The 144,179-nt window shown below is 44.7% G+C and overlaps 1 protein-coding gene across 1 annotated transcript; it reads left to right on the top strand.

The window, feature by feature from the left end:
* Window positions 1-63,291: 63,291 nt before the first annotated feature.
* ADAMTS15 (ADAM metallopeptidase with thrombospondin type 1 motif 15) lies at window positions 63,292-131,147 on the top strand. The gene is given in 9 exon segments (XM_044281732.1): window positions 63,292-64,974; window positions 104,908-105,040; window positions 113,343-113,510; window positions 116,972-117,255; window positions 122,133-122,310; window positions 125,835-125,941; window positions 125,943-126,011; window positions 126,962-127,137; window positions 127,722-131,147. Coding segments are annotated over 9 exon segments (2,826 nt in total). The 5' UTR covers window positions 63,292-64,005; the 3' UTR covers window positions 128,464-131,147.
* The last annotated feature ends 13,032 nt before the right edge of the window (window positions 131,148-144,179 follow it).

The raw sequence follows: 144,179 nt of genomic DNA, 5'->3' as shown, positions 1-144,179 counted from the left end.
CGGTGAGCGGGAAGGCCGAAGTTACGCTGTAGCGCAGACAGGCGAGCAGCGGCAGGATGTGAACGCCGGAAGCGCGAACAGACGGCCCGCACTTTATGCAGCAGCTCTGACATGTCGGGGTAGTTGTGAATGAACTTCTGCACCACCAAATTCAGCACATGCGCCAAGCAAGGGATGTGCGTCAAATTGGCTAGTCCCAGAGCTGCAACGAGATTTCGCCCATTATCACACACCACCAGGCCGGGCTTGAGGCTCACCGGCAGCAACCACTCGTCGGTCTGTTGTTCAATACCCCGCCACAACTCCTGTGCGGTGTGGGGCCTGTCCCCCAAACATATGAGTTTCAGAATGGCCTGCTGACGTTTACCCCGGGCTGTGCTGAAGTTGGTGGTGAAGGTGTGTGGCTGACTGGATGAGCAGGTGGAAGAAGAGGAGGAGGAAGCCGAGAAGGAGGAGGTGGCAACAGGAGGCAAAGAATGTTGCCCTGCGATCCTTGGCGGCGGCAGGACGTGCGCCAAACAGCTCTCCGCCTGGGGCCCAGCTGCCACTACATTTACCCAGTGTGCAGTTAGGGAGATATAGCGTCCCTGGCCGTGCTTACTGGTCCACGTATCTGTGGTTAGGTGGACCTTGCTACAGATGGCGTTGCGCAGTGCACACTTGATTTTATCGGATACTTGGTTGTGCAGGGAAGGCACGGCTCTCTTGGAGAAGTAGTGCCGGCTGGGAACAACATACTGTGGGACAGCAAGCGACATGAGCTGTTTGAAGCTGTCTGTGTCCACCAGCCTAAATGACAGCATTTCATAGGCCAGTAGTTTAGAAATGCTGGCATTCAGGGCCAGGGATCGAGGGTGGCTAGGTGGGAATTTACGCTTTCTATCAAATGTTTGTGAGATGGAGAGCTGAACGCTGGCGTGTGACATGGTTGAGACGCTTGGTGACGGAGGTGGTGGTGGTGGTGTTGGTGGTACATCCCCTGTTTGCTGGGCGGCAGGTGCCAACGTTCCTCCAGAGGCGGAGGAAGAGGCCGAGGCGGCAGCAGCAGAATAGGCCGAGGCGGCAGCAGCAGAAGAGGTAGCAGGGGGAGCCTGAGTGACTTCCTTGGTTTTAAGGTGTTTACTCCACTGCAGTTCATGCTTTGCATGCAGGTGCCTGGTCATGCAGGTTGTGCTCAGGTTCAGAACGTTAATGCCTCGCTTCAGGCTCTGATGGCACAGCGTGCAAACCACTCGGGTCTTGTCGTCAGCACATTGTTTGAAGAAGTGCCATGCCAGGGAACTCCTTGAAGCTGCCTTTGGGGTGCTCGGTCCCAGATGGCGGCGGTCAGTAGCAGGCGGAGTCTCTTGGCGGCGGGTGTTCTGCTTTTGCCCACTGCTCCCTCTTTTGCTACGCTGTTGGCTCGGTCTCACCACTGCCTCTTCCTCCGAACTGTGAAAGTCAGTGGCACGACCTTCATTCCATGTGGGGTCTAGGACCTCATCGTCCCCTGCATCGTCTTCCACCCAGTCTTGATCCCTGACCTCCTGTTCAGTCTGCACACTGCAGAAAGACGCAGCAGTTGGCACCTGTGTTTCGTCATCATCAGAGACATGCTGAGGTGGTATTCCCATGTCCTCATCATCAGGAAACATAAGTGGTTGTGCGTCAGTGCATTCTATGTCTTTCACCGCTGGGGAAGGGCTAGGTGGATGCCCTTGGGAAACCCTGCCAGCGGAGTCTTCAAACAGCATAAGAGACTGCTGCATAACTTGAGGCTGAGACAGTTTCCCTGGTATGCATGGGGGTGATGTGACAGACTGATGGGGTTGGTTTTCAGGCGCCATCTGTGCGCTTTCTGCAGAAGACTGGGTGGGAGATAATGTGAACGTGCTGGATCCACTGTCGGCCACCCAATTGACTAATGCCTGTACCTGCTCAGGCCTTACCATCCTTAGAACGGCATTGGGCCCCACCATATATCGCTGTAAATTCTGGCGGCTACTGGGACCTGAGGTAGTTGGTACACTAGGACGTGTGGATGTGGCAGAACGGCCACGTCCTCTCCCAGCACCAGAGGGTCCACTAACACCACCACGACCATGTCCACGTCCGCGTCCCTTACTAGATGTTTTTCTCATTGTTATGGTTCACCACAACAACAAATATATTATTTGGCCCAATGTATTGTATTCAAATTCAGCGGGATATAAATTTGAGGCCTAGTATTTAGGCGCTGGGTGACCGGTATGGATTTAGTGACAGAATTAGACTTGGAAATGCACAGAAGCGTGTGTGTGAAGTTATTCTGAATGACCCAATGTGCACCTTGAATATTATATACCCTTTTTGGGATAGATTTCAAATAGCTCTGATATAGCAGGAACCACTAAATTATGAAATTGCTAAATTGGGAATTGTACTTCAACCCAGAACAAAAAATGTGCTTTGACGGGCACTAAATAACTTTCCCAGCTACAACAGGACAGCGGTAACGAGAGATTTAGAGGGATTTAAATTTGAGGCCTAGTATTTAGGCGCTGGGTCACCGGTATGGATTTAGTGACAGAATTAGACTTGGAAATGCACAGAAGCGTGTGTGTGAAGTTATTCTGAATGACCCAATGTGCACCTTCAATATTATATACCCTTTTAGGGATAGATTTCAAATAGCTCTGATATAGCAGAAACCACTAAATTATGAAATTGCTAAATTGGGAATTGTACTTCAACCCAGAACAAAAAATGTGCTTTGACGGACACTAAATATCTTGCCCAGCAACAACAGTACAGCGGTAACGAGAGATTTAGAGGGATTTAAATTTGAGGCCTAGTATTTAGGCGCTGGGTGACAGGTATGGGTTTAGTGACAGAATTAGACTTGGAAATACACAGTAGCGGGTGTGTGTGAAGTTATTCTGAATGACCCAATGTGCACCTTCAATATTATATACCCTTTTAGGGATAGATTCCAAATAGCTCTGATATAGCAGGAACCACTAAATTATGAAATTGCTAAATTGGGAATTGTACTTCAACCCAGAACAAAAAATGTGCTTTGACGGACACTAAATATCTTGCCCAGCAACAACAGTACAGCGGTAACGAGAGATTTAGAGGGATTTAAATTTGAGGCCTAGTATTTAGGCGCTGGGTGACAGGTATGGGTTTAGTGACAGAATTAGACTTGGAAATACACAGTAGCGGGTGTGTGTGAAGTTATTCTGAATGACCCAATGTGCACCTTCAATATTATATACCCTTTTTGGGATAGATTTCAAATAGCTCTGATATAGCAGGAACCACTAAATTATGAAATTGCTAAATTGGGAATTGTACTTCAACCCAGAACAAAAAATGTGCTTTGACGGACACTAAATATCTTGCCCAGCAACAACAGTACAGCGGTAACGAGAGATTTAGCGGGATATAAATTTGAGGCCTAGTATTTAGGCGCTGGGTCACCGGTATGGATTTAGTGACAGAATTAGACTTGGAAATGCACAGAAGCGTGTGTGTGAAGTTATTCTGAATGACCCTATGTGCACCTTCAATATTATATACCCTTTTAGGGATAGATTTCAAATAGCTCTGATATAGCAGAAACCACTAAATTATGAAATTGCTAAATTGGGAATTGTACTTCAACCCAGAACAAAAAATGTGCTTTGACGGACACTAAATATCTTGCCCAGCAACAACAGTACAGCGGTGGGTAACGAGAGATTTAGAGGGATTTAAATTTGAGGCCTAGTATTTAGGCGCTGGGTCACCGGTATGGATTTAGTGACAGAATTAGACTTGGAAATGCACAGAAGCGTGTGTGTGAAGTTATTCTGAATGACCCAATGTGCACCTTCAATATTATATACCCTTTTAGGGATAGATTTCAAATAGCTCTGATATAGCAGAAACCACTAAATTATGAAATTGCTAAATTGGGAATTGTACTTCAACCCAGAACAAAAAATGTGCTTTGACGGACACTAAATATCTTGCCCAGCAACAACAGTACAGCGGTAACGAGAGATTTAGAGGGATTTAAATTTGAGGCCTAGTATTTAGGCGCTGGGTGACAGGTATGGGTTTAGTGACAGAATTAGACTTGGAAATACACAGTAGCGGGTGTGTGTGAAGTTATTCTGAATGACCCAATGTGCACCTTCAATATTATATACCCTTTTAGGGATAGATTCCAAATAGCTCTGATATAGCAGGAACCACTAAATTATGAAATTGCTAAATTGGGAATTGTACTTCAACCCAGAACAAAAAATGTGCTTTGACGGACACTAAATATCTTGCCCAGCAACAACAGTACAGCGGTAACGAGAGATTTAGAGGGATTTAAATTTGAGGCCTAGTATTTAGGCGCTGGGTGACAGGTATGGGTTTAGTGACAGAATTAGACTTGGAAATACACAGTAGCGGGTGTGTGTGAAGTTATTCTGAATGACCCAATGTGCACCTTCAATATTATATACCCTTTTTGGGATAGATTTCAAATAGCTCTGATATAGCAGGAACCACTAAATTATGAAATTGCTAAATTGGGAATTGTATTTCAACCCAGAACAAGAAATGTGCTTGAACGGACACTAAATAACTCGCCCAGCTACAGCACTAGGGACAGATTTAGCTGGATATAAATTTGAGGCCTAGTATTTAGGCGCTGGGTGACCGGTATGGATTTAGTGACAGAATTAGACTGGGATATGGCCAAAAAATAAACAGACTATTGCTGGTTAAATGCACTTGGTGTGACAGCTTCACCCTGATGTAGGCTTTAGCCAAAAAACAACCACACCATTGAGGGTTAAATGCACTTGGTGACAGGCGCAGCTTGCCCCTGATTTTGTATATGGCCAAAAAATGAACAGACTATTGCTGGTTAAATGCACTTGGTGTGACAGCTTCACCCTGATGTAGGCTTTAGCCAAAAAACAACCACACCATTGAGGGTTAAATGCACTTGGTGACAGGCGCAGCTTGCCCCTGATTTTGTATATGGCCAAAAAATGAACAGACTATTGCTGGTTAAATGCACTTGGTGTCACAGCTTCACCCTGATGTAGGCTTTAGCCAAAAAACAACCACACCATTGAGGGTTAAATGCACTTGGTGACAGGCGCAGCTTGCCCCTGATTTTGTATATGGCCAAAAAATGAACAGACTATTGCTGGTTAAATGCACTTGGTGTGACAGCTTCACCCTGATGTAGGCTTTAGCCAAAAAACAACCACACCATTGAGGGTTAAATGCACTTGGTCGCAGCTTGTGCTGGCGCACCACAAGACACAAAATGGCCGCCGATCACCCCAGAAAAATGAGACTGACAAACGGTCTGTGCAGCCTAAAAACAGTGAGCAATTGAGGATCAGCAGCTCAATGATCCACAGCTGCAGATCGATCAGTTAATCAAGTCCTTTGGAGGAGTTAATCTGCCTAATCTCGCCCTACTGTCGCAGCCGCAACCTCTCCCTACGCTAATCAGAGCAGAGTGACGGGCGGCGCTATGTGACTCCAGCTTAAATAGAGGCTGGGTCACATGGTGCTCTGGCCAATCACAGCCATGCCAATAGTAGGCATGGCTGTGATGGCCTCTTGGGGCAAGTAGTATGACGCTTGTTGATTGGCTGCTTTGCAGCCTTTCAAAAAGCGCCAAGAAAGCGTCACAAAAGCGCCAAGAAAGCGACGAACACCGAACCCGAACCCGGACTTTTACGAAAATGTCCGGGTTCGGGTCCGTGTCACGGACACCCCAAAATTCGGTACGAACCCGAACTATACAGTTCGAGTTCGCTCATCCCTAATTGCAACACCATTAAAAGTCATTAGATGCAATGTCACACGTTGCTATGTAGCCTCAGCCATAATCTGACCATATCAATTGCTGTCTGTCTGAGAAGTATCATGTGAACTTACCAGAAGTGGACATCTCTGAAGTTCATAGAGTCAGAATCTCTAAAGAAGTGAGGCACGGACCTTTTCCATGATCAGTTTCCAGAAAGCGTTTTTCTTTTCTGGGTAAATCCCAGTAACTGATTGCAGACCGTCGCTCTGGGGTTTGCACCTCTGGATTCAATGCTTTGTTATTTTTCGCCATCACTGCATCTTTGATGTTGATGTATTTTTAATCACAACATGATTATCTGTTACTCATTTAAGATTTTAATGTGTTTTTCGAAAATTGTCCTTCATCCAAATCCTGCTTTCCCAGATGTAGATGCCGGCACTCTGTACACTGCATGCCAAACCAAGTGGCGCTCAGAGGAATCCCTGGGCTGGCAAGCTAAAATCTGGCTTACACTTGTAGGATTACTGCTCTGCTACAGTCCAAAACCAGACTTGCCTCTCTGATTACTAACTAAATCCACACGCGGGGTACACAGAGAGGAATTATGGCAGGCTTTTAGTGTCACTAGCGCGATTATGGTGTTGGTACATGCCAGGCTTCAGTGGCGACTGGGGGATGTCCAGATGTTAGGTGCCATCCCGTGTTCCACATTTAGAAAATTATGTAGACTGGATCCTGGTTTGGCACAGAATAGATAAACTGCATTAATGGTGTGGTCTCACATTGTGATAAGCTTTGGAGCACCTAATGGACAAGAAAATGATTTTGAATATCTGGTAGAATCTCAGCTCTGTGACCAAGGAGTGTCTTTCTTCTATGAAATTGATCAGGTTCTGAAAGACATTGTCAGAGTAATGCAGTAGCTTTTATTCAGGAATTGCTGGAGTCTTTCATTTTTTGGCAGCATGCAATATTTTAATCTGACACATTAAGCTTCAGTTTGTGTGAGTTTTGTTGATGAAACCTTGATAGCGCACAATTGAATGGAAACTCCCATTAAACACCGTATTGTTCTGGTCTGTTAGTTCTTAATGTGATAGAGTTGTTCTTCAATGAATAACCAGATACTGTGTGTGTTAAAGGTGGCTTTCCCCACATGAGTAGTCTTAAAGGGAAACTGCAAAGTGAATTTATTGCATAGTATTTAGATTTCTATGATAGTAATGCCGCATTCACAAGTCAGTGTTTTGGTCAGGGACTTCCATCAGTGATTTTGAGCCAAAACCAGGTGCGGCTCTAAACACAGAACATAAGTAGATCTTTCCCTTATAATAAGGCTGTTAACAGCCTGCATTTGTGGGAGGGGCGTCTGGCTATTTATCCCCCCACCTGCCGCTCAGCCAGGCGCCCGAGCCTCACGCATCACTGCGGCTTCACGCTCCCTCCTTCAGTGTCGTCACTTCTGGGTTACCGTGGTCACGTGCCGCCGACGTCAGCTTCGCTGCCAGCCTGTCAGGTAATCGGGGTACAGCGTCCCCGCTCCAGCTTTACTTTACGTCCGGCCTGGTATCTGGCTTCGGGGGTGGCGCGGTCGGGATGCCGCTCTCCCCCAGTACGTTCCGCCCACGCAGTTACAGGCGGCTGGGTCGGGGGAGCGGTGTCCTAGCTTGTGCTCTTCCGTCTCATCGGTGTCCAGGAGTCAGGTCCGGAGGGGGGCCACTTTGCTACCCCACCAGATTACCAGGGGAGAAAGCATATGATGGGAGTACACGGGAGGTAGATGGTTCTGGAGGGTGCCTAACCCAGCTAGATGTAGCGGTGATGAGTATGCCGTGGTATCACCGTATGTCATCTGTATTTTTCCATAAGGCTGCATTTAAATCCTTTAGAGTTATCGGATAAGGGTCATGAAGGATTTAAAGGGCCAGTGGTAGAGTCAGGGCGAGGCTATATTTGAGATTGTTGAAGCAGTGCTTCCAGCACAGCAAGGGTTGTCAAATTCCGGTGTTATGGTGCAGGGGTACTCCTGCGTTCAGGGGGGGGCATTGCTTCATTCATGCTCCCTAACCCCTCCAGCAGGTTACCGGCGGGTTTAACACACCATGCGTGTGCCCGTTTTCAGAGCAGCGATGCAGGCTGGCTATTTAAAAAAAAAAAAAAAAAGAAGAGAGGGGGAGTTTAAATATAATAAAAAAAAAATATATATATATATATATATATATAAATATATAAATACATATAATAATTCTTGCATATTTAACAGTTTTCAAACCCTACAGCATCATAATGCCAGAATTTGCGGTCTAGTTGAGGGGAAGTTTTCACTTTACTGTTTCAAGTCAGCGAGTTTGTTTCAGTCGCATTGTGCGTCTGTCACGGTTGTCTATGTCCCTGGATCGCCCAGGTTGTCTATGTCCCTGGATCGCCCAGGGTGTCAATGTCCCTGGATCGCCCAGGGTGTCAATGTCCCTGGATCGCCCAGGGTGTCAATGTCCCTGGATCGCCCAGGGTGTCAATGTCCCTGGATCGCCCAGGTTGTCAATGTCCCTGGATCGCCCAGGTTGTCAATGTCCCTGGATCGCCCAGGTTGTCAATGTCCCTGGATCGCCCAGGTTGTCAATGTCCCTGGATCGCCCAGGTTGTCAATGTCCCTGGATCGCCCAGGTTGTCAATGTCCCTGGATCGCCCAGGCTGTCAATGTCCCTGGATCGCCCAGGCTGTCAATGTCCCGGGATCGCCCAGGGTGTCAATGTCCCGGGATCGCCCAGGTTGTCTCTGTCCCTGGATCGCCCAGGTTGTCTATGTCCCTGGATCGCCCAGGGTGTCAATGTCCCTGGATCGCCCAGGTTGTCAATGTCCCTGGATCGCCCAGGGTGTCAATGTCCCTGGATCGCCCAGGGTGTCAATGTCCCTGGATCGCCCAGGTTGTCAATGTCCCTGGATCGCCCAGGTTGTCTCTGTCCCTGGATCGCCCAGGTTGTCTCTGTCCCTGGATCGCCCAGGTTGTCTCTGTCCCTGGATCGCCCAGGTTGTCTCTGTCCCTGGATCGCCCAGGTTGTCTCTGTCCCTGGATCGCCCAGGTTGTCTCTGTCCCTGGATCGCCCAGGTTGTCTCTGTCCCTGGATCGCCCAGGTTGTCTCTGTCCCTGGATCGCCCAGGTTGTCTCTGTCCCTGGATCGCCCAGGTTGTCTCTGTCCCTGGATCGCCCAGGTTGTCTCTGTCCCTGGATCGCCCAGGTTGTCTCTGTTCCTGGATCGCCCAGGTTGTCTTCGTCCCTGGTTCGCCCAGGTTGTCTGTGTCTCCCGGTTCTTCAGGGGGTTCGTATATATTCTTTTAATTCTGACGTTGTGTTGTTCTTCCCTTTAGATTGGCTTTTAGTTGTACGTTCTCTACGTTTTCGGCCAGGCAATTCCGAGGCGCTCTCTGGTAAGTCAGTTTATAGTTGATTAGCAAGGCAGGGCGGCAAACTTCGGTTCTACTCAGGGTCATTTTCCTTTCATTAGCTCCAACTTTAGCATTTGGGGTTTTGGAGCAGTGCTTCCAAATCCGTTCGTGTCCTACCAGGTAGGTTGTTGGTCCGATGGGCATTTTACTCACCTTTATTGGCCTCACGCTCCGCCGACATCCGGATCGCAGCACGCCAGCCTGCCGGGTGATCGAGGCTCAGCTGGCTCCGTGCTAGCTGCGTCTCGCACCCGACCTGGTTCCCTGCCCCCGGCTGGTGCACGCTTGATTGCCGCTCCCCCCAGCATGTTGCGCTCGCACGAGTGCGGGCGGCGGGGTTGGGGGAGCGGCGTTCTAGTCAGGGAACTGCCGGTCACATGCCGGCTCGGCATGAGAGCCTATTGTGTTAAAAAAGGGTGTCATAGGTTGATTTCACTTATAACCATGCTATCTTGGCATATCTATTAATTCTGGTTTTGGGATGCAGGTTGCCCTCCCGCTGTCAGGGGGGGGGGGGCGCAGTTTTGGGTCCCCTGCCAAATTAGTTGGGGCTCTGTACGTTTAATTTTAAGTTTATCTGCCTTGCATCACAATACCAGAATTAGCGACTTACGTGTTTTCACTTTACGGTCTCAGAAATCAGTGGTTTATCGTTTTCTGGTTCAATCTGCTTCTGTCTCCTGGTCTTTACGTATGGCCGGGGTCCCCTGGCCCCCCCCGGGATCTCAGTGCCTCCCGGATCGCCCAGGTTGTCAATGTTCCTGGATCACCCAGGTTGTCGGGGTCCCTGGTTCGCCCGGGTTGTCAGGTTCCCTGGATCGCTCAGGTTATCAGTGTCCCTGGATCGCTCAGGTTGTCAGGGTCCCTGGATCACCCAGGTTGTCGGGGTCCCTGGATCACCCAGGTTGTCAGGGTCCCTGGATCACCCAGGTTGTCGGGGTCCCTGGATCACCCAGGTTGTCGGGGTCCCTGGATCGCCCAGGTTGTCAGGGTCCCTGGATCGCCCAGGTTGTCAGCTTCTCTGGATCGCCCAGGTGGTCAGCGTCCCTGGGTCGCCCAGGTTGTCAGGGTCCCTGGATCGCCCAGGTTGTCAGGGTCCCTGGATCGCCCAGGTTGTCAGGGTCCCTGGATCGCCCAGGTTGTCAGGGTCCCTGGATCGCCCAGGTTGTCAGCGTCCCTGGATCGCCCAGGTTGTCAGCGTCCCTGGATCGCCCGGGTTGTCAGGGTCCCTGGATCGCCCGGGTTGTCAGGGTACCTGGATCGCCCAGGTTGTCAGGGTCCCTGGGTTGCCCAGGTGGTTAGCATCCCTGGATCGCCCAGGTTCTGTCTTCGTTTAAATGTCAGTGTCCCTGGATCGCCCAGGTTGTCAGTGTCCCTGGATCGCTCAGGTTGTCAGCTTCTCTGGATCGCCCAGGTGGTCATCGTCCCTGGGTCGCCCAGGTTGTCAGCGTCCCTGGATCGCTCAGGTTGTCAGCTTCTCTGGATCGCCCAGGTGGTCAGCGTCCCTGGGTCGCCCAGGTTGTCAGGGTCCCTGGGTCGCCCAGGTTGTCAGGGTCCCTGGGTCGCCCAGGTTGTCAGTGTCCCTGGATCGCTCAGGTTGTCAGCTTCTCTGGATCGCCCAGGTTGTCAGGGTCCCTGGATCGCCCAGGTTGTCAGGGTCCTTGGATCGCCCAGGTTGTCAGGGTCCCTGGATCGCCCAGGTTGTCAGGGTCCCTGGATCGCCCAGGTTGTCAGGGTCCCTGGATCGCCCAGGTGGTCAGCGTCCCTGGATCGCCCAGGTGGTCAGCGTCCCTGGATCGCCCAGGTGGTCAGCGTCCCTGGATCGCCCAGGTGGTCAGCGTCCCTGGATCGCCCAGGTGGTCAGCGTCCCTGGATCGCCCAGGTGGTCAGCGTCCCTGGATCGCCCAGGTGGTCAGCGTCCCTGGATCGCCCAGGTGGTCAGCGTCCCTGGGTTGCCCAGGTGGTTAGCATCCCTGGATCGCCCAGGTTCTGTCTTCGTTTAAATGTCAGTGTCCCTGGATCGCCCAGGTTGTCAGTGTGCCTGGATCGCCCAGGTTGTCAGGGTCCCTGGATCGCCCAGGTTGTCAGGGTCCCTTGATCGCCCAGGTTGTCAGCGTCCCTGGATCGCTCAGGTGGTCAGCGTCCCTGGATCGCCCAGGTGGTCAGCGTCCCTGGATCGCCCAGGTGGTCAGCGTCCCTGGATCGCCCAGGTGGTCAGCGTCCCTGGATCGCCCAGGTGGTCAGCGTCCCTGGATCGCCCAGGTGGTCAGCGTCCCTGGATCGCCCAGGTGGTCAGCGTCCCTGGATCGCCCAGGTGGTCAGCGTCCCTGGATCGCCCAGGTGGTCAGCGTTCCCGCTTCGCCCAGGTGGTCAGCGTTCCCGCTTCGCCCAGGTGGTCAGCGTTCCCGCTTCGCCCAGGTTCTGTCTTCGTTTTCTAAAGCCACCCTTCGGGGTATTCAAAAGGAGGGGAAGGGGTCCATGAGCCATAGGCAACCTGTTTCCGGTAAATTGTTCAGGGATCTTTTTTCGTCATTGGATGGTAATCCTTTTTGGGCCCTTCACTAACCTGATTTTGAAAGCGGCCATGTATCTCACCTTTTATGGATTCCTCCGGCCCGGTGAGGTTCTGGCGGGTTCAAATCTCCATAACCATCCTCTGAAGCAGCATCTGTTATGGGGCCAGGGCCATTACACTCCCCTGCTACCTTCCACCAAAACCATTCAGACGGGACCCCCTTCCGAGGTAAATTCTATCCCACGCTGAACGATTGGTGCCCAGTTCAGGTGCTGCATCAACTGCTAGCCCTCATCCAAGGTTCATCACCAGATAGCCCGCTCCTGCCACACGCAGGCAAGCTTCTCAGCACCCTCAGTTTATATCTTTCATCCGTGCCCTCGCCCAGGGTCTAGGCTAGGACCCCAAGGTAAATTCGGGCCACTCATGTCGCTAGGGGCAGACTACGCTGCTTCTCGGCATCAGGTGCCAGCTCATGTCATCCGGTCCATGGGGCGGTGGCGGCCCTCCTGCTTCACTAGGTATATACACAATCCTCGAGTAGAGTTATCTCGTGCCTTTCGATCACTGGCTTTGCAGTTTGCAAAAAGTGTTGTACCTAACTGATGTTTTTTGCCCCCTTTTTTCACTGGTGTACCCGCGCCGTGGCTCCCGGCACAATTCAGCCACTATGTTCAGGGCAGGTGTCTCTGCGTGCGCCGACGTTGTCCTAGCCCTGACCATAAATAATAAGGCTGTTAACAGCCTGCATTTGTGGGAGGGGCGTCTGGCTATTTATCCCCCCACCTGCCGCTCAGCCAGGCGCCCGAGCCTCACGCCCCTCCCTCCCGCCCTTTTTCTCTAAACTCCCTTCAGGTATGCCCCCTTTTTTCACTGGTGTACCCGCGCCGTGGCTCCCGGCACAATTCAGCCACTATGTTCAGGGCAGGTGTCTCTGCGTGCGCCGACGTTGTCCTAGCCCTGACCATAAATACCTTATGTCTGTGTAGGCTCCAATCCTGGTTTTGGCTCACAATCCTCCTTTTGGCTCTTAGATCATTAACAAGTTGTTCCCCAAAGAAGTGACAATTTTCTAAAGGGACACACACCTTAAGAAGCTCTGCATATTCCACCACTTAGCCCCCCTTCCTCTGATGTCATGGCGAGGCTAGTGTTTCTTCTAATGGCCTTTTACGACCGAGTATTATGAGGTCAGTTTAAAAAAGGTTTTACGTTAAAATCTCTCCACTAAGATATATTTTCTTGTGGGCAGCATAGTGACTTAATACTACCTTCATCCAAGCCATCATAATGTTCCACACATGTACAAATCGAACATGGAGGGATTAGAGGAAGTATTTGATGAGTTCCTTAATTACTACATCTTATAGAGCCCTGATTGAGGTGACATTAGGGAGCACACTGGCCAAATATGGATTAGGTCCAGTATTTCTTTGATGAATATTCATCTGTATGGGTTTTTATATATGACCCCTTTTGAAGGTGAAGGTAAGTGATGCTGATTATGTAATTTTTATCTTTCTACTCACTTGCATTCCAACGCTGTGCTCCAACAAACCAGCAGTACAATGCATTGAGAGGGTTCCTCTTTGAGTCCTCTCAACATGAACTTTTTTTAGTGTTAGTTCCATTTATTTGGGCCTGTATATGGAACCATTCACTTCAATGAGGCAACAAAAAATGACTCTGTCACAAAGAGGGGGAGGGGATGGTGCACCACTGACTCCACCCACACCCCTGTCCCTGCCTACTTGCCCTATCCGTCCTAAATAACGGAACGCAACTGGGCGCCGTTCCCTAGCCTTGGTAAGTGCAGAGGGACAACAAGACAGACAAATATAGAATGTTAAACAAGCTGAATCAGAACCAGGAGGTAGCTACAGTACAAGAGGATAAGCAAAGACGGGTCAAAAACAAGCCAAAGTCAAAAACCAGGAGAAGCAAAGCAGACACAAGGAGCAAGCAAGGACGGAGACGATCAAGTCAGGAGTCAAAAGCCACATAATCACACAAGGAACTCTGTATAGGACCTTATTCACAGGCAACCTGTGGTCAGCAGGTCGCCTGTATATATAGTGGGGAAGAGGAGTCATGTGACGTGGCCAGAGCCGCATGACTCATTCCAGCAAGAGGAGTCACGTGACGTGGCCAGCGCCACATGATTCATGCAACCAGCCGAGTGCTTAGCTCAGCGCTCGGACTCCTTATAGTTGCAATGGGAGTGGAGGACGCCAACCGCACTAAGGAAGGGAGTGCGGCCAGGTCCTCCTCACCCCCTGTTGCGGTGGAGATGAGGACGCAGCGCACGTCCTTGCTCCGTACTAGCCTTACTAGCCTTGTGACAGTACCCCCCTTTTACGAGGGGCCACCAGACCCAAAGTCCCTGGAGATGGTTTGTCAGGATGATCATGATGAAACTTTTTAATTAACCTAGTAGCATGAATCCGATTAACCGGTACCTAGGACCTTTCCTCAGGTCCATAACCCTTCCAATGAACCAGGTATTGAAATGAGTCAATGAGTTTAGAAATGACAAATTAATTTTGATCATTCACCTGTACCAGGGGAGGGGCTGCCTGCAATGGAATTGGAACATATTTCTTAAGCAATGATTTGTGAAATACATTCTGAATATGGAACGAATCTGGCAGCTTCAACCTAAAAAATATGGGATTAATAACATCGAGGATCTCATATGGACCAATAAAACGTGGTGAAAACTTCCTGGACGACACCTTTAGTGGCAAATATTTGGTGGACAGCCAAACCTTTTCTCCGACCTGAAAGTCCAATCCTCTGGAACACTTCCTATTAGCCTTAATTCTCTGATCCTCCTGAGCTTTTTCCAGGTTCAGTTGAACCCGAGCCCAGACTGTGCACAGTTCTGAGGTTACCCTATCAGCTTCAAGGTAAGGTGAAGGAACAGATGAACCAGAATTAAATCGAGTGTGGAAACCAAAATTGCAGAAAAATGGAGACACCCCAGTGGAAGAGTTCACTCGGTTATTAATGGCAAATTCTGCCAAAGGGAGGTATTTTACCCATAACTGCTGGTTATCGGAGATGTAAGATCTTGTTCAAAATTGTTCAACAGAAGTTGTTCAGTTTGTCCTTTGGTCTCAGGATGAAAAGCTGATGAAAAGGACAAGGATATCTCTCATCTCTGACAAAAAGCGCTCCAAAATTTAGAGACAAACTGGACACCCCTGTCAGACACAATGTTTTCAGGAACTCCATGCAATCGTACCACTTGTTCCATAAACACAGAAGCCAGAGTCTTGGCATTCGGGAGATTGGCTAGAGAAACAAAGTGTACCATTTTACTGAATCTATCGGCCACTACCCAAACCACTGACTTACCCTCAGAGGGTGGCAAGTCAGTAATGAAATCCATAGAAATGTGTGACCAGGGTTTACTAGAAATGGGCAATGGTCGTAACTTACCAGCAGGACGCGTTTTTGGAGACTTGGTACTTATCTCGCAAGCAGAGACATAAGACCTGACATCCCTAGATAAAGTGAGCCACCAATAAGACCTGGACACAAGTTCTCTGGTGCTCTCAATACCGGGATGCCCACAAAAAACTGATCATGACACTCACCAAGCAGCCGGAAACGGAAATGCCCAGGAACAAAAAATCTGTAGGTGTCTATGCTGGAGCTAGATGTTGCTCTGCCTCAATATGAGACCCAAAGATCCGCAGATAATGCTGCCACAATTATGTTAGCTGGTAAGATGGGTTCAGGAGGAATGTCAGGGGGTTAAAATGCACGAAAGCTTAGAGACAAGGCATCACATCCTTACTTCCTGGCCTAAAAGTAATCGAGAAGTTAAAACGCGTGAAGAATAATGCCCATCTAGCTTGATGAGGATTCAGCCTTTTCACAGACTCAAGAAACAATAAATTGACAACAGTGATGCAATGTTTGGCCCCCTCTAAAAAATGTCTCCACTCCTCAAAAGCCCATTTGATGGCTAACAATTCCCGATTACCAATATCATAGTTCCTCTCAGTGGGAGAGAACGTCCGTGAGAAAAATGCACAAGGTCTTAAATTAGTGAGGTTAAGGTCCCTGGGAAGAACAGCTGCTCCCACCCCATCCTCAGAAGAATCCACCTCCTCTATGAAAGGTTTCTCTTGATCCGTCTGAATCAAGACTGGTGCGTTCCTAAAAAATCTTTTAAGTGTTTTGAAGGCTTCAATGGCATCCAAAGACCAGTTAACAAGATCCGCCACCTTCTTAGTAAGGTTGGTCAAGGGTTTAGCAATTACTGAAATTTTTGGGATAAACTTACGGTATTAATTGAAGAACCCTAAAAAGCGCTGTAAGACTTTTAGGGATGACGGTCTCACCCAGTCTAAAATAGCTTGTATTTTACCAGGATCCATTTTAAATGCATGTGGAGCGAGGACATAGGGAAGAGACAAAATTTCTTGTACCCCAAAAATGCATTTTTCTAACTTAACAGATAGTTGATTTTTTTCCTTAGAACATCAAGTACATGTCTGCTATGCATAACATGAGAATGCCAACTCGAAGTAAAAATCATCAAGATACACAATCATAATTTTGCCAATAAATTCCCTGAAAATGTCATTCATGAAATTTTGAAAAACTGCAGGAGCATTACGAAGCCCAAAAGGCATGATCAAATATTCAAAATATCCCTCCGGAGTGTTAAAAGCAGTTTTTCATTTGTCCTCTTCTTTAATTCGACCTTTAATTATATGCTCCTCTCAAATCGAGTTTGAAAAACCATGAAGCCCCCAGAACCTGATTGAACAGATCGGGGATTAAAGGAAGGGAATATTGATTCTTAATGGTGATCTTGTTCAATTCCCGATAGTCAATACAGGGTCTAAGGCCTCCGTCCTTTTTTTTGACAAAAAAGATCCCCTCCCCCATAGGAGACACAAAGGGTCGAATGTGTCCTTTAATCAGACTTTCCTTAACATATTCTCTCATGGAATTGTGTTCAGGACCAGATAAATTATATATCTGCCCCTTAGGAAACCTAGACCCTCCCACCAGTTCAATAGTGCAGTCATATGATCTATGGGCGGCTAAGCTCTCAGGGTCAGATGAGGAGAATACATCCATATATTCTTCAATAAATAGAGATAATGTCTTGGATTCTGCTTAGACCCCTGCTTGCAGAAAAGATAAACAAGAATCACATTTAGGGCCCCATTATTCAACCTCTCCTCTGGCCCAATTTATCACCGGGTTATGCAATTGGACCCAGGGCATACCTAACACTACATCAACGGGTACATTTTTCCAACAGAGAGCAATTCTCAGTATGGCACACCCATACAGTTAAAGTAATTTCGGCAGTGTAAAGCTTGATCATTTCTCCCGATAATGGGGTGGAATCTATGACTACCATGTAAACAGGGCTGAGAAGGGTAAACACGGGGACCCCCACCTGAAGAGCAAACTTGAGATCAATAAAGTTAGCGGCAGATCCAGAGTCGATAAACGCATTTCTCCAACCCTTGTTAGGCCCTAATGAAATAGTAACCGGTACTAACAATTTACTTTTAACCACCCCAGAGAGTACCTCAGTTTTGGGTGATATTCCAGAAGGAGGGATCTTGGGACACTGCCGGATCCAATGATCGGAGTCGCCACAGTAAAAACATGTACCATAGCGGAACTGACACCTATGGAACTGACACTAATTCCAAGGCATGCAAACATAGTGCGCATAGCACTGGGGCCTTACATTTATTGTATATAAAGGAAAAAGCTCCCACCATATACGTTACATGTATTTATAAGGTTCCGTTCCACTGAAGTACAAAAAAGTGTCCTTTTGGCTTTCTTTGTGGTGGTATGTGTCAGCATACCTTTTTTCAGCTGCATAGTAAAAGAAAGCAAATGGTGCTTTCCTACCACCACAAAACAAAAAAACTGCGGGCTATTTGCATGCTTTTATAGTTGCATTATATGTCTGGAGTGTGTATATCTCATTAAACGCTTGAACATTGCGTGCACAGAGCCAAGTCACAGATTTCTGAAATGTACTGTATTTTTCATGTATTCCCACAAAAAATAAAAATATTTAGGCATTTGAACTGTTCCTAAAACAGAAACTGCCTGGGGAAAAGTTATTTCATTGTGGGATAAGAATCAGTGATCTGCAATGTGTTCTTGGCGTTTTGACGAGAGTGACAGGACGTTCTACGTATTTCCATGCTGTGACTTACTACGTGGACTTTTCTTTTTGTCGGGCATGAGGCCAGGGATATTCTAGGGTTGGGCAGTGTTGGAATGGAGCTTAATGTTAATCTAAACCTTACAAGTGACTTTAGCTACAAATAGCAGACGTGTATGACACACATGGGGGAGATTTACTAAGCTAAATGCACCAGAATTATGGCTCTATTTACACCACATTTATTCTATGTTTTTGATACTTTTTGTGCCTCACTCTACAAGAAGGTGTGGCTTAACAAATAGAAATAGCAGCATGGTGGCTCAGTGGTTAGCACTGGTGCCTTGCAGTGCAGAGGTTATGAGTTCAAATCTGATCAAGGACAACATGTGCTCGGAGAATGTATGCTCTCCATGTGTTTGTGTGGGTTTCCTCCAGGTACTCTGGTTTCCTCCCACACTTCAAAGGCATACTGATAGGGAATCTAGATTGTGAGCTCCTCTGGGGACAGTGAGTGATGAGAATGTCTGTAAAACGCTGAGAAATAGGTTGGTGCTATGTAAGTAAAATAAATAAATAGAAAATAATCATTAATTCATTTCTAAAATATAGATAATATTGTGCTCTCTTGATTCTTTACAAGAACCAGGGGACACAGTATAGAATTTGCTAGGGAAAAGATCAGAACCAATGTCATGAAGTATTTCTACACCAAAATAGTAGTTCATGCTCTGGAACAAACCACCAGCAGATGTGGTTGGAAAATCGACAGTAAATTAATTTAAACATGTGTGAGATAAATACATATATCCTAAGATATGTAATACTATAAAGGCAGACGAGGTGGACCATGTAGTCTTTTTATGCTGTCAATCATCTATGTTTCTATGACCATAGGGACGTAACATTATCAGCCTTTTTGATAAATTTGGCGCAACTTAGACTGTCTGGTCTATGGGCCAGTGCACAGAGCAATGATCAGGAATTAACTGTTCATTCCCAGTTATTGCCGACTTGTTATGCTGCATTTCCATATAGCAGTTATTGCAATTATATGGGGATGAATCATTGCTACTACGATCATTCATCCCTACACAGATGAAAGGTGTTGTTCCATCTGGGAAATTTATGGCATTCAGTAGGATATGCCATAAAGGGGTTGTCCGGGTTCAGAGCTAAACCTGGATATATCCCCATTTTCAACCAGGCAGCCCCCCTGACATGTGCATCTGAGAATGAAACGCTCTGATGCTCTCCCTTGCCCTGCGCTGAATTGCGTAGGGCGAAGGCATTTTCTGCAGATCCGGTGATGTACCAGGCTCTTCAAGGGTAAGCCAGGTGGAGGATTCTGCCCAGCATTGAGCCTGGTAATGTCATCAGTACTAATAGGCGGTCTTTAGCACTGCCCGAGCCTGTGAAAAAGTTAGGGCAGAGCTAAAGCCCGGCCATCAGAGCTGGTGACATCACCGGCAACACTGCTATGTGGAAGCCTCCGCCTAGCAGTGTAATAACAGAAACAAAAAAAGCCCTTGTCTTGAGCGATATAGCACAGGGCAAAGGAGAGCATCGGAGTAATTCATTCTCCGATGCTCATGTCAGGGGGGCTGCCTGGGTGAAAATTGGAATATGTTCAGGTTCAACTCTGAACCCAGACAACCCTTTGAAAGGCTATGCACACCTTTGGAGAAGGTGTTTATGATGGCATTTTACTAGTTTTTGTCAATTGGCCTTTATTAAAAATATTGAGCCGTTCTGTCACAAAGGGTTTTTGTAACTGTGTGATTGGCACTTTCACTTTCTGCCGGTCATCTAGTAACCGTTATCTCTAAAGTACTAAGAGGTCATAAGAATTTGGCTTATCAAGTGTTTATTAGTAAGATAAGAACTGAGCCATAATAAGTGTTTATAATGTCAGATGGCAGAGTAAGGATCCCATCAGATCCCCAACTAACGGAAAAGAGAGAAAATCCAAAAGCCTTTAAAAGCCAGATAGGTGTTGGTCCCACCTCTGGGACCAGCTGCTATATCAAGAAGCGAACGGTGAGAACACCATGCATGCTCAGCATCCTCTCCATTCACTGGACTTTTGAAAATAGTTGAGCAGAACTAATTTTGGAAGTGCCATCACTGTGAAAGAGCAAGATGTGCACACATGGCCACTGCCCCATTGACCACTATAGGACTTCCAAAAACAGCTTAGCCAATTTGACTGTTTTCAGAACTTCCATAGAATAAATGTCTTTTAGCAGCACATTCCCATTTAATTTCCTGATTCTTTGGTTGTCCTGGGAGTTAAGCCAAGGGGAGCATGTATGTGCATGGGGAAGTTGAGAGAGATAGCTGTTTGGCCAACAGCTATGGATCATGTATGGACACCTTAATTGTGCACTTACGATGTAGACAAGACACACTGAAGGACAATGTGCTAGACTTAAAGTGGAAGTGAATTGATAGAAGAGAGAATGAGAGCAGATGTAAAGAATTATAAGACAGTAGATGTATGCAGGACAATGAAGTAGATTTGGAGGGAAAGGTTTGTAAATGAAAATAAGAAACAAGATAAGGAACGCTAATGGAAACCAAATAGGTAAAAAATCAGCAGCAGTGTAGAATGAAGGATCAGATGGAAAAAAAAGAAACCTAGAGGATAGTAGAGCAAAGAGAAAACGGTGGGTGAATGAACATGATGGAGAGGTTATGCATATGGGAAGGGAAAATACAAGTCACTAGTACATACTAAATGGTAAAAAATTGGGTAACACTGGCATGGAAAAAGACTTTTAGTGGATAGCAAACTAAGCTGTAGAAACCAGTGTCAGGCAGCTGCCGCCAAGGCTATTAAGATAATGGGTTGCATCAAAAGGGGCATAGATGCCCGTGATGAGAACATAGTCCTACCACTTTACAAATCACTAGTCAGACCACACATGGAGTACTGTGTCCAGTTCTTGGCTCCTGTGCTCAAGAGACATGGCAGAGCTGGAGTAATGACTGGAATGGGTGGACTACAGTATCCAGAAAGATTATCAAAATTAAAGTTGTTTAGTTTAGAAAAAATATGACTGAGGGGAAATCTAATAACCATGTATGACCATGTATGTGTGACGAAGGGGCATCCTCTACGTCTAGAGGAAAGAAGGTTTGTACACAAACATAGAAGATGATTCTTTACTGTAAGAGCAGTGAGACTATGGAACTCTCTGCCTGAGGAGGTGGTGATGGTGAATTCAAGAGTTCAAGATATAGTTATAGTAATAATTACAAGATTTATGGAGAAGAGTTGTTCTGATTGCCTGATTGGAGTTGGGGAGGATTTTTTCCCCCCCTAAAATGAGTAAAAAATTTGTTTGTATCTCATGAGGGTTTTTTGCCTCCCTCTGGATCAACTTTGCAGGATGATAGCCTGAAATGGAATGGATGTATGTTTTTTTAAGCCTTAAAAACTATGGGGGTCATTTATTAAGACCAGCATTTTAGATGCCGGTCTTAATAACCCCTTGCCCTGACGGTTGATCTGCTAAAGTTATGTAGAGGCACCGTCCTCTACATAACTTCGCCTCATCCACCGCCCGTCTAAATGTGAGCCAGCTTCCTAGCTGGCTTAAATTTAGACCATTTGTTTCTCCATTAAACAGGTGTAGAAAATTATATATGAGACGGTCCTAATGGCCCTTTCCTGCCCACGCCATGAACCATTTTTTAGACCTGGCATGAGTGAGGAAAAGTCACAGATTGCAGCACAAATAACCTTTGCGTCGCAATCTGGAACAGATATACACTGGAAAACCAGTAAACTAGTAAATGACCCCCTATTTTACTATGAGATCTGGGATGAAGAAAATTAGTACAAGACTAGGAAAACACTGGAAAATAAGAAAAGAGGAGGGGTAGAGCAAGGTGCAGGAGGTATGGACTCTATAAGGATTAGAAGAGAGTGGCAGGGGAAAGTGGGGGGAAAAAAACATCCGCTCTGGCACTGCCCCCCCCCCCCAGGTATGTGCACGTCGATGCCTTATTGTAATTACAGCCCTGAAGAGAGGTGAAGATCAATGCACATGAGCAGAGAGCGATAGAATTTGTAGATTTTCTGTAGATGTATCAGTATAGTTTTCGCCTGATGAAGGTGTGCAGGAATCCTCGCTCTCTGGGTGATTTCTGACTCATTTGACTCTGGAAACTGTGATGGAGACGGCTGCATTGGTTCCAGAGCCTGAGCTTTGTGCCTGTGACACCCCGCAGAGGATTACTGTAGTATAGAAGTTTATTACGTTGTAGTTATTCCACACAGTTATATTTGGAAACACGTTCAGTATTTCTTGGTTACTGTTTCTATGTGTCATTTGGATAGAAGTGTTTGCTGTTTTTTACTTGTAGATGGTTCACGCTTGGACAGTTATGATATAAGTGCAGTAAAGGGAAATCGACCAGATCTCTAAATCTTCATGTTGGACCCGCCTACCGTAAACTTTCAGTGACATCATTGCAAGACGTGTAACTCATGTAACGTAACTGTTGTAACATATGTTCTTCCTTTACTTCTCTACATCTCCATCCTTAATGGTGATTTGTCCTCCTAGTTCTGAGTCACCTCTGTGGAGGTGTCCTATAATGGTAGTCGCCAGGACCAGTAATGGACAGTACAAACTGACCTCTACCCACATTTTATTTACATTAGTGGTACTCTTCTAAGAAAACGATACAACTTGCAACTTAATGTTTAGCGAGTTATAGTGAAATAAAAATGAGTGAAGTTCTCCCCATAAAAGGGAGAATTTATGTAATGGGACACAGTGTAGACATTCCCACAGGGACTATGGAAAAAGGAGGGAAATAAATAAAACATCTATAATTAACTTAAGTTGGACACAAATGACAAGGCTGGAACATCTGGCTTCAGTTTTACACTTTCTAAATACATTAAAACTTATTTTCAAAGGAAAATAGTGCTCCTCAGAAGGTTGCCAACCATAAGAGGGGAGTATGATGGGAGTGCAGTAATGTTATGGGGCTGCTTCCTACATTACCTATCAGTAATGTGTGTGCGTAGATGAGGCAGGGTGTTACCGGTGGTAAGATTCATTATACCAGTGACCTCATTCAAAACCTTAAAGTATGGGTTTGATTGTGCTTTATCTACAATATCCTATCAACCATGTCACTTTTTTGGGCCATCACAAGCAACATCTATTCTTGCAGATATAACGCAGATCCCATCTAAGATTGGTTTTAGGACTGGCATGATATTTGGATACAAATCTTGGCAACTTTTGATAGGAAGGTTGGAGGATATCACTGAAGCGATGAGATTTCCTGTAACATTGCCCATGCCTACTCCTTAGTGAGAATGCGCCTGGAATTGATCATCTTTCACCTGTGGACAATATCATGTATGGAGACAATGCTTTATATACAGAATATTCTGTCCATCACAACAAGACTCCCCTGACTCAGACTACCCACTAATCAGACACTCAACTCTAAGTAAACAGTGGTTGGTTCCATCCTTCCATTTTATTTCAGCTTTTCCTTGTTGACCTAACATAGTAAAAGATGTATATTAATCCTTTTGTTATATTTTGGTTGGAAAATATTCAAGCCAAATTCAATTTCCTAAAATGGAACACGTCTGTCATGGTCCCATACACCTTTACTTATTTTCTCTTAGGGACCGTGACTGGATCTAATGTGAAGATTGATGGAGGACCCTCGATCTTGTAATAATTGTTCATAAAGTAATGTCATCCTTGTCTGAGTAGTAATTACCATGTACTAGGATTGCATATATCTATAAGGGTCTATCTACACAAGCAACTGAGGAAAATCTTAGACATGTGAGCTGTTGAGTTCAGTCTCATGTTTTGGAGTTAAGTGACAAATTATTGCTCAGAAAACTTTCTTCTTATATTTCGCTACATATATAAAGTTCTACTAAAATGTTGTGTTATTAGTTTCCCATTCTGGTTCAGTTTTCAGCTTTTTTTTTTTTTATATACAGGTTCTAGATCATTGACTTCATAATATTGACATCGACTCCTGCTGACCATGTTAAGGCTGAGTTCACACTTCAGTTATTTGGTCAGTTATTTCCATCAGTTCAATCAGGTTCAGGTCAAAAACACAGAACAAGTGCAAATCTTTCCATTATACCTTATCTCTGAGTAGGCTTCACTACTAGTTTTGGCTCACAATACCTGATGGAAATAACTGACCAAATAACTGATGTGCAAACTTGGCCTTACTTGTATTTCTCTAAAGTGTCTGGTCTTGGTCTTGTGCTTGGTTCCCCAGTTGTCTCAAGACTTTTCCATGATTTCTACAATTGTCATGTTTATAGCCTTCACATTGGCAGCTGTAAGGCTAGGCTCTATCACAACAGCTTTATAAGCGGTTGTCAGGGTGCAGTGTGGTAAAGACACTCCACACTGAACACAGAAGGGAAGGGAAAAGGTATTAGGCCTGGAACCTAGGGAAAGGGAAATGGTCACACGTAGTGAGTCCCTACACCGAGCCCTGACTGCTATCAGTATGAAGAGATCTTGATGGTAGGAATGTTCATACACAGGAACCTAAGCCCTATCTAACTCTAACAGGGCCCTGCAGATAGGGTCAGGACATGGATGGCCTATTCCTTCCCAGATGAAAGAAATAGGAGACCCCTCAGGCCTAATATCAGTAGGTCGGTAAAACAACAAAGAAGATAAACTTAACTTCCAGAAGTATGTAGGACTTACCCAAACAAGGAGCTATCAGTCGCATAGCATGATGGGTGAGGCCAGACTAAATAGAGGAGAAGGAATGATCACTTAAGCTACACCTGAGACAAGATGTGTGGTCATCCCCAGCAACTACACAGAAAGGTGAAACCAAATAGGCTGTCAATCACGTGCAGCCGGTCTCCTCGATCTTCTAGTCCCTGTCACAGGTGGGACCGTGACAGCAGTCATTAATGAACCCTACAAACGCACAGAGCTATAAATTATACGGTAAATCTGAATGATGGGGTTTTAAGGTTATTTCTCTGCATCTTGACTGTCCTAAAACTGATGTATCTATCCCTACTAAATGGTACAATCATAGGTGAGGCCTGGTGCAAAGGCCTGTGTATTAGGGAAGTGGAACTTGAATGAGATCGGGTTAGCAGCAGATGTTATGCTGGAATGACCAGTCATACAGTAGATAGGAAAGATCAGAACATAATGAGACATGTCAGTGATTGCTACACATGTATAACACTGGGAGGCAGCAGAGGAGCTTGAGGCAGGTAAGTGTTTATGTGGCACTATGACTGGTGGGAACACTACGACTAGTATTATGGAACCCATCTCGATGAAGGCTCTGTTCATATCTTTTTTTTTTTCCCTTTGTCAGAGATATCAGAGATTTACAGCTGTTGAGTGGTAAATGCTGGTCATTGAGGTTGTATATTGTATGGGATTTTCTCCACAATTTCATAGTTACTGTAGTTAGTTCTCCAGATTTCCCCTGGTGAGCATGTGTGGACACATTAGGTTGTGAGTCTCTGGGGATAGGATGTGAGATGCTTTGCTGCATACAAGAGAAAATTAAAGGTGTCCCCTATGCTACCAGCAGAAAATGACCTTCTCTGACATCTCCTTCTCAAGGTCCTGGGAATTATTTCCCTTGTCTTGGTCTAATACTGAAACTGCACAGAAAGTGTGTAAGTGTGAGCTGCCAAACCCTGAAAAGGACATGAAATGCGTCATATTGTTCAGAGCTCACATTTCTCTCTGTTAAAAAATCAGAACCATCTGCAGCTCGCCTGAGTGACCCACCTATAACTATAGGTAGGTGTAACATGCCCCAGACCCCAGTAACAAGGGAGTCTGCAGAACCTTATTTTATTACTCCTCTCACAGTTTGCGCTCATTGTTTCCTCACTTACTTTTTCAGATCAGCATGTTTCTTTTATTGGGAAATTCTGAGTTGAACATTAAGTGCCATGTCTTTTCAGAGGATTCATTGTTATATCTTTTTGTAGGTTCTCTATTTGGAAACAACGGACTGAAACTAGAAATGTTGCAGAAAAGGTACAAAACCAATAACTTGCTTTCTATATGACATTTTACCCTATGCGAAAGACCTTTTTCAATATACAATTGGCCTGCTATGATGCAGGCCATCTAGAAACACAATGGTACAGCAGTGTTCTGCGGGCGCTAAGATATGTGCGAACAATAAAGGGGTTCTCTGTGAATTTGATATTGATGGCCTTTTTTCAATATCAGATAGGTGGGGGTCCGACTCCTAGCCACCCCGCTGATCAGCTGCATGAAGAGGCTTCTGCTCTCACTGGAGCTCCGTTGAGCGCTCCAGCCTCTTTACTGTTTACCAAGCACAGTGCTGTACGTTGTATAGTGGCTGTGCTTGGTACTGCAGCTCAGCCCCACTCAATTAAATACATCTGAGCTCTACCTAGGCCATGTGACCAATGAACGTAATGTCATGTAGCCTAGGTAGAGGCCTAAGTGCTCAAGGAGCACTGCAGTCCTCAGCAGTCCAGTCACCATATTTTCTGCAGAAGATCAATCTGTCCCTGATGTTTTTTTTGGAAGTGGCTTCTTTGCTGCCCTTCTTGACACCAGGCCAAAAAGTCTTCGCCTCACTGTGCATGCAGATAGGCTCACACCTGCCTGCTGCCATTCCCTGAGCAAGCTCTGCACTGGTGGCACTCTGACCCCGCAGCTGAATCCTCTTTAGGAGACGATCCTGACGCTTGCTGGATTTTCTTGGACGCCCTGAAGCCTTCTTAACAAGAATTGAACCTTGTTCCTTGAAGTTCTTGATGATCCTATAAATTGTTGATTGAGGTGCAATCTTAGTAGCCACAATATCCTTGCCTGTGAAGCCAATTTTATGCAACGCAATGATGGTTGCATGCGTTTCTTTGCAGGTCACCATGGTTAACAATGGAAGAACAATGATTTCAAGCATCACCCTCCTTTTAACAGGTCAAGTCTGCCATTTTAACCCAATCAGCCTGACATAATGATCTCCAGCCTTGTGCTCGTCAACATTCTCACCTGAGTTAACAAGACGATTACTGAAATGATCTCAGCAGGTCCTTTAATGACAGCAATGAAATGCAGTGGAAAGTTTTTTTGGGGATAAAGTTAATTTTCATGGCAAAGAAGGACTACACAATTCATCTGATCACTCTTCATAACATTTTGGAGTATATGCAAATTGCTATTATAAAAACTTAAGCAGCAACTTTTCCAATTTTCAATATTTATGTAATTCTCAAAACTTTTGTCCACGACTGTAGATCATGGAAATAAAGTAAATGGAGTCTGCTCCGAGCCTAAGCATATCACAGCAAAAGGCTCAATGTTTCAAGTTTAGGCAGTGGCAGTATACACCATCATACCTCCCAACTTTCTATTGTTCAATTACTTTTATTGAAGACAATAACATAACATATATCAGTGAAGGTGAACCTTTTAGAGATCGAGTGCCCAAACTGCAACCCCAAACCCTCTTATTTATCTTAAAGTGGCAACACTGCAATTTAACCTAAATACTACAGTCAAATATAATATATCTTCTATGTAGTTTATCATTTAGCTATAATAGCCTACCTGCATTTAATGCGCTGCCTGTGCTGTTTATAGTGCGCCCTGCGCTGATGAATGGCAGGAAAAGTCTAAGGCATATTGGTACACCATAGACTTTTTCCAGGGTGCGGGTGCCCACAGAGAGGGCTCTGAGTGCCGCCTCTGGCACCCGTGCCATAGGTTCGCCATCACTGACATATATCAAATGACATGGAGTGATTTACATTAATGCCACATAATGCAATATCTGTGTATAGTTGGACCATCACAGTTGGCAAGCATGAATAAGTACTATAACTGACAATGTACATATAGACAGAGAGGGGTGGAGGTATACTAATTGACATTTCAGTAAACCATAATGCAATTATGCTCTAATATCTACCTGGTCTAACCAGATTTGATATGCTTGAGAACACTTACATATGATCCAACGGAACCACGTCTTAAGATATCTCTCATCAGTATCCTTATCTTCCGCCAGCAACTCCTCCATTCTGCATTGTTTTAAAAATGTATCTAGCCAATCTCTAATGAGTGGAGTGTCTCGGAATTTCCAATATCTGGGTATAACCAGACGAATGGCCTGTACAAAAAATCTTAGAAGGCCCTTTTTTAACGCATAAATGGGACCAGGGAGCATAGATAACAAAGTCTCTTCAAGGGTCCACTGTGTTGATTGATCGCTAACCTGATTATACAGATCATTCAATGCCCTTCAGAAGGGTCCCAGCCGGTCACACTGCCACCATATATGAGTCATTGAACCTTCTGCTCTTTCACATCTCCAGCATGTGTCCGGACAGGTACAGTAGGATAAAAAGAGTGTAGGACAGCTGGAGTCCTATACTATCTGGACAAAATCTTGAAATTTGTTTCCTGTAAACTGCAGCTAATGGAGGATTTGTGTGACAACGTAAATGCTTTTTCCCATTGTTCTGCTGGGAAAGATCCTCCTAATTCCCTCTCACAAGCTGCCACATAAGGCAGGGAAGATGGGGGACCTCCGCTCTCCTGAAGCAGCCCTAGACCAAAGACACCAGATGTGTGGGTGGAGTTGTTTGTAGGCAGAGGGATTCAAAAGGTGTGATATCCAAGCATAGGGTCGTAATAGGGCCTAGGGAAGATATTACGTTTTTAATACTATTATAATGGCGCCAAGCCCCTCTATTATCCTTCCCAGGAAATAAATCTAGTGGGCGAATGATGATGATATGCCCTGAGGATTTCTTCACTCCGAACTCCTAGTAACGTCTGTTGTCCCATACCCAGGGTAATGTCCGGATGATCAAATATAGAAGTCATGGGTCCCGGGAATGTTGTAAGGCTTAGAGGTACTGCATATTTGTCCCACATTTGCAGTATTCCTGAAGTTATTTGGGGAAGGTGCGGGGTCTGTTTGATTTGTTTATCCACAGTAAGTCTTGGGCTGGGCACCCCACTTCCCGCCTTTCACACTGAACCCAACGTTTCGATGTACCACTATGGAACCAGTCCAAAACATATTAAAGGATTGCAGCTTTATGATACATTTGAAAGTCCGGGAGCCCTACACCTCCCGTCGACTTGGATCGTGTCAGAAAACGTACTCCCAACCTAGGAGATGAGCCAGCCCAAATAAAGTCTAGGAACATTGAGCTGAAGGCTTTGAAGAATCCACATGGCAATGGAATGGGAATACTTCTAAAGAAATACAATATCCTTGGTAACAAGTTCATTTTTAACGTGTGTATCCTCCCAAACCAGGATAGAAGTAATTTCTTCTAAGCCTGCAGATCCCTCTTAATTCCCTTCAGGAGTGGAGCAAAATTCTTGGTATAGAGATTATGTAAGCGGGAAGGGGTAGCTGTTCCCAGGTAGGTGATATGTCCCTGAGTCCATTGAAAGGGGAATGAAGACTGTATTGACTGTACCGTTTCAAGCGGTATGTTGACATTAAGTATCTCGGATTTCTGAAGGTTGACCTTGAAATTGCTAAGGTCTTCAAAGATCAAGAACTCCCTCAAAACGTTGGAGAGGCCGACAACCGGGACCCCCCAACTTTCTAAATGAACAACTAGTACTAGGCCACGCTTCTAACTGCACCCAAAACATAACTATGCACCTAATCCCAACCAGTCCTCTTAATGCGCCCACATAGCAATTATTCCCCCTTCATGCCACCGAACAGTATTTATGCCCACATTATGCCCAGTTATGTGTCCCCTCACGGTATTTTGCCCAGCTGTACCCCCAGTAATTTGCTCTGTTATGTGCCCCCAGTAATATGCCCTGTTATGTGCCCCCAGTAATATGCCCTGTTATGTGCCCCCAGTAATATGCACTGTTATTTGCCCCCAGTAATATGCCCTGTTATGTGCCTCCAGTAATATGCCCAGCTGTGCCCCCATTAATATGTCCAGCTGTGCCCCCAGTAATATGCCCAGCTATGTGCCCCCAGTAATATGCCCAGTTATGTGCCCCCAGTAATTTGTCCAGCTGTGCCCCCAGTAATATGCCCAGTTATGTGCCCCCCAGTAATATGTCCAGCTGTGCCCCCCAGTAATATGCCCAGCTGTGCCCCCAGTAATATGCCCAGTTATGTGCCCTCACAGAGAGTACAAAAAATAAACACCACATACTTACATTGTTCCTAGCAGCAGCAGCAGCAGCAGGACATCGGCTGCTCTGGTCTGTGGAGGAGGCGGAGCCAAGGCTCACTGCCTGCTGGCCCCACCCCTCCACACAGACAAGAGGTGTGGAGAGTCGGTAGGGGGTGGAATGATGAAGCATGGAGCCAATGTCCTCTCTCTGCTTCATCACAATACAGGCAACTGTCTCTGCTTCCTATGGAAGCTGCCAGAAAGCAGGACATAGCTCCCCCGTACTGGGACAGCGGGACAGCCACTGCAATGCAGAACTGACCCACCGGATACGGGATGGTTGGGAGGTTTGCACCATATTTTATATCAACCTATCCCACATTATTATTCCAGCTGCTCTAGATACTGTGCCCACATGCTACATGATGAGTTCACAGAACGTCGGCATTTATAGACATTATTGGTATAAAGTGATCTCCAGGTCCTGATGTTTTCTACAAAATATTCACGCTTGAGTGTATAGCATGAACCCATCCAAGCATGTGACACATGGCAACTACCACTGTTTGCTCAGTGCCACCACTCAGAAACCTCATTGAAGTGACAACTCTCAGAATTGCTTGAAGACTTGCTCACAGTGGGATTTGGCTACCTGTAGACACCTTTCTCTTGTTTTCCCTTGCAGTTACTATTGATACTAGTCAGTATTCATACACCTCAGGTGTCTCTTCTTCAGATATAAGTGTCACTGTTGGTCTCTGCTTCGTGGCATTGCCCAATTTCTCGCGAGTGTATTCAGTGAGATAAATACTCTCCATGTGTCATACGCTCCTATGACATGGACACGCAGCATTATTATGATTTATAATGCTGTGTGTTCCTGCCCGATCTCAACGCTAATGAATTGTACTCACATAATGTTGTCAATACAAATCATTAGTGTTGAGGTCAGCAGGAACACACAGCATTATAAATCATTATAAGGGTCCATTCACACGTCCGTTGTTTCTTTCCTGATCTGTTCAGTTTTTTGCGGAACAGATCTGGACCAGATCTGGACCCATTCATTTTCAATGGGTCCTGAAAAAAACCGGACAGCACAATGTCAGATTTTTTTTCAGGACCCATTGAAAATGAATGGGTCCAGATCTGGTCCAGATCTGTTCAGCAAAAAACGGAACAGATCAGGAAAGAAACAACGGACGTGTGAATGGACCCTTATGCTGTGTGTCCATGTCATAGGAGCAGCATTCGGAATGGGAAATACCTCTGACACATGGAACGTATTTCTTGCACTGAATACACTCATGTGAAATAGGCGACTGACTGATAATACTTGTCTCAATATCACGTAATTTTTGATTGTGCAGGTAGTCACGATCAGATAGTGATCATTGTTGACTGCTGTCAAACTTCTGGTGCAGTCACCATAATGAATAGCACCAATAATCACAATTTTGGGGCTATCCATGAGTACTAAGCGTGTCGTCATCCCCCGGAAACATTATTTTTAATCAGTGAATATCATAATACAATATCATATACACAGTATAGCACACCACAGCCCCTCTTCTGAGCATGCTGTGATGCCAGTCTTTGGCCAGTAGGTGTCTCTGTTGTTTCCTTGCAGAGAAGTACCGTAAATACACAATTGAGCCTCTCCTATAGACATCTGAGTTTTATGTCATAAATCAATGTAATAAAGCACAAATTCGGACAAAGCAATAAATAGTCATCACATGTAATGGACTTTTCTGCTTGATGCAGGACGTGGAGTAAACGTTACATTTGCTTCTACAGTCTTGTGTGCTCTGGCTCGGTGTAGTTCTGCTGATTCTATAAGTTGTTGTTTTTGTTCCTGGCTTCGAGCCTTATTTGTCAGCTGCCTGGAGTGGCTCCAGATCTTACAGTGAATTAGCCGGTTACTCTGCATTGTTATTTTCCACCGTATTTTGTATTTGGAGTTCACTTCTCACAGTTGTATCTGTAGGTCCTATATAACATCTGCAGCGGTGCCTTTATCAAACATGTTTTTCACATATGGGAAATGCATGCTATTTGTGGAATGCTCCTGGATTTTCAGTAATTAACATGATTTACCCGCTGCTGGTTCTTCCATGTCTTGTGCTATTTGTGGAGTGTAAGCTCACATGTTACTGCTGCAGATTTATAGCTGATGGGAGTACTGAACTTCATGCCTGATTTATACCTGTCGGGTTAACAGAACTTCATGAGCTTCATTTATAAACAATACTATGCCAGGTATTGGTGTAAAAAAGTCACAAGACCCCTTTTTGCAACTTTTTAGGTGCCAGTGTGACAATATCATGTGGCAAAGGCAATTTTATGCTGTGGCCGGGGCCAGGCTGGGATATTGGCCCCAGCAAATTTACCAACATTTACACCTGGAAACAGGCATGGAAGAGGAGTGAAAATGACTCCAGTCAGGGGCTGGCAGAGTTTTTACTCCAACAGCACTGACTGCTGGATATGTGCCTAATATATGACTAGGTCTGTTATATGTGCCTAATATATGACTAATGCTTTTTTTGCCAGTCCCGTAAAAAATAGAACATGTCCTATTCTTGTGCGGACAATAATAGGCATTTTCTATTAAGTGCCGGCGATGTGCGGTCTGCAAAATGAGGAACGCAGATCGCCGATGTCTGTGTTTTGCGGATCCGTGGATCCGCAAAACACACACAGACATGTGAATGGACATGGACAGCTTCACGGATGTGAACGAGGCGGAAACCGATCACAGAAGAATCAACATGCACAGTTTTTCTGGCCTTAGGCCGGATATCAATATGGATAGTCAGATATCCGTTATTATAAATATGATACCCACAGTCTCTATACATTTAGTTCATAACCTCTTGGGTCCAGTAATTTCATCAATCACTGGACCCATGAGGTTATGAACTGAATGTATAGAGACTGTGAGTTCTATTTGACTATTCTGGGCACTGGTGGAGGTGATAATATGGGATACGATTTGCCCTCTACCACAAATATATTCTTTTCTTTCACAGATGCCTGCAATGAACTCTGGCTACACTATAAAACGGTCCTGGTGTTTAAACTGTCTGTACCGAGCCCGGTTGACTGATATCCCCTCCACCCATTAACAATTGATCCCCTTCTTTATCGCTTGGGTATCATATTTATAATAACGGATATCTGACTATTGATATTGATATCCGGCACCCAAATCCTACTGACCCCCTGATGATCCCACAAAGTGGGGGAAACGCGCCGGGGTACTTTGAACAATATATATCTGAGGGTGTTCTGTGTACCTAGTTAGCTGGATTATCTCGGCTCTAGGGGTGTATACACAGTCCACCAATTGGGGTGTATATAGTTTGTTTTGGTATTTTTGTGTGTATGTATATCAACTGTCCATCTATAGGCACCTATTTAGGTTACCATCCACTCCTACCCCTTAATGTCATCTTGTTTAGGGCGGTGTGAGGATTAGATTAGCCCAGGCACGAGGACAGGGAGTCCCCACCATCAGGGGCCGTCCCTGGGCTGAGGAATAGATCAGGGAGTGACAACAGGGACAGTTCCCTATCTCCGGGTATGTTAAGAGGTGCCTAGTGTGGACTTATCTGAGGGACCCTCAGTTACTACCGTCCTCTTTATCTTTTTGACTTTTTTGTTTTTTAAGGATTGAAATTAAATATTTGGATTTTAAGGATTATGTGTGTTATATTGCTGGAATTAGATTTTTGTTTGTTAAGGTTACTTTCACACTAGCGTTCTTTAAATCCGGCGTTCAATTCCGACACCGGAACTGCCCGCCGGATCCGGAAAAACGTGTGAAAACGGATTACACTTGAATCCTGATCAGCATTTTGATCACAATGAAAAAATGCATTGGAAAAAACGGATCCGCCATTTATGGACTTTAACTTTTTATTCACATTTTTCGGGTTTAACATGCAAAAGCCGGATCCGGTTTGACTGAACACACAGCACCGGATCTGGCATTAATGCAAGTCAATGGGGAAAAGGCCGGATCCAGTGTTCAGTCAAAGTGTTCAGGATTTTTGGCCGGAGGTAAAAATACAACATGCTACGGTTTTCTGAAAAGCCTGATCAGTCAAAAAGACTGAACTGAAGACATCCTGATGCATCTTGAACGGATTACTCTCCATTCAGAATGCATTAGGATAAAACTGATCAGTTATTTTCCGGATTTGAGCCCCTAGGACGGAACTCAACGCCGGAAAATAAAAATGCTAGTGTGAAAGTACCCTAACCCAGAGAGACTTTTTTTACCTAACTGCTGGATTAAGCACATTCACTATAGTGTCTGCGCCTGTTTTTAGTCTATAAAATGCTATTTTAGACAGTCTTATTTTTTTTTTGTCGTGTTTACTACTAAAATTGCACCTGTTTTGGAGGCTTTTGCAAAAAATTTCTGACCTATTTATGTAGGTGCCCCCTCTTTCTACCTGAATTTGTTTTTTACTCCACTCCAGGGCTGGTGTACTTTTCTTCATCTGTTTTCAGTGGCGAAGTGTGACTTTTTTGCCTGTAAAAGTCGCACAGGTGGAACTTTTTTCATGCGCAAATAAATTAGACCAGTCTAAGTGAATATGAACCTGTCTAACTGAAAAACAACCACCAGACATCAGATAAAGGCTACATGCACACTACCGTTCCGTTTTTTGCTGTCCGCAAAACACGTATGGCGTCCGTGTGCACAGACAGCCTTTAATATAACTGCCTATTCTTGTCCGCAAACTTCCGGGCCGCGGCTCCGCAAAAGAATAGAACATGTCCTTTTCTTGTTCTTGCAATACACAATGGACGTGTGAATGGACCCTTAAACTGTTGTTGCTGGGCAGGAGTCTAGACCAATCACAGCCTCACACACAGCAAGAGATTTGACCAATCACAGCCACCCTCACACATAGCCTGTGTGGGAGATTCCCCTGGCAGGAGCTGCTGGAATACTTACACCAGAGGAGAGAAGCTGAACAGACATTCACTCCACAAAAAGCTGTGTTTCATGGAAGCAGAGAGGCCAAAATAGGTATTTAAAACAGTTATATAATGTTCCTACTGTTAATATAGTGATTAGAACTGTATACTGAACAAGTTATATGTGTATTTACTTACAGTTCCACCAATTGCAAACTACAATGTTCACAATTCCAATTCCATATTGCAATCCAAATTGCATACAACCATACCAGATCATACTCAACCAATCTGCAAATAGTTACTGCTAACTGCAAATTGCGACCAAATTCAGCAAGTGAACTATTGGTTAACCTCAGATATACCTTTCAGAGAGATCATAAAGTGCTTAAAGAACTTAAAGTGAGAGTACAGATACTCAAGAGAGAAATATATCCACCATTTTATGTTGAATGACAAGATTGAACAGTTGAACCACCAACTTATGCATACTGCCATTTTATTAATCTTTATGCAACACATGTTTTTTACATGGACTATCTGCTGCGGAGGCGGCAGTGTTATATATAAAGAAAAGTTGGTTAATAAAGAAGTTATTTGAAGCATTTAGTGTGCTCTTTAAACCTACTGTTTCCACAGAACGGCGCTAGAGGAATTACAGAGTAATAGACAGTCTGGTTAGACTAAAAGTGAGAGATATCAGAATTCTTCTAATGCCATAGCGCAAAAGGCACTTCATAGTGCTGCGCCTGCCACACCATGTGCATTCCACGATTTTCTCACTCCCATCAGTAGAAATGGCTACTCTTTCAGCAAAAGAGTAGGACACGCTACAATCTGTAGAACGGCCACATGGATATATTTTTGCAGACCCCATAGAAACAAATAGGAAGAGTATCTGACCCACAAAAAATGCGGATCTGACGCAGATCCCAATTTCATCGAGTGCATGAGGCCTTAAAGGGGTTGTGCCACATTTTCAAGTTATCTCCTATCCACGGGGTAGGGATAACTAACTGATCTGTGGGTGTCTGACCCTTGGGACCCTCACCCATTGTGAGAATGGTTTCCTGTTCCCCCAGTCTGATGGAGTGGCATGTCGAGCGTGCAGAGTAAATGGAACAACAGGGCTGGCCGCTTCATCAGAATCAGGGAACGGTACTCCTGTCCTGTGGATAGGGGATAACTTGAAAACTTGGCATAACCTCTTTAACCTGTGCGATCTCAATGCCTCATATTTTTAAATATACAAAATGTATTCATAATTTTTACAACACATTTTGTCAAACATATAACTATGGCAAATACATGCTAGGGCATAAATAGACACACATATATAGACACATATAAAAAATAAAGATGGGCCACTTGTTGAATGCTGGATGTTGTTCAATATATAAAATATAGTCAGAGAACTCACTAATCTTGTGCCAACAGAATAAAAGGAAATACTATAAATTGTAAATAGTGAATGCCTCCAGGAGTATATTAAAAATATATCATATTTATTGATCAGGAACAAATATCAAATACAAATAAAACATACAGTATATATCCATGATAAAATAACTATAAAATATAATGACAATATGAAGATAAAAGGACCACAATTTTTTTTATTTTTTTTGTCGCCGGAACCAGAACAGACACTCTTACCACACAATTCGTTAAGTTGTAAGAACCTTTCTGTTTTTATCCTGTTATTTTTATAACTGTTTTGTCTCATATCTTTTAATTTTTGTAACTAAGTACTGTGCCCTTTTTAGTACATTAAGGCCTCATGCACACGACCGTTGTTTTATTCCGTGTCCGTTGTGCCGTTTTTCGTGATTTTCTGCGGCCCCGTTGGCTTTCAATGGGTCCGTTGAAAACTCGGCTAATGCACCGTTTGTCATCCGCATCCGTGATCGGTGGTTCCAGTCCGTCAAAAAAATATAACCTGTCCTATTATTTTTGCGGAAAACGGTTCTCGGACCCATTCAAGTCAATGGGACTGTTAAAAAACACGGAGGCACACAATATTGTCATCCGCGTCCGTTTTTTTCCTATCATTTGCATGGCAAACCTGTCTTAGATTTTTTTTTACTTTCCTTCATGTCTGGTGATCCTCCAAAAATAAAGGAAGACACACGGAAACAAAAATGGAAACGGATCACGGAACAACGGAACCCCATTTTGTGGAACGGAACACAACAACAGTCGTGTGCATGAGGCCTATAGCGCATCTTTTTGCTGTGGGCCCTGAATGAACCCAGTAACCTTGATTTTTTAAGTGTATGTGTTACCGTTTATCGGCTATTAGTGTGGCTAGGGAAGGTTATGTAGTTGGCCAACTAGCCTGCATAAACTTTCAGCAAAGCTACCACAATGTTATCACGATTTGCGCAGATGTTCTAAAAAATATGGTAGCTTCACATAATTTGTACAAATGCAGCAACGTAAAATGGGTGCAGGCCATTCGGTGACATCATAGTCACGTGGCAAAGCACCTGCACCAGCATGATAGGTTAGGTTATATTCTCAGTGCATTTCTGCAGTAATTCTGGTTAAAGCATATAGTGGCCTATTTCAGTCCAACAAGAAAAATATATTCTCAGTTCACGTCGGCGGTTATATGTGTTGAAAGCATGGCGGGGAGTCAGCAGGGTGGCAGCAGTGGGAGGTCGGGAGCCAAATGTGCTCGGGGTAGAGCACCTGCTTAGCAGCAGCCTACCTACCTGGGAAGTAGTGGTGCAGGGGTTCACGGAAGTAGCGGCGGTAGCAGTCAGTCAGTGCGGCGGTTATATGTGGTAAAATCTCCACGATGTCTCCATGATAAATCTGCAGCGTGGGGGCCCCGTGTGGCTTCTACACACTTTCAAAATCATCCTTCAGCGGAGCGAATAGATGCCGAATGACCGGGACTTTCCCTGACCTTCCCAGGAGCTGCTGTCGGGAGTATAGTGCGGGGGGAATCCGAACACCCTCTCCATCTCCCTGCTATGTTATATGTGGTAAAATCTTAATTTACGTATTTTGGTCGCAGTTATATGTAGTAAAACCTTTTGGGACGTATTTCGGTGGAAAAACAAATTGTATTCAGCGTTCAGCGCTGCAGTTATATGTGGTAAAAGCAAATTTTTCCCAAAAATTTGGTGAACTGGCCGAATCGAATTTTTAAAAAATTCACTCATCTCTACTTTTCATGGCATAAATTTTTGAAAAGTCACACAATTTAATTTAATTTAATAGAGAATGGTGTAACTAGCAAATTTCTAAATAATTTCATTGAAAAAATATGCCTGCATCCACCTGAAAAAAGTTGTCATGGCCACTAGAGTTCTTACTTCCACCTAAGTTGCAGTCCACTGCCTGTTGTCAGCCAAGATCCGTCCCTGGTAGACCCAGAAGATGGCCATGTCAGAGATAGCTGACATTGTGAGCCTGATAAAACAACTGCTTCTACACTGCTTCTGAATATCACACAAGCTGTGTGTCTGTAAGTGTGATCTCATAGAAACATAGATTGTGTCGGCAGATAAAAACCATTTGGTCCATCTAGTCTGCCCAATATACTGAATACTATGAATAGCCCCTGGCCTATCTAATATGAAGGATGGCCTTATGCCTATCCCATGCATGCTTAAACTCCTCCACTGTATTTGCAGCTACCACTCCTGCAGGAAGGCTATTCCATGCATCCACTACTGTCACGGCTGTTTAAGGGTAACCAGAGCATACACAGTAAGAAGAGCTACTGACCGGACCCCAAACTAGGGAAGAGAAAGGGTGACCCCTGTCAGACCCTCAACACTCTCCCTATGCTGCTAAAGCACATGCCCGGATCCAAATGGTGGAACGAGGCATGCCCGCGTACCTTAGACTGATGAGCCCTGTAACCCCTACAATAGTGGAAGGGGCACGGCCACCGATGCCCTGCTCAGAATATGGAGGGAACCGGGGCCACCTCAGATCCAGTCAGGAAATCACCAGGTACACAACAAAGTCTGCACACTTAGCTGATGGAGCTGCAACCGCAGAGAAGACGGATCCAAGGGCCGCTGGCAATATCCGGAGTGCTTGCAGCAGCAGAACACAGGTCCAGAGAACTAGTAGCTAAAGAAGTGAAGATACTCAAGGCAGAGCTACAACTGAAAAGAGAAATATAATCCACGCCCTGCAATAGGAGGAGGGGTGATTTAAAGGCAGAGAAATCAAGCGCAGGAGAGACATCTGGGAGTAAAGACCTCACCACAGGGGCGGAGAAACAGAACAGTGAGAACACCTCCAAACTCTAAGTGACATCATCACAGGGGTGGAGACACAGAGCTGTGAGAACGTCTCAAAGCTCTGGTAGTGACAGTACCCCCCCCCTACGGGTGGACTCTGGACACCCAGGACCCACCTTCCCAGGATGAGCCCTATGAAATGCCCTGATAAGGCGAGTGGCTTTAATGTCCGACATCGGAACCCACATCCTCTCCTCAGGACCATAACCCTTCCAATGAACGAGGTACTGAAGAGAACCGCGGACAATGCGAGAGTCCACAATTCTGGAAACCTCAAACTCCAGATTGCCATCAACCAAAATCGGAGGAGGAGGCAAAGAGGAGGGTACCGTGGGCTGGACATATGGTTTTAAGAGAGATCTGTGAAATACATTATGTATCTTCCAAACCCGTGGAAGATCAAGGCGGAAGGCAACAGGATTGATGACTGACAACATTTTATAAGGCCCAATAAACTTGGGACCCAATTTCCAGGAGGGAACCTTCAGTTTAATATTTCTTGTAGACAACCACACCAGATCACCCACATTCAGGTCCGGACCAGGCACACGTCTCTTATCAGCCACACGCTTATACTTCTCACTCATCTTTCTGAGATTACTCTGAATCTTTTGCCAAATGGTAGACAAAGACGAGGAAAATCTCTCCTCCTCAGGTAAACCAGAAAGAGCCCCTCCCGAGAATGTCCCAAACTGCGGATGGAACCCATATGCACCAAAAAATGGTGACTTATCAGAAGATTCCTGACGACGGTTGTTCAAAGCAAACTCAGCAAGAGGGAGAAATGAACACCAATCCTCCTGGTTCTCTGCCACAAAACAGCGCAAATATGTCTCCAGATTCTGATTGAGGCGCTCAGTCTGACCATTCGACTGCGGGTGAAAAGCAGAAGAGAAGGACAGCCGAACCCCCAGGCGAGAACAGAAAGCCTTCCAGAACCTGGACACAAACTGCGTACCTCTATCGGAAACAATCTCAGAGGGAATTGTCATGGAACCATTAACCAGACGTACAACAAGAGATAGGTGGAAATAAGAAGGCTTTATTGAGAATCAAGCTGTAAGCAAAAGTCCAAACGGATGGCTAAACCGAAGCAGGGTCTTGCGTAGCCAGAGGTCAGGAACCAGAAGGGTAGTCAGACGAAGCCTGGATCAGGAACCAGCAGGGTAGTCAGACGAGGCCAGGATCAGGAACCAGAAGCAGCAGCAGTCTTAGAAGCATGTGAACACAGGAGGACCAAGCAAGGAACTGAAGCCACAGTATATGAGCTAGGCATCCAGCTCCTCCCAGTGGGAAGGAGAAGCCGCAGGGTGGGAGGCTACAAGAAACCCAGAAACCAAGATGGCCGCCAGCACATGTCAAACGAAGGAGAACAGCAAGAAGGTAAGACCATGACAGGAATGCCGTGCAATTTAACAATATGATCGACAAAAGCTTGCGCCAACGTTTTAGCATTGGGTAAACCAGGGAAAGGAACGAAATGAGCCATCTTGCTAAAACGGTCCACGACCACCAGGATCACCGACTTCCCCGAGGAACGAGGAAGATCCGTGATAAAGTCCATGGACAGGTGTGTCCAAGGACGGGAAGGTATGGGTAACGGGAGAAGGGAACCTGAAGGTCGTGAACGAGGGACCTTAGCGCGAGCGCACGTCTCACAAGCCGCCACAAAACCCTCCACAGACTTACGAAGAGCCGGCCACCAAAATCTCCGAGCAATGAGATCAACCGTGGCTCTACTCCCGGGGTGACCAGCAAGAACCGTATCATGATGTTCCTTAAAGAGTTTGTGACGTAGCTCAGGAGGCACAAACAACTTCCCGGAGGGACAACGGGCAGGTGCCTCAGACTGGGCAGCCTGGACCTCGGCCTCCAAATCGGAATATAGAGCAGAAACAACTACCCCCTCCGCCAAAATGGGACCCGGGTCCTCGGAGTTTCCTCCTCCCGGAAAACAGCGAGAGAGAGCATCAGCCTTCACATTCTTGATCCCAGGGCGGAAAGTAACAACAAAATTGAATCTGGAGAAGAACAGAGACCATCTGGCCTGTCTCGGATTCATACGCCTGGCCGACTCCAAGTACGCCAGATTCTTATGGTCGGTAAAAACGGTGATAGGGTGCCTGGCCCCCTCCAACCAATGGCGCCATTCCTCGAAAGCCAACTTAATGGCCAACAATTCCCTATCTCCCACATCATAGTTTCTCTCTGCCGGGGAGAGTTTTCTAGAGAAAAAGGCACAAGGTCGCCATTTGGCAGGAGAAGGGGCCCTGGGACAAAACTGCACCCACACCCACCTCGGAAGCATCCACCTCAACAATAAAAGGTAAGGAAACATCGGGATGCACCAAGATGGGAGCAGACCCAAAACTCTCTTTAATCTTAGAAAAGGCTGCAAGCGCCTCCTCCGACCAAGAGGAAAAATCCGTCCCCTTTTTTGTCATGTCAGTAAGGGGTTTGACAATAGAGGAATAATTCAAAATGAACTTTCTGTAGTAGTTAGCAAAACCCAGAAAGCGCATCAATGCCTTCTGATTTTCAGGAAGCTCCCACTCCAGCACAGCACGGACCTTCTCCGGATCCATGCGAAAACCAGAAGCAGAGAGGAGAAAACCCAGAAATTGAATCTCCGATACCATAAAAAGACATTTCTCCAGCTTGGCATACAGTTTATTTTCCCGCAGTATCTGCAGGACCTGAAAAAGATGATCCTGATGGGTCTGAACATCAGGGGAAAAAATCTAAATATCATCAAGATACACCAATACAAATTTCCCCATTAAATGATAGAAAATACTATTAACAAAATGCTGAAAGACGGCCGGAGCATTCATCAGGCCGAAAGGCATAACGAGATTCTCGAAATGCCCGTTAGGGGTATTAAAGGCCGTTTTCCATTCATCCCCCTCTCTGACCCTGACCAGGTTGTACGCGCCTCTCAGATCCAATTTGGAAAACACCTTGGCCCCAACAATTTGGTTGAAGAGGTCCGGGATCAGAGGAAGGGGATAGGGATCGCGAATCGTGATACGGTTCAGCTCCCTAAAATCTAAGCAAGGTCTCAGAGAGCCATCTTTTTTTTTAACAAAAAAAAAACCTGCGGCAACAGGCGACTTTGAGGGACGAATATGCCCCTTCTCGAGACTCTCGGAGATATAGGTTCGCATTGCGAGTCTTTCCGGTTGTGAGAGATTGTAGAGGCGTGCCTTTGGCAGCTTGGCGCCGGGAATGAGGTTAATGGGACAGTCAAACTCCCGGTGTGGAGGTAGCTCCCGAACACCGCTCTCGGAAAACACATCCGAGAAATCAGAGAGAAATGATGGCAGAGTTTTAGTAGACACCTCTGCAAGAGTGGCTGTGAGACAATTCTCTCTACAAAAGTCACTCCACTCATTTATTTGCCTTCCTTGCCAATCAATAGTGGGGTTATGTCTAGTGAGCCAGGGTAGCCCCAAAACTAGAGGAGAAGGCAATCCGTTAAGGACAAAACAAGATATCTCCTCCACATGAGTGTCACCTACAGCTAGCCGGATATTGTGAACAATGCCTTTCAGAGATCTCTGCGAGAGTGGGGCAGAGTCAATAGCAAAAACAGGTATATCCTTTTCTAATGTACAAACCTGAAAACCATGCAAGGCTACAAATTGAGTGTCAATAAGATTGACGGCCGCTCCACTATCGACAAAAATCTCACAAGGAATGACTTTGCTCTCTAGCGCCACCCTGGCAGACAGGAGAAAACGGGAACTGCAGGTCAAAGGAAAAGCATCAATTCCCACATCAACTTTGCCCAAAGTAGCAGATGAAGCAGAACTTGATGATCTACCTCTTGAGGTTTTTCTCTTATTATCGCTCTTAGTACAGGTCAGGAATCTCCTAGACGGACAAACATTTGCCAAATGACCTATGCCCCCACAACAAAAACACACCATATTCTGAGGACTAAATGCTCTTTTATCAGGGGCAAGTCGGCCTAGCTGCATGGGCTCCTCCTCAGAAGGGAGCGAGACAGGATGAGACCCCTGCATACTGAATGAGTCCGCACCATTGCCCCTAGACTGACAATGGCTGGACGGAGAGGTCTTGTTTCTTTCCCTTAGACGCCTGTCAAGGCGTACCGCTAATGACATGGCAGACTCTAAGGATGTTGGTCTCTCATGGAAAGCAAATGCATCTTTCAAATCCTCTGAGAGACCATGACAGAACTGACTTCGGAGTGCAGCATCATTCCAGCCTGAATCAGCTGCCCATCTCCGAAATTCAGAACAATAAAGCTCCGCAGACAGTTTGTTCTGGCATAGAACACGTAAGTTCGATTCTGCCAGAGCAACACGATCCGGGTCATCATATATCTGCCCCAAGGCCACAAAAAACCTTTCCACGGATCGAAGGGAAGGATCCCCTGATGGCAGCGAAAAAGCCCAAGTCTGAGCATTACCTCTGAGCAGGGAGATGACAATCCTCACCCTCTGTTCCTCATTACCAGAGGAGTGGGGACACAAACAAAAATGGAGTTTACATGCTTCTCTGAAGCGAACAAAATTCTCACTGCCCCCGGAGAACGTTTCCGGAAGTGAGAGCTTTGGCTCGCAACAGACTCCATGAGCTGGAGCAGAGCCCAATGCTTGTAGCTGAGTCAGAGATTGACGGAGATCCGCTACTTCCAAAGAAAGACCCTGCATGCGATCAACCAGGTCAGAAAGCGGATCCATGTCAACAAGGACGGTTTTGGTGGATTATAATGTCACGGCTGTTTAAGGGTAACCAGAGCATACACAGTAAGAAGAGCTACTGACCGGACCCCAAACTAGGGAAGAGAAAGGGTGACCCCTGTCAGACCCTCAACACTCTCCCTATGCTGCTAAAGCACATGCCCGGATCCAAATGGTGGAACGAGGCATGCCCGCGTACCTTAGACTGATGAGCCCTGTAACCCCTACAATAGTGGAAGGGGCACGGCCACCGATGCCCTGCTCAGAATATGGAGGGAACCGGGGCCACCTCAGATCCAGTCAGGAAATCACCAGGTACACAACAAAGTCTGCACACTTAGCTGATGGAGCTGCAACCGCAGAGAAGACGGATCCAAGGGCCGCTGGCAATATCCGGAGTGCTTGCAGCAGCAGAACACAGGTCCAGAGAACTAGTAGCTAAAGAAGTGAAGATACTCAAGGCAGAGCTTTGGAAAACAGTGACGGAATCCAAAACGTTGATGTGACCAAGCCCTTATAATGGTACAAAAAAAGAACAGTAATTATGCAGTCATTATGCAAACTTTTTTTGAAAACCCAGGGACTATTTAAGGTCCGTAATTGTGCAATGAGAGCAAGGATAATTAGTAGTATTCTGCAGACCTCATAATCAGAAGCAGGTAGGATTTTGAAGAGTGAGCTGGAAAGCTGCTGCTGGAAAATAAGCCAGCAATATTCCTGTGTAGTTAGCTAGTGGAGGTGCTTGGTACTAGTCAAAAATATATAACATCTCAGGGCATAGAAAGGCCACAGAACAGATGAGCATTGCTTATGTCTACTGTCACAGCAGTGAGATAACACAAGGGGTTCAAATAATGAATACAATCAATGTCACAGATGAGATCACCCTAAGGCCCCATGCACACGGCCGTGTTTCACGGCCGTGTGCGGGCCTTGGAACCGCGGCCTGGATCCCTCCTGAGAGCAGGAGCGCTCGGCGTCACTGGTTGCTATGACGCCTGTGCGCTCCCTGCTGCCGGCACAGTACAGTAATACACTGGTATAGATCATACCAGTGTATTACTGTATTGCGGCGGCAGCAGGGAGCGCACGGCGTCATAGCAACCAGTGACGCCGTGCGCTCCTGCTCTCAGGAGGGATCCAGGCCGCGGTTCCACGGCCCGCACACGGCTGTGAAACACGGCCGTGTGCATGGGGCCTTAAAACATACCCTTTTATATATGTGATTAAATGTACAATAAGTAAATAGCCATAAAAAATACTGTATACAGTAGGCAGAACAAATACTCTCTCACCCTGTATTGTCCCTTATTTATGACTGCCTATAACGGAATATCAAACCTGATAAGGGTGATCTCATGTCAGGGAACTAGTATGATAAGCCCAACTTAGTTCCTGACAAAGAAACTCCCCTACCCCCAACATCGAACAGCTGATGTGGGCCAGATGAGGTTTGTCTTCCAAATGTCTCTGCCAAAGTACCAGGTAGTAGTGATGTCATAGATTAGAAACCCTTGGTTAAACTAAGTACACCAAGGAGTGCATACAATATAGGGAATAAAATAACCTTAGATACATACCTACAGTTCAGTAAGTCCCTTGACACATTTCTCTATGGTAACTGCAATAGTTCATAAGGGTACACAAAGCAACATACATGTTTGATATAGACTAATAACAGTGTACAAATGGCCTGAGCAACAATTATATGTCCACAATGGGTACAGTGGTGAATTACATAAAACACAAACACTCCTGCACAGATGTAATACGTTCGGTACATGAAAAGTACAATAGCCTGATTCTCATTTATGACATCATGTCAGTTTCTACAGTGGGTATATTGATCAGTGGGTACACTAATACAGACAATCCTGCACAAATGGCGATATGGTGAGTGTATAAATCGACTAGCACAATAGCTATTTTACAAGCGTAAATACTCAAGCCATTTCGCAATCGCGAATGTAGCGCAAATTATATATAGATATCAAGTAAACCTATGTAGTCCAAAGTATGTAGCCATGTCTTTTCAGTTTATTTTGTAATATAGTGTAGGGACAAGGATGATAAACATTTGTGTACTATACTTGTTTTAATGTGAATTCAACTATTTGAGAATAAATAGGCTTAAGCAGGCTAAGTGACAAAAATATTTACTAAGTGTGCTTAAAAATAAGGTAAAACAGACAGATCACATAGATAAAATATAATAATCAGTCACCTGGCCTACACACCCAATAGTTATAAAAGAGAGAGATAATGACCTACAACATTCTACCTAGATGATTTTCTCAGCGGAGTTCCAGTTATTTGTCTTTGTGCAAAAGGTTTATACAGTTCAACTCCTTCTCCTAAGGATGTCCAGTGTGCAGTAGGCATGTCTCTGAGATAGTATCAACTGTAATTGTAGAGTAGATGGTACTCACTGTCACTGATGTGTTCACCAGAGATGCCGCTGCCTGGTATTGGGGGTGAGTGTCCCGCCTGATCTCACCAATGGTAAGTCACTAATAGCTAAACCTGCTGGTAGAATGCCGGCGCTGACATAGTGAGGATAAAAGGATAATACATATAAATATACAGGGTTCTAATTAGGACATACAGTGATATTTCCTAATAGCTGGTGGCAGTATCACTACCTGTATTAGTTGGCGATCGTTCAGTAGTGTGGTCCCATTGTTCCAAGCAGCGCTGTACAGATCTATCAGAATGCTTCTTGCTCTGGACTCATCCCTGCAGGCTCCTCCACACGTGTGCTTGCTACCGGCCGAAGCAGTGCACGAGGTGTGAGTTAGAGCAAGAAGCATTCTGCTAGATCTGTACAGCGCTGCTTGGAACAACGAGACCACACTACTGAACGATCGCCAACTAATACAGGTAGTGATACTGCCACCAGCTATTAGGAAATATCACTGTATGTCCTAATTAGAGCCCTGTATATTTATATGTATTATCCTTTCATCCTCACTATGCCAGCGCCGGTATTCTACCAGCAGGTTTAGCTATTAATGTCTCTGAGATAATCACTCAGGAATGCAGCCTTCTCAGCACAATGGGGGTATTTGTATATATTATCTAACTATCCCTAACTCACTAAATTACAAGTAATATTATTACAAAGCATATAGAGGGTGACATAATAATTAAAGGGGAGAGAACAAATCAGTACTTAAAGAGGACCTTTTATCAGGCTAGCTCTAGTCTAATTATTATCCTACCTTATAGGGAAGCCCCCAATGATGCCATGGCACATTTTTCTTCTTCTACAGAACCCCCCATTCGTCCGCTGTTGGACCCATATATTTTGGCGCCTTTTGACTCGGTTACACTAGGCGGAGACTTGTATTTTTTCTGGGAGTGGTTATCTTCTCCCTGGCTGTAAGCGCATCCAATCAGAGTGCTCCGCTCTTAGCGCTCTTCTCTTAGGAGAATGAGCACAAGTTCTCGTGAAAATCGCTAGAACTTGAGCGTGTAGACATCCTTCAGCTCATTCTCCCTGGCTAAGAGCGGGGAGCTCTGATTGGATGTGCTCACAGCCAGGGAGAAGATAACCACTCCCAGGGAAAATACAAGTCTCCGCCTAGTATAACTGAGTTGCCTCATTATAATATAAGGCGCCAAAATATACGGGGCCAACAGCGGACGAACGGGGGGTTCTGTAGAGAAAAAAAGTGCCATGGCATCAGTGGAGGCCACCCTATAAGGTAGGATAATAATTAGACTAGAGCTAGCCTGATGAAAGGTCCTCTTTAAGTATGTAAAATGTCCTTAGAACACAATACTTTGTTAGGGAAATATGTTATTTTGTTCTAGAAAATAGGGTGTAAAAAATCTTCTTAGCAAATCTGTAACAGAGGGTTGATAAGGAGAGTCTGTCTTCAGTTCTAGTGAGCATTGAAGATGCCTGGGTGTAACTTACAGAGGCTTCCAGCCTGCCTCTTGTGGTCCTTGACTTTGCACATGTGCACCGTTGCTGCCCATCACCCTGTCTGACTTGTTACACACAGACATCTTTAGGGTGCAGTAGAACTTTCAATAATCAAAAGGGAAGTGAGAGGTCAGATCTGAGGTGTGTCTGCACTCTGGATTACCTGGAGTAAATACGTAAATCAGAGAGGATCATCCTAAAACATAACATTTAATTCAATATACAGATAAAAAATCCTAAATATAGTGTGCGAAAACAAACATTGGGATACACGGTTAATAACCACTAATCAATGATTATCATTGGCATTATTGATTAGTGGTTATCCTTTCTGATTTATGCAGTAGAACTTTGCTAAGCAGTTTCTTTACACCTTGTTTTCTAGTACAAAGAAACTTTCCCTAACAAAGCATATTACAAAAATGTTTAAAGGGGCTTTCTGGACTTTTTTTGTGATGGCCTATCCTTGGCCCATTACTAGCTAATTGGCAGGGGTCTGACACCCCCCCCTCCCCCCCCCCCCCCCCACTGATAAGCTGTTTTGAGTAAGTCTGGCGCAGGAAGTACACAGCATTTTTAACATTGTAATAGACAGCGCTCACAACTGAACTGCTCACTTCAATGGGGACAGCACTGCAGTTCCGTGTCCTGTCCACTCCAATGTTGACAATGCTGTGTTATTCCGACGCTGACTTCCGGAGACAGACTAAGGCTCCATTCACACGTCCGTGGTGTGTTGCGAACCCACAACACACCCGGCCGGCACCCCCTATAGAAATACCTATTCTTGTCCGACAAGAATAGGACATGTTCTATCTTTTGCGGAGCTGTGGACCGGAAGATCGGGGCCGCACTCCGCAAATGCGGATGCGGACAGCACACTGTGTGCTGTCCGCATCCATTCCGTCCCCATAGAGAATGAATGGATCCACACCCATTCTGCAAAATTGCGGAACGGATGCAGACCCATTTGCGGACGTGTGAATGGAGTCTAAACAGAACAGCCAATTGGCATGGGTGTGGGGTGTTGGAGGATAGGTCACAACTTAAAAAAGGATTGACAACCCCTTTGATATCCCCGTCCCTACACACTTTTCACCTATGACATAAAATATCGACAGAATATATGTATCAGATACTGGTGAAGCGATAAAATTTAGGTTACATTGATACAACCCTCTTCCACATGGTATTGAGGAATAATGCTTATTGCATGTCTTGCATAGATCGGCTTCCCTATCTGAGAGCCAAATATATACGTGATAATCCCCTGGTATGCACTCAGCAGAATGATAGTGGCTGGCACTGATAATGCATTGGGTTAAGCCAGGAAAGGAGGTTAACCATGTGTTCAGAGTATAGTCCAGATCTACATAGTCGTTGTTAGCCTGGTCCAGATGCCAGGATCATGGTGAGGACAGCTAGGTCCTGTCAGGGGATTCCACGTTTATTAGGAAGGCTATTCCGTTATATGCAGATGTGCATAAGAGCCAGTACAGGGTAAGAGTGCATTTCCTCTCTTTCTGTCTGCATATACTGTATGTTATTTTTATGGTTGTTTACTCCTGTATAAGAGCCGTGTGACTAATTAACCTGTTGCCTCTGACTGTGCCTGTACTCTCACTGAGAGACTGTAAGAACAAAACCTGGTACATACAGTACAGACCAAAAGTTTGGACACACCTTCTCATTCAAAGAGTTTTCTTTATTTTCATGACTATGAAGGCATCAAAACTATGAATTAACACATGTGGAATTATATACATAACAAACAAGTGTGAAACAACTGAAAATATGTCATATTCTAGGTTCTTCAAAGTAGCCACCTTTTGCTTTGATTACTGCTTTGCACATTCTTGGCATTCTCTTGATGAGCTTCAAGAGGTAGTCACCTGAAATGGTCTTCTAACAGTCTTGAAGGAGTTCCCAGAGATGCTTAGTACTTGTTGGCCCTTTTGCCTTCACTCTGCGGTCCTGCTCACCCCAAACCATCTCTATTGGGTTCAGGTCCGTTGACTGTGGAGGCCAGGTCATCTGGCGCAGCACCCCATAACTCTCCTTCATGGTCAAATAACCCTTACTTTCAAAGTTTTCCCAATTTTTCGGCTGACTGACTGACCTTCATTTCTTAAAGTAATGATGGCCACTCGTTTTTCTTTACTTAGCTGCTTTTTTCTTGCCATAATACAAATTCTAACAGTCTATTCAGTAGGACTATCAGCTGTGTATCCACCTGACTTCTCCTCAACGCAACTGATGGTCCCATCCCCATTTATAAGGCAAGAAATCCCACTTATTAAACCTGACAGGGCACACCTGTGAAGTGAAAACCATTTCAGGTAACTACCTCTTGAAGCTCATCAAGAGAATGCCAAGAGTGTGGAAAGCAGTAATCAAAGCAAAAGGTGGCTACTTTGAAGAACCTAGAATATGACATATTTTCAGTTGTTTCACACTTGTTTGTTATGTATATAATTCCACATGTGTTAATTCATAGTTTTGATGCCTTTAGTGTGAATCTACAATTTTCATAGTCATGAAAATAAAGAAAACTCTTTGAATGAGAAGGTGTGTCCAAACTTTTGGTCTGTACTGTATATAAATAATATTGATAGGCACACCTCCACCTGGAGATCTATCATTCAAAATAATCTCAACAGAATATATACAAATATCAATGATAAATAACAATCTCAGTTGAAAGTAGCCAATATGTATCGCAAATCGCAGATAATACCTTAATGCTTTAATGATGGTTCACTATATATATTGTGACGGTATGCGAGGTGAGGTGGTGGATGATAGGTATGTTTCACCTTGCATGCGCTCTGTTGTCAGGGACTGAACCGGAATCCGGCCCGGGTTTTTCCAGCCTCTGTGGCAGGCTTGGTTCCGGTCCAGAGATTATGGTCCACTGGAGTTCACCTCCAGGTGGACTTTAAATAAACAGGAAGAGAGCACAACAGGTCTCTCATGTGCTGAGTCTCAGGACTGTAACCTGTGTTGCTGAAGAGAGAGCTATGTTTGGATGCGGGAAAAACAAAAGGTTTGCTTTACCATTTGTGTTGTGGATGTTGGGGAGCAGCCCCACACCGTATAGTCAGGACACGACTGTATAGCTTAGCGCCGGACGGCAAGGATTTACTTTATGTTTTGTTTGTTTTCTGCTGTGCAAACCTTTGTGCCTAAATAAACCTGGCAACAAGCCAGATTTTCAAGGAAACTGCCTGCTTACGGACTGTCTGTTCAGAAAAAGGTGATCCCCACGAGCTAATCTCCCACAATATATATATATCGCAAATCATAGATAAGTAACAGTTCACCATATGTGATATTAAATATTACAACCTCCACAGTTTAATATTTGTCTCCTTGATGGGTATACATACTGTAACCACTATGTTGGTGGTGAAAGCTGATGTAGAGTTGAGCTGTGTTGGTTCAGAAAATATGCCGTGGCCTGCTTCCTCAGCGTCCTAGTTTAAAGCATCTGACGCCTGCCGTATGGAGACTACCGCCGGCTATTCACTTGGCATGTTCTTACAGCGTGCCCTCTCGGCATGTCAGCTGCATATATGATAATCATTAACCGCTCCCGTTGTTTTGCATACATAAACTGTGGGTACTCGTGTCGCCCCACTTATTGGATCCTCCACCAGGACAGACGCGATTCAAAATACAAGACTTCTTCTACAGTGGCTATATGAACCTATAAACCTGTTACATAGTTACATAGTTAATACGGTTAAAAAAAGACATAAGTCCATCAAGTTCAACCAAGGGATAGGTGGGGACGTGAATCCCAGAAGGAAGTGAGACTCAGACACGTTTTCATAAGCATTAATGTTGTTTACTTTTAAGAATTCATCTAAACCCTTTTTAAAACTGTCCCTTGTTCCTGCTGTGATCATGTCCTGAGGAAGTCTATTCCACAAATTCACAGTTCTTACAGTAAAGAATCTTTAACGCTTCTGGAGACTGAACTTTTTCTTCTCCAGTCGGAGGCAGTGCCCTCTTGTCTTTTGAGTTGCCTGTCAAAAGATTACTTGTGGGATGTGTCCCTACAGTCTGACACTGTCAGCATTGATTTCTAGGAGGAAAATGCAAAAATATTCTATAGAATTATGTCATGGAAAAATGCAGATGATGTGATGTCATCACAGGTCCTGTACATCTAGAACTGCACAAAAAATGGTATAGTTCCTAGGTTAGATAGCACCATCTGCCAGGACCTGTGATTAAATCGTCCTCACTATCACAGGTCCTGTACATCTAGTAAGGGAACTGCACAAAGCATGGTGTAGTTCCCAGGTTAGATAGAAGCATCTGCTTAGATAGAAGCATCTGCCAGGACCTGTGATGACATCATCACAGGTCCTGTATATCTAGTAAAAGAACTGCACAGCATCATCACAGGTCCTTCAACCCCCAAAAGAATGGAACATAAGCTCCCCACTGAGACTAGAATGGAGTAGTAGGACGAGGTCCTCCTCATTTCTCTTGATTTGCCCCCCCCCATTCCATATTTTTAATTATATCTCACATCTATATATATAAAAAAGGACGTATGTAAGTATGTTCCGCAAAAACTCAAAAACACAACCATCCATTTCAACGAAACTTGGTATACACATCCCTTGCTACCAGGAAATAAATCTTGTGGGGTCTTAGCTCTCTACGACGTACCGTTTCCGATATATTTTAAAAAATGGTTCTTGTCTGCCGACACATTCTATGTTTCTATATGTTTCTAATAGTGGGGGAGCCTCGGGGGTTGTGGGAGTCTCTGGGGTGTCCGTTGCCGGTGGGTTGGGGGAGTTGTTGTTGGGGTTGTGTGATTTGGTGACGGGGTTGGAGGATGGTGGCGGGGTCCCCTTTGATGGCATAGGGTCTGCAACGTCTGGGGTTACTGGGTACGAGTGTGGCTGGGGGTCTTGGTGGGGCGGGCGCTGGGGAGTTCAGTTCCGGAACTGGGGGTGTGGTTGGAGTGGTGCAGGGCCGATCCTAGGGTCACAGGCGCCTGGGTGCAGAAATATTTCTGGCGCCCCCACATGGGCGTGGTTATCTTACTAACTCCTCCCCTTTACAATGTTTCTATGGCAACAACTTCAGCCCCCAACTTCAGCCCCCAACTTCAGCCCCACGAATCGGCGGCTCGGCTTAAAAAAAAAAAAAAGTAAAAAAAAAAAAAAGTAAAAAAAAAAAAAGTCCCGGCGGCTCGCTCGGCCAGGGCCGGACTGGGGATAAAAACCAGCCCTGGAAAAAGTTGCACACCAGCCCCACAGCATTGCGTCATTATTTACTTGTTTATAATAGGAGAAAGCATTCATTTTAAAACACGTGTGTAAACACGAATATGAACTTTGCCCCACGATAGCTCTTTTGTAGAACCCCCATAAAAACTTACAGTTACTTGACTTGGCCCTTGGGGATCTCGGACGCCACTTCAACACTTTGGCCGGGGGCTCGGCGGAGCTGATGTTGTGCTTTAACCTAATGAGAAAGATTTCATAATAAGGATTTGGAGAAGGGGCAGAGGGATAGCAGAGCAGGGAGAGGCTGGTGCTGCTACTAGGGGGTCATACCATGGGGGAGTAATAAAGCCCACCATAATGCCCCCCCAGTAGTAATAATTCTCCTTATAATATGCAAAACATTTGTAATGCCCCCAGTTGAGCTAATGTTCCCATAATGTGCCAATATAAAATACCCCTTCTCAGTGCCCCCGTAGATGACCCCCATAGTGCCCCCCCTTCCCCATAGTACCCACCATAATGTGTCCCAGTATAAAATGCCCCTATACAGAGCCCCCATATAAAATATCTTCTTTTTTAGCCTCAGTAGATGCCCCTATAGTGCCCCCCAATAATCTGCAGTAAGATGTGCCCCCATAGATGCCCCCAATCATGTGCCAGTAATAAGAGCCCCCCCACCATCATGTGCCAGTAGCCAGAGCCCCCCCATATCATGTCAGTAGCCAGAGCCCCCCCATATCATGTGTCAGTAGCCAGAGCCCCCCATATCATGTGCCAGTAGCCAGAGTGCCCCCAATCATGTGCCAGAAATAAGAGCCCCCCCACCATCATGTGCCAGTAGCCAGAGCCCCCCATATCATATGCCAGTAGCCAGAGCCCCCCCATATCATGTGCCAGTAGCCAGAGTGCCCCCATATCATGTGCCAGTAGCCCCCCATATCATGTGCCAGTAGCCCCCCTTATCATGTGCCAGCCCAGTAGTCCCCCCTTATCATGTGCCAGCCCAGTAGTCCCCCCTTATCATGTGCCAGCCCAGTAGCCCCCCTTATCATGTGCCAGCCCAGCCCAGTAGTCCCCCCTTATGTGCCAGCCCAGTAGCCCCCCTTATGTGCCAGCCCAGTAGCCCCCCTTATCATGTGCCAGCCCAGTATTGTACCTATGTAAAAAAATTAAAAAAAATAATACACTTATACTTACCTCCAGCAATGCGATGAGATGCAGGCCGCCTCTTCCGTCTGTGTCCCTCGCTATACGGCTCAGGCGACGCGATGACGTCATCGCCCCGCCTGCACCGGCCTGAGCTCTGATAGGCTGCCAGCACTAAGCCGGCAGCCTATCAGAGGAACAGGAGGGGACACACCTCTCCCTCCTCTGCCGCAGCACAGGCATCTGTATTGCCGTCCTGAGGACGGCAATACAGATGACTATGGAGATGAGCGCTTCCGCAATGGAGGCGCTCATCTCCTGCTCTGCCCTGCCGCCGGCCGCGGCCGCCCCCACTTGTCACCAGGGCCGCGGCCTTGCGGCACTCAGGCTTGCCGGCCCACCGGGAAATTTCCCGCTATCCCAGCAGGCCAGTCCGGCCCTGCGCTCGGCGCCTTTCGGGTGACAGCGCTGGGGTGCGGGGCACCCACTGCACCCCGTGTAGGATCGGCCCTGGAGTGGTGCATCAGAGAGTAGCAGATAAGGACAGTGAAAAAGGAAGGGACGGGGCAAAGGAGAAGGATGGTGAGGAGCCGCGTTTGGATGACGCAGCAAAAGGGGAGGTTTATGTATGCTTTGAGGGGCCGCTGGGGGTGCACTTGAAGCACGAAGTTAGGGAAGAAATTTGGAAAGGGGAGTACGTGGATATATTTTCACTGCTTCCCCTGGAGCAGATTAATTTGGACCGGCATAGGCGGGATGATAGGAAAAAGGAGGAGGAGGATAAGCGTCGTTCTCGTTTGATTCCGCTGACCTTTTCATACTGGTTACAGGCTTTTGTGATCTTGACCAGTGTTATCGGGGAGAAAGCGCCGGACAATTGTTTGGCACTTTTCTGTTATCTGGATGCAATAGGCGAGGCATACCGAGTGTATGGGGGTTTGGGGTGGTTGAAGTACGATGAGCAGTTCAGGCAGCGGAAGGCGGTCCGGCCTAGTATGTGCTGGGACCACAAAGACATTGATCTGTGGATGCGGGTTATGACTCCGGCCAGGGCTAGTCAGCCCTTTACAGGGGTGCCGGGGGTTCGGGGCAATCGGAGCATTCGGCGGGACTCTGTATTTTGTTCAATGAGGGGGGATGCAAGTACGGGGACAAGTGCAAGTTCAAGCACGAGTGTTCCTTTTGCGGAGGAAACCACGGAGAGCAGCGGTGCTTCAGGGGGCGCAGGGGTAAGAGTGGTGGTGATGCGGCTGGAAAAGGGGCGGAAGCCAATACGGGTAACCGAGATGGTGTGTTTTCTAAATGAATACCCTGATGTGGAGGCGGCGGAATTTTTGCTTGCTGGTTTTCGGGAGGGTTTTCGGATACCGTATGTTGAGAGGGTTGGTGAGTCTGGGGGAAAACATTTACGTTCTGCGGTAGTGATGTCGCGAACATAAAATTTTCCGTTCGCGAATGCGAATTTCCGCAAATGTTCGCGAACTTGCGAACCGGGCGAACCGCAATAGACATCAATAGGAAGGCGAATTTGAAAACCCACAGGTACTCTTTGTGGCCACAACAGTGATGGAAAAGTTGTTTGAAGGGGACGAACACCTGGACTGTGGCATGCTGGAGGGGGATCCATGGCAAAACACCCATGGAAAATTACGTAGTTGATGCAGAGTGTGGTAAGTTGAAATTGCAATGCGATTTATAGAACTTGAATTAATCGCATTGCGATTTCAACTTTCTCAAATCCGATAGTACATTCTAGCATGGAGTTGTTCCCATGGTGATAGGGACGCTCAATGAGCACGGAAGTCAGCAGAAGTTCTGTTGAAATCGCAATGCGATTTATAGAACTTGAATTATTTGCATTGCGATTTCAATTTAGAGCTTCTGCCGACTTCCGTGGTCATGGAGCGTCCCCATCACCATGGGAACGGCTCCATGCTAGAATGTACTGTTGGATTTGAGAAAGTTGTAATCGCAATGCGATTAATGCAGGTTGTATTAATCACATTGCGAATTCAACTTAGAGCTGCTGGGTTCCTAATGGTTGTATTGCTAGAATATAACGAAGATTGAGAATATAGTGCTATATTCGTTATATTCTTCAATTCTAGCAATACAACCATTAGGAACTTAGGTTGCATTCGCAATGCGATTAATATAACCTGCATTATTCGCATTGCGATTACAACTTAGATCTGAGTTCCTAATGGTTGTATTGCTAGAATTGACAATGAATATAGCACTATATTCTCAATCTTCGTTATATTCTATCAATATAACCATTAGGAACCCAGCTCTAAGTTGTAATCGCAATGCGATTAATATAACCTGTATTAATCGCATTGCGATTACAACTTTGTGACACTGCAGCTTCAGAATTAATCTAAGATGGATGCTGTTCTTGCTTTTTGATAGGCGGTGGGAGGGTCTGGGAGGGAGGGTCTGCTGCTGATTGGCTGGAATGTGTCTGCTGACTGTGAGGTACAGGGTCAAAGTTTGCTCAATAATGACGTATAGGAGGCGGACCGAACATCGCATATGTTCGCCGGGAACTATTCGGGACATCTCTATTCTGCGGCGGAACTTCCTGGAGTGGTGACCGAAAAACTGCGGAAAGAGGTGGAGTTAGGTCGCATGGCAGGGCCCTTTCGGGACTTGCCGATGCAGGATTTGCGGGTGTCTCCGTTGAGGGTCATACCTAAGAGGGAGCCGAATAAATGTTGCCTTATACATCACCTTTCTTTCCCAAAAGGGAACTCGGTTAATGATGGGATCCCGCCGGAATTGTGTTTGGTTATATATGTCATTTGATGAGGCAGTTCGTTGGGTCAGGTTGTATGGGCAGGGGACGCTGTTGGCCAAGGTTGACATTGAGGCGGCGTTTCGTCTTTTGCCATTACACCCAGAGTGTCAGCACTTGTTGGGGTGTTTCTGGAATGGGGGGTATTTTGTTGACCAGTGTTTGCCGATGGGTTGTTCGGTTTCGTGCGCTTATTTTGAAAAGTTCAGTACTTTTCTGGAGTGGGTTGTACGCGAGCGGTCAGGTTGGGGTTCTATCTATCATTCATTATTTGGATGATTTTTTGTTTATCAGGCCGCCATGTTCTAATGGCTGCTCATTGATGTTGCATTCTTTTGAAGCCATGTCTCGCCTTTACGGTGTTCCTTTGGTGGCTGGAAAGACGGAGGGCCCGACAACGTGGTTGAGTTTTTTGGGGATAGTCATTGACACGGTGGCTATGCAGGTTGCCTGAGGATAAACTTGTGGATTTACGGCGGGAGGTGTCTGTGGCTTGCGGCAAACGCAAAATGCAGCTCCGCGAGTTGCAGTCCCTATTGGGCAAGCTCAACTTTGCATGTCACATAATGCCCATGGGGCAGATTTTTTGTAGAGAATTGGCTAGGGCGACAGCAAGAGTGCGGTCTCCCCACTATTTTGTTCGGGTTACCCGTGAGTTGCAGGACGACTTGACGGTGTGGGCGTCTTTTTTGGAGACGTATAACGGGCGGTCCTTGTGGATGGCAGACGGAGTGTCGGCAGCGGATTTAGACATGTTTATGGATGCGGCTGGGGGTCAGGGTTTTGGGGCGTGTGTGGGGGGCCGTTGGTGTGTGGGGGAATGGCCGGAAGTATGGAAGGAGGAGGGCTTGTTGACAAACTTAGTGTTACTGGAACTTTTCCCCATTGTGGTGGCGGTGTCCATTTGGGGTGCAATCTTTCGGGACCGGAAGGTATGTTTTCATTGCGATAATATGAGGGTGGTTGAGGCCATTAATCGCAATTCCGCTTCGTCGCCACAGGTTGTGCAGTTGCTTCAGTATTTAATGTTGGGTTGCCTATCCTTGAATGTGTGGGTGGTGGCGTCTCATGTACCGGGGGTTAGTAACTCAATTGCGGATGCTTTGTCTCGTTTAGAGTGGATCGTTTTCGTGCATTGGCACCGGAGGCGGAGAGGGAGGGGACCAGCTTTCCACCTGAACTGTGGAATCTGCCATTTGGTCGGTTGAGGATCTGGTGAGGGGTTCTTTTGCGGCGGGGACTTGGGCAGCGTACAAACGGGTGTGGGCCATGTGGGAGGCCTGGAGGCGGCGTTTGCAGGGTTGTGGGTTGAAGGATAGTGCGTTGATGTTGTATTGTGTGGGACACTGTAGGGAGGAGGCGTGGTCGTATTCCAGGTTGACTAAGTATGGCAGGTGTGGCTTTTGGTTGTCGGACCCGGGGGGGGGGGGTGGCGGAGGCGAGAATCCGAGGTGGATAGTCGCCGTCTGATTTCTTTTACTTTGTTGGTGGATCTGTTTGGTCACTTGGAGGGGGTTTGTATTTCGGAGGGGGAGGTTAGGCTGTTTAAGCTGGCTTTTTCGCTCGCCTTTTTTGGGGCCTTGAGGATCGGGGAGTTGGTTAGTCCGAGTAAGGGGCGGGCTGGGGGCCTTTGTGGGCAGGATGTGGAATTATTTCATGACCGATTGGAATTCTGCAAAAACGGACCAGCTGGGTCGGGGTTGTCGGATGGTGTTGTTCCAAGTAGAGGGATTAGTCGCGTGCCCGGTTCGATGCCTCAGGGAGTTTTGGGGACGTGGTGGGACAGGGAGAGCGGGAGACAGGTCTTATCTTTCTCGTTTCTAGTTTATAGCGGTCCTGCGATCATGCTTGTTGGGCTTGGATAAGGATCCCTCTTTGTATGGGGGACATTCTTTTTTGATCGGGGCGGCCACGGAGGCTGCCAGGAGGGGGTTGGGTGATGATGTTATTCGGCGCATTGGCTGTTGGGAGTCTATTCGATTTCAGTCTCCCCAGATACTGGTTTAAGGTGTGTTATGGCGGGTAGCGGCCCAAGTTGGTTGCCCTTGGTTACCAATTCCTGCCTCTGAGCTGGCGTTTATTGGCTAGAGGTAATTTAACTGAGGGCGAGGCCAGTTATCAGTCATTTATGGGGTTCCAAGGACCCTCCCCGTGTTGGCATTCATGGGTTCTTGGTAAGGTTTTAGGGCGGGGCCTTCAGGTGGGAAGGCCAAGGGTTAAGTTATGTATTTATGACATTTATTTGTATTTATGTTATTAATAAAAGGCTGCTGTGGCCATATAATCCACTTGCCGAGTCTGTCATTATTGGGGGAGGGAGTGGAGTTTAAGAGGTAAGCGACTCGACAATATGCCAGTCATGTTCTTCAGTACCATCCTGTTCTTCTGTAACATCCTGTTCTTCTGTACCATTCTGTTCTTTAGTACCATCCTGTTCTTCTGTAACATCCTGTTCTTCTGTACCATTCTGTTCTTTAGTACCATCCTGTTCTTCTGTAACATCCTGTTCTTCTGTACCATCCTGTTCTTCTGTACCATCCTGTTCTTCTGTAACATCCTGTTCTTCTGTACCATCCTGTTCTTCTGTAATGTACTGTTCTTCTGTACCATCCTGTTCTTCTGTACCATCCTGTTCTTCTGTAATGTACTGTTCTTCTGTAACATCCTGTTCTTCTGTACAATCCTGTTCTTCTGTAACATCCTGTTCTTCTGTAATGTACTGTTCTTCTGTAACATCCTGTTCTTCTGTAATGTACTGTTCTTCTTTAACATCCTGTTATTCTATACCAGGCATGCCCAACCTGCGGCCCTCCAGCTGTTGCAAAACTACAACTCCCAGCATGCCCGAACAGCCTACAGCTATCAGCCTACTGCAGGGCATTGTGGGAGTTGTAGTTTTACAACAGCTGGAGGGCCGCAGGTTGAGCATGCCTGTTCTATACCATCCTGTTCTTCTGTACCATCCTGTTCTGTAACGTACTGTTCTTCTGTAACATCCTGTTCTTCTGTACCATCCTGTTCTTCTGTAATGTACTGTTCTTCTGTAAAATCCTGTTCTTCAGTACCATCCTGTTCTTCTGCACTATCCTGTTTTTTGTAACATCCTGTTCTTCTGTACCATCCTGTTCTTCCGTAATGTACTGTTCTTCTGTAACATCCTGTTCTTCTGTACCATCCTGTTCTTCTGTAATGTACTGTTCTTCTGTAACATCCTGTTCTTCTGTAACGTACTGTTCTTCTGTAACGTACTGTTCCCCTGTAACATCTTGTTCTTCTGTAACATCCTGTTCTTCTGTAACATCCTGTTCTTCTGTAATATCCTGTTATTCGATTGTTTCAGCTTATTATTGCGTTTTATTATTCTTCTCCGCCCCCCCCCCTTTTTTCTATACGCTTCTCCCCCTACAGTTTTGGGGTTACAAAGGCTAAACTTTACCTATAGTGAGTTAAGTTGCTTGTGCTTTAATAATCGATCTCACCCTCTGGGCCCCTGCGTCGGACCACCGAAGACCCCTTTTTTGCCATTGACTTTGACAGGGAAAATTTTCAAATCGTTCCCACTCCCACAGTTTTGAAGCTACACTCCCCAAACTTGGACCACATATGTAAATTTTGAGGGGACACCCCAAATTGGGCAGAGCTAGCAATGGCCAATGAAAATGTAGCCATTTTCTATACGATACTCCTCCCACAGTTATAGGAATACAATTACCAAACCTTGCACACTTGTTCGGCACATACTCAAATAGGTTGCTTGTGCTTTGTTAACCAATCCCATCCTTTGTGCCCATTGGACGGCCCCCCGAAGACCCCCTTTTTGCTCACACTTTCATTGGAAAATTGTAAACTTTTGCCACTCGTATAGCTTTGAAGTTAAACTCACCAAACTTGGGTCACTTAGTCATGGGGTCAACCTGAAAATTTCTGTCACATTTTGGGGACTCTAAAAAGTGGGCTGAGCTACACACAACCAATCAGATTTTCCTTATTGACTTCAATGAGAAAATTTTAATTGCTGTCATTCTCACAGTATTTAAGCCAGAATACCCAAACTTGGCACCGTGGGTCACTGGGTGACTGGGGTTAAAATTTATAAATAGTAGACGGAGTCTACAACGGCCAATCAAATTTCAGCCATTTGTTTAAATGGGAACATTTTAAACTGCCGCTGCTCTTAGACTGTTAATGGCAGGGTCCTCAAACTTGGCACAGTTGGTCACTGCAGGACTGGGATCAAAATTCAGAAAAGTGGGCGGGGCCAAAAACAATCAATCAGATTTATTTGTTTGATTTAAATGGGAAAAATAAAAAATGCTGCCATTCTCACATTTTCAAGGTTAGAAAAAGTGGGTGGAGCCACCAACAACCAATCAAATTTCTCTAATTGATTTTCAATAAAAAAAATAAAGCTGCTGCCATTTTTACACGTTAAATGCCATATTTCCCAAACCTTAAAGTGTTAGTCACTGTGTGACTATGGCTCACAATTAGGAAAATAAGGGTGGGGCAACAAGGGCTAATCAGATTTCAGCCTTTGACCTTAATGAAAAGCAGATAAACTGCTGCTATTATCACAGTTTAAATGCCAGAAAAAATATTGCTCACTGGGTGACTGCGGTCAAAATTTAGGAAAAGTGGGTGGAGCCTAAAACAGCTAATCAGATTTGACCTATTGACTTCAATGTAAAACTTTCAAATACTGCCATTCTCACAGTTTTAAAGCCAGAGGCCCCAATCTTGCCACAGACCATGACTGGGTGACTGGGCCTAAAATTCAGAAAACTAAGCGGAGCTTAAAACAGGCAATCAAATATTTCCTAGTGCTATTCAATGGGAATATTTAAATTGCTGCCATTCTTACACTGTTAGGGTCTTCAAACTTGGTACATTCGGTTACTGCGTGATGGGAATTCAAATTTAAAAAGTGGGCAGAGTCACAAACAACCAATCAGATTTTCCCTATTGACTTCAATGAGAAAATGTAAAAAGCTGTTATTCTTACAATATGAAAGCCAGAGTCCCCAAACTGGCACCATGGGTCACTGGGTGAGTGTGGTTAAAATTTAGGACAAGTGGGTGGAGCCTTTAACAGCCAATCACATTTCAGCCATTCGTTTTATATGGGAAATGTAAATTACTGCCGCTCTTTGACTGTTAATGGCAGGGTCCTCAAATTTGTCAGTCAGTCATTGGGTGACTTGGGTTCAAATTTTAAAAAGTGGGTGGAGCCACAAACATCCAATCAAATTTCAAGCCAACATCCTGTGTTTTTTTAAGAAACTACACCATCTAGTTTAAACTAATGACTGTAGTACCTTTAGGTTTGTATATTACTCCCAAGGATGCACTAGCCTAGTGGAGATCCACAATGTATTGTTTTCTGATGTCTTGGTTAATTTCTCTCAACTTTCCCATGATGTCAAGCAGAGAGGCAAGTAGTCCTGAGTCGCATACCGCTTGGGGACATGTCACAGCTATGGCTAGATATTGAGTTCAGTAGAGAGCAAGTAAGTATGCCTCCCTTACCCCAGCAGCAGGATGGTATCATGAAATGGAACTGTTTGGCCATAATGACAATTGTTATGTATAGATAAACCATGGGGAGGCTTGTAAGCCAAAGAACACCATACCAACCATGAAGCACGGGGATGAGAGCATCATGTTGTGGTGGTGCTTTACTGCAGGAGGGACTTGTGCCCTTTACAATATAGATGGCATTATGAAGAAGGACTGTGCGTTTAGTTGCAGCTACATAGAGATCATGCACAGTTCAATTTCCTATGCAAGTGATAGATGCACATGTAGCAGAGCTCAGTTTTGTCATTGTGCATTATCTGTAGGTTTACATAGGACTGCAGGCAACAAGTACTGCATCAGCTGCACACAGGACTATATTATCTGTACTCAGAATTATTACTGTGTTATTTCTGGTGTTACATAGGACTGCAGATAATATATTCTGCATAGATATTACAAAGCAGGATAATGCAGCCTCGGATTGTTAAATAGCAAATTCAGCTCTGCTGTATCTGTATGTGGAGCCAAATATTTAAGCGGCATTGCTCAAAAGGGGCTGAGCTGTGGGTGGAGGTTTCTATAATTTTTGTGATAAGGCACAATGGTGTCAGGGTGCCGTCGCATGTTAAAATGAGTCACGTTGTGGCTCTGGACACTTCGGTTTTACAACTGTACTTTCATTACATCTTTAAATAAGAAACTCAGCAGAACTATAAAAAGTGCTGCCCACTCCTGACCATCTATCTCCAGACTGGAAGAGAGGACATGACACTGGCTCAGCTATCTCATCCCCTAGGGGGGACATCCGGCAATCATCCTCTTACACAATGCAGATTCTATTGCTGGGAAATGTCTTGCAACTCTCTAACTCCAGTGTCAGGTCTGATCGCTGTAGTGGATGAAAAAGCCTCACATTTCTGCTAGTGCAAGAACATTGAGCATGGAGAGGGAGGGAGAGAACAGCTGCTCCTTAACAGATGATGTAGTTTGCTGGCTCTTTAAACCCTGCCGGCTATGGAGAAAGGGAGGCAGAGTAAATGTGTGTTAAAATGGGTGAAGGCAAGTCCAATGAGTCTTCACAGCACCTCCCAGAAAAAAAAAAAAAAGTGTTTGCATGGGACAGGGATGTATATAAAGCCGTCCAAGAGGTTGATGCTGCATGTGAGCTGACAGGTAGCATAGCAGAGAGAGGCAGGGACAAAGGGCAGCCTGAACATCTGCACCACTGCCTCATTCTCCACCGGCAGAACTTCATTTATTGCTCATTTACACTTATTGGGCTTTGTATTTTGGCAGCTCTAGATCCATGGATTTATGATCTGCTCTTTCCCCTTTAAGTAGATTATTTCCAGTTTTTGTGCTCCTGGTAAATGAGTCACGGTCACCATGCACACACATCTGGCTGTCACCTTGCTGCTCGCTCTGGATTTGCTTCTTCTTCAAAGCACTTCTCTAGGCCACTCTCCAGATGGGGTCCTCGTCACCCCGAAAAGGTTGGATCCTGATATAAATGGAAGGCATTATTTCAAAGAAGGCAATGAACAGACCAAAGACACAGGAGTCATTTTCCAGATCTCAGCTTTTCAGGAGGATTTCTATCTGAATTTGAGCCCTGATTCTCAGTTTATTGCACCAGCTTTTTCCATGCATTTTCCTGGCGCTCACCCCAAACCATCACCAAGTGTCCGACATTGCTTCTACTCTGGAGATGTCAATTCTGACCGGGATTCATTTGCAGCACTGAGCCTCTGTGGAGGACTGCGAGGAGCTTTTGGCTACCAAGGGGTTGAGTATTTCATCAGCCCTTTGAAAAATAGTACTTTGGACCAGGTTCCAGGTAGTCAGCAGGGGCCACATCTGCTGCAGAAAAGGAGAGCAATTTTTCAGTCATCAGACACCACATCCAGGTGTGGGGTCAGCTCTGCATTGAACCACGGCATCATGGAAGCTCTGCAAAGATACAAAGGTTCCAAGCACCACAGATCTCATGTCAATGGTACCAGCAGGCCCAGGGGTGGTCACCGATCTAGACGTTTTGCCTCTATCACCAGGTACGTGGAGACATTGGTTGTGGCTGACGAGTCCATGCTCAAGTTCCATGGAGACGACCTACAGCACTATCTACTCACCTTAATGGCCACCGCAGCCCGGTTGTACCGTCATCACAGCATCCAGAACCCCATCAATATTGCAGTGGTAAAGTTCATGGTTCTGACTGATGATGGGAAGGGTCCAAAAGTGACCACCAATGCAGCCATGACCCTGAGGAGCTTCTGTGCCTGGCAAAGGAAATGGAACAAAGTTAGTGACAAGCACCCCGAGTATTGGGACACTGCCATCCTCTTCACCAAGCAGGTGAGCGCTGATCATGTGTGAGTGCAGAGTGTGCACAGTGAGCATCTGTGGATGCATTTCTTGTGGGATATGATCAGGGTATTACGAGCCAAGAGGCATGGTAAGGAAGGGCACCTCTGCATCTTGTATTGATATGGATTGCAGAATGTTTGAACTTTTTGATTGAGGCTCAAACCCAAGAATTACACTGCAGCCAATACTGCATTGAAAGTGAAGCTATGATTTGGAGCTTCTGTAAAGATTATACAAGAGAACTATGAATGATTCCTACATGTAATCTCTACGTGTGCAGGTGGGAATAATTCTGATTGTACATCTGTGAGGCCACACACAGACTTTTTGTTCTGTTGCAGCCTCAATTCCACCTGTTGCTTAGCTTATGTGTGACTGCTTCAGTTGAACTATGACTTGCGGGCAAAATTTCACACAACTTGCACCAAGGATATGCGCTTGTGGTTGATATTTTGCCAACTAGCAGCTTGATAACAATCTCATGATAATTGGATGTACATGTGACCGTCTCACAATGCTCTAACATTAGCAGCGTGCATGAGCCGGGAACAGAAGGCTCAGTTCTTTGGGGCTCTCACAGGGGATGTTTCAATGTGTTAATGGCATTGCGACATTGCTAATTAGAACATTACATTAGACAACTATGCATAATACATAAAAATGGCGGTGCCTCCAAACCAGATGTTCACTTCTATAGGATACATCAGTTTGCAGCATGGTGCAGCAAAGTTTCAAAGTTTGGGTTGAGAATTAGCAAACGGGAGAACCTGACTGAACAGTGTAAAAATCTACACTCAGGACTGAGCACACGACCTTATGCCCTCTGAGACATACGGTCCGTGAGCGGAATTGTCCCAGAACGGCATTGATTGTGCGAATGGGAGCACACAGCATCATAGATTACAATGATGCTGTGGACGTCGGGCCGCCCGCGGGACTATTGTCCCGCACTCATATGATCTTATGAGTGCGGGACAATAGTACCGCGGGCTGCCCAGCGTGCACAGCATCATTGTAAACTATGATGCTGTTTGCTCCCGTGCGCTAGATCAACGCCACTCTGGGACATATGGCCCGCTCACGGACCGTATGTCTCGGAGGTCATACGGTCGGATGCAAGGGCCCTAATTGTCACCGTTACACATTGACTGGGAAAACCGATGTGGAAAAGAATAGTGGGGAATCTGGGGATACTAGTTTATGGTTGACTGAACTGTAGCACCCAGTGACAGGCAGCTGCTGTAAAGGTTAAACATATCTTAGAATGCAGCAACACTGTTCTAGATGTACATAATCAGAATTTAGTTTACCTTTATATAAGCTGTCACATGACACATGAATACTGTGTGCAGGTTTGGGCACCAATACACAAGAAAGACATAGTAGAGTTGGAGGTTAATTAGGTTAATTAATTTAGCAAATTTAAAGAGGTTTTCTAGGCTCCTGATATTGATGACCTATCTGATTGGTGAGGATGCTGCACCCCCAGCACCATCACCGATCAGCGGTTTCTGCACCCCCAGCACCCTCACCGATGAGCGGTTCCTGCACCCCCAGCACCCTCACCGATCAGCAGTTCCTGCACCCCCAGCGCCCTCACCGATCAGCGGTTCCTGCACCCCAGCACCCTCACCGATCAGCTGTTCCTGTGAATGGAACGGGAAACACAGCGCCGTTCTTAGTGCATACCTCCCAAGTGTCCCTCTTTTTGACCCATGTCCCTCTGTCCCTCTTTGACCCTTAAATGTCCCTCTTTTTGACCTGGGGAATTAGTGCATAAATGTGCATTAATACATTTACGAAATTGCTCCTTACTAAAGTATCTGTTTGGTTTCTACCTGTATAATAGACCATAACTTCATTATTTTGTGCAATTTCTACCTCAAAATATCTATAATCTGATGATTTCTGAGCTAATATTTAAATGGATATTGACGCGCAAGAAAAATATTGTCCCACGGGCTCCACATGCTGTAAAAAAATAAAAGAACTTACACTCACCTAACCAACCCCCAGCTAGTTGTGATGGGGGTCAGTAACTATGCTTTGGGTGGAGTTAGAGGCATGGCCTAGTATGAAAAAATTGCAGCGATGCATGCTGGCTTATATTGTCCCTCTTTGCGATATTCAAAAGTTGGGAGGTATGTTAGTGTAGTGCTCATGCTGGGTTACTGCACCTCAGCTCTCATTCACTTCAATGGGCGCTGAGCTGCAGTAACCCAGCATGACCACTAAACTTTGAATGGAGCTGTGCTTTCTGTTCCATTCACATTGTAAGTTCCAGTGCTGGAGGCTGCAGGGAACAGCTGATCAGTAGGGGTGAAGGGTGTTGGATCCTCATGATCGGATTTTAATCTTTAATGTTTTGAACTGAGAACAATTGTCAACTACCTTGTGCTTGTAAGTGTTTTTGCTTTTTCTGGATGAATGCTCCATTGAAAGCCTCCATTGGTTTCTTTGTAAATGTATAGGACCCCTTGAATGTTAACGGGATTTTCCAAGTTATTTTTATTGATGACCTATCCTCAGATCGGCGGGGGCAAGCAGGTAAACAATGTGCCTTCCCGGTGCGCACCTTCTCTTCAAACAGCTAATCGGCGGTGCATGCCAGGATGTCTGACCCCCCGTCTGATATTGATGACCTATCCTGAGTATAGGTTCTCAATAAAAATAACTTGGACAGTGCCTTTAATATGGTTTTTCATACAATTCTTGAGCCTTTAACTAGACAAGGTATGTAAAGGGATAGAGGGAGATACATGAATAAGAGGTTTTATTCTAGTGGTAAAGACAAAAAGTTACTATTTAGAAATGTACTAAAATGAATCCGAGAGAAACCTTGGTATCTGTTCATACATGGAGGTGATCAGATACTGCTCCACAGTATGGGTCTCCATATGGTGCCCTGGTTCCAGTTATATGTGTTATGTCTTGGTTTTCTCTGTTATACCGATTGATGTGGTTGGATCGGGGATAGTCTGACGTATGTAGGTGTGGTCACTGGTGTCATGTGACTGGCTGCAGCCACTTACATATACACACAGAAAAACACACTGCTCAGACTCGCCACCACTACTGCGCATGGGTGGGGCTGACCGCTTGTAGGTGGAGATAGGGGAGAGAAGTTGAGTCAACCCTAATGTCTCCCACCTTGAGTACAGCAGAGGCAGGTATAGCTCAGTGCTGTATCCACTAGAGACATATGACCTACAGAAACTTTAATGCAACAAGTCCACAGGATAAAATAGCAGAACACGTGATAGTAGTGATGGGTCCCCTTTAAGGAGGTCATAGATATATGTAGACATTTATATTCTCGTGTTAAAACATTCAAAAAAGAGAATTTTTCAGGTTTAAATGTTTATTAGTAACATCCAGAGACTAATTAATATCTAACAGGTGGAACAAACTATAGGAGGGGACCTTTGGATATTAATTGTGTAACGTGAAATATGTCCAGTTAAACATTGCTGGAGACTTTGGAGAAAGTTTCCGTCCTGGAGATGGTGAATTGTTTATCTTGGCTAATCTTAACCATCATTAAGATGTATAAACTCCTCACGATTAGCCAGATAAGAGTGGACAGTGGAAAAGCTGTGACAGGGAGACTCAAGGACAAGTGGGTCAGATTAGGACATGAACCCAGATATGATTCTAGATGAATGGAGCCGGCTCCTGGTAGCTGAGGGCCTCTGATTTCCCCAATATTGAATCTGGGGTTAATGTTCTGTTCAGCCGCCTAATATGGGGGAGACACAGAAGAATCTTTAAAGGGAATGTGGGAGTCTGGAGACTGCTGTTATCTAGACAAGTGTGTGGAGACAGGGAACTTTACAATTTTCCAGTAACAGGATCCTGGAGCCCAGTGAAGACGCACAGCTATGTAAAACTGATACAGCGCTGACCACTGAAAAGCACTGCTCATATCGTTCAAAAACACTCCACGAATATATATTGCCCCAAATCTTCATCTTGTGGATTAGTTTTTTTTCTTTTTTACCCAGGTAACACACAAAGAGTGACAAACCTGAAGGGCCTATCCCAAATTTCTCCAAACCCTGAGTGGTGGCATATAAATCTACAGTGTTAGGCCTCATGAACATGACCGTTGTGTGTTTTGCAGTCCGCAAATTGTGGATCCGCAAAACACGGATGGCGCCCGTGTGCGTTCCGCAATTTGCGGAACGGCACGGACAGCCTTTAAAAATAACTGCCTATTCTTGTCCGCAAAGCACGGACAAGAATAGGACCACGAAACGGAGCAACGGATGCGGACAGCACACGGAGTGCTGTCCACATCTTTTGCGGACCCGTTGAAGTGAATGGGTCCGCATCCGAGCGGAATGCAAAACTGCGGCTCGAATGTGGACCAAAACAATGGCCGTGTGCATGAAGCCATATGTGACGTTTCATTTGCCCAGTTTTGATTCTATTGATTGTCTATAAGACTTCACTGTAGTTCTCAGTTCTGTAGACCTGAGCCGCCTGATTCCATTCATGAACCAGTTGGCTAAGGATGAACCAAGCTGTGACTCCAATGTTAGAGGGAAGGAGTCCACCAGAGCAGGGAATTGTGGGAGAAAAAAAGGAGTCAATTGGTAAGTGGATTGGTCAGGTGGTCAGAACCAGAATGATCAAGAGTAAATAGGGGTCATTTACAGATGCCAGTTTGGTATAAAAAAAAAAGATGCAAGCCCCCTTTTTGTGCCTTTTAATGCCCGTGCGGCAATATTTAGTTGCATGCAGCGTTTTTACGCCGTCCTCGCCACTGGGGAGTGACAGGGGTGTGTCAGGGCCGGGCCCACAGCTTTGGCAGATTCACTAATATTTGCACCTGGAAACAAGCGTAAATGTTGGTGCTCCAGGGAGTGGAGTTGTTCTTCACTCCAGGCGCACGGACTGCCGGAGGATGCACCTCGTCATAAATTAGGCACATCTATCAGCAACCCAGGGGGGATTTAAAGACTGATGTTAAACGTCAGTCTTTGTAAGTGACCCCCAATGTGCGTCTATGGAAAAGCACCAATTTTCTCTTTCTCAGAACAGCTGTGAAAACCCCAAATATCAGAGAATCAAAACATTTATAATTAATTTTTCATATATAAAAAAAGTAGATTTGGCTCTGATGGTTCCTCACATCTGGCCGAGTCCTGCAGCAAATACTTTATTACATCTGTCTTCTCCTGCAGTCCCATCCCCTGCCTCTCGATGAAATGTTTCCCAGTGAGCGGTCTAAGGCTTCCCCGAGGTTCATGAAGTTCACGCAGTGTAGTTCTTGTTACCTTTCTCGTCTGTTGTCCTGGTTTACCCTCCTATCCAGATATATCCTTGCACAAGGCGGTTCATTTCCTCTCTTCCTATACATTCCCGTTACATTTCCAGACCATCTGCTTCTCTGGGATTCCCATACATCAGTAATTGTTAGTAGATGGAAGCAGCATGCTCTGCTGGGCTCTGTGACCCCTAATTTCATGATGCTGCACACAGAGGCAGCATAGACGTGATAATAATCAGTCACAGCTCATCAAACTCTGCTGCGACGTATCACGTGGTGACATTTTCTTGGCTGCTGAGTGTTATCGCTTCTATTTAAGCATTTATCAGCAACTGTTCAGTCATGTCCTATAGGCAGCACTGCAGGTGTCCAGCTGAAATCTGTGAACGTTTCATGGGAAAATGGTTCAGATCGGAGCAAAAGGTTCTGATAATTCAAGTGCATCTGTCAGCAGATTTGTGCCTATGCAACTGGCTGACCTGTTACATGTGCGCTTGGCAGCTGAAGGCATCTGTGTCGGTCCCATGTTAATATGTGTCCGCATTGCTGAGAAAAATGATGTTTTGATATATGCAAGCGAGCCTCTAGGAGCAATGGGGGCGTTGCCGTTACACCTAGAGGCTCTGCTGTCTCTGCAATTGCCACGCCCTCTGCACTTTGATCGACAAGTCCAGGCATTTTGATGTTTTCACTGCCTGGCCCTGTCAGAGGGTGCTGCAGCTGCAAAGAGAGCATAGCCTCTAGGTGTAATGGTAACGCCCCCGTTGCTCCTAGAGGCGCATTTGCATATGTTAAAACATCATTTTTCTCAGCAATGCAGGCACATATGAACATGGGACCGACACAGAGGCCTTCAGCTGCCAAGCGCACATGTAACAGGTCAGCCAGTTTCATAGGAACAAATCTGCTGACAGAAGCCCTTTAAAGGGCTTATCCATTGTGGATAACCTTATCTTGTCTATTAGGTCCCCCAGTAATGAACTGAACATGGGTTTCCTGCAACTCAGACTCCAGACAATGAGCTGTTATTATCAAGGGAAGTGCCCATTAACTGTTCATATTCTGCTGGGGAAATGAAGCACTACACTGCTCCCACTAATATCAGTAGTCAGCTGGGTTGTCGGAACCACATCTAGAATTAATCTCCATAAACATTGCAGTCACTCTGTAGATAGATTACATTACTTATTCTGTGCTTATCCTAATTTACATCCAGAGCTGCACTCGTTATTTTGTTGGTGGAGACCACTATGTACATACTTTTCCTTACAGATCCTGTACTGATCCCAAGTTACATCCTGTATTATACTCCAGAGCTGCACTTAATATTCCCTTGGTGCAGTCACTGTGTATTACAATAATTATCCTGTTCCAGTCCTGAGATAAAAGCCTGAATTATGAACTGGTGGAGTCACTGTGTACATACAATACTTATCCTGCACTGATCCTGAGTTACATCCTGTATTATACTCCAGAGCTGCACTCGCTATTCTGCTGGTGGAGTCACTATATACATACACTACTTATACTATACTGATCCTGAGTTACATCCTGTATTATACTCCAGAGCTGCACTCACTATTCTGCTGATGGAGTCACTGTGTACATACAATACTTATCCTGCACTGATCCTGAGTTACATCCTGTATTATACTCCAGAGCTGCACTCGCTATTCTGCTGGTGGAGTCACTGTGTACATACATTACTTATACTATACTGATCCTGAGTTACATCCTGTATTATACCCTAGAGCTGCACTTACTATTCTGCTGGTGAAGTCACTGTGTACATACATTACTTATCCTGTACTAATCCTGAGTTACATCCTGTATTATACTCCAGAGCTGCACTCACTATTCTGCTGGTGGAGTCACTGTATACATACATTACTTATCCTGTACTGATCCTAAATTACATTATCTATACTCTGGAGCTGTACACAAAGTTCTGCAGGCTTCAGGGCTGAAATCTCCCTGCTTGTTCAGTGTTTGCACAGAGCCTGACATAGGGAGAACTAACTAACCCCCGCATATTAGTTGCTCAACTAAGCTGTCTGGATCCATAACTATCTGTATGTGCCAGTGACCGAATTACATCACCATAGCCATCTTTTTCCTGTATGGCAGTGAACCAATGCCTTGGAGACTTCTCTTCTGGGGTCAGACATCTGTTCATCTCCCGAAAGAATAACAAGTTATTGTCATGTTACATTTTTTGTGGGAATAAAAACTGAGATTGTGCAAGAATGTGAATGAGTCTGCGACTATGAATATTTCCCAAACAAAATTCAGCTTGAGTTCACTTGCTGCCGGATGGGATGTCATCCTGAGCACTGGTTCAACAAGTGCCATCTACTTCTAAGGCCTCTTTCACATGGGCGTCACGGATTTGGGCCGGATAAGATGCGGGTGTGTCGCGCGAAAATGCACGATTTTTCAGTGCAAGTGCAAAACATTTTAATGCGTATTGCACGCGCGTGAGAAAAATCGGCATGTTTGGTACCCAAACCCGGACTTCACAGAAGTGCGGGTTTGGGTTAGGTGTTGTGGAGATTTTATTATTTTCCCTTATAACATGGTTATAGGGGAAAATAATAGCATTCTTAATACAGAATGCATAGTACAATAGTGATGGAGGTGTTAAAAAATTAAATAAAAATTAAACTCACCTTAATCTACTTGTTCGCGCACCATGGGATGAGCGCAGTGACGTCACCACAGGTCCTTTTCCTCAAAGAAGAAGACAGAAGAGATGCCGGCTGCGCGAACAAGTGGATTAAGGTGAGTTTAATTTTATTTAATTTTTTAACCCCTCCAGTCCTATTTTACTAAGCATTCTGCATTAAGAATGCTATTATTTTCCCCTATAACCATGTTATAAGGGAAAATAATAATGATCGGGTCCCCATCCCGATCATCTCCTAGCAACCATGCATGCATTTTCACGCAGCCCCATTCACTTCTATAGGGCCTGCGTTGCGTGAAAAACGCACAAAATAGAGCATGCTGCGATTTTCACGCAATGCACAAGTGATGTGTAAAAATCACCGCTCATGTGCACAGCCCCATAGAAATAAATTGGTCCAGATTTAGTGCGGGTGCAATGTGTGAGGTGTGAAATCTCGCCCGTGTGAAAGGGGCCTAAGGCCTCGTGCACATGGCCGTTGTGCAGCTGTTCTGTGCATTAGGGACCGTGACTCTATTCCACATCTCCGAAATTGCGGACCCATTCTCTTGAATGAAGTGATGCGTAGTGCACACGGCTAGCGGCCGTGGATTGCCGACTTGCCGTTTGCGGGCCGCAATACGGCCACGGCCGCCGAACGGCAGTGTGCATGAGGCCTTAGAAGTCGCCTGAAAACACAAGCCCTTAAAGGATAACTGTCACACTTAGACCCTAATTTCAATTTTCATATATGTAGTTACTAATAACATGATATTCCAGAATCAGTTACTATTAGACTTACCCCATATTTAATAAGAGTCAGCCCTTAGCAACCAGTCTGCATAAAACTGCAATCTCACTATTCAGTTAAGATGGCCACCACTGCCCTCACCCTGAGGCTAATACCGCCTGCCCTCACTAGCCAGTAACAATAGCCCCCCAAAAGTGTCAGTAACCAGAGCCCTCCCCCCTAAAGGGTTCATCTCCTTCAGCACAAAGGGGTCCTCTTACCACATGTGGCTTTCATTTATACACTGAGCAGACGGCAGATCTCCCTTCCCTGGTCTGCGCTGCTTCGGCTCTGCATTGTCCCAGTCTGCTGAGTGAGGGAGCGTCTGCCAAGTGCAGGGACAGGGAGAAGTGCACACAGCCCAGGCACTGTTATCAGCTGCTGGGGAGGACCTGGCTTTAATCATTTACTTACAGTCCCTGGCTGTCTGTAATCTGACCTTGCAGGCTGCCTGCTTCTGCATCCTCCGTCTATCAACACATAGACGGACCCTACATAGCAACCCGATTTTAAGCACAGGTAAAAGTAGGCAGTACAGGGAACAAAAATGTGGAATTAAGGGGTAATTGAGTACACAGTGAAAAGTTGAAATAGGGCCACCAAGAAGATATTAATCACCACAATCCAATACTCCAAAAAAAAAAAAAAGATGACAGTTATACTTTAAGTTGTTGTTACTTCTGCATGCAACATAATATACTGTCTGCAGGTCCAGAAATTCCCTGTGATCAGCTGTACTCCCCAGGGAAGCTGCATCTGGATGCCCACTTACCTGCAGTGGCAAATCATTGACTAACAGGGCAGCTGTGCAACTGGCACAGCTCTGTAGGGGGGTGGGAGTGGGGGGGTGGTAAATTTGTGCATTACAGAGCAGATCCATCATAGCATCTCTCCTGTTATTATGGGTATGTTACATCGACATGTCACTGATCCCAGAATGGTACAGAGCTGGAATTACAGTGGGAAAGCATTCAAGTAACTTATCGGGAGCCATGTCCTGAGTACATACCGCACCGGGAGGCATCATGAGGAAGGGTTAGGAATGTGCTTAGACGTGACTGCCCCTGAAAGCAGCACCAGGATGATGTGTGCACGATCTTCACTTTACCTCAAGTGTTCACTAAGTGCAGGATTAGGTGGGAAGGGGAATCAGGAGACGTTCAGTTCTAGCACACTGCTGTGCCAGTCACTGTGCACTGCCATAACTGTATGTGTGCGATGGAGGGACTGATGGCATTCCGTGCCAGATACAGTTACTTGAATTGCAGTGGCGTACACAGATATCATAGGACCCATAGCAAAACCTAGTATGCCCTCTAATGAGATTTCTGACACATTTACAATTTATTTTAATTAGGTGGAGGAATTTTTATTAAAAACTAAAAATTTATTTGTCAGAAAAAGTGGATCAGTTGCTTTGGAAATATGACACTCATTGTAGACACCATATTTGTCAATGCATTTACACCACACCGCTGGCATAAAACATTTATAAATACCCCTGCTTTCTTTCATATATTACAAAACAGGCTACCTACAGCCACCACTAGGGGGTGCTGACTGCATAGGAATTTATACAGTTACCATTGCATTCAGGAGAGGCCGTAAAATCTCTATGCATTGATTTCCCCCTAGTGGCAGCTGCAGGAAAATGCTATGAATCTATGTTGGAAACAGTTAAAGCTGTTCAGCGTTGGGTCCCCCACTTACTTTAGTCCCATTGCAGCCCCATGGTCTGTCTCCATGGCAGGTACACGACTGTTCAGTTGGTGTTGGTGTTTCCATACTGATAAATGTACAGGACATCTTGTCATCTCCTCTGTGTTGGGTTTAAAGGGCTGGCTCAGTCTTCTGGAAATAACATTTCATAGTGAAAATCTCTGCAATAGATAGTGTTTTATCTCACACCTGAGGTTTTGATACCGTTCTATTCAGTCTACATAATCCTGTGAGCTGCTCAGACTGGACTCCAGGCTAAGGCTACTTTCACACTAGCAGCAGGCTGTTCACCCTGTCGGATCCATCCTGCCGCTATTTCACCGTGCCGCTGGACTGCTGCTCCGTCCCCATTGACTATAATGGGGACGGGGGCGGAGCTCCGGCGCAGCACGACAGTGCACGGCGAGAGGCCGCCGGAATAAAAGTACTGCATGTCCGACATTATAGTCAATGGGAACGGAGCAGCAGTCCGGCGGCACAGCGAAATAGCAGCAGGACGGATCCGACAGGGTGAACAGCCTGTCGGATCTGTCCTACCGCTAGTGTGAAAGTACCTTAATACATTTTACTTGCACTGATACATTGTAACAAATAGGACAGGGTACAGATTTCTTCTGATGATGTGTTTAGGTCAGAGAGGATTGTATAGTCTAGATTCATTATAGCAAATGCTCAGCTGTGAGAAGTATTTGGCTTGTACAAATTTTCAGGCTCTAAATGTAGACAAGAATGTTTCTATTTATTGACAGTAAGCAGTGTAAGTAGTGAAGAGTTGAAACAGAGAGGGAAGTGTATTAAATCCTAAAATGAAGTGCGCCAAATGTATCAAAAGGCTCTTAATAAATTTGGTGCATGGCAGATTTGAAGCACTTTGTGCCATTTCTGGCCTAAAAGATATGGAAAAAAAATTAAATGGCAGGAGCTGGCCAACAGTGGTGCATCTTTATTATTGACCCATTGACTTTAAAGGGTCAGTGTGCAGTCCAGATGTTGTCCATTCTGCACTTGGACGGACCCCGGACTGGAAAACCGTTTGTATGAATGAGCATTTTATCATGCTAGGTATCACCTCTTATTCTGTATATACAGGTGAAAATTAGAATATCGTGCAAAAGTCCATTTATTTCAGTAATGCAAATTAAAAGGAATTGCACTAATGCAGCTTAAAATTAGAATTTTGTAAAAAGGTTCAATATTCTAGGCTCAAAGTGTCCCACTCTAGTCAGCTAATGAATCCATACCCCCTGAGCAAAGGGTGCCTCAAAACTGAGACTTTGGGGTTTCATAAGCTGTAAGCCATAATCATCCAAATTATAACAAATAAAGGCCTGAAATATCTCGCTTTGCATGTAATGAGTCTATCTCATATGTTAGTTTCACATTTTAAGTTGGATTACTGAAATAAATTAACTTTGCACGATATTCTAATTTTTTGAGTTTCACCTGTATGGACACTGCACAGTACCACTTCTCCTGTCCTGTATACTGGGTGTAATGCTCAGTATCTGCTCTTATTCTGTATATATAGACACTGCACAGTACCACTTCCCCTGTCCTGTTTACTGGGTGTAATCCTCAGTATCTGCTCTTATTCTGTATATATGGACACTGCACAGTACCACTTCTCCTGTCCGGTATACCGGGTGTAATCCTCAGTATCTGCTCTTATTCTGTATATACGGACACTGCACAGTACCACTTCTCCTGTCCTGTATACTGGGTATAATTCTCAGTATCTGCTCTTATTCTGTATATATGGACACTACACAGTACCACTTCTCCTGTCCTGTATACTGGGTGTAATTCTCAGTATCTGCTCTTATTCTGTATATACGGACACTGCACAGTACCACTTCTCCTGTCCTGTATACTGGGTATAATTCTCAGTATCTGCTCTTATTCTGTATATATGGACACTACACAGTACCACTTCTCCTGTCCTGTATACTGGGTGTAATTCTCAGTATCTGCTCTTATTCTGTATATATGGACACTGCACAGTACCACTTCTCCTGTCCGGTATACCGGGTGTAATCCTCAGTATCTGCTCTTATTCTGTATATACGGACACTGCACAGTACCACTTCTCCTGTCCTGCATACTGGGTGTAATTCTCAGTATCTGCACTTATTCTGTATATACGGACACTGCACAGTACCACTTCTCCTGTCCTGTATACTGGGTGTAATTCTCAGTATCTGCTCTTATTCTGTATATATGGACACTACACAGTACCACTTCTCCTGTCCTGTATACTGGGTGTAATTCTCAGTATCTGCACTTATTCTGTATATACGGACACTGCACAGTACCACTTCTCCTGTCCTGTATACCGGGTGTAATTCTCAGTATCTGCTCTTATTCTGTATATACAGACACTACACAGTACCACTTCTCCTGTCCTGTATACTGGGTGTAATCAGTATCTGCTCTTATTCTGTACCACTGTGAAATTCTCTGTCCATTGTGCACTGTATGTGACATGCACAGATGTGCCTTCCTGCAGAGGAAATTCGGTTCAGGGCATTGTGCCTCCTGTGATTTGCCAGTTGGTGCAGGGGTGCAGGGATTATCGGACATCAGGCCCTGACAGCTGCGTTTTGGAGTCTGAACATTGAGCAGCTGTAATTTGTACCGGAGCTGCCTGTGTCATCCCTTCTCTCCATACAATGGGTATTACCCAGTGATTTTAGTCAGACTTCTGGGAAAGAAAACAAATGATTGTGTTCTCCAAATAGCTGCAGGCGGCAGGATCATCCTGAATCAGGAATGTCAGGAATCTGCGCTAGAAGAAGAGGACGATCCTGCGCCCTGACAATAAGCTGCCAGCACTGCTGGTGCAAGTGTCATGTCCATCGCCTGAGGATACAGCAACCAAGTCATGAAATTTATGTGACAGACACTGGTCATTGGCACAATGTGGAATGTCCCACACAGTCCACATTGTGACACCTGCCGCCAGCTCCCACTACACTATCACCCAGCTTACATCCAGACTCCTGCACAGTATATCTACCTGGTTGTGCAGTGAAAGATGACAGGGGTATGTTGCCAAACGATTTCTCATTCAGGAGTGTGGGTAGTGACAGCCATATTTTATTCCAGAATTGAATAAAATTATGGTTGATGATTATGTTTTTTTCTGTCAGCTTTAAGTGCTAGTCACCACTACGGCCATCATCAACTTGACACCGACAGTTGTTTTTATACTGTCTGTGCCTTGCCAGTTATTGGACTCCCCGGTGCCCGCCGTCTCCTCATCATACAGCCGGCTGAGCTTTCATCTTGGCATAAAGCTTCACGATATACATTCAGGATTAAGTGTGGCAGCTTGGACATCAGAGGCCAAATTATTGTCACAGCAAGTGAATGTGCACTGAAGGGTAACGTCAGATGTCAGTGCCGACCCCCCGGCGTGTTTGCTGAGCTCCCCAACACTAATTATTCACGTGGCCAATAGATTCTATGGTTAAAACTGGCAGCAGCACAACTGAATGGAGTCTGTTCCTGGGGCAAACCCTTTAATGACTTAAAAAAGATGCACAATAAAGTCTTCACCTTCTTTCATCGGATGCTGGAGTTCCTCTGTTGATTTTCCTAAATGCCACCAATGCCCTGCTGACTTAACAGCAGGGTTCCAAACCTCCTCTGACATTAACATCAGCTCAAAAACTGTGCTGAGAGCTTCATGGCATGGGTCTCGTTGGCCGAGCAGCAGCATGCAAGCTTTAAGGTCCAGTTACACAACAATTTTAGGCTTGACACGGATGGAGAAGCGTAAAGCAGGCCGTGACCAGACTGTGGAGCAGTGGAAACATGTTCTGTGGCGTGACAAATCACACTTCTCTATCTGGTAGACTAATGGACGTGTTTGGGTTAGTAAATGCCAGGACAATGTTACCAGCCAATTGCGCTGTTTCAACTGTACAGTCTAGTGGTGTAGAGATAATTCTATAGGGTAATTTTTTAGGGGTTGGTCTAGGCCCCTTAGTTCCAGTGAAGGGAATTCTTAATCCTTTAGCATACCAAGACATTTTGGACAATTGTATGACTCCAACTTTGTGGGAACAGTTTTCTGTTCCACAAGACTGTACCACATTGCACAAAGAAAAGTCCGTAAAGGCATGGTTGGTGAATTTGGTATGGAAGAACTTGACTAGACTGCACAGAGCCCTGACCTCAACCCCATATAATACCTCTGGGATGAACTACTATGAAGATTGTGAGCCAGGCCCTCTCGTCCAATATCAGTGTCTGACCTCACAAATTCTGGATGAAAGGAGAAAAAACAGACACCCTCCAAAACCTTGTAGAAAGCCTTTCCAGAAGAGTGGAAGGTGTGTGAGCTGCAAAGGGGGAACCAACTCCATATTAAAACCAATGAATTTAGAAAGTGATGTCATAAAAGCTCCTGTAGGTTTGTGTATACTTTTGTCCAAATAATGCATCTGTTTGAACAGAAATTGGTCTGAAATATGAGAAGAATCTGGCTTCTCCACACAATGCTGGGGTCACCTATTGTATAAGATGGAGCCCCCAAATCTTTCCTACTGCAGTTGTCAGAGGTTAAAAGAAAAGATTGCTAATTCATATGAATGAGTTTGAGCTGTGGGTTCACAGACAATAAGGGCGCTGTTTCTCAAAATGAGTAGACCCTTCCTTCTAAGCTCATACAGTGGGCAAGAAGAGCCATTCACTAATCTGCTGGATCACTGTCTTCGGCTTGGCGCAGGTTTGCGTAAAGAACACTATGGATGTTTGAGTATTGTGTGGAGGAGGGTGTGATACATAATGGTGTGATCCACGCTGCTATTTTACGATCCTTTTCAACCACTAAAGTTTCTTTTTATAATTAGTCTGCAATGACTCCACACACTATGAGGTAATGGGCAGTTTGTGCTGGGAAAACATGGTTGAGGCCAACATACTGTATTATTCTAAGAATTCCTCCATCTCATTCCACTAATTCCGTCCTATAAATCCAGGATGTTCTGCAGCTCAACACTCAGTCTTGTCATCCATTACCCCAGAGCTTAATGCTAACCCTCCTTGTGGTCAGTGGGCACCCTGCCATCAGCCTGTCATCATGGACAGACGCCCTCTGTGATGCCCACTCTACTGAGAACAACAGAGGGGTCCTGCAAATTGGATGTTTTGATTGATTATAGCTACAATAGGATTTGTCTCTTTCTTCACATCAAAGATTGGTGCTGAGTGTTGTGTCATAGGGTCAAGCTGATGCTGAGAACAAGGGGTCAAGAAGCGGCCGGCATGGTTTTATCTGTACACAGTACGATAACAAGAGCTCAGAATATAAAGATTCCAGTATAGAACATAGGCCTACATTTAATATTTCACCTAGACAATGCCATAAATAGTGTCCAAATTTGGGGCATTTCTGGTGCACTGAGGTGTACCTAGTTTTAGAAAACTACATAGTGCCTAGCCTACCAAGAAGGTGTGTCTCGGTGTGAAAGGAGCTTGGTCTAAGATGCAACATGTGTCTTTCCATGTGTGAGTCCAAAGTGGGACATTTATTAAAGGTTTTACGCCCCTACTGTATCATTAAACAATGTCCCAAATTATGGCGCACATCATAGTTACACCACAATTTAGGCCTCTCGTCTGGTATGGAAAGGGGGCAGGGATTTGAGCGGCCCACTGGATTTTCTATAACCTGTAATAAATTAGGTGCATTTCACACTGGTGCACAGAGATTGAGTATGGAAATAACAGTCTTGATAAATATCCCTCAAAGTGTTGGTTTGTTCAGAGAGAAATTTGAATCCCATTGCAAAAAACAGGTCTGTTGTGTTGGCTGAAGTCTAGGAACTTCATTGCCATACTCTATCCTGTATAATATCCTCACAGAGAATAACCCACCGGATTCACATAGTCAACCTGACTTGTCCTGGACTATAGTTGTCTGGATTTTGGGCAGTTGATTACCCTGCTGTACATGGCCACAGACCTCAGATCCTGTACCGTGTATGCAACCGTGCAGTGTGACAACACAACAACATGGAAGGAAATTCTATCTTATAATTGTATATTTAATTGCTACAATGTAAAACATGCTTCCACAACACATTGCTGGCCTGCCCAGGGAGGTTGCAGAGCATTGCGCTGTAGGACAAGGAGCTGCAGATTATGACACACAGAGAAAGTGCTGACAGACCTGGATGAGCGCTGAGTGACAGTGAGCTGTGCCTCAACCTGCCCATCTCGTCTTCATGTCAACTTCTTATTTTGCTTAAAAGATACAAGAGCCCCTTAAGTCAGTCAAGGGTCACAAGCAGCCCCCCCATCCTGCCACTCCCCAGCAGTACTGGAGAGAATACCATTTTAACCCTTTACAACCTGCAATCATAGTATGTATGTATGTGTGTGTATATATATATATATATATATATATATAGTACTGTGTCACAGCAGACTCCTACTTATACAGGCAGATAGTCAAGTGCTTTAGCCTCACATGTCATGACATGGATGACACCTGGAGACCGACCACCTACTGGGCCCAGGTTCACTGAGGTGCTGCCGTCTTGTCTGTATGAATCAGCCAGTAAATATAGAAGAGGAAGGGCCCAGTGTTCTACTTTTATACTGAGATGATTCCTGTGCAAGCAGCTTGATGTGGTCAGACCTCCTTGGACAGAGCTCCTTCTCAGCTTCCTGTGGTCAGTGAGAGGACAACTGTCCTTCTTGCCTTAAAGTTCTTTCCCTACAATAAGCATTGATGATTTATCGATCAGATGTATTGTCAATGTTCAATTGTTGGGGGATCTGACCACCGGGGATAATTTAGGGATCTGCCTAGAATGAAGAAGCTGCAGTTTCTCTGTACAACACCAATCCCTACCTTAGTGCCTGGTCAGAGTTACCCCACAGCCTATTCATTGTAGGCATCGTTGGGGGTCCAGGAATTGGATTCCCACCAGTCAGATATTGATAAAAGATCAGATTATAATTTCTATCTTACAAAAAACACAATTAGTGGTAGCTTCAATGGCATCTGGACTATAAATGTTTAAAATCAAATATATATTTATTTATTTTTGCGTACATAATCGGCGAATTTGCTTCTATCCAATTATTCCTATTGTGGATCGGATCGCCAAGCACATTAGAATGCGTCCCAACCTGAATATGTCTCTGTGATGCCGCTTTAGACGCATAAATATGACGTCAATGCGTTCCACAGACTACATCGTCACTTCCGGTACATGCGCCGCTCTTCCTGTTGGCGCTTATTTGGACGCACCATTTCCACATCATGCGTTCCACAGCGGACACCGGTATGCTTTGACGCATGCGCCGAATGACACACTTCCGGGTCCGTTACTGACAAGGTGGAACGCACGCCAGGACACCATGTGAGTTATCCACTTGTAGTTAATTAAAGTAATTTGACTGGGTATTTTAGGGTAATAGTCGCAGATATCACTCTGGACTGCATCTATTCAGTTGGGCTATTAACATAGAGCAATTGTGCTAACGACTATTGAGACGTATTTTTATCAACTCTTGCATCCCCTGATGAATCTGATAACACCGCTTATCAGAGGAAACGCGTCGGGATTAATATGAAATATCTGGCTATGCGGGCACTGGGAGACCTGCATATAGGGTGAGAATAACAGGGTCAGCCACCGATAAGTGGGGTCGCTCCCTAGGGGGTGATTCTCCCGCATATAGGCGAGAGACCTCTCCGCTTTCAGGCAGGGTTCAAATAGCCGGTTAGGGATATATCTCCCCTTTTTTTTTACCCTATCTTTTCAAAGAGAGCTAGTAACGAAATAATCCATGCTTGGACCATATTTACAGTGGATAAAGCAACACCTGCCAATTCAACAAGACTACCTCTCTGCAAATACGTCCACCTGCCTTGGCACCAAAACCTCCACAATACCGTGAACATATTATACATCAAACCGTGAGTGGTGACTAAAATATAAGGTTTAAACTGTATTCTCATCTGTTTATTCAGTGCTTAATCCCTTTGTATTTTTGTGCATAAGCCTGATTAATCGTATGCCGTCATCTACGATTATTTTGTGGGACTTATTTTAACAACTGATCAATATAAAAGTTAAGTTTTAGTAGGATAACTAATCAGTGATATACAGTTGATATATACCTACAACTCACCTATTCTATTACTACTGTGAATTGTTACTCATCGCTCTTAACTTCACTAATGGCCCAGAGGTTTTTGTTAGTAGCCCTCCTGAGTGACTGCTCCTCTACTCTGATCATCTGTATGATGGGTCTTGTAAAGTCTAGGGTTACACGACGATCTTGGCAGCGCCAGCAAAGATCTCTGTATAGCAGTGCAACCTTTGAACTGAGTAGGGTCGCAGTATGACTTGCAAGTTACTGCAACCCCAGAATCCCCAAAAATTTCTTACGATTTCTTACAATTTCTTTACGATTTTGGGGTTGGGACAACTTTCAAGTTTGTGCTGTGACCCCATTCAGTTCAATTGCTCCATTGCTGCACGGCCATCTTTGGTCACTGCGATTGGTGTTGTGGCCAGATCGCCATGTAGCCCCAGCTTAAGCCCTCTCGCGCACGACCTTATCCGTTTTGCGTTCCGCATATCGCAAAATATGGATGCAGTCTGTGTGCATCCCACAATTTTCATGGGACCCACTGTAGAAAAAGCCTAATCTTGTTGGCAAAATGGACAAGAATAGGACAAGGTCTAGTATTTGTGTCCCAGCCACAGAGATGCGACAGCGTGCGGGTGACATCTGTGAGCTGTCCGGTTGTTTTGCATTTTTTTTTTCTTCATTATTTGTGTGGACCAAGATTTGAGGCCTCTACCTCAGCCAGGAGAGTTCACTTTCTTTCACACTTGGCTGTATTAGAAATATTTTAATGCAGCCTCTTCTCTGATAAGACTACCCCCAACGTCCAGTCATGGTGGTTGTCCCTTATTGCTGTGAGATGATCTACTATTTATTAATTCCTGGAAAATATGGTAACTGAGAAGGAGAATGTGCCTGAGCTGCAATAACCAGTGGATGGCGCTGTGCTTGGTAAGCTGCGAGGAGCTGCGGTGAGCGTAGCGGCTTCTTCATACAGCTGATTGGTTGGGGTGTCAGGAGTTGGTCCCTCACCGATCTGATATGGCTGACCTATCCTGGGGATGGGCCATCAATATCAAATTCCAAAAACCTGCAACTTATATGGCTTAAAAAATAACAATATATAAGTAGGGGTAAGGTCATGTTTACATTTAGTTTTTGGCTTTTGTTTGATGTACGGTATAAGCCCAGAAAAGCTCCTGACACATCTGCTTAAAGGAAGCCCCTACTCTCCCATATTAAAAAAGGGACTCTGCGGAATGGAATAGTCTAGTGTGTTGCACTATTTCATCATCCTTTTCATGCAGTAATCTAATGAATACTGGCCCAAAATGACAAGTTTTTACTAACAAAGCACTATGGACACGTTTAGTACATACATCTGTTGCTTTCCTGGCATACATGTTAAATGTAAGCAGAAAATTGAATGTGAACTCGGCCTTAGCTTTATGAGTAGAGAGGGCACATAGCATGAACGGAGCCCCCTGCTAGAGTTGATGATTCTTGCCATACCACCCCACCATTTCCAGAAAGTTGCTCCCTTCTCACTTGAAACCGTGTACAAGGTCACATAGTCTAGAAATAGGCTCCAGCAGAAGACAACCCCTCATAATAATTCCCTCTGGAGGGTCCAGTGTGCTGCAGTCTGACATTGGTCCATGGGGAGGTCTCCTTGCCGGCTATATCATGTGGATATATCATCCCTGTCCATAAACCAGGTTCCAGTGACATTAATCTCTATGAAATAAACATGTCACCCAGGGAAAAAACCTCATAAACAGACAGCTGATCACATCTTTCAAGGATCATGATTCTGCTTCTATCACCTTCCAGATAATAAATCACATTTATGTCTTCTCCTATAAATTCCGGTAAATCCTATACTTTCTAAAAAGCTACCAGATAGGAGATAGAAGAGACTGAGATCAGGATGTTCTAATCACATTGTGTTGACAGCATAATGACACTTCACTGCAGGAAAATAGGATTATCCCCATCATAAAGAAACTGAGAGAGGCCTTCCCGATCTCAGTGCTGAGGACACCCTATAACAGTGATGGCGAACCTTTTACAGACCGAGTGCCCAAACTGCAAAATAAACCCACTTATTTATCGAAAAGTCCTAACACAGCAATTTACGTTGAATACTACAGTCCAATATAGAATATCTTCCATGTACTTTATCATATATCTACAATATCCTGCCTACATTCAGTGCGCCGCCTGTGCTGTTTATGGTGCGCCCTGCGCTAATCACTGACAGGAGAAGTCTAAGGCATATTGGTACAACATAGACGTTTTCCAGGGTGCGGGTGCCCACAGAGAGGGCTCTGAGTGCCGCCTCTGGCACCCGTGCCATAGGTTCGCCATCACTGCCCTATAAGATATAGGGGAGAGAAGAGGAAGAGCATTTCTATGCAAACAGAAGATTCTCACACATTTATTAAGATCTGCGTTTTAGACACTTGTCTTAATAAGCCCTATATGTGGCGGTGGATCTGCCGGAGGTTTGAAGAGGCACGGTCTCTACATAACTTTGGCTCATCCAGCCCCAGTCTAAATGTAAGCCAGCTTTCTAACTTTCTTACATTTAGACCATTTTCTATTGCCTAAAACAGGCATAGAAAATGATGAAATAGACGGGCCTACCGGCCCATCCCCTTCCCCACCCATGGCCACTTTTTTAACCTTTGCGCCGCAATCTGCACCAGAAATATGCCTAATATAGGCGTATTTCTGGATAATAAATGACCCACATAGTGTTACACAGGAACTCCACCAGCAAAACAGTGAGTACAGCTCTGGAGTATAGGCTGTAACTCAGGATCAGTAAAGGCTAAGTAATGTGTGTTCATAATGCCTCTACCAGAAGAATAGTGTTGTGGAGTACTGTATAATGCAGGATGTAACTCAGGATCAGTACAGGATAAGAAATGTAATGTATGTACGCAGTGACTTCACCAGCAGAATAGTGAGTGCAGCTCTGAAGTATAATACAGGATATAACAGTACAGGATATGTAATGTAAGGTGTGTTCATAATAACTAGACCAGCAAACAGTGAGTGCAACTCTGAAGTATAATGCAGAATGTAACTGAGGATCAGTACAGGATAAGTAACATATGTACACAGTGACTCCACCAGCAGAATAGTGAGTGCAGCTCTGGAGTATAATAAAGGATATAACTTAGGATCAGTACAGGATAAGTAATATATGTTCACGGTGACTCAACTAGCAGAATATTAAGTGCAGCTCTTGAGTATAATACAAGATGTAACCCAGGATTAGTACAGGATAAGTATTATAATGTATATGAACAATGACTGACTGTTAATGGAGATTTTATCCCTATGGAAACTGAAGTGGGAAGCAATTTACAATGGTTGCACCAGATTTATTCTGGACTGGTGCCACTTTTGCTGTAAAATACTAGTGCACGTGTATGTCAGCCCTGAGGTGACACGAGGAAGCGTTACGGTTAAGCAGTCGATTTCCCTTTGTAAACATATTTTTGAAGCAGAAGAAAGACTGTGGTGTGGCTACTTCTCCCTGGATTGACAGTTGTGGGTCCTTAGTGGTAAGGACCTGGATCAGCGCACAGCACCTCGACATTATCCTAGCATTGAGTCGAGTGAGGTTATCGGATACCACTGATAAAATGGCTGTTATAATTATAATGGGAGCAGAACATGATGCATACTATTAAATGTCAGACCACTGGACAGCAAAAGATGACTGTGAGGACGTGAATTGCTAATATGGTCAGGGGATGGGACCACGTTCCCCTCATACCGCGCCGCCTGCTCAGATATGTCTCTGAGGTTTATTTGCTGTCATATTCCAGCATGTTCATTTAGACTCAGGATACATTAATACTCCCAATCATTAGGTGTGTGACTGACTGTGGTAAACAATGTCATGTAAAAAGAATGGAGGGCCACAGCAGCGTCTCGCCAGAAAACTTCTTTATTCAGGAACACTCCTCACAACAAGGCATATAAAAAGTAGTTTGCAGCAACGTTTCGGCTAGGAGTAGCCTTTGTCAAGCATGTTAACAAGTTAAAATCACAGCCTATAAGTAGCACATGACAGGCCCACCCACACCGCTAAGCAGCCAATAAGATTCAAATTTATGTATAACACACCTGTGCATGAAATCAATGGGGACCGACATGCTGAAATAGATTAGCCAGCTGTGGAAAAACGTACCTATGTGAGGCCATCATATACATGGCTCCTCCGTCCCTCCAGCGTCCCATGATCGGCAGTGCGCATGTCTGCATACGTCATCGCATGCGCCACCACGCGGCGGCGCGCGTATGACGTGCCCAAGTGAATCCGAATGCATAGTCCACGCCGGACAACTTACATCATCAGGCGGCGGCTGACTAACGTCACAAGGCCACTCCCACCTGGCGTTACGGATTGGAGTATGCATAAGGACTCAAATGGGGCTGTACATGGAGGGCGATCGCACCACTGTAGTACATGAACAGTGTGCAAAAAACGCTCGCCAAGGATAACAACAATCAGGCATAGAAAGCGCACTGCCACTAATACTAGCGCAAGGAAGGAACAGGGAGACATGCAAAAACACATGGGCATCACATAGGTACAGCAGGCATAATAAAGAGAACAGGAATCACTGGATATTGGTGACACATAGTATTTTCACTGTGCACAGGTTACCATTGATAAATAATATATCATACACAGGTGTGTGTAGACAAAACTACATTGATAATCATGATGCTATAAAGCGGTGTGATTAAGGCACATAATTAAAAAAACAAAGCAAAAAATACTGTAACAGAGGAGAAATATGAAGTCAGCCATATAAAAGATATATTTCTTGATTAAATCCAGATTTTAGCTGATACCAGCCACATTAAATTCAAGATTTAAACCAAATGGCTGTAGGGATTTCAGTGTGTAGATCCATTTGAGTTCCTTCTTCCTTAATATCGCATCCCTGTCACCCCCTCTCCGTAAAGGGCCCACACTGTCAATAACTCTAAAGCGAAGCTGGTTAACAGAATGCCCCGCCTCCACGAAGTGTTTCGCAACGGGCTTATCCATGTTCATCTTGCGTATGGTACTCTTGTGTTTGTTAATACGTTCTCTAATCTCCATGGTGGTCTCTCCCACATAAATAAGGCTGCAGGGGCACTGGATGGCATAAATCACATCCCGTGACCTGCAGGTATAATAGCCCTTGATTTTATATTTTTTCCCACTGTAAGGGTGGGAGAAATATTCACCTTTGAGAACGTTACCACAATTACAGCAAGATAAACATGGATAAGTCCCGTTTTTGCGCGGTGCAAGAAGTTTTTGTGTCGGTGACTGGCCACCTACATCGGATTTAACCAGCCTATCACGGAGACTAGGGTTCCGTCTGTATGCCATCAGCGGCGGGGATTTGAACTCTTCTATATCTGGCAAACCCCGTTGGAGTATATGCCATTCCTTTCTGAGGATATTGGCAATATTGCCGCTATCCCGGCCGAAGATGGACACAAACGGAACCCTAGTCTCAGAGACCGCCTTTGTTGGTTTCCGTAGTGCGGTGCACCTGTCAACCAGCCTCACCCTCTGTTTGGTTCGAGTAAGTAGGGGTTTCGGGTAACCTCGTTCCAGGAAACGTGTGCACATCGTGTCAATCCTTTGTGCACACGTTTCTTCATCAGAGACAATTCTCTTCACCCTTAAGAGTCGACTCCATGGAAGGGAGTCAAGCATTCTATGTGGGTGGTAGCTATCATGCATAAGTAAAGTGTTGCGGTCAGTGGGCTTCCGATAGAGGTCCGTAGCCAAAAGACCCTCCATCACATAGACTCGCACATCAAGGAACTGCAACTCACTAGGAGAAACAGTTATAGTGAATTGCAGACCCGGGACACCCGCGTTCAAATGAAGATGAAAATTATCAAGTTCATTCAAAGTGCCTGTCCAGATCATAAAGATGTCGTCGATGTAGCGCCACCAACATAGGACTCTCCCAAAGAAAGGGGAGTGATACACGAGTTTGTCCTCCACCTCAGCCATAAAGATGTTAGCGTAGGTGGGGGCCACATTGGACCCCATGGCCACACCCCGCTGCTGCTGATAGAAATAGAAGGTGTCCCCGAATAGGAAGTAACTCCTCTTCAGGACCACCTCCAAGAGGCGGAGGACAAATCGGCACACACCCGGGGAGAGCCCCATGTCGGTCAGGGCCACATCGACGACATCTAACCCATATGTATGGTCAATCGAAGTGTACAAAGACACTACATCGAAACTGACCAACAAAAATTGGGCGGGCAGTTGTAAATCCTGTAATTTAGAAAGAAAATGCCCGGTATCCTTGATATAGGATGGGGCGGAGGTCGCACGGACCTGCAATAGCTTGTCCAGAAAGACAGACAATGGATTGAAGACCGAGCCCCTACCAGAGACAATCGGTCGGCCCGGTGGGTCAATCAATCTCTTGTGAATCTTGGGGAGTATGTATAGCATCGGGGTGATAGGGTGGGGCACCATGAGGTATTGATACAAACCATCATCTATAATGGAACTTGATAGTGCCTCCTCCAATATCACCCCGATGTCACGCATAATATCCCATTTGGGATCACCCGGTAGTTTCTTATAAACCTCAAGATCACTCAATTGTCTGTCTATCTCTCCAATGTACATCGCAGTGTCCATAACGACCACCGCCCCACCCTTATCTGCAGGCTTAATGGTAATGCGGGTGTCTCGTTCCAATGACATGATAGCCTGTCGTTCAGGAATCGAGAGGTTATTCCTACCACCAGTGGGACTTAAAGATTCGATCTGTTTATGCACAATGTGAATGTACGATTCAACCACATGGTTGGTATGAGGTGGTGAAAAGACACTGGGTTTCCTAAGTTGAAATTCTTTACATGTTAATAACGCTGTATTGTTATTACTAATCACAGGTGTTTTATTAGCTTCAACATTTTTAGATGCAAAAAAACATTTTAGGCGTAAGTTTCTAAAGAAACGTTGTAGATCTAACTCTAGAGAAAACCAGTCTCTATCGACAGTAGGAGAGAAACTGAGTCCCCGACTCAATACCCGTGTCTGTACGGGGGTGAGTGGTACTGAGGAGATATTAATGACTAATTGTGTTATCTCCGTGGATTGCGTCTGGTTGATCTCGCAGACATCACTTGATTCTGAGGTGGCTTCCCTTTTACGTGGCCGATGGTGCTTTCTTCCACCCCGGCGACATCCCCGTCGCCTAGTTGACCTAAAAAAGGGGCTGACGTGGAGGGTTCATCAGTAGAATCGGAGACGGTGGAGAAACCAAAATGATTGTGGTCAAACCTCTTATTACGCCTCCTCCTAGGCTTCCCTTGTGGCTGTTGATTGCGCCAGTTGTACACTTTTCCGGACTGGTAATCCTCCAGATCACGGTGCCATTTTTCCCTTTTAACGCGCTCAGTTTCACTTCTGTGGCGTAGGGCTTGCTGTGCTATTTTATCAGTGTGTACCGTGTATTCCTCAACACTGGTCAAAGCCTGGATTTGCGCATTCAGCTCGACAATCACACCTTTAATTTTCTCCACCTCCTTACACAAAAAGTCAATATTGAGCAATATCAATTCAAAGGAGTACTTGTTACTCACCGCCTCGAATTTCATACAGAAATCTGTATCGTTGGGAAAGAGGTTGGGTCGTAGATGAGAGCGTAAACCTCTCGGGATCCGGCGGTTCCTATAGTACTCTCTCAGAGTGCTCAGATGTAACTCCATCGTGGTCAGTCTTTTAGACTCCTGTTCACATTTGCGTTTGAGCAGATCAATGGAGGGAGTGCTTAAGAAGGAAACATCACTGGATTCGGATCCAATCAATTTCAATATTTCCTCCTCTGTATACATATATGTCGAGGTGTTGGGGGTGTCCATGCTCTTACCCGAGCCTGGGGGTACATCCATATTCACATAGAAGTGTAGACAGCAGGAATACTCCCCTGGTGCACGCTCCCCGGATCAAATTGTAGGGAAAATAGATTGGTTCAGGAGCAGCAACACAAACGGCTTATGAAGAGCAGAGATGGTGAAAACGCAGCAGCTGGGCAGGGGAACGCAGATCCAAAGTGGTCCAATGGCATGTAAAAAGAATGGAGGGCCACAGCAGCGTCTCGCCAGAAAACTTCTTTATTCAGGAACACTCCTCACAACAAGGCATATAAAAAGTAGTTTGCAGCAACGTTTCGGCTAGGAGTAGCCTTTGTCAAGCATGTTAACAAGTTAAAATCACAGCCTATAAGTAGCACATGACAGGCCCACCCACACCGCTAAGCAGCCAATAAGATTCAAATTTATGTATAACACACCTGTGCATGAAATCAATGGGGACCGACATGCTGAAATAGATTAGCCAGCTGTGGTGGCGCATGCGATGACGTATGCAGACATGCGCACTGCCGATCATGGGACGCTGGAGGGACGGAGGAGCCATGTATATGATGGCCTCACATAGGTACGTTTTTCCACAGCTGGCTAATCTATTTCAGCATGTCGGTCCCCATTGATTTCATGCACAGGTGTGTTATACATAAATTTGAATCTTATTGGCTGCTTAGCGGTGTGGGTGGGCCTGTCATGTGCTACTTATAGGCTGTGATTTTAACTTGTTAACATGCTTGACAAAGGCTACTCCTAGCCGAAACGTTGCTGCAAACTACTTTTTATATGCCTTGTTGTGAGGAGTGTTCCTGAATAAAGAAGTTTTCTGGCGAGACGCTGCTGTGGCCCTCCATTCTTTTTACATGCCATTGGACCACTTTGGATCTGCGTTCCCCTGCCCAGCTGCTGCGTTTTCACCATCTCTGCTCTTCATAAGCCGTTTGTGTTGCTGCTCCTGAACCAATCTATTTTCCCTACAATTTGATCCGGGGAGCGTGCACCAGGGGAGTATTCCTGCTGTCTACACTTCTATGTGAATATGGATGTACCCCCAGGCTCGGGTAAGAGCATGGACACCCCCAACACCTCGACATATATGTATACAGAGGAGGAAATATTGAAATTGATTGGATCCGAATCCAGTGATGTTTCCTTCTTAAGCACTCCCTCCATTGATCTGCTCAAACGCAAATGTGAACAGGAGTCTAAAAGACTGACCACGATGGAGTTACATCTGAGCACTCTGAGAGAGTACTATAGGAACCGCCGGATCCCGAGAGGTTTACGCTCTCATCTACGACCCAACCTCTTTCCCAACGATACAGATTTCTGTATGAAATTCGAGGCGGTGAGTAACAAGTACTCCTTTGAATTGATATTGCTCAATATTGACTTTTTGTGTAAGGAGGTGGAGAAAATTAAAGGTGTGATTGTCGAGCTGAATGCGCAAATCCAGGCTTTGACCAGTGTTGAGGAATACACGGTACACACTGATAAAATAGCACAGCAAGCCCTACGCCACAGAAGTGAAACTGAGCGCGTTAAAAGGGAAAAATGGCACCGTGATCTGGAGGATTACCAGTCCGGAAAAGTGTACAACTGGCGCAATCAACAGCCACAAGGGAAGCCTAGGAGGAGGCGTAATAAGAGGTTTGACCACAATCATTTTGGTTTCTCCACCGTCTCCGATTCTACTGATGAACCCTCCACGTCAGCCCCTTTTTTAGGTCAACTAGGCGACGGGGATGTCGCCGGGGTGGAAGAAAGCACCATCGGCCACGTAAAAGGGAAGCCACCTCAGAATCAAGTGATGTCTGCGAGATCAACCAGACGCAATCCACGGAGATAACACAATTAGTCATTAATATCTCCTCAGTACCACTCACCCCCGTACAGACACGGGTATTGAGTCGGGGACTCAGTTTCTCTCCTACTGTCGATAGAGACTGGTTTTCTCTAGAGTTAGATCTACAACGTTTCTTTAGAAACTTATGCCTAAAATGTTTTTTTGCATCTAAAAATGTTGAAGCTAATAAAACACCTGTGATTAGTAATAACAATACAGCGTTATTAACATGTAAAGAATTTCAACTTAGGAAACCCAGTGTCTTTTCACCACCTCATACCAACCATGTGGTTGAATCGTACATTCACATTGTGCATAAACAGATCGAATCTTTAAGTCCCACTGGTGGTAGGAATAACCTCTCGATTCCTGAACGACAGGCTATCATGTCATTGGAACGAGACACCCGCATTACCATTAAGCCTGCAGATAAGGGTGGGGCGGTGGTCGTTATGGACACTGCGATGTACATTGGAGAGATAGACAGACAATTGAGTGATCTTGAGGTTTATAAGAAACTACCGGGTGATCCCAAATGGGATATTATGCGTGACATCGGGGTGATATTGGAGGAGGCACTATCAAGTTCCATTATAGATGATGGTTTGTATCAATACCTCATGGTGCCCCACCCTATCACCCCGATGCTATACATACTCCCCAAGATTCACAAGAGATTGATTGACCCACCGGGCCGACCGATTGTCTCTGGTAGGGGCTCGGTCTTCAATCCATTGTCTGTCTTTCTGGACAAGCTATTGCAGGTCCGTGCGACCTCCGCCCCATCCTATATCAAGGATACCGGGCATTTTCTTTCTAAATTACAGGATTTACAACTGCCCGCCCAATTTTTGTTGGTCAGTTTCGATGTAGTGTCTTTGTACACTTCGATTGACCATACATATGGGTTAGATGTCGTCGATGTGGCCCTGACCGACATGGGGCTCTCCCCGGGTGTGTGCCGATTTGTCCTCCGCCTCTTGGAGGTGGTCCTGAAGAGGAGTTACTTCCTATTCGGGGACACCTTCTATTTCTATCAGCAGCAGCGGGGTGTGGCCATGGGGTCCAATGTGGCCCCCACCTACGCTAACATCTTTATGGCTGAGGTGGAGGACAAACTCGTGTATCACTCCCCTTTCTTTGGGAGAGTCCTATGTTGGTGGCGCTACATCGACGACATCTTTATGATCTGGACAGGCACTTTGAATGAACTTGATAATTTTCATCTTCATTTGAACGCGGGTGTCCCGGGTCTGAAATTCACTATAACTGTTTCTCCTAGTGAGTTGCAGTTCCTTGATGTGCGAGTCTATGTGATGGAGGGTCTTTTGGCTACGGACCTCTATCGGAAGCCCACTGACCGCAACACTTTACTTATGCATGATAGCTACCACCCACATAGAATGCTTGACTCCCTTCCATGGAGTCAACTCTTAAGGGTGAAGAGAATTGTCTCTGATGAAGAAACGTGTGCACAAAGGATTGACACGATGTGCACACGTTTCCTGGAACGAGGTTACCCGAAACCCCTACTTACTCGAACCAAACAGAGGGTGAGGCTGGTTGACAGGTGCACCGCACTACGGAAACCAACAAAGGCGGTCTCTGAGACTAGGGTTCCGTTTGTGTCCATCTTCGGCCGGGATAGCGGCAATATTGCCAATATCCTCAGAAAGGAATGGCATATACTCCAACGGGGTTTGCCAGATATAGAAGAGTTCAAATCCCCGCCGCTGATGGCATACAGACGGAACCCTAGCCTCCGTGATAGGCTGGTTAAATCCGATGTAGGTGGCCAGTCACCGACACAAAAACTTCTTGCACCGCGCAAAAACGGGACTTATCCATGTTTATCTTGCTGTAATTGTGGTAACGTTCTCAAAGGTGAATATTTCTCCCACCCTTACAGTGGGAAAAAATATAAAATCAAGGGCTATTATACCTGCAGGTCACGGGATGTGATTTATGCCATCCAGTGCCCCTGCAGCCTTATTTATGTGGGAGAGACCACCATGGAGATTAGAGAACGTATTAACAAACACAAGAGTACCATACGCAAGATGAACATGGATAAGCCCGTTGCGAAACACTTCGTGGAGGCGGGGCATTCTGTTAACCAGCTTCGCTTTAGAGTTATTGACAGTGTGGGCCCTTTACGGAGAGGGGGTGACAGGGATGCGATATTAAGGAAGAAGGAACTCAAATGGATCTACACACTGAAATCCCTACAGCCATTTGGTTTAAATCTTGAATTTAATGTGGCTGGTATCAGCTAAAATCTGGATTTAATCAAGAAATATATCTTTTATATGGCTGACTTCATATTTCTCCTCTGTTACAGTATTTTTTGCTTTGTTTTTTTAATTATGTGCCTTAATCACACCGCTTTATAGCATCATGATTATCAATGTAGTTTTGTCTACACACACCTGTGTATGATATATTATTTATCAATGGTAACCTGTGCACAGTGAAAATACTATGTGTCACCAATATCTAGTGATTTCTGTTCTCTTCATTATGCCTGCTGTACCTATGTGATGCCCATGTGTTTTTGCATGTCTCCCTGTTCCTTCCTTGCGCTAGTATTAGTGGCAGTGCGCTTTCTATGCCTGATTGTTGTTATCCTTGGCGAGCGTTTTTTGCACACTGTTCATGTACTACAGTGGTGCGATCGCCCTCCATGTACAGCCCCATTTGAGTCCTTATGCATACTCCAATCCGTAACGCCAGGTGGGAGTGGCCTTGTGACGTTAGTCAGCCGCCGCCTGATGATGTAAGTTGTCCGGCGTGGACTATGCATTCGGATTCACTTGGGCACGTCATACGCGCGCCGCCGCGTGGTGGCGCATGCGATGACGTATGCAGACATGCGCACTGCCGATCATGGGACGCTGGAGGGACGGAGGAGCCATGTATATGATGGCCTCACATAGGTACGTTTTTCCACAGCTGGCTAATCTATTTCAGCATGTCGGTCCCCATTGATTTCATGCACAGGTGTGTTATACATAAATTTGAATCTTATTGGCTGCTTAGCGGTGTGGGTGGGCCTGTCATGTGCTACTTATAGGCTGTGATTTTAACTTGTTAACATGCTTGACAAAGGCTACTCCTAGCCGAAACGTTGCTGCAAACTACTTTTTATATGCCTTGTTGTGAGGAGTGTTCCTGAATAAAGAAGTTTTCTGGCGAGACGCTGCTGTGGCCCTCCATTCTTTTTACATGCCATTGGACCGCTTTGGATCTGCGTTCCCCTGCCCAGCTGCTGCGTTTTCACCATCTCTGCTCTTCATAAGCCGTTTGTGTTGCTGCTCCTGAACCAATCTATTTTCCCTGTGGTAAACAATGTGTCAGTCGTACTATGCCGCATAACAGCCTCTGGTATTAATTCTTTAGTCTCACAAATGATTGTCCCTTTAAGAAACAATGGCCCCCAGCCCATACAGGTGGGTTAGTTGGCCATGTCCTGTCCTGTTTACTTAGAGGGGGGAGTGCCAGGACTTGCTGCCATGCAGGAATGTATTACCGGCAGAGGGGTGGGGGGTGTGGTACGGCAGGTCGGGGAGGTCAGCCAGAGGACAGTTATATGTAGAGAGGGTGGGGAGAGCCCAGGTAGATTACACCGCCCCGGGCATCCACTAAGGGAAAGAGAATTAGGAAGTTATGTGATAAGAGTCTTCAAACACAAGACAGGAACTGAAGGAAACATGAAGTACAAATCTGTCTATGAAAACATAACGCGCAACACTTATAGATAAGTCCTCTACTTCTACTTACCTTATGCAGAGCTTGTCACATCCAGAGCGGCAGTCACATTTCTGCTGTTACACCATGTCTAGTACTTTCAGTCTGAAAAGAAGTTGGCCGTGTTTGAAATTTTCGGACGAAAAATCTTTTATTCAAAGAAAGACCAATCGTGGATGAAAGAACGTTCCCAGAAAGATCTTTTGGCCTTCTCCCAGTGTCATTGAACATGTCTGACCAGTTTTAACACCTGTAATGGCCAATATGGACCAACATGTGTATGGCCGTGTCTTCAAAATAAGGGTGGGTTCACACATAGGTTTGGGTGTGAGTTCACACACATTACCCACAAAACGTATAAGATTAGACCAATCTCATGCACATCTTGCTTTTTTTTCCATGTGGAAATTGACCTGCCATGGGGATTTACAAATCAACAGCAGGTCAATTCTTTGTGGATTTTTGTGTGGATTTCACCCTTTCCAATGCAAAGATGAGATCTGTGGAAAATCTGCCTCAAAACAGCACCAAAATCCGCATATGTTTTTTGGTAGAATCTGGTGAGAAATTTGCACACAAAAAACACGCAGATTTTCTTTTTTGAAATCTGCAGTCATGTGCAGGTACACGTAACGTAATCGGCAACGTGTGCAAGGTACCCTAATGGTTACATTTTATAGGTTACATTCTCTCATTCTTTTAGTACTAGCGTTGTTTATTGGGGGAGCACTCTGTTATGTATGCTTGGGGGACACTCGTTGCGTTTTTTATATGGTATGTTCTCCTAGCATTATAGCGGACACTGCTGGTTATGTTCATGGGGGTCACCCTTCTGGCATTATCAGTGTGCATTCAGCTAGTGTAGTTTTGGGGGCACAAAGCCATTGCTTATTTTTGTAAAAAAAATAAAATAAAATAAAGGTAAAAACAGAATGCAGTGATTTTTAAATCTTATATAGCCATATTTTATTCACAATAGATCATAGAACACAGATCAGTCACTTAGAACTTGATGGTAGCAACGAGTCTCAGAACAGTTGGAACAGGAGCAACAAAAGACTGAAAAAGTGGTAACAATAAAAACAGCTGGAGGAGCAATTTACAACTTACACACGACTGTATGTATTTTGTGGTCCGCCAAAAACGGATCTGCAATTCCATATTTTGCGGAAATGGAACAGCTGGCCCTTCATAGAAAAGTACTATCCTTGACCGTAATGCGGACAATAATAGGACATGTTCTATTTTTTTGCTCAACGGAAATACGGCATATGGAAACAGAATGCACACAGAGTAACTTCAGTTTTTTTGGCGGACCCATTGAAGTGAATGGTTCCGCAAAAAAAAAAACGAACGGACACAGAAAGAAAATACGTTTGTGTGCATGAGCCCTAAGTCACATAATTGGGTATAAAAGAGCAAGTAAAAAAGGCACAGTCTCTCTTGGTGGGCCAAGGTTCACCAATGGCGAAAAACTGCATCTAAAAATTGTGAAGACTTCCTAGAACATGATATCATGCAAAGATTCAGAGAATCTGGAGAAATCCACGTGTGCAAGGGACAAGGCCAACGGTTACTATTGCATGCTCGTGATCTATAGGCTGTCAGACGGCACTGCATTAAGAACATACATGATTGTGTACTGGAAATCACTGCACGGGCTCAGGAACACTTCCAGAAATCATCATCTGTGGACACCGTTCACTGTGCAATCCACAAATGCAAGTTAAAGCTGTAATTTGCAAAGCCATGTGTCAACATGATCCAGAAGCACTGCCATCTTCTCTGGATGAATCAGATGCATCAACATTTTGAGATGTGTTCTGTGGGCTCAAGAGGAGAGAGACCATCCAGCTTATCAGCACACAGTTCAAAAGCCTGCATCTCGGATGGTATGGGATGGCACTATCGAGGCTGAACAGTGTATAGAGGTTTTATAACAACATATGCTCTCATCCTGACAATATCTCTTTCAGGGATGGTCTTGAATATTTCAGCAAGAGAATACTAAACCACATACTCCATTCATCACAAAGTCATGGCTTCACAGAAGAAGGGTCAGGGTGCTGAACTCGTCTGCCTGCAGTCCAGACCTTTTGTCCAATGGAAAACATTTTCCGCATCATGAAACGAAAAATCCGGCAAAGAAGACCCAGGAATGTCGAGCAGCTAGAATCCTACATCAGACAAGAATTGGACAACATTCCTTTCCCAAAACTCCAGCAATTGGTCTCCTCACTTCCCAGACATTTACAGGCTTGTTAAAAGAAGAGGGGGGTGCTACACAATGGTAGACATGGCCTTGTCCCAACTTTTGTTTGAGATGTGTTGCTGCCATCATGTTCTCAATGAGTTAATTTTATTTATGAAAGGATAAATGGCTCACTTTCAGCATCTAATATGTGTTCTATGATCTATTGTGAATACAATCTGGATCTATGAGGCTGGAACACTGTCCTTATTTACATTTTACATAGGGCACCATTTTTTGGGGAATTGGGGTTGTACATACACAGAAGAATATTAATAATGTTTTGGTGCGGATTTCATGTAGCTGAATGTCATTTACTAAAACTGGCTTTTTGTGACTGTTTTAGATTTCTCCCTGCGCTGTCATGAGATTTTGCTAATCTTAAAATTCGTACGCCTCGTTATAAATTAGGTGCATCTACAGCAGTCTGTGTCCCTGGAGGGAAAAGCAACTCCACTCCATTCCCTGGAAACAGACGTAAATGTTCCAGCCCAGGCCCCTGCCTCTCCCAAGTGTCAAACACAATGTAAAAATGACCGTACTGTGCAACAACATTTTGCTGCATTGGTGCTAAAAAGGGGGGGGGGGGGGGTCTGCAACTTTTTTACACCTACAACAGGCGTAGCACACTTTGTAAATGACCACCTATGTTTCCATTAATTTCTGTGGAAATGTAATCTGCACAGAAATCCACAACATAATTCACAAATAAAATACCCATCTTGTTCCTTTCCGTAAAGATATGCAGCATAAACTGCAACAAAAAATGAAACTTTGTAAAACCTGCACCTGCGGATTTTGCAAAAAATTCCACCACTTAGGGTGCGGCAAAAAAAAAAAACGCATGAGGATTTTGCAACAACATGCATGCATTTATGGTGCAAAGGGAAAGCACGCGGCAAATTTTAACTCTATTTTGTAATTAATGTAATTCAGTTTTGCTAGAAGAAAATGCAGCAAAAACGCAACAACTGTATGTCTTTTTTTAATGCATTTTTTTGCTGCACCAAAGCACAGCAGAGCGGCGACGTGTGGCAGCACCCTTAGGGCATCTGTATATATTGCGTAATACGCTTGATTTTTCTGCGTGGATTTCCGTAAGGAAAAAACCCAAATGCAGTACCAGCAACGTGTATGAGATTAATTAAACTTTGACGATTTTTTTCTGCGAGGAAATTGAACTGTTGTGTGGATTTCAAAATGTTCCAATGAAGGGTAAGATCTGAAACAAAACTGCAGTTTGGGTGCAGAAATTCCCAAGATTCCTCAGCACGTTCACCCGCACCCATGTGCAGGTGCCCTTAGGGCATGTTCACATGACGGATTTTCAAAACCTGCCTACAAATTTTGACGTAGAATCTTTTTTTTTTTTTTTATATGTTTTTTAAGCCTTTTTTTTTTTTTTTAACCAATGATTGTTTACTTCAATACAAATATGCATTTTCAACTCATGGATTTTGGTCCAGATCCTTTCTTTGACATGCTGCAGATTTCAAAATCTGCACGGCAGGTCAGTTTTCCACACAGAAGAAAAATAGCAAAGCGCACATGAGATTTGTCAGATTTCCTTCACTTTGCTGGTACTGTATTACGGTGTGGTTTTTCAGAACGAAAATCTGTGTGTAATCCACATTGTGTGCATTTACCCTTAGAGAGCTGCCACATGTTCAGCTTTTTTTTTTAAATGTAGTTTTTGAAGCCAAAACCAGAACTGTATTAAAACAAATGTGGAGAAATGATATTAATAGTCTCTCTCCTGTTATGACCCACACCTGATTTTAGCTCTAAAAACGGCATTAACCAATCTGAACGTATGGCAACACCTTAAGGCTATGGCCACATAGTCAGGTTTCTTGATGCGTTTTTGGAAGCTAAAACGAGGAATGGAGCATAAAAGTAGAAAAAGTATAAGGCTAGGTCTACACGATGACATTTGTCGCGCAACAATTAGTCTCGCAACAAATAGGGCACAACTACACTGCAACATTTGTCGCGCAACATTTTGTTGCACCAATGTCGCGCGACAATTTAAATAATGGCTGTCTATGATGTCGCACTGCTACATGCAACATACTGCGACTGCGACACGACAGTCGCAGAAAAAAACATCTCAAATGGATTTTCTGGGACTGTCGCAGTCGCAGCATGTCGCATGTTGCAGTGCGACACCATAGACAGCCATTATAAAAATTGTCGCCATTGGTGCAGCAAAATGGTTCATTTCTTTTTTTAATTCCCTCCAAGTTTTGGATTCCAAAACTGCATCAAGAAACCTCATTGTGTGGTTGTACCATAACAGGCAGATTATATTTCCTCTTTTGTGAATCAACACCTCATTTTAGCTTCATATCAGAAGGCAACCTTTACAGGCAGCCCTAGTCCAGGTCGAGTAGGGCTGATAGTCTGGGTTGTCACTACCATTGGTTCAAATGGTCCACCATTTATTATTGGCTCAGATGGTCATCTTTTACTGTTACAATTTACAATTGGTCCAGGTTGCCACTGTTTACTGTTCGTCCAGAGGACTACTGTTTCCCATTGGTTCATATGGTCATCATTTACTGTTGGTCCAGGTAGTCACCATTGGTCCAAGTGCAATAAGCACAGACTAACTTTGTGACTGGCTGGTATGGATGTGGTGCAAACCCTGCCCAGAGGGCTTACAATCTACAAAGGATGGAAGGAATCTGTAGGTGAGTGTAGAAGCTGCTCTGCTTTATTGTAGTATTTCATGGAGAGATGTGTTTTCAGGTTGCATTTGAAAGCTTTGATGTTGGGGGAGAGCCTGATGTTCTGGGGTACAGAATATGAGCAATACATGTGAGATATCTTGTAGACAACTGTGCGAGGAGCAGACAAGAGGAGAGCTAAGAAGGAGGCCTTGTGAGGATTATGATTGTGAGGATCATCATTTACTATTGGTCCCAGTGATCACCATTTACTTATAGTTCAGGGGACCACCATTTATTGTTGCTTTGAGATTTGTAATTCCAGATTTAGGGTTGATGGGGGTGGTTGAAAAGGATTTTTGTCTATATCTTCCCCGCATTATGGAGCTAGAATGTGGCAGGTCCCCATAGGGAATGGCTCAGACATGCTCTTTAATAGATTCTGTTCTAAATACTGGACCCTAGCCACAAATAACAGAGATCCTGCCAAGGAATAGAGGAATTCAAACAATTACCCTGGCAAAAATCAAACTGTGCAATTCCATAGCGTGCACAGCTCCAGACAAACACCATTATGTTCTATTACATGGGAAGAGACAATGTAAGAAGGCAGCAAGCGTAAGCGACATGACGTTAGCATGTAACACGCCTAAGGGAACGGTGGTCGACTCAAGGGTCACGTGATGTACAGTGCTAGGCATACATAACAGGACAGCAGAGGTTAGTGATAAAGATGAGGGTCACATGATGTGCTGGGTACATGTAGGGCTAGGTTCACATTGAGTTATTCCTGTGCTGAAAAAAATGAGCATTCTTCTTCAGGATTGTGTGTGGTCATCTAATGGTAAGTTTGGTTGTGGATTTGATGCAGAATCCGCACGAAGGATAAACATGTCATTTCTTTTTCCATGCCACGGTGAAACCGGGAGTGGAAACAAAATGTGTTGTGTAAATTAACCAGCTGTTTTCGGCACGGTTTTTGAACACGGAATCCTTGCCAAAATCTGTGCCCAAAAAAATCTGAACACACCCTAACATGTCTGCAAATGTCAGTTATATACAGTCATGATAAACACAGGGTACACCCTCTTTGAAATCCATAGTTTTATGTATCAGGACATATTTTAAAAAATCTGGTCTTTGGAAGGTCTTAATTTTAGGGCTTATTCGCACAAATGTGTGCTGCCTGTTCCGTACATTGGGGACCGCAAATTCCGGGTTTGCATCCATGATGCTGGTGCTCGTATATTGTGGACCCATTGTTTGCAGGCTGCAATACGGGCACCCGACAACAATGGTTGTTTGCATGAGCCCTTAGGCTAGGTCTACACAATGACATTTGTCGCGCAACATTTTGTTGCACCAATGTCGTGCGACAATTTTTCTAATGGCAGTCTATGGTGTCGCACTGCAACATGCAACATGTTGTGACTGCGACGCAACAGTCGCAGAAAATCCATTTGAGATTGATTTTTACTGCGACTGTTGCGTCACAGTCGCAGCATGTTGCATGTTGCAGTGCGACACCATAGACTGCCATTATAAAAATTGACGCGCGACATTGGTGCAACAAAATGTCGCGCGACAAATGTCGTTGTGTAGACCTAGCCTTAGGGAATTACAACCTCAGATGAACAACAATGATAAATTACACCGTGTAATTAACAAAAACTAGGCCAAAATACAGACGCAAGTACATCCATACTTCTTCCATAGGAATTGAGACTAAGTAGCAGTCAAGTGCTGATAATCAAATGTCCTTGATGAATTCATCATCAGCAAGTGTGACCACCTCTATAAATGCAGAGGTCTTGGAACTTTGCTGGTCTGCAACATTCAGGAGTGTGCCAAGAAGGAAAGACATCAGCAATGATCTTAGAGAAACAATCATTGCTGCCCATCAGTCTACAAAGGATTATAACACTATTTCCAAACAATTTGAAGTCCATCATTCTACAGTGAGAAGAATTATACACAAGTGGAAATATTCAAGACAGTCAACAATCTTCCCAGGAGCGGATGTCCCAGCAAATTCACCCCAAGATTAGACCATACAATGCTCAGAGAAATTGCAAAAGACCCAAGAGCTACATCTATGACTACAGCACCCATGTTAAATGCATGTTAAATGTTCAAGTTCATGACAGTCCAACTAGAAAAAGACTGAAAAAAATATGGCTAGTTTGAAAGGGTTGCCAGAAGAAAGTCTCTTCTTTCTAAAAAGAACATGGCAGTACAGCGTAAGTTTGCAAAGTTGCCTCAAACCATGAGAATTCTCGAACAATGTTCATTGGATAGACAAGACCAAAGTGGAGATGTTTGGCAAGAATGTGCAGCATAACATTTGGAGAAAACCAAACACAGCAAATCAACACAAACGCCTCATAAGGACTGAAAAGTCCAGTGGTTGAGGGGTGATGATTTGGGCTTGTTTTGCAACCACAGCACCCAGCCACCTTGCAGTGACCAATGGACATGATGCAAGTGGGGGAGGTCGCTAACCTCAGTGAACTGAAGCAACATTGTAAAGAAGAGGTGGCCAAAACTCCTCCAGAATGATGTGATAGACTAAGTCATAGAGAAATCAATTACTTCAAATTATTGCTGTTAAAGGAGGTCCTACTAGCTATTGAATCATGGGTGTACTTAGTTTTTTCCACATTGCTTCGTGGTTGTTACATTTGCCCAGGGCCAGATGCATTTTTATGCACATTTTTATGACACCGAAAACCATAGAATACAAAGAAAGTGTACTTGGTTTTTCTCATAACTGTATATTTGAGGGTTACATTATGTACAGTGCCAGGTACACGTGATATGTCTGGAGACCCCGGCCGACATGAGAGATTATGGAGTAAGAGATGCAGCAGATATGATGTTCTCTGGTATCAGGCTCTGCAGAACTCAGCAGAATGTTTGTCTTTCCCTCCTTGTAGGACCTGTGTGGCGCCTCCACCTGTGACACCCTGGGAATGGCAGATGTGGGCACCATGTGCGATCCTAAGCGCAGTTGCTCAGTGATAGAGGACGACGGGCTCCCTTCGGCCTTCACTACAGCTCATGAGCTTGGTGAGTACTGCAGAAATATGAAGTATGCACATTGGGGGGAATTTATCATGAAGGGAATATTTTTGAAGTCAGTTTTGCTTGAGTTGACATTGAAGTACTTTGAGCCAAATTTATCAAATGTCTAACGTTGTTTGTGAAATTTGGGGCATCTTTAACCCTTAGGCCTAGTTCACACGAACGTATGGCTTTTATAGTTTTTTGCGGTCCGTTTTTCACGGATCCGTTGTTCCGTTTTTGAGTTCCGTTGTGTTTCCGTTTCTGTTCCGTTTTTCCGTTCCGTTTTTCCGTATGGCATATACAGTATACAGTAATTACATAGAAAAAATTGGGCTGGGCATAACATTTTCAATAGATGGTTCAGAAAAAACGGAACGGAAACGGAAGACATACGGATGCATTTCCGTATGTGTTCCGTTTTTTTTGCGGACCCATTGACTTGAATGGAGCCACGACCCGTGATTTACGGCCAAATATAGGACAAGCTCTATCTTTCAACGGAACGGAAAAACGGAAATACGGAAACGGAATGCATACGGAACACATTCCGTTTTTTTTGCGGAACCATTGAAATGAATGGTTCCGTATACGGACCGTATACTGAACACAAAAAAACGGCCCGTACACCCGCAAAAAAAACGTTCGTGTGAACTAGGCCTAACACTTACTAGAAATGGTGCTCCAGTTTTCTTATGCTAGCCTCCTACTGGAGTGAACTTGAGACTTTCTTAAGATTTATTTATTTTTTAAGTCAGTGATGAATCTGGAGTGAAACTAAATCACATAGCTAACTAACCATGCTCACTTTCCCACTCACTTTTTTAAACTGGAGTGAGTTGTGTAAAATTGTAACATTCTGGCACAAATAAACCCAAATGGTTGCAAAAGCTCTACTTTGCAACGTTTTAAAGACAGAATTCTAGATTTGATAAGGACTTCAAATTGAATTCAGGACTTGATAAATCCCCTATAGTTGTGTTTTTTCTTTTTCATGGATGGAACTGGGATTGACAATGAGTAGAGCGCCCCCTAACATGAATGCGTTGTTTCACATTAATAGTATCATCAGTCATATGTGAATAAGGCCTCATGCACACCACTTTATCCGTTTTCTGTTCTGCAAATTGTGAATCGCCAAAATGTTTATCCGGTCCGTGTTGCATCCACATCATACCTCCCAACTTTCTAAATGAACGACTCATTGTGCGGTGCGCAAAGCATATTTTTTCCACACTAGGCCACGCCTCTTACTCCGCCCAAAGCATAACTATGCCCCTAATCCCTCGATTATCCAGGAAGTAGTACTCCTAATTCAGAGCCATCCACATATCTGAGCATAGGAAAACATTGATTTCCATATGTATCCTCCATTCCCTCAGCGGACAACTCTGTGAAACATCAAAAGTCGCACCAATAGTGAAGCACTGTCTCCAAGGGTCAGGTAAAAAAGGAATTTATTGTACTCACAAACGTAGTCAGATAAAAAGCATTTCAAAGAGGTTGAACACCCCCGTAATCCTGCCCGACCCGGGTTTTTCTCCTGTAGATACAGTGCTTGGAAGCATCCAGAAGGTAAAATCTGTACAGACCCCAGTGATACTACTCAAAGCTCCAGTTTTGTTACAGTGTATTCTGCGTAGACAATCCTCCTTTCATTGTGTAATACTGTTGAGGAGGCCCTGACAAAATCTTTTAGTCCTCTTCTCCTGGATGGACCCCTTCTGGGTCAGGGCCCCAAAGCAGCTGCTTCCCCTATAGCTACACCCCTGACTGATACATTGAAACAAACTATCAGAACATGTCAGGACAGAGATTTGTGCTGCTCATGTGTTTAGATCACAGAGCATGGCTTAGCCTGACCCATTGTCACAAACTTCAGCTGTAAGAACTATTAGATCTCTATGGTCCAGTTTAGTGGACTTAATGTATAGTTGTGGCACAAAGCCCTACATTTCTGCCCCTTGAATAATAATCTTAGGAGGTGTTCTGTCTTTTAGGGGCCTCCATCACAGATTGCCCCTCACCTGACAGATCGGCCACTGCTGTCATTTTTATAGTTTAGTTCCCATGTTAGAACACAATGAGGCTAGGCTCATACGATGGATTCTGACCGATGTGGTTTCTGCTGTGGTTTTTCCATTTTGAATGTCTCGGTCCTGCTCTCGGTTTAGCTTTATTGCATGGAGATAAATCGCGAGCAGGCTCCGTGATGTCCGTGCAGTAACCATGCCAAAAATGGACATGTATATTCTTGTCGCAGTCTGGAAAACCGCATGTGAAAAATCCCTGGCCGCATGAACTGCGGTGTAGCCTCACATTAAAAATAACAGGAGGTGGTTTCAGCACAGATTCGGTGCCGAAACACATGCCCAAAAAATCTGTTGTGTGAACATGCCATAAGGCCTCATGCACACGGCAGTTGTTTTTTGCGTCCGCAAATTGTGCGTCCGCTAAAAAAAAACGGATGCGACATCCGTTTTTTGGGGAGGATCAGTTTTTTTCACAGATCCCTTGTAATAAATGCCTATCCTTGTCCGCAAATGTGAAAAAAGTAGGACACTATTTTTTTGGCTGAAGGGAAACACGGACAATGGATGCGGAACACAAACGGATGAACTATCAGCATTTGTAGGCTGACCCATTGAAATGAATGGGTCCCCATCCTATCCGCAAAAAAAACGAAACGGAGGCCGAGAAAAACAACTGTCGTGTGCATGAGGCCTAAGAGTGCTGCTACACGTTTTTTTGTGGCAGGTTTTCAAGCCAAAATCACAGGTGGATCATAAAAGGAGAAAAAGTATACAGGACAGATACACTGGGGGTCATTTATTAAGAACATAATTTTTGGCGGTCTTTTTTATACCTTTTACGCCAGTGTTGCTGCTCGAAGATGTGCCTAATTTATGATGGGGTGTGTTTCTGCAACTTTTATGCCTTTTTTCTCTTGTAAAAAAACTTCTATGTATAATTCTTTGCTGGACTCTGCAGGATGGAAACACGTGGTGTACTACACTTTTGCATCCTTTTTCCCCCAATGTATTTGTTAAACGTAGGGCAAAAACATAATGTGAACCCAGTCTGCAGAATTATACTGCCCGGCAGTTAGTACCATGTCACACTTGTAATGTCATCTGCTATCAGCCAGTAGTTATTTTCTCATAAGAGGTTCTGCAGCAGCTGACATGGTGGTTTGGCCAGTGTTTCCCCCTCATGGGCGAGGTTCATGTTATTTCCAGTAAATAATACAGTTTGGGAGGACACTTCCCCGAATGTTTATACATCAGATGTTGAGTCCAAAACTTGTAACAGGGTCCAAGCAGTTTAATCTCAGTTTGGTCTGGGCCATAAGGGCTCTGGAAACTGCGACTGTAAATCATAGATCCTGTCTCCAGTCCAAGTGGATGTGACAGCAATACATTAATAAATGCCCCCACATACAAGTCAGAATTTAATGGAAGCACATGGAGTTTGTCCGTAGAAGACTTTCATGCTAGTGTTTTTGCTGGATCCAGCAGGGTTCAGCAAAAAACGCTTCCGTTACTGAAAATACAACCAACTGCATCCATTATAAACGGATCCAGTTGTATTATCTTTAACACAGCCAAGACGGAGCCATCATGAACTCCATTAAAAGTGAAGGGGGGATCTATTTTCTATTGTGTCAGATTGTGTTAGAGAAAACAGATCCGTCCCCATTGACTTGCATTGTGGGTCGTAACGGATCTGTTTTGCTCCGCATCCCAGGACGGAAAGCAAACCGCAGCATACAGCATTAATGCATTTCAATGTTGCATGCTGCGGTTTTATCTCCATCCTGAAAAGTCAAAAAGACTGAACTGAAGACATCCTGATGCATCCTGAGGGACGGACTCTCCATTCAGAATGCATGGGGATAAAACTGATCAGTTCTTTTCCGGTATAGAGCCCCTGTGACGGAACTCAGTGCCGGAAAAGAATAACGCTAGTGTGAAAGTACCCTAAGGCTCCTTTTACACGGGGCGAGAATTCTGCGCGGGTGCAATGCGTGAGGTGAACGCATTGCACCCGCACTGAATCCGGACCCAATTATTTCTATGGGGCTGTTCACATGAGCGGTGATTTTCATGCATCACTTGTGCGTTGCGTGAAAATCGCAGCAAGCTCTATATTTAGCGTTTTTCACGCAACGCAGGCCCCATAGAAGTGAATGGGGCTGCGTGAAAATCGCAAGCATCCGCAAACAAGTGCGGATACGGTGCGATTTTCACGCATGGTTGCTAAGAGACGATCGGGATGGGGACTCTATCTTTATTATTTTCCCTTATAACATGGTTATAGGGGAAAATAATAGCATTCTTAATACAGAATGCATAGTAAATTAGGGATGGAGGGGTTAAAAAATAAAAATAAATTATTAAACTCACCTCATCCACTTGTTTGCGCAGCCCGGCTTGTCTTCTTTCTTCTTCTTTGAGGACCTGGGAGGAAAAGGACCTTTGGTGACATCACTGCGCTCATCACACGGTCCATTACCATGGTGATGGACCATGTGATGAACCATGTGACGGGCCATGTGATAAGCGCAGTGACATCACAAAAGGTCCTTTTCCTCCCAGGTCCTCAAAAAAGAAGAAAGAAGACAAGCCTGGCTGTGCAAACAAGTGGATGAGGTGAGTTTAATATATTTTCTTTATTTTTTAACCCCGTCATCCCTAATTTACTAAGCATTCTGTATTAAGAATGCTATTATTTTCCCTTATAACCATGTTATAAGGGAAAATAATAAAATCTACACAACACCCAACCCAAACCCGAACTTCTGTGAAGAACTCCGGGTTCGGGTTTGGGTACCAAACATGGCGATTTTTCTCACGCACGTGCAAAACGCATTAAAACACTTTGCACTCGTGTGGAAAAATGCACATTTTTCCGCAACGCACTCGCATCTTGTCCGGCCCTCACGCGCAATGCCCCTGTGAAAGAGGCCTAAGATGCCTTCACACGCTGCGGATTTTGTTGCAGAATTTTCCGCAAATGAAAATCAATTCCATTCATTTAAATGGGATGGCAAGTACACGGATTTCTGCAAGCCCCATTCAGGTTGCAGAAAATATTGCAACACAATCCGCAGCGTGTGACTGTACCTTTAGGCCACCTGCACATGTTGCGGAATATGCATGGTTTTTACGCATGGATTCCTTTATGGGAAACCGCAGAATAATAGAGTACCACCAAATTGTGAGATTAGACAAGTCTCATGTACACTTTATGCTTTGTTTCCGTGTGGATATTGACCTGCATTGCGCATTTCCAAGTCAGCAGCATGTCAATTATGTTTGCGGTTTTAGCTGCGGATTCAACCTTTTTCAATGGAAGGGTCAGATCTGCGGCAAAACCTCATCTAATCTGGTGCTGATATGCTGCAGAAACGCACATAACTCCACATGGAAATTCTTGCGGATCTTATTTGCGTTCACCCGCAGGTAGCGGCACAGGAAAAAAAAAACATCACAATTGCATAAAATTATGCAGTTTGCATGCAGTTTTCAACGTAGTTGTGGTTTTTAAAGGTGAAAAGTGTTAAAGGGGTTCTTTGGAAATTAAGAAAATTAAAATGCCTAAATATATTGCCAAATACCTTACATTAGTTATAATGGCTTGTTGTGTCTAGTAGTAATCATTAGGAGAAGCAAAATGGCCGCCGTCCTATTAGTACACACAAAACCTGTCCTGATCACACAGGAGGACAAGTTACTTCACAGCACTGAGGTAAAAAGCTGCCTCATCCTCCTCTCTGCTCTGCTTGTCAGGGATTATGATCCTGAATACAGTTTAATATGATATTTAGCTAAATCTGTGTAGGAATTGAGTTCATGAGGAGAAATAAAGTACAGAGGTGATGACAGGACAGACTCTGGTAATGCGGGGCTGCAGGAATGGAGACGGCATACAAGTGCTGCTGCTCATTAGCCACATCTGCTCATGAACTCAATTCCTACAGAGATTCAGCTAAAGATGTTATCAGCTGTATTCAGGATCATAATCCCTGACAGAAGGATGAGGCAGCTCTTTACCTCAGTGTTGTGAAGCAACTTGTCCTCCTGTGGGATTAGAACAGGTTCTGTGTGTACTAATAGGACAGCGGACATTTTATTTTCCCTGATGATTGCTCCCCAGACAAAACGAGCCATAATAACTAATGTAAGGTATTTGGGAATATATTTATAATGAAATAATATTTATGTATTTTCATTTTCTTAATTCACAGAGAACCCCTTTAAATAAATCTGTTTCACCTGTTAAAACCACATCATGTTTTTTCCGATGTGGTTTTTGCCACACTTTAAACGACTGTGATGTGAACGGAGCTTTCTTGCCATGATCCAGAGCCTGTGGAATGATACTGCCTTGTGTTACACAATCAAAAGAACACATGGAAAATAACAAATAACACCCAGTCAGAGCTGAAGGTTTGGTATTTTTACGCAGTGAAGAAACTGTATAGCACCTCACAAATACAGAGACACCTCCATCATTCTTTGTCTGCAGCTATTGTGCTTCATTTTAATGCTTGGTTCCTGATCCGCAGGAATTTACCCTTTATAAACACATCATTGACCTGTGTAAATCTCTACTCGCTCTGTCACTGGACTCTCCATCCATATTATTATTCATTACAGCACAGTCGTAGTGGCCATAGGGTAGTATGGGGCCCGGAAGCTGTGACAACTGTCCTGTTTCACGAAATATGCAGGGACTTTTAGGGTTCTGTTACACCGCGGCATGTCATGTGACATTTCACGTAATGTTTGTCAATGGTGTCTCAATGCGACATGTCGCTGCCAGACATGTTGGATTTTGTTATATATACAGGTTATAGAGCAGGAAGAGCTGAGAAAACTGATATATAGTTTTATGGGGAAAAAAATGCTGTATAAATTGTAATTTATACATTTAAATTCCTGCTCTTTCTGGAACTTGAAGTCCAGGAGACGGTCTTTTCAGTGATTGACAGCCATCTCTGTATATACAGTCACAGAGGGAAGGCTGTCAATCACTGATAGGATCGCCTTCTTGACTTCAAAGCCCAGAGTGAGCAGAAAATGAATGAAATACAGGTAAGGCCTCATACACACGACCGTTGTTTTGGTCCGCATCTGAGCCGCAGTATTTGCGGCTTGGCTGCGGATCCATTTACTTCAATGGGGCCGCAAAAGATGCGGACAGCACTCCGTTTGCTTTCCGCATCCGTTGCTATGTTCCGTGGTCCGCAAAAAAAATATAACCTGTCCTATTCTTGTCCGTTTTACCATCTGTGTTTTGCGGATCCGCAATTTGCGGTCGTGTGCAAGAGGCCTTATACAAAAAAAAAATCCAGAATAGTTAGAATAGTGTCACCTGCTGTTTTTATTCTAAAGCCTTTCTGTGTCCATATCAGTAAATGTGCCGAGGTGGACGCAGATGCTCAGTCTTCCCCCTTTGGGCCATCAGTGTGGTGCGCCAGCTGCTTCTGAAGCTGGAGGATCTTCTCTCAGAAGAAATGCTGAATAAGTGATCAGAGAGTAAGACAGCTATACTGTAACTGCTGCAGTGGACACCTGGAGGCAGTTTAATAGAAACAGCAGGTGGCGCTACTCTTACGTTTATCTGTAGATAAAGAAAGGTTAAAAGAATGGTCTGGATTCAACGAAACAAACAGCATTGCACACCACAATATCTTACTTGGATAAAACAAGAATAGCTGAAGAAATGTCAGTATCAGAGCTACCAGCACCATTGACATTGTAGCGGATGTCACCAGCGGTGTGGGATGTCAGATCACTGACGATCAGCTGAGGAAAGCCCATCACTTAAAAAACCCTGTACAACCCCTTTAAGGTAAGGTTCTATTTGTTGGTGACTGGTTCCGATCCGGCTTATGATATGGTTCAGCAATTAGCAGCTGTGTATTCAGACCTGACGTCACCTGCACGTGGTGGGAATATTCTGCCTGTACTTGTCCTTTGTTTTCGGCCTTATCCCCGTACCCCATTCTTAGCGCTGACAAGCCCCAGAAGTAGAGGCTGAATGGTCGCTTATTCTCTCCTAGCTTCATTCATGATGTGGACTCACTAATAATGTACAGAATTCCTCCTATCTTCCAGAGATTCACACCCCTCCCCGCCCTCCTCATCCAATGCATTACACATCTTTGTACAATTTAAGAAATAAAATAACCCCGGGATTCGGGAAGTAAATCACAATTGCCCAATATCTTGTCAAATTTCCAGCCCCATAAATAAGGTAGCTGTAAAGCTTTCACTGTCTCCCTTCTTTTCTACCATAGGTCACGTGTTCAACATGCCTCATGACAACGTCAAGGCCTGCGAGGAGGTGTTTGGGAAGCTTAAGGAGAACCACATGATGTCACCCACACTGATACAGATCGACCGGGCCAATCCATGGTCTGGGTGCAGTGCCGCCATAATTACAGATTTCCTGGACAATGGACACGGTGAGGATCATACTGTTCGTCCTACATGAGTAATTTAGTGCTGGGAGGAGATTTGTGGGCCCCAGAAGCCGGACTTGTGATGTCACTGCACCCAGTGTGGTCATCTAACTCAAGAAGGAGCAAGAAGCCATGGTCTGCCCCAGCTTCCATCATCTCCATCTTCTCAACTGTCCTCAGAATCAAACATAAAATATCACTTAGGGCTCATGCACACAAATGTATTTTCTTGCCGTGTGCCGTATGCGGAACCATTCATTTTAAAGGGTCCTCCTTGTGCATTGCTTTTACGCATGTTCGTATTTCCGTTCCACAAAAAAATAGAACATGTCCTATTATTGTCCGCATTACGGACAAGGATAGGACAGTTCTATTAGGGGCCAGCTGTTCCGTTCCGCAAAATACGTAACGCACACAGACGTCAACCGCATTATTTTGAGGATCCGTTTTTTGCGGACTGCAAAATACATACGGTCATATGCATGCTCCCTTATGTGGTTATATACGATTCCATCAGTGGTGCAGGCCATGGTCATCTAGCACACCCTTCCACCCGCACACACTGCTGCTACACGTTTATTAATACCAGACGCATATATGTGGAGAAAGTGGTCATATGTCATACAAATCCTTCTACTCAGCCATCCATTGCTGTAGAGAAGTGTGTAGGAGGCAATTAGAGTCTGTCATATATCATTGTGTATAACAGTCCACACCGGATGGAGAAGCAAGCAGAATTGTCAGGGCGCAGCCGTGACAGGGGAAGGGCGAGCTGATAATGCCTGATTTGGCTGAGGCCTGTGCAGCCTGGATTTAGGGATACACACAGCTGTCCAGCTGAGGAACTTGGCTGGTAAGTGAGAAGTCCACTTACAGCTGGGTCCAGTCTCTAATGATTTCCACAGCTGAACGGTTTAGTTCCCTCTCTGGCTCGGCTCTGACGCCTCTTTAAACAGTTTACTCTTGGCATCCGGTTGCATTTGTAAACTTAACACGAGATTTGGATTTATGCGCTGATACGGAGGACTCTGTGGAGATCACAGGGGTGTTTGCGCTTTCATTTTAGGGTTCATGAGATTTCGGCATGAGATCAATAGATTATCCCTTCCATAGTTCACTTCTCAATGGCAGACTCCATGAAGATAATAGAAAAATAATTGCTGTGTGTACTATTATATAATGTGTTATCTCAGTATAAGGCCTCTTGCACACGACTGTATGTCTTTTTCAGTATTTTACGGTCTGCAAAAAACGGATCCGCAACAAATACAGATGATGTGTGCATTCCGTTTTTTGCAGAAAGGATCATCAGACCCCTGATAGAACAGTACTATCCTTGTCCTTTATGCGGACAATAATAGGACATGTTCTATCTTTGAACGGAATGGAAATACGGAAACGGAAGGCATACGGAGTACCTTCCGTTTTTTTTTGCAGATCGCTTGAAATGAATGGTTCCGTATATGGAACGGAAGAAAAATGTTTGTGTGCAAGAGGACTTAGGCTATGTTTCGTGAAAAACGGATGTACGATGGCCATTTTTTTCATCGCCGTCACAAGTCCATTTTAAGAATAATGGTAAACTATGGGGTTATTCACACAGCTGAATAAAGGCTTAAGCTTACGACCGTTAGGTGTTTTGTGGTCCACAAACTGCAAATCCTGAAAACATGGATACTTTTATACCACAGCAAAAACACCCAAATTTTCTTCTCTTTTTTTAATGCAGTTTTAGGGCTCATGCACACAACCGTATGTATTTTGCGGTCCACAAAAAACAAATCTTCAAAAAATATGAATGGCGTCCTTGTGCATTCTGTATTTTGTGGAATGGAACAGCTGGCCCCTAATAGAACAGTCCTATCCTTGTCTGTAATGCGGACAATAAGGCCTCATGCACACAACAGTATTTTTTCGCGGTCCGCAAAACGGGGTTCCGTTGTTCCGTGATCCGTTTCCGTTTTTGTTTCTGTGTGTCTTCCTTGATTTTTGGAGGATCACCAGACATGACGGAAAGTGAAAAAAAATCTAAGTCAAGTTTGCCTTGCAAATGATAGGAAAAAAACAGACACGGATCACGGACGCGGATGACAATCTTGTGTGCATCTGTGTTTTTTCACAGACCCATTGACTTGAATGGGTCCGCGAACCGTTGTCCGTGAAAAAAATAGGACAGGTCTTATTTTTTTGTCGGACTGAAAACACGGATCACGGACGCGGATGACAAACGGTGCATTATCTGAGTTTTCAACGGACTCATTGAAAGTCATAAAATCACGGAAAACGGAACAACGGACATGGAACACAACAACGGTCGTGTGCATAAGGCCTAATAGGACTTTTTTTGCGGAACGGACATATGGAAACGGAATGCACACGGTCAGCTATATTCACATGACTGTATGTATTTTGCGGTCCGCAGAACACTGATCCGCAAAAAATATGGATGACGTCCTTTTGGCATCCGCTTTTTTTGCGGATCCATTGTAACAATGGCTATCCTTGTTGGACAAGAATAGGACATGCTCTATAATTTTTGTGGTGCTAGGGAATAGACATATGGATGACAGCATACGGTGTGCTGTCCGCATTTTTGCGGACTCATTGAAATGAATGGGTCCTCCTCATCCAATCCAAAAAAAAAAACTGAATGGACATTGAAACAAAATACGTTTGTGTGCATGTAGCCTAAGGCCTCGTTCACACTTCAGTGTTTGGTCAGTGATTTCCATCAGTGATTTGTGAGCCAAAACCAGGTGCAGCTCTAAACATAGAACAGGAGCAGATCTTTCCCTTCTACCTCATGTCTATGGAGGCTCCACTTCTGGTTTTGGCTCACAAATCACTGATGGAAATCACTGACCAAACACTGAAGTGTGAACGAGGCCTAACTTCCGTATTTTTTTTTTTACGGACCCATTGAAATTAATGGTTTAGCATACAGTTTGCAAAAATAACGGAACGGACATGGAAAGAAAATACATTCGTGTGAATGAGCCATTAACAGCACCTCAGTCGTGTGTGTGTATATATATATATATATATATATATATATATATATATATATATATATATATATAATGTGAATATACCTTTAGGGCTCATGCACATGTCGGTATGTGTTTTGCAGTCCACAAAAAAAAAAAAGGGATGACATCTGTGTGACATCCGTCATCCGTATTGCATCCGTTTTTTTTGCAGATCCATTGTAACAATGCCTGTCCTTGTCTGAAAAATGGACAAGAATAGGACATGTGCTATTTTTTTGGGTGGAACGGACATGCGGCCATACGGAAACGGAATGCAGACAGAGTCATTTCTGTTTTTTTTTGCTGACCCATTGAAATAAATGGTTCTGCATACGGACCTGTAAATAAACGGAACGGAAACGGAAAAAAAAATACATTTGTGTATATGAGCCCTTATTGCTTCCATTACATTTTTCTCTTTGCGCTCCTCTTTAGGTGAGTGTCTCCTGGATGAGCCAGCAAAGCCAATATCATTGCCCGATGAGCTCCCGGGGGTCAGCTACAACCTGAACCGCCAGTGCGAGCTCGCCTTTGGTCTGGGATCCAAGCCTTGTCCTTATATGCAGTACTGCACCAAGCTGTGGTGCACGGGGAGAGCCCGGGGGCAGCTGGTGTGCCAGACCCGACATTTTCCTTGGGCGGATGGTACCAGCTGCGGTGATGGGAAGTTCTGTCTGAATGGAGCATGTGTGGAGAGGCATAACACCAAACGATACAAGGTAGGTCATGACTTACATATGGGCGCTTTCCTTTATTAATGTAACGAGAAGGGTTGTTACATTACTCCAGGGACACCATTCTCATTCTGTCCACGTAACTCCCTCGCTCAGGACTCCTCTACACTGTGTCAAATTAAAACCATGAGCGCTGTGTTCTCAGGGAGACACTATGATTGATAAGGTTGGATACAGAAAGGCGTATTCTGTGCCAGCCCTGCCAGTCTGTGTGATATACTGTGAGAATGTCCTGCAAAGAATACCAGGCAGATATTTGTGATATGTCCACCGTGTCTCTGCTGAACGCACCGTGGTAATCGCTGTCCGGAGAGGCAGCTGCGTGTAGTGATCAGGACTTGCCGAGACATCCATCGTCTGAGGAGGAAATGGGCAAAATCTGGCATAGGATACAACCTTCTGACCCCACCCTGAAGAACATTCCTGTATTATTTCCATATACATGGCCGCCGTCCTCAGGGTAAGGGTGCATTCACACGACCATATAAATGGATCCGCATCTGTTCCGCAAATTTGAGGAACGGGTGCAGACCCATTCATTTCAATGTTCCGTGGCCCCCGAAAAATAGATAGAGCTTGTCCGCAACCGCAGACAAGCTTAGGCATTCTCTATATAGCGCTGGCCATGTGCGGTCTGCAAATTGCGGAACGCACACGGCCGGTATCCGTGTTTTGCTTATCCGCAATTTGCGGACTGCAAAACACTTACGGTCATGTGAATGCACCCTAAGGCTTCTTGCACACAACCGTATGTATTTTGCGGTCCGCGAAAAACAACCCCATTATAAAGAATGGAAATGATTTTCAGCCACAGAAAGGTGTGCCACGTGTGAAGGCGCCCTTATATGTCATCTCAGACCTTCCTACATGTCCTTACTGAAACCGGTTAATAACAATGAAGTAGTTACAGATGGGGATGATGAGAGTGGGGATAGAGGAGGTTCGGTAAGATAAGGAGGAGGTCTGTGCGGTCACACACTTTTGTAATGTTTGTTTTATGTGGTGACCGGCAGGATGAGTGCTTTATCTGAATGTCACATATAACCGGCACGTATGACTCTGCAGCCTCACATCTGTTAGTGTTTGCCTACAGGGTCGTTAAGATGACTGATGAGAGTTGTGTAACTTCCATGACACTCATCGTCCCATCTATAACATCAAACGTGCTCAATCCTCTTGTACTCAGGGGCTTCCAGAGGGTGCATATACTGTACATTGCGAGTCTGAGCATATGTACTGAGAGGGCAGAGCAGAGGGACCCGTGTCCTTCAATTTATAGAGACCCCATCATATGTTCTATATAAAATGCATAGTATAATATAGAGGGACCAATGAGAGCTGTAATCACTATACATATGCACTCAGATATCTGAGCAGGCACACAGCGCAGATACCCCAGCATGAGAGCTGTAATCACTATACATATGCACTCAGATATCTGAGCAGGCACACAGCGCAGATACCCCAGCAGGTACAAGAGCACAGACACTCCAGCAGGTACAAGAGCACAGACACTCCAGCAGGCACATGGCACAGACCCTTCAGCAGGTAGATGGCACAGACACTCCAGCAGGTAGATGGCACAGACACTCCAGCAGGTACATGACACAGACACTCCAACAGGTACATGGCACAGATACCCCAGCAGGCACATGGCACAGGCACTCCAGCAGGCACATGGCACAGACACTCCATCAGGTAGATGGCACAGACGCTCCAGCAGGTACACAGTGCAGACACTCCAGCAGGTACATGGCACAGACACTCCAGCAGGTACATGGTACAGACACTCCAGCAGGTAGATGGCACAGACACTCCAGCAGGTAGATGGCACAGACACTCCAGCAGGTAGATGGCACAGACACTCCAGCAGGTAGATGGCACAGACACTCCAGCAGGCACACAGTGCAGACACTCTAGCAGGTACATGGCACAGACACTCTAGCAGGTACATGGCACAGACACTCTAGCAGGTACATGACACAGACACTCTAGCAGGTACATGGCACAGACACTCCAGCAGGAAGATGGCACAGACACTCCAGCAGGAAGATGGCACAGACACTCCAGCAGGAAGATGGCACAGACACTCCAGCAGGTAGATGGCACGGACACTCCAGCAGGGAGATGGCACAGACACTCCAGCAGGCACATGGCACAGGCACTCTAGCAGGCACATGGCACAGACACTCCAGCAGGTACAAGAGCACAGACACTCCAGCAGGCACATGGCATAGACACTCCAGCAGGTACAAGAGCACAGACACTCCAGCAGGTAGATGGCACAGACACTCCAGCAGGTAGATGGCATGGACACTCCAGCAGGGAGATGGCACAGACACTCCAGCAGGTAGATGGCATGGACACTCCAGCAGGGAGATGGCACAGACACTCCATCAGGTAGATGGCACAGACGCTCCAGCAGGTACACAGTGCAGACACTCCAGCAGGTACATGGCACAGACACTCCAGCAGGTACATGGTACAGACACTCCAGCAGGTAGATGGCACAGACACTCCAGCAGGTAGATGGCACAGACACTCCAGCAGGTAGATGGCACAGACACTCCAGCAGGTAGATGGCACAGACACTCCAGCAGGTAGATGGCACAGACACTCCAGCAGGTAGATGGCACAGACACTCCAGCAGGTAGATGGCACAGACACTCCAGCAGGCACATGGCACAGACACTCCAGCAGGCACATGGCACAGACACTCTAGCAGGCACATGGCACAGACACTCTAGCAGGTACATGGCACAGACACTCCAGCAGGTAGATGGCACAGACACTCCAGCAGGTAGATGGCACGGACACTCCAGCAGGTAGATGGCACGGACACTCCAGCAGGTAGATGGCACGGACACTCTAGCAGGTAGATGGCACGGACACTCTAGCAGGTAGATGGCACAGACACTCTAGCAGGTAGATGGCACAGACACTCTAGCAGGTAGATGGCACAGACACTCTAGCAGGTAGATGGCACAGACACTCCAGCAGGCACATGGCACAGGCACTCCAGCAGGCACATGGCACAGACACTCCAGCAGGTACAAGAGCACAGACACTCCAGCAGGCACATGGCACAGACAATCCAGCAGGTAGATGGCACAGACATTCCAGCTGCTAGATGGCACAGACACTCCAGCAGGTAGATGGCACAGACAATACAGCAGGTAGATGGCACAGACCCTCCAGCAGGTAGATGGCACAGCCACTCCAGCAGGTACACAGTGCAGACACTCCAGCAAGTACATGGCACAGACACTCCAGCACGTACATGGCACAGACCCTTCAGCAGGCACATGGCACAGACCCTCCAGCAGGTAGATGGCACAGACACTCCAGCAGGCACATGGCACAGACACTCCAGCAGGCACACAGCGCAGATACCCCAGCTGACACCCATCACATCAGAAATACTGTAGCTACGTATGTTTCATAGGGTAATATTATAAATTAGGACGCCTGGTATAATGTTTATATGGGGATGCCAGTGTATTCATTCTTTTTTTTGTAAATCATATCTTTGGAGATTTCAAGTAATAGAGGAATATATCTTTCACTTGTATGATCATCGCCTGTGTGCGATCTCATTGCTGCTTTGTAATTCATATTATGAGGAGAAGAGTTGGATTTCTGTGTCGATTCCAAGTCCCCTTCCTAATATGTTAAGGTACAGAGAGTCCTGTATCTGGGCAGAACTCCGAGCACAGGTATTACCACATCTCAGATCATCATGTTCAGTACCTTGGCACCGTGCCATACATACCTGATGACAAACTTGCAGCTCATACCCCAGGGATATTCAATGCACTCGCAAAGTCTTCAGTCCCTTTCACTTTCCTTGTTCAAAATTTTTGCAAATTTCCTGCAAATTATTTAAAAAGGAAAAACTAATTTTTTGTATGGACTTCAGTATTTAGACCCTTTGTTATGACACTTGAAATTTAGCTCTGGGGCCTTCCATTTCTCTTGATCTTCTTTGAGATGTTTCTACACCTTGATTGGAGGGCACTGGTAGTAAATTCAGTTGATTTGACATGATTTGGAAAGACACAGTCCTCTCTATACAAGGTTCCACAGCTTACAATGCATATCCGAGCAAAAACCAAGACACAAGGAGGAAAAGACTGCCTGTAGAGCTCAGAGACATAATTTTGTGGAGGCACAGATCTGGAGAGGGGTACAAAAACATTTCTGCTGCACTGAAAGTTCCCAAGAGCACAGAGGCCTCCATAATTCTTAAATGGAAGAAGTTTGGAACAATCAGGAATGCAATGAATGCAGATTGATTTGGGGGGGGGCGGGGGGGGGCACTTTATTTTTTTTATTTTTTTAGCACAAGGCCACAACATAACAAAATGTGAAAAAAGTGAATGCATTGTATTTCCTGCATCACAGCATAATGTTGTTAGTACATACCAGCATGGTGCTGTTAGTATATACAACATAAAACATGCTCTTGGTAATATATAAAAGCATGGCAATGAAAGTGTGTACTACATGTAGCAGGGCACTGCTTGTTTAAACTACATGTAGCATGGTGCTGGTAATATATACATCATATAGTATAAACCTGGAGGCATATACCATATATGCCACTATAGAATTGTGCTGCCTGGTAGTATACATCACATATAGCATTACATTGGGATGACACTGGTAGGATATATGACACATACAGTATATGACACATTGCACAACGCTTGTATATGCTAAATGCATACAGTACTGTGCTGATAGTGTGTAGATAGATATAGTTATGTGTGCATCGCATACAGATGTAATATTATGTAGTGCAACAAAAATATACATTTCTTTAGTTCATTGTTTCCTTGGTTTTCTTTATCTTTTCCAAGGTGGATGGATCATGGGGCAAATGGAGCCTTTATGGACAGTGCTCCAGGACCTGTGGTGGGGGGGTGCAGCTTGCCAAACGAGAGTGTAACAATCCAGAGCCGTCCCATGGAGGAGCCTATTGTGAGGGTCTACGAGTGAAATACAGATCGTGTTCTCTCAACCCCTGCCCAGACACTGGTGAGTAATTACAATGGTATACCGCGCTGTGTATCTTACATGCATGTACGTCCCACTACTGGTGAAAGATCACACTGGTGCATACCTCCCAAACTCCCAAAAAGCACAAAGAGGGACAATATGTGCTGCACACTATGCGTGCCACGGCAAGCACATTTTTTCATACTAAGCCACACCTCTAGTAATTCCTACACTGTGCCCCTTCACAGTAATAATTCCCACATTTTCCCCCTTTACAGTAGTTATGCCCACTTAGTGCCCTTCACAGTAGCAATGCCCACATTGTGCCCCCTTACAGTAGTTATGCCCACATGTGCCCCTTCACAGTATTTATGCACAGATTTCCCCCCTTCACTGTAGTTATGCTCGTGTGTCTCCTTAACAGTAGTTATGCCCACATGTACACCCTAAGGCCTCTTTCACACTTGCGTTGTCCGGATCCGGCGTGTACTCCACTTGCCAGAATTACACGCCGGATCCGGAAAAACGCAAGTGTACTGAAAGCATTTGAAGACGGATCCGTCTTCAAAATGCGTTCAGTGTTACTATGGCAGCCAGGACGCTATTAAAGTCCTGGTTGCCATAGTAGGAGCGGGGAGTGGGGGAGCGGTATACTTACCGTCCGTGCGGCTCCCGGGTCGCTCCAGAATGACGTCAGAGCGCCCCATGCACATGGATGACGTGCCATGCGAGCACGTCATCCATGTGCGTGGGGCGCCCTGACGTCACTCTGGAGCGCCCCGGGAGCCGCACGGACGGTAAGTATGCTGCTCCCCCGCTACACTTTACCATGGCTGCCAGGACTTTAGCGTCCCGGCAGCCATGGTAACCACTCTAAAAAAGCTAAACGTCGGATCCGGCAATGCGCCGAAATGACGTTTAGCTTAAGGCCGGATCCGGATCAATGCCTTTCAATGGGCATTAATTCCGGATCCGGCCTTGCGGCAAGTCTTCAGGATTTTTGGCCGGAGCAAAAAGCGCAGCATGCTGCAGTATTTTCTCCGGCCGAAAAACGTTCCGTTCCGGAACTGAAGACATCCTGATGCATCCTGAATGGATTTCACTCCATTCAGAATGCATTAGGATAAAACTGATCAGGATTCTTCCGGCATAGAGCCCCGACGACGGAACTCTATGCCGGAAGACAAGAACGCAGGTGTGAAAGAGCCCTTACTGTAGTTAAACCCAGATGTGCCCCTTCACAGTAGTTATGCCCAGATATGTGCCCTCTTCAATTTAATTATGGCCAGGTATGTGCTCCCTTCACAGTAGTTATGCCAAGGAATGTGCCCCCTTCACTGCAGTTATGCCCAGGTATGTGCCCCATTCACTGTAGTGATGCCTAGGTATGTGCCCGCTTCATAGTAGTTATGCTCAAATATGTATTCACTTCACAGTATTTATGGCCAGAAATGTGCCCCCTTCAATGTAGATATGCTCTGGTATGTGTCCCCTTCACAGGTAGAAAAAAACCCTGTAAATACTCACCCAGTTCCACTGATTATCATCACAGCTCACCCTCCACTCCCCAGCTGGATACTGTTACACATTGTGCTGCTGGGCTGCATAGGAGGAGCTGATTCCCGGGCCTGCACCTCTCCTCCTACTCAGCCCAACAGTGTGGAGTTCTGGCAGCTGAGCTGAATTGGCAACTGTCTCCAGCCGTTCCAGGACTGAGGGACAACCACCGAATTCCGGGACTGTCCCATCAGATCCAGGACGGCTGTGAGGTATGCTGTGTACAGCACTGTGTACAAACCGGATTCCAAAAAAGTTGGGACACTATACAAATTGTGAATAAAAACTGAATGCAATGATGTGGAGGTGCCAACTTCTAATATTTTATTCAGAATAGAACATAAATCACGGAACAAAAGTTTAAACTGAGAAAATGTACCATTTTAAGGGAAAAATATGTTGAATCAGAATTTCATGGTGTCAACAAATCCCCAAGGCCATTTTCACCACTGTGTGGCATCTCCCCTTCTTCTTACAACACTCAACAGACGTCTGGGGAGCGAGGAGACCAGTTTCTCAAGTTTAGACATAGGAATGCTCTCCCATTCTTGTCTAATACAGGCCTCTAACTGTTGAATCGTCTTGGGCCTTCTTTGTTGCACCTTCCTCTTTATGATGTGCCAAATGTTCTCTATAGGTGAAAGATCTGGACTGCAGACTGGCCATTTCAGTACCCGGATCCTTCTCCTACGCAGCCATGATGTTGTGATTGATGCAGAATGTGGTCTGGCATTATCTTGTTGAAAAATGCAGGGTCTTCCCTGAAAGAGATGACGTCTGGATGGGAGCATATGTTCTAGAACCTGAATATATTTTTCTGCATTGATGGTGCCTTTCCAGACATGCAAGCTGCCCATGCCACACGCACTCATGCAACCCTATACCATCAGAGATGCAGGCTTCTGAACTGAGCGTTGATAACAACTTGGGTTGTCCTTGTCCTCTTTGGTCCGGATGACATGGCGTCCCAGATTTCCAAAAAGAACTTCGAATCGTGACTCGTCTGACCACAGAACAGTCTTCCATTTTGCCACACTCCATTTTAAATGATCCCTGGCCCAGTGAAAACGCCTGAGCTTGTGGATCTTGCTTAGAAATGGCTTCTTCTTTGCACTGTAGAGTTTCAGCTGGCAACGGCGGAGGGCACGGTGGATTGTGTTCACTGACAATGGTTTCTGGAAGTATTCCTGAGCCCATTCTGTGATTTCCTTTACAGTAGCATTCCTGTTTGTGGTGCAGTGTCGTTTAAGGGCCCGGAGATCACAGGCACCCAGTATTGTTTTACGGCCTTGACCCTTACGCACAGAGATTGTTCCAGATTCTCTGAATCTTCGGATGATGTTATGCACAGTTGATGATGATAGATGCAAAGTCTTTGCAATTTTTCGCTGGGTAACACCTTTCTGATATTGCTCCACTATCTTTCTGCGCAACATTGTGGGAATTGGTGATCCTCTACCCATCTTGGCTTCTGAGAGACACTGCCACTCTGAGAAGCTCTTTTTATACCCAATCATGTTGCCAATTGACCTAATTAGTGTTAATTGGTCTTCCAGCTCTTCGTTATGCTCAAATTTACTTTTTCCAGCCTCTTATTGCTACTTGTCCCAACTTTTTGGGGATTTGTTGACACCGTGAAAATTTGAATCAACGTATTTTTCCTTTAAATTGATACATTTACTTGGATTAAACGTTTGATCTGTCATCTACGTTCTATTACAAATAAAATATTGACATTTGCCATCTCCACATCATTGCATTCAGTTTTTATTCACAATTTGTTTAGTGTCCCAACTTTTTTGGAATCCGGTTTGTATATTGCATGTACTTTATGTCTGTCCCACTGCTGGTGTACAGTATATTTCATGCATCTGTGCCCCAATACTGGTGAGAGATCTCACTGGTATACAGCACTGTGTATATTATTTAGCTGATATGTTTGCCTCCTCTGCCAGCCCTGTGTGATATCCGATTGAATGGAAGCATGATTATGTTCTATGTCGCAGGTAAAAGCTTCCGTGAGGAGCAGTGTGAGGCTTTCAATGGCTTTAATCAAAGCACAAATCGTCTGATGTCCACGGTCGGATGGGTCCCCAAATACTCTGGCGTGTCATCCGAGGGATAAATGCAAGCTTATCTGCAGAGCCAATGGCACCGGCTACTTCTATGTGCTTGCACCTAAGGTTAGTGCAGCTGTGAACCCTGTACAGCACTGAGTACTCTGGGAATTAGAGCAGTGTCCATACAGCAGTGAGAAAGTGAATTCCTGATTGTAGCTCCTCTGGTAGGGTCTTTTCCCTAATTTGTAGGGAGGCACAAAGTATTTTCTTCTTTCAATTTCACTTAATTCTTGTAGGCAGGACATTCAGTCGGAGCTTTATATATTTTTCCTTTTATAGTTATAAATCCATTCCTAATACTGATTAAATAGTCCCTACCTCACGTATGAAATGTCCCTCAAAGTGCAGTCAGAAGCCCCATAAAACCCCACAGACTCTGGAATGTCGGGGATATAAAGGTGGCACCGAAAGCTCTCGAGGCTTCCGACTGAGTGGGCCTATACAGAGAAGGGATCAGGCATATTCATTCCTGTCCCAGGAGATCACAACCTAATGTCCTTATCTCAGACACATAACATAACCTGCACCAGGGTCCACAGGTTCTATGTTCTTTCTGTCCAGACCCCATGCCATCTTATCCTGGTCAGGTGCAAACCCAAGACCCAGTTCTGCAAGATAACAGTGCCAGTTGCTCTCTGCTACCCAGTGATAGATCCAGGAAACACAATCCTTATATGCTGTATCCCTATACACCATAGCCCTATATACTCCATCCCAAGCTCTAGTCTTATAGCAGACCAGTTCAGTTCCACCACCTGGTACAGGGGAGGATACGACTGTGCCGAGGGAACATTCCGTCATATTAGCACGTTGTTCCTGTGTCCTCTCTTCTCTCAATGTACCGTATTATACATAAATATTTAGCATATTTTTGGCAACCTCTGTAGCTGGATCATTTATTTTCCTCAGTCTCATGGTATGCTATGCTGGCAGCTACAACGTAACCACATTAGGACCTTGAATGAGTTTATAACCTCAACCCAGTGTGACATTGTGATTCATCCACCACACAGGTCGTCGACGGGACCCTATGTGCCCCTGACTCCACCTCTGTCTGTGTGCAAGGCAAGTGCATCAAAGCAGGATGTGATGGACAACTGGGGTCAAAGAAGAAATATGACAAATGCAGAGTATGTGGTGGGGACAATAAGAGCTGCAAAAAGATCTCTGGCCTTTTTACTAAACCCATGTAAGTATCTAGAGTCCTACACAAAGATGAAGCTCCTAATCTCAATCTCCAAACAGCTGACACCTCCTACAAGGTTGTGCACTGTGGGTGGAGGGCACCATAGAAAAACCAAAATGGGCACCCCTCTTGATACTACCCCGATTTCAGCTGCATCAAAATCCCCTCCCTATCTCACTTGGTGAGGCTGATACCTCTATTCCCCACTTCTTGAGACTGGTTGTGCACCAGTTGTCATATAGTGTTATGGCACATCTTGGTGAACATTTGCAAAGACCAGCGTTTTAATAAATGTCCCTGCCCCAGCCCGCCCCCACCGCATCCCCATTACTCCCATGTGGCGAGCATAGAGCAAAAAATACCCATGCGACAAAGAAACTGGAGTAGCACAGATAGTAAATGACCCCATATTGAATGGTTCTGTGATGTGTCTCCTCATCTCTCCTTTTGGTTTGGTCAGGGATCTATTTGTTGTTATTTTCCTGTCACCCATGGCTGCAGATTGTTTCACTTCCTTTTATCCTGTTTTATGTATTTTACAGTATGGGCTTGTCCTCAGTAATGCACATATTTTCTTTTCTCTGTAGACATGGCTATAATTTTGTGGTCACAGTTCCTGCCGGTGCCAGTAATTTGGATGTGAGACAGCGTGGGTATAAAGGACTCATCAATGATGATAATTACCTTGCAGTGAAAAATGGACAAGGTCGTTACCTGCTGAATGGGAATTACATAGTGTCTGCAGTAGAGAGGGACATTTTGATACGTGGGAGCCTTTTGAAGTACACGGGTACCGGCACTGCAGTGGAAGGCTTACAAGCTGTTGGTGTGATTCACGAACCGCTGACTATAGAGGTTTTATGTGTTGGGAAGATGACACCTCCACGACTGAGGTACTCATTCTTTATCCCAAGGGAAAAGAAAGACAGCAAAACTGTGCAAATAATAAGCAATAGTCTCACTGCTCTCGCACCTCCGCCTCCCCGACCCAGACCTCAGTCTCACTGGACAGCAGGTAGTTGGGGGTCATGCTCAGTCTCTTGTGGTGATGGCCAGCAAACTCGAATAGTAGAATGTCGTGACCCTTGGGAACAGCTGTCATCAGATTGCCCAGCATCTCTCCGCCCACCTGAAATAAGGACCTGTGGTGACCCTTGTCCAATATGGGAGACTGGAGAGTGGACAGTGTGCTCAAAGACCTGCGGCCGGGGATTTAAAAGACGGCAATTGCGGTGCAGTGCTGGAGGTGGAGTAACCTTACCAAGAGAGCACTGCACATTGAAACGAAAACCTCAGGAACTAGACTTTTGTATCCTGCGCCCATGTTAGTGATCAAAGAACAGGCAACTCTGAGAAATGTAGAGCTCTGCTCAGCAGAGAATCTTGGAGCATGTGCTAAGCTCAGGCCCCAGGTAGCGGTGAACCACATTTCATGACCAAAGGGACTAATTTTGCATTGTTATGATGAGTGGGGAATATTGTGGACATTTGAAGGTTAATGCTTTGCACTTTTATTAGCTTTTATTGTGTTTCTGAATAATTCTACAATGTGTGTGTGATTCTCACCACAGTTGGCTTCCACCTTTGAGCATTAATTGTGGAGTCAGTGGATGAGTTTGTGAAGAAGTTTCGTCACTGTGTGATCAGTCACGTCTCTATGTTATAACACTCAGTATGAGGAGATCTAGAATCTGACCAAAAGCTTGGAGAGGTGGCATACTCTTGAGATGATCCAGCCAATGTATCTGCTATTGGGCTCATTGGAGAAGAGGCTCATCCTTCCATCTCTGTGGGTGACACCCGCCAAAGAATTTTTGAAGGGTGTCATCTGGGAGAATAATCTTTTTTTCCACTCTCAATGCATTTGAAGACCTCACAGGTCTGTTCCTCAGGCACGGCCATCATGGCTGATTTGATCCTTTGTGGCACTCTTCTGTCCTATAGCACTGCAACAAGGGATGGGGAACAGAGCCAAGCGTCATGGCTATTTCTCTCTCTAGGGTGAAAAAGCAACGTACTTGTCACAGGACCAGGGGCTGTGATTGAATAAACAGCACGAGAAGGCTTGATTTTTACTTTTGGTCTTCCTTGTGTGTAAGAGCAGCAGAGCTGGATGAAGAATCTCTTAGAGACGTGACTGTCACAGTAGTGTCCTCTGTTATATGAAGGAGTCATGTAGATGGGTCAGGCCCAGTGCAGCTATTTACAATAATATTTGCCCATTGGATGTTGGGTTATACATGGTGAAAACGTTAATGGTTTTCATACAAGAGGATATAGGGAAGGGAATGGTCCTTAGAATTAGTGACATGCAACACAATGATGGAAACAAAGAGATGACGGGGCCCTCCTGTCACTCTGAGAAATTCACACATGGACTAAATTTGCACAAGACTATTACACGTGAGTGACATTATGCTTTATGACTCCGAGTCCACGTCAGTGATTGTACGAAACAGGGCAAGTATGGGGTTAGCAAAACCAACAGTTAAATCTACCTCTATGTATCACCTGTACGACATGATGGAGAGATGGAAGGGCTCTCGATATCGGGATGGTGTATAGGGGGAACGGCTTTAAATATTGGGATGATGAGGGGAAAGGGCTTTAGATATCGAGATTATGGATAGAGGGAAGAGCTTTAGATATCGGTATGATGGAGAGAGGGGAAGGCTTTAGATATCTGGATGATGGAGAGAGGGAATGGCTTTAGATATTGGGATGATGGGGGGGGGGGGGGGCTTGAGATATCGATATCAGTAATTCCTGCCCTAAAATAGATTTACAGCCTTGTCATTCGTATTCTGCAGCAATGAGCCCTTACCATCCAACACGTTTCACTCATTGAGATTACAAGGACTGCGATTTGTCAAATGATTTCACTCTTTTTGATATTGGTTTTCTAACAGGTGCTAAGACTGGGTTGTCCATAGATACCCGGCAGCCATACAAAGCCCAATTACCAGCTGCCGGGCCAAGATCATCGTCAGTAGCAATCTATAGAAAGAGGCATTGCATTTCATGTGTTTATAAAAAAAAATATTACTCGAATAATTCTAAAACATTAGAAATATCACGTAGAAGTCTCTATGCAGCTAAATGTCATTCTCTAATAGAGAGGCTGGTGATTACCTGGTCATTCCAGAATATAGAGGCAATGTAGAGGTTCTGGTGATTATCTGGTGTTCTGTTGCTTTTTACAAAATGCATAAAAAACACACTGCAAAAAATAGCATGCATTATTAGTTTTTGTTTTTGTTTTGTTTTTTGTTACAGGTGATATGTGTCAAACCAATGTAGTAATTGCCTATGCTATGCGGTAATTGTCTAGATAGGGAAAAAATACTTTGTTTAGGACTTTTTTCCATCTAAAATAACAGATCTCAGGCAGAAGAAGCAAAAATGGATGAAAAATGTACATAACTGAACATAACGTATTCTCAAAATTGAGGATCTATTTTTTTTGTTTTGTTTTCTGTTCAGTTCTGACAAAATTGGAGAGACCCTAGTTGCACTAGAATTACATCAATTTGCGCTACTTTTTAAACAGATTCGTGCCGTAGAGACATTACTAAATCTGTTTGACCCATTCAAAAATTTGTGTATTTTTTTAATGTGATTTTAAAAAGCATAACAAAACCTGCCCTTATGTAGAGAAAATGTGAATTATCTGGACTATAGACTCTCTGGTGATTACTGTCGAGCGAGCCAGGTTTTACAAAACTATTCATATTCTTTACAAGCCGAAGTAAGGCAGATGTGGTTTGACACTGGTGATCTCACCACCAGTCCTGCCGGGTGAGGACTTATTAAAATATAATGATGGAGCAAGGCTAATTATTCCCAAATTGGAGATCTCTGTTGTGTTTTACATTTGTTTTTGTACATTTATTTTACTATATTTTTGATAAAGCAGAAGACAAGCCAAAGTTGCGGCTGCAAAAATCTGTATACTGTGTATACTCTGTATAGTCATGAGTGATCAAGAATAAACACTTAGAGAAAACCACAAACTGTTACGTCTCAGAAATGTTTTTTTATAGTGATGAGCGGCAGGGGCAATATTCGAATTCGCGATATTTCGCGAATATTTGGGCGAATATTCGCCATATATTCGAAAGTTCGCGAATTCATGATCTCCAGGCATTATTTTCTTGATTGCGAAAATTCGCATAAAAAATGTTCGCATAAAAATTCGCATGGACTGGTATTTCCACAAAAATCGAATATTCGCAATTACGAATATATTTTGCGAAATTCGAAATATTCGCGAATTCTCAAAGTGCCGATATTCGCGATTAAAATTCGCAATTCGAATATTCGTGATCAACACTATTTTTTTATGCAGAGAACAAATCAGCTGATGTTTCAGATACCATGTACAGGGACCATATAGAATAACACTAGACCTCATACAGCTATGTTGCTATAGAAATCCAAAAGAGTTATTGCTGTGAAGGCTATGAATGTGGAAAGGCAAAAACAAAACAAAAAAATTCTAGCTATTTCCGAAAGTAACCCCCACACCTCTGTCAGGCCTCTTGCACACAAACGTTTTTTTTTCCCGTTCCGTTTTTTGCCTTCCGTATACAGAACCATTCATTTCAATGGATACGCAAAAAAAAAGAAGGTACTCCGTATGCCTTCCGTTTCCACATTTCCATTTTTACGTTCCATTCAAAGATAGAACTTGTCCTATTATTGTCCGCATAGCGGACAAGGATAGTACTGTTCTACCAGGGGCCAGCTGTTCTGTTCTGCAAAAAACAGAATGCGCACGGACGTCATCTGTATTTTTTGCGGATCTGTTTTTTTGCAGACCGCAAAATACTGAAAAAGCAATACGGTTGTGTGCAAGAGGCCTCAGTGAAAGGATCTAATTACAAACTACGCAGCATACAACTTGCTATATCCAATTTAGGGTATGTTGACCCCTTGTAGGTTTTTTAGCAATCTTTGGTAGAAGTGACAATAAACTATATACAATACCTGAGTTTAAGTCATCAATATCAGAATGTTGGAAAACCGTTTCACATGATTTACATCCTGTATTATACTCCAGAGCTGCACTCACTATTCTGTTAGTGTAGTCATTATGTACATACATTACTTATCCTGCATTCTAGTCTCTATTATACAGCAGTGGCGTAGCGTGGGTTGCCAGCACCCGGGGCAAGCCAAAAATCGCGCCCCCCCCCCCTACCCCGGGCATTTCCTTTTTAACAGATACTGTAGTAGATCACTAGCAGTCCTATATAACACCACAGATAACAGTGCTAACTGTCTGTGTACAGATAATGTAGTAGATGTTCCCTGCAGTCCTATGTAACACCTCAGATAACACAGTGATAACTCTCTGAGTACAGATACTGATAGTAGATGTTACCTGCAGTCCTATGTAACACCTCAGACAACACAGTGATAACTCTCCGAGTACAGAAAATGTAGTAAATGTCACCTGCAGTCCTATGTAACACCATAGATACCAGTAATAACTCTCTGAGTACAGATAATGTAGTAGATGTCATCTGCAGTCCTATGTAACACCACAGATAACATAGTGATAACTCTCTGAGTACAGATAATGTAGTAGATGTCACCAGCAGTCCTATGTAACACCTAACTCCAGAGCTGCACTCGCTATTCTGTTGCTAGACTCACTGTGTACATGCATTATCTTACTTATTCCATATTGATTGACATTATACTGCAGAGTTGCACTCACTATTCTGATGGTGCAGTCACTGTGTACATACATTACTTATCTTATACTTATCCTACACTCCAGAGTTGCACTTGCTATTCTGTTGGTAGAGTCACTGTGTACATGCATTATCTTACACTGAGTTACAGCCTGCATTATACTCCAGAGCTGCACGCACAATTCTGCTGGTTGTTATTGAGATTAGCCAGGAAGCTTAGTTGCACTTTTGCAATGAAATTTTTCCTACATCAATGAGTGTACAGCTTCTGCCATGAATATATCTCTCAGAATGCAAATCGCAAGAGCAAGCTCTCTGCAGACCCTGAACAAGCAGGATGTGCTAAGAAATTTCATCTCTGAATCTACAGAGTTGCAGCAGTTTCTCTGGATCACTAAAACCTAAAGGGATTGTGCAGCATGTTTATATTAATGACCTATCCTCAGGATAATTCATCAATATCTGATTGGCGGGGATCTGATCAGATATTGTTCAAGCGAATGGAACGAGTACTTGTGATTACACTGCTCTTCAGAGACGATGGGCAGTGTAATGAAGAGGAAGTAGCTCTCCCATGGTGCGCCACCTCCTCTTCAAACAGGTGATCAGCGGGGGTGTCGGGTGTCAGTCCCCCACCGATCAGATATTGATGACCTATCCTGAGGATGGATCATCAACATAAACAGGCTCTACAACCCCTTTAAGTAATGTTATGCATTTACAGAGTGACTCTTCCTATAAATAGGCTATACACTAAATGCAAACAAGCAAAATAGGGGCTACAAATAGTAATTAGCCACATACAGAAGAGCAAATACACCTATGAAAAAACTACTATTTATGAAACACAATATTGTGAAAAGATATACCATAAGCACTTTATTGAATCACAATTAAATAAAAACACTGTAGCATCATTCATACACAAAAAAACAGATCATAGGAAATTCATAATCCTATTGATACATGATACACTAGTTAACACCTCATATTGGGCGTTAACTAGTATATCATGTTTCAATAGGATTATGTATTACTTATGACCTATGCCTTATGGGTGAAAGTCTATTTTGTGTATGGTTGATGCTACCTTTTAATATTATTTTGTTAATTGTCATTTAATAAAGTATAACTTTTTATTAATATTGTGTATTGTATAGTTTTTTCATAGGTCTGTATATAAAATGATATTCACATTTAAATATATGATGACTGCAGCTCTGGATGTGACTGGAGTAAAACACATGATGTAATAGCAGAACTGTGGCTGCAGCACTGGATGTGACTTGAAGTAACTCAAGAGTATAAGGGAAGTTGAGTAAGTCAGCCTTACATAGAGAACTTACTGTAGATGCTGCACTTTTTAAGTCAGTGTCTGGTCGGTCACTCTTACCATGACGCTGGTATTGGTTACCAGCACACCGGTTACCCGCTCCAGATGTAACATTACCCCAAATGATGACTCTGACACAATGGTTGGATTTTAATCACCTACAGCAGCCTTTTGTATTAACTCGGATGAATATTAAACAACTTCACATATAAATTCCTAACGACAAGGAAGGTCCTCGAAGCCTAAAATATTGTATTCCCATCCGGGGAACTCCATCTTGCTTCCAGCTACTGATCACCATTTCAGAGACACAAACTGTTGGACCCCTTAAATCCACCACAAACCACCAACCAAGAGAGTCCAGCTCCAACCATGGGGCCCATCCCTACTCCACAATCTGGCAACTTTGAGAACCTCCTACCAATACTCAGGCTTGAAACCTTAAGCTTGCATGTCCCTCAACATGGCCAATGCTGTCTCAAGGCCCCCCTTAACACCAAACACCCCAAATCTATACCAACTGGGTTCAAATGCACTCCATCACCCCTCCAAAACTCACCCACCCCTTGTTCCAACTCCCGATGCCACACTGCCACAGCTCCATTCTGGGCCAATAACCGCCCCACAGCCCGATTCACCTTAATTCTGGCTTTGTTGATCTGCTCTACAGAATGAGCCCCTCTCCACACCTTCAGAGGCACAATGGTAAGTTCCATTTTATCTAAAGGTACTCTCTGCCAGATACACTGCCACCTGCTGGACAACCAGGCACAAATATGTAATAACAGTTGCATAACAATATTGTTAAGGCACAGTATCAGAGGACCTGGAATGAACAGATGACATTCTTTGCTAGCCATTAGAGACAGTAGATAGGTGTAAGAATGGTAGTGCCACTCTCCAGGGTACTACACACATAAGGATCCACATCCTCCCCAAACAAGCCTCCCGGCTGCCTAGTACTAGTGCTGACCAACTCCCCGAGCTGAAGAGCTATGAATAAAGCCAACAAAAATGCTAGGCAGAACAAACGGACCTCAAACATTGAATGGCAAAACCCCAACAACTGATCCCACAACCCCTGCAGCAGATAAAAGCAGACCAGCCTTCGGTGATCCCCCTCTGAACGTGAATGATGCCATTCCTTCAAGGCTTGTGCTACTAAAAATGATTTTGTGGCATCTGGTAACCCGTGCAACATGAAACTGAACGCAAAGCCAGGCAACACACCTATTCAACTTTGCCACAGACCAACCCTCATCCTTGCAATGACCCAGAAACAACAGTGAGGGTACATCAAAATCCTCTCCGGTCACACCCAACATGTCACACCAGCTTTCCCAATATCGTCATGCAGAACAATACATAGCCCGTGTACTGGGTTCCAAAGACGATCTAATGAGGTCAGCTACAGTTTTTCCAGCAGGTCCCAAAAAAAACTTCGGCACGACAAATCCACTTTGTCTGCCTCCAGCGCCAGCTGCTTAACTCCTTAAGGACACGGCCCTATTTCACCTTAAAGGGTTTCTACCACTTCGTTGCACATATTTAGCTGTCAGACACTAGCGATCCGCTAGTGTCTGCTCTGCCCAACCATCCTAATATAATTGCTTTTGGGGCAGCCGTTTTGCTAAAAAAAGAACTTTTATTAATATGCTAATGAGCCTCTAGGTGCTATGGGGGCGTCATTAGCACCTAGAGGCTCCGTCTACCTTCAGAAACTGCCGCCGCCCAGCGCGTCCCTCCAGCCCGCCCATCTCCTCCTGAATGCGATCCTCCTTGTGAGCGCCTGTATTCGGCGCATGCGCAGTGAATGTCTGACAGCTTCCCTGCTCAGACATCTCCACTGCGCCTGTTCCTCGGAGCACTATGGCGTCATCGTGCAGGCGCAGTGGAGATGTCTGAGCAAGGAAGCGGTCAGACATTCACTGCGCATGCGCAGAATACATACGCTCACAAGGAGGATCGCATTCAGGAGGAGATGGGCGGGCTGGAGGGACGCGCTCGGCGGCGGCAGTTTCTGAAGGTAGACGGAGCCTCTAGGTGCTAATGACGCCCCCATAGCACCTAGAGGCTCATTAGCATATTAATAAAAGTTCTTTTTTTAGCAAAACGGCTGCCCCAAAAGCAATTATATTAGGATGGTTGGGCAGAGCAGACACTAGCGGATCGCTAGTGTCTGACAGCTAAATATGTGCAGCGAAGTGATAGAAACCCTTTAAGGACCAGGCCATTTTTTGCAACTCTGACCAGTGTCACTTTAAGTGCTGATAACTTTAAAACACTTTGACTTATCCAGGCCATTCTGAGATTGTTTTTTCGTCACATATTGTACTTCATGACACTGGTAAAATAAAGTCAAAAAAATTATTTTTTTTGCATAATAAAATACCTAATTTACCAACAATTTGGAAAAATTTGCAAATTTAAAAGTTTCAGTTTCTCTACTTCTGTAATACATAGTAATACCCCCAAAAATTGTGATGACTTAACATTCCCCATATGTCTACTTCATGTTTGAATTATTTTGGGAATGATATTTTATTTTTTGGGGATGTTACAAGGCTTAGAAGTTTAGAAGCAAATCTCGAAATTTTTCAGAAATTTTCAAAAACCCAATTTTTAGGGACCACTACAGCTCTGAAGTCACTTTGCGAAGCTTACATAATAGAAACCGCCCAAAAATGACCCCATTCTATAAATTACACCCCTCAAAGTATTCAAAACTGATTTTACAAACTTCGTTAACCCTTTAGGTGTTGCACAAGAGTTATTGGCATATGGGGATGAAATTTGAGAATTTCATTTTTTTGCCAAATTTTCAATTTTAACCCATTTTTTCCACTAACAAAGCAAGGATTAACAGCCAAACAAGACTGTATCTTTATTGCCCTGACTCTGCCGTTTACAGAAACACCCAATATGTGGCCGTAAACTACTGTACGGCCACACAGCGGGGCGTAGAGTGAAAGGTGCGCCGTATGGTTTTTGGAAGCCAGATTTTGCTGGACAGTTTTTTTGACACCATGTCCCATTTGAAGCCCCCTGATGCACCCCTAGAGTAGAAACTCCATAAAAGTGACCCCATCTAAGAAACTATACCCCTCAAGGTATTCAAAACTGATTTTACAAACTTTGTTAACCCTTTAGGTGTTGCACAAGATTTAATGGAAAATAGAGATACGATTTCAAAATTTCACTTTTTTGGCAGATTTTCCATTTTAATATTTTTTTTCCAGTTACAAAGCAAGGGTTAACAGCCAAACAAAACTCATTATTTATGGCCCTGATTCTGCAGTTTACAGAAACACCCCATATGTGGTCGTAAACTGCTGTACGGGCACACAGCAGGGCGCAGAAGGAAAGGAATGCCATACGGTTTTTGGAAGGCAGATTTTGCTGGACTGTTTTTGACACCATGTCCCATTTGAAGCCCCCCTGATGCACCCCTAGAGTAGAAACTCCAAAAAAGTGACCCCATTTTAGAAAGTACGGAATAGGGTGGCAGTATTGTTGGTACTAGTTTAGGGTACATATGATTTTTGGTTGCTCTATATTACACTTTTTGTGTGGCAAGGTAACAAGAAATAGCTTTTTTGGAACTTTTTTATTTTTTTTATTTTTAACATTCATCTGACAGGTTAGATCATGTGGTAATTTTATAGAGCAGGTTGTCACGGACACGGCGATACCTAATATGTATACAATTTTTTTTATTTATGTAAGTTTTATACAATAACTTCATTTTTAAAACCAAAAAATTGTTTAGTGTCTCCATAGTCTAAGAGCCATAGTTTTTTCAGTTTGTGGGCGATTATCTTGAGTAGGGTCTAATTTTTTGCGGGATGAGATGACGGTTTGATTATCACTATTTTGGGGTGGATATGACTTTTTGATCGCTTGCTATTACACTTTTTGTGACGTAAGATGGCAAAAATTGGCTTTTTTTACACCGTTTTTATTTTAATTCTTTTACGGTGGTCACCTGAGGGGTTAGGTCATGTGATATTTGTATAGAGCCGGTCGATACGGACGCGGAGATACCTAATATGTATACTTTATTTTTATTTCTGTAAGTGTTACACAATGATTTTATTTTTGAAACAAAAAAAATCATGTTTTAGTGTTTCCATAGTCTAAGAGCCATAGTTTTTTCAGTTTTTGGGCGATTATCTTGAGTAGGGTCTCATTTTTTGCGGGATGAGATGACGGTTTGATTGGTACTATTTTGGCGTACATGCGACTTTTTTGATCACTTTTATTACCTTTTTTGGGAAGTAAGGTGGGCAAAATTTCAATTTTCTCATAGTTTTTATTTTTTTATTTTTATGGCGTTCACCATGCGGGGAAAGTAACATGACCGTTTTATAGATCAGGTCGTTACGGACGTGGCGATACCTAATATGTGTAGTGTATTTTATTTTTTTAATTTTTATTCAGTGATAAATGTTTTTTTTTATCTTATCTTTTTTCACTTTTTTTTTACTTTTTTTTGACCCAGACCCACCTGGTTCTTGAATATCCAGTGGGTCTGATGTCTGTAAAATACAGTACAGAACCCTATAGTGTTCTGTACTGTATTTTACTTACACTGAACAGATCTATGCTTTTAGCATAGATCTGTTCAGCACCATGGACAGCAGGACGCCTGAGCAGGCGTCCTGTTGCCATGGGAACCTTCCCCGTCTGCCACAACTTCGCAGACGGGGAAGGGTGAGGACGGGGCTTCGGGGGGCTGCCTGGGGGCTCTCTCCCTCTCCATCGGGGGGCTGCAAAGGCACAGCAGCCCCCCGATCGGAGAGGGAGGGAGCTCCCTGACCGATGACAGTTAACCTTTTCCATACAGCGGTCCGTACGGACCGCAGGTATGGAAAGGGTTAAACGGCTGACATCTGCACAGATGTCAGCCGTTTATAACAGGGTGTCAGCAATGTGCTGGCACCCTGGTATAACCCACTAGACGCCAACGATTATTCAAGGGGAGGCAGGCGGGGGATCGCGATCCCGCCTGCCGCACCGCCCGCCTCCCGCAACACCCCCACCGCCTGCGACACCCCCCCTGCACCACCCGCTGCCATCAAATCGTGCAGGGGTGCAGGGGGGGGGGGTGAAAATCTCTAATTTAGGCACTCTAAAGTTTCTGATCCCCGCGGTCAGAGGATCATCCCACAGAAAAATAGCCAGCAAAATGAGGAACAGCTCAAGTAAGGCCAATTTCCGTACTCAACCCCTAGACACCCACTGTTCAGGCCAACGATCTGCACACCACTGACCTTGGCAATATATGCCAAAACCCACACCACCTACTGCGTACAACTTAAATTTAAAGAAATCCACAACATCTGCCATAACCATTGCTCGACCATTAAAAGAATCCAGGATAGAGACCCAAACCTTCGAATCCCAGCGCATTTCCCACCCTAGCCGAACAGCCCAGCAGAGACTGTAACTCCTGCAACCAATTTTTTTGCATACAACATGCCCTGGCCACTTCCTGTCGCAACCCTGACAACTTATCCTCAGGTAAGCCACACTCCATCCTAATTGTGTCGATGACAATACAAAAAAAAATAGAGTCAAGATAACAGAAAAGTGGCGAACAGTGTTCTGGTGCCTTCTCCCCCCACTGTGCTGGCAAAAATAGGAAACGCCTGCAACCAAGTAGAAAAGGTATTAGGTATCAAGCGATATCGCCTCTTTTCTTCTCCTTCCTTCTTCCCCTTATCCAAATTAAAACCCTCCAGCGGGAGCAAAAAAAAAATATCTATGTACTCCCCTTTCCACACCCGCTCCCTAACCTCCTGCTTAAGATGCGCACCCAATTGCTCCTCAAAGCAGATGCACATGTGGGGCAGGAAGACAGGGGAGTCCTCTCCTGCATAACGGAAAAGGGACGGATCCATTTTGCAGCCCATACACTTCTATTATGACGGAATGAGTAATGGAATGCTGTAATAGGATTGCGTTATGGCGCTCCGTACAGTATTAGAATATTTTGGCTCCGAGGAGCCGAAGTTATTACTTCGCGAAGTCTCACGAGACTTTGTGTAATAACTTCAGAAATTAATTTCTACTGTAAAAAACCTTTGTACCGAACTCAGGTTCAGTTCCAAGGTACCACTTGGAACTGAACCCGAGTTCGGTACAAAGGTTTTTTACAGTAGAAATTAATTTCCGATGTTATTACACAAAGTCTCGTGAGACTTTGCGAAGTAATAACTTCGGCTCCTCGGAGCCAAAATATTCTAATACTGTATGGAGCGCCTGCTCCGTACGGTATTAAGATGAAGTTTTATGAGAATCGACTTCGGATGAAGCATCCGAAGTCGATTCGCTCATCCCTATATGTGACCTTCACATAGTACTATGCCTGCAGATTGTGTCCTATGAACTTCATGAAATCTCCATACAGCAGAACTTCATCAGATGGAATCAGTTTGTCTTCCCTCCAGTGATTCCTGATTTAAAACTCATGGACCAGAGAAGAAGACAAGCCAATTTGATAGAACGATGAGCAACAACATGACTGATGTTATGTGAAAGTTTAACCAACCCCAAAAAAATCCTGAGAAAAGAAAAGATCATTGTTAATCATTACTGTCTAATCCAGACCTAAAGACTCATGTTCTGCAGAGCTCCACACGCAACAATACAAAAAGCTTATATACATATTGATGAATTGTATCTCATCTGTATGTTTTAACATGCCACATCTACAAGACCCAACACATGATACATCAAACATATAATATCACTCTGAAAGCAGAAAATTCTGAATATCGGGTCCCTATTATATTGCCTCCTATGTACAAGACTATTACTACTATAATACAGCTTCTTATGTACAAGAATATAACTACTATAATACTGGCCCTTTATGTATAAGAAAATAGCTACTTAAATACTGACACTGTATGCAAGGATATAGCAACTTTAATTTTGCCCTGTATGTACAAAAAATAGCTACTGTAATTCTGCCACAATGTACAAGAAAATAGCTACTATAATACCATCCCATATATACAAGAATAAAACTACTTTAATACCCCACCTTTGTACAAGAAAATAGCTACTATATTTCTATAATACTGCCCAATTGTACAAGAATATAACTACAATAATACTGTTCCTATGTACAATAATATAACTACTATAATACTGTTCCTATGTACAAGAATACAACTACTATAATACTGTTCCTATGTATAAGACTATAACTTTGAATTGTATCTGACTAGAGTAACATTTTCTGAAAAGCTTGAGCTTCATTTAGCCCATGTTGCGTCTTCCTAATGTGTCTTTAATTGAATTTGATGGTTCTGGATCATTTACACACTGGAATATTCCATTAGAAGAGAACCAGTTTTGAGGTGAAATATTCTGGGTCACATGAAACGAAGATCTCATGTCTCTGGATTGTCTGATAGATGGTGTCACATTCACTTTGAGTAATGGGATTATCGATCATTCAGGAGATCATGAAGATTTAAGGATGAACGAGGTCACATCTGGTGGTGAGGCCGCAGATAATTTGCTGAATACCTCATACGACTGATATGCTGCTAAATTAAAGACTCTTCAACCTACTTAATAATGTGCAGCACATATGTAGGGGATTAGGGTATAAGCAGACAAGTTCCAGAATGCAAGATCATGTCCTCCTCTCCAGTGTAACCACATCCAGGTGGTCAGTGGCACATCCACTCCTAAGCTTATTCTTAATTTTGTTCAGTGCCCTCAATGACATATATATATTAACACAGGATAATGTGGGGCCAAAACCTTTGGTATCTAGCTGCTAATTGCCCCAATCCACAATTTTCTATAGTTTGGTGCTCATGTCTGTAATGTAAAATGGTTTGTAGTTTCCATTACCTCTTCTTCAGGTATCAAGTGGTTTAATGATTCAGTTCCTAACGTCCTGTGGTTTGATTTTGCTGATGTACTTTGGTTTGGTGCCCTTGCCACTGGGGTACTGTTTAACACCCCAGAGTGGCATTATCACCATTTGTGCCCATCTACTATCTGCTATGGTTAATATGTTGTCATTATGTGTATTTATTCTAGGTCCTGCAAAATGTGTATCTCTATTTCTATGCAAATATTATGTTAACTTGTAATGTGCCTGGTTTACCAGCAGTGTCCGTTGCACTGTGGTATGGTGATCTTGCCCTTCTTGGTCTGTGCTTTGTTGCTACAGTCCTAGTGTTCTGAGGTTTGGTGCTCTTGCCCCTGACATCCTGTTGTTTTATGCTTTTGCCCCAGTGGGTCCCTCATGTCCCATGGTCAAGTCCTTGATCTTTGGTGGTTTATTCCTCCATAGTTCTGATTTGTTTCTTCTAAACGGTATAGTTTAGCCCTGTCCGAGCTTTGTGTTTGGTTTCTATGAGGAGGTTGCCCTTTAGTGCACTTTCACAGAATTGGCTCCTAGTGATCACCTTAAGGTACAAGGAGCAGAAGAAACTGGCTCAAAACTCTGTCCTTCATACCATGTATTGGGAATCATTTGTATCTCAGCAGCATTATGTTTTGTTTACAGTCAAATGAGAGAAGAAGATAATTCCCTCATATCTTATAGCAAGTGCTGACTTTGCAATGGATGAGCCGCAGATCTTGCTGCTGCCCTCATCTTCACCTTGCATCCGTCTCTGCACTGGAATTCACTGAAAACATCAAGAAAATCAGCAAAACCTCAGAGTCTTGTGATGGGAGCCATGTGAGTGTGAGTCAGAGAACAGCTTGTAAGTGGTGGTAGAGCGTTCTCTCTTAAAGAAACAAAGAACTTGTTTGTAAAATGAATTATTTTACTCTATCACACTGTGGCATCCTACACTTGATGGTTACAATTCACAATGAAGGTCACAGTAAGCTTGATGGTTAAAATTCATTTCAAGTAGTGATGATAAGCTTGTTGGTTCCTCCCTCGTTACTCTTGACGTGGGTATTGGTTAGACATAGTTCGCCTCATCCACTTACCTCACTACACTCCTTTGCATACCCTTCCAACACCATTACACTTCTCCGTCACCATTCCCCGAACCCAATAAGACTCAGACCACCAGCTGGAATGTAATGGCCACAGCAGCCGTTTATTAAATAACAATTATACAAATAACCATAACAATAATACTGAAAATCCCCAATGGGGGAAGGTCCTAGAAGCCCCAAAAACCTCGAGCTGCCGAACCAGGGTGAGCCATTCTTGCCTCCAGCCGTAACCCCCCAGCTCAAAAGCACCACCGAATGACCCCCCCTCAATTCACCACAACCGCTCGGTCCACCTGGGAGTCTAGCCCCAACTGTGGGGCCCCCCAATGTCTTCAGATTCCACTGTGACTAACTCCAAGGACCCCCACCACCACCCCTAGCCGCCGTGACATACTTAACTCCACCACAAAACCCTCCCCCTGCTCCAACCCATTTCCCCCACCAACAAAGGGAAGGGTGGGAGCTTCTCTTCTACCTAAAAGGGCACCCTACCTTCATCCTCCCTGCTTATTTAACCGCTTAACTCCTCCCCCTCACTCAAACTGACCTATCCTAACCCTCGCCCTACCTATAGCTCCCCCCCTCCCCTCACTACGTCCCCCCCCAGCCTACTAACCCCAGGCTCACTAACCAAACTCCCCGTCATGGGGGCCTCCCCTAAAAGGGGCTCCGCCCCTCTTCAGTCTGGCCATTTCTTGATGGTTCAGTAGACTTGCATGTGGCAGAACTCAGTGGTAAACAGAGGATAAAACAGTACAATGTAATTGGTAGTTCACAATAGACAACTTCAGCTGCTTATACAGTAGGTCAGTATGTACAGAGACTGCTGGAACTAGAGGAAAGGGAGACATATATAACATTGCATATGAAACATACATAATGTTGTAATTAAAGAACACAAAATTAATACCGTCAACTCTGGGTTATTACACATGCAACACTCGAACCACTATTTACTCAGAAGGGACACTCTCTAAAGGCCTGCTTTTATCAAAAAGAGCCCATAGAAGTAGGATTCTCTC

This window comes from Bufo gargarizans, chromosome 2, assembly GCF_014858855.1.
Source record: "Bufo gargarizans isolate SCDJY-AF-19 chromosome 2, ASM1485885v1, whole genome shotgun sequence".
Classification (NCBI taxonomy): domain Eukaryota; kingdom Metazoa; phylum Chordata; class Amphibia; order Anura; family Bufonidae; genus Bufo; species Bufo gargarizans.
The sequence above is the reverse complement of the archived record's forward strand: the minus strand, read 5'-3'. Positions and strand labels throughout refer to the sequence as shown.